The 144,179-nt window shown below is 45.0% G+C and overlaps 2 protein-coding genes across 2 annotated transcripts; one reads left to right on the forward strand and one right to left on the reverse strand.

Annotated features, from left to right (window-relative positions):
- Positions 1 to 25,272: 25,272 nt before the first annotated feature.
- On the forward strand, positions 25,273 to 86,145 carry LOC149275543 (zinc finger protein 557-like). The gene is made up of 5 exons (XM_089504610.1): positions 25,273 to 25,295; positions 55,962 to 56,130; positions 58,342 to 58,462; positions 62,882 to 63,016; positions 86,054 to 86,145. Exons 2-5 carry the CDS (start codon positions 56,056 to 56,058, stop codon positions 86,143 to 86,145), a joined length of 423 nt encoding a protein of 140 aa, XP_089360736.1. The 5' UTR covers positions 25,273 to 25,295; positions 55,962 to 56,055.
- A 25,444-nt stretch (positions 86,146 to 111,589) lies between these two features.
- Positions 111,590 to 119,616, reverse strand: LOC149275544 (uncharacterized). Its single transcript, XM_089504611.1, has 3 exons — positions 119,303 to 119,616; positions 114,402 to 114,881; positions 111,590 to 111,663 (listed from the first exon to the last, which is right to left on the reverse strand). The coding sequence occupies exons 1-3, from the start codon at positions 119,487 to 119,489 to the stop codon at positions 111,590 to 111,592; spliced, it is 741 nt and encodes a 246-aa protein (XP_089360737.1). The 5' UTR covers positions 119,490 to 119,616.
- Positions 119,617 to 144,179: the final 24,563 nt, after the last annotated feature.

Consider the following 144,179-nt stretch of genomic DNA (forward strand, 5'->3'; position numbering starts at 1 on the left):
GATCAAAAGTTCTATCTAACACTTAACAGAGTAACTAAGTCTGTCAAAGGGTCTTTGATACTTGACCACTTTGTCTTTGCTTATAGTTCCTATGGTGGCCTTTCAGGGTAGTGTCTAATTACCAAAAGAGCTACATGTCTATCTGCTGATCGTTGAGATGATTTCGATTTGCTGCTCCCAGGTTGGCTACCTTTGCCTTCATCTCCTCCTCCCTCTACAGTGGTTTCCTCTTCACTGGATGAGGTATGGATGCTGTCAACGGAGGCTACCTTTTTGCGGATGATTCTCCTGTGAGATGAAGTGCTCGAGCATGAAGAATGGGTGTACCATGTGCTCTTTACTCCCTGCTCTTCTTTCTGAGAAGTGTGCATGGGATTCTTCCAAATGTCATAGTCTTTGCACAGCTTGCCACATTTGTTGCAACGAGCCTCATCATTCTCAGATTCACCAAGACTGGACATATAAGAGTCAGCGACACAGGGATAGAAAGAGTCATCCAGCTCTGAGCTAACCTCTGGGTTCTCTGTTGATTCCAATCCATTGTCATGGCTGATGCTTAGTTCCTCACAAGGTATTTTATTCATCAGGCTGGACTTCTTGATCTGCGTAGACCACTGGAGAGTCTCATCATTGAGCAGACACAAGCGGACTTTCATCTCAACAGACAAGCTGCTATCCTTATTCACATGCGCTTTCTTCTCTATGTCATCATTGACTAAGGAATGGGCCAACTCTCCAGCTTTAGAGTGCGCACAGTTGTGTGGAAATGGAACGCCATTCTCCAAGGACATTGTTAGGCCATTTGTGGAGGATTTTTCTGATGACCAGGAAAACCTTGTAGACCAATTGCTCAAGGATGATCGTGAGTGCATCGCACTCTTTTTGGTTTCCAGTCTGAAGTTTATTTCTTGGTTTTTGCCATTGTTGTGATCAGGAACATCTAACTCCATCAGGAACTTTGGACTGGTCAGCCAAGTGGAAGACTGTACCTTTTGGGCTGAAGCTCCTCTTGTAGCAATATCAGCTGGATTTAGTTCAGAAGGAACATATTTCCATTGACTTTGTTGAGTACAAGAAAGAATTTTATTTACTCTGTTGGTTATGTACATTTTAAACCTCTTTGTAGTGTTTGTAAGGTATCCTAATACAACCATACTGTCAGTGTATAGTAATACTTTGTGGAATTTTGTTTCTACTTCCACACAAATGGTTTGAAGAAGTTGGGTAGCTAGCAAAGCAGCACACAGCTCTAATCTGGGTATTGTTTGTTTGGGTGCTACCTTTGTTTTGGCCATAATAAATCCTGTATGCGTCTCGGTGTTATTTTTAGCTCTCAGATACGCTACTGCGGCAATTGCTATTTCAGAGGCATCACAAAAAATGTGTAGCTCATAAACGGTATTTGGTCCAGGTTCTACAGGAACATACTGTCTGGGCACAGTAAGGTGTTCAATGTTTTTGATCTGAGACGCCCAGGCCTTCCATGCTAAATCCAGGGCTGGGGGAAGATTTTCATCCCAGTCTTTAACTTGATTTATTATCTCTCTAAAGATGTTTCTGGCCACTATAAGCACTGGTGCTACAATACCCAAGGGGTCATAAACACTATTGATCGAAGAGAGTACTTTTCTCTTTGTAGTCTGAAGTTCAAGTTTGGGAACTCTGATTGAGAGTCTATCAGTGAAGACATTCCACAGAATACCAAGGCTACTCTGTGTACGCTTGTCTTCAAAGATTGTTGTGACATCCTTTTCGACAAGCTCTTCTTTAGGAAAAGTCTCTAAAACTTCTCTGCTATTAGAGACTACTTTATGAAGCTTTATCTTAGCCAAGCTTAGCACAGACTGTACCTCTTTAACAATTCGGCTGGCTTCTTGTGCTGAGTCGAAGGAAATCAGTAAGTCATCTACATAAAAGTTCGTGTTGATTGCACGATAAGCCTCTATACTACACTGATCTTTATATGTCTCTGCAGTCTTTTTTAGACAGTAATTGGCTACCGCTGGGCTGGGAGTATTCCCAAAAACATGTACTCTCATACGGAACTCAGTGATATCTTCCAAGGTTTCCGTGTTCTGGAACCACAGGAACTTTAGGAAGCGGCGATGTTCTGGCTTAACCAAGAAAGCATAGAACATTTTGTGTATGTCTGCTGTCACAGCTATTTTCCTTTCTCTAAACTTTAGAAGTGCTCCTAGTAAACTGTTAAGCAAGTCTGGTCCTTTAAGAAGAACATCATTAAGTGAGATGTTTTGTACCTTTGCACTTGAGTCGAAAACTATTCTCACCTTTTCTGGCTTTTGTGGGTGAGTTACCTTATGGTATGGCAAGAACCAATGCTCTTGGGGTTTACTGCACAAAGGAACTCTTTCAGCATAGTTGCTTGTAAACAGATCTTCAATGAACTGTACAATTTGTTCCTTCAAAGTGGGATCTTTGAGCATTCTATTTCTCAAAGCAAAAAGCCTTTTTTCCGCAAGATGACGGTTGTTAGGCAAAATTGGTCGGTCTTCTCTAAAGGGAAGAGGTGCCATCCAGCTCCCTTTACTATCTTGGACTGTCTCTAAATTCATTATGTCCAGGAACTTTCTTTCCTCACGGGAAAAGGCTATGTCTTCATCTCTTGCTGAAGTTTCAAAAATGGAGCCGTAGTCTGGGATAATACCAAGGCAACACACCTTAATGTGGCTTAAGCAACTTTGTAGTTGTGTGGGTCGTGAATTTGGAAATTGGCTATTTCCTGTAAGATTTAACGCTGCTGGCGGGCTCTTGCTATGGACGCACACAGGTCCAATAACTGTCCATCCAAGTGGCAGTTTTTGTGCTATTGGTGCACCTGGAGGTCCACTTACTTGTTTCAAGACCTGGAACAGCTCTGGGCAATCTGAGCCTATCAGTAGGGAAATTTCAGCATCTTTGTCCAATGCAGGAATTTCTTTTGCTATAGCTTTTAGGTGTGCATGGCTTTCAGCTACAGCCTTGGTTGCTATTTGGTTCTTGTTCCTAGGGATAGAAGAGCACTCTATTAAAGGAGGCAGTTTAATGTACCTTTTGCCATTGCAAGGCGAAATCATGAACTCCGTTGCCACTCTACCCTGCATTTGTTGCTGTCCAGTGCAGGTAGATATGGTATATTCAAGAATCTTGGCTTTGACCGCAAAGGTACTGAAGAACTCTGGTGTGGCCAAGGATGCGTCACTCTGTGAGTCTAGGGCAATATAAAGTCTTTTTCTAAAGTGAGGTTTGTCTTCTGGGAAAACTTCAGCTAGACAAATCGGATGGCATATCCTAATCTGCGTTGAGTCCTGGCATAGCTTTGTACATGCCACAACTGACTCTGCTTCTGAAGTAGGTTTAGCTGCCTTTTCTGAAGCCTCACTTTTAGGACCCTCTGATTTCTTCTTAAGTTTAGGTGACACTGAAGGTGATTTGAAATGGTGCATTGCTGAGCAATGACGCGGGCTACCGCATTCAGCACATTTTACTTCTATTTTGCAGTTTCTAGCAAAGTGAACCTTTGAACCACAGCATCGAAAGCAGACTTTTGCTTTAGCTGCTATCTCCAGCCTTTCGTTATAAGGCCTTTTTGAGAACTCTTTACAATCTGCAAGGCTATGTGGTTTATTATGAATGGGACATGGAATTTCTTTAGTCTCTTGTGTTTTATTCGACTTAAACTGAGTGACCTCAGTGGATTTAACTACAACTGTGGCCTTCCCCATTTCCTTGATAGGAATTTTGTCTTCCTTTACAGTCTTCTCTGAGCGCATGTTTTGGTAAAGGGTTGGGAACCCAGTCTGCGGGTCATTCCTTTCCTTTGCAGCTCTTGTCACAAAGTTCACAAGGTAACTGAAGGGTGGGTAGCATTGCATGTTGAGTTCCTTATAAGAAAACACCTCTCTTCCCCACCTCTCCTGGAGCTGAAAGGGTAGTTTTTGGAGCACCTGTCGCTGTGTGATGTATTGATCTAAACAGGCTAGACCAGGTAACTCTGGATTACATTTCGCAGACTGAAGTTCAACTAAAAGATCACTTAAGTCCCAAAGTTGACGGTAGTCCTTTGACTTGAGGATTGGGAACTTATAAAGCCGATTTAGTAACGATGCTTCTATTTCTGTTGATGCACCATATCGCTCTTCTAATCTATTCCACGCTGTCTGCAACGCCTTAACTGGATCTGACACGTAGGCCACGTAGATTCTCTGGACCTGAAGGGATGAGTTGGGGCCCAACCATGCCATGAGTAAGGTGAGCTCCTCATCTGCTTGCAGTTTCAAATCTCTAATGGCTCTCTGAAAAATTACCTTCCATAAGATAAAGTCTTCAGGAAGGTCTGAGAATTTCTGGACTCCCTTGTCTCTAAGGTCCTTCCTGGGAGTTTTAAGCATGAATGGTGAACAAGACTCCATGAAGGTGGGAATCATCTCTGCAGGCTGGAAGAAGTGTGGACTCCCTTTAGTTGGCAAATCAGCTTGACTGGCAGGCAAGTCCGTAGATTCTCTAGGCCTGTAAGTCTTGGGGGCTTCAGCAGCCGGGGCTTGCTGAAAGGCCACACTAGCATGGCTGGGAATTTGGCTCCCCGCCATGGGCTTCTGGTCTCCAAAGGGTTCATTGAGTGCCATATTTATAGGTAGACAGTCACGATGGATGATCTTTTCTTTGTAGACAGAATTTTCTGTAGGCTGAGGCCATGGAGCGGCAAGCAATTGTGTCTTGCTAGCATCTAAGTTAGGAGGTGACTTGACCACAGGGTCTTGTGGGGAGCTCTCATCCACAAGGAACAAGGTAGATATCCTGTCTCTAGGCTCCTGTGTAGGAAGCAACCTCACATTTTCTTCACTGAGATCATCCTGGAAGCTCTTGGCTAAAATCCTGGCCTTTATGGACAGTTTTGAAGCCTCCTTAGCCTTGAGAAGAAGTTTCTTTTCATTTTGAATAGCAAGTTTTTGCCTTTCCTGTTCTGCTTTGAGGGCAGCTTCTTGCTCTTCTAAATCAACCTCTTGATGAAAAAGGGTCAGTTCTTTACTGGCCATTGCTGCCTCTGCTTCGGCATGCAATATTTCAGCCTTTAATTTCATCCTTTCTATTTTGAATTGTTGGGCTACCATAGACGAACTCCAGCTAGCATGGGAGGAAGAACTGCCACTACCACTTTTACTGGAGCGGGAACTATGCCTGTGGGAAGAAGACCTGCTGGTGTGACAGGTTTTTGAGCTCTTTGTACTTTGAGGCTTCCCTGGGTATATTCCTCTGCTGGACTTAGCACTGCCGGCAGGGGACCTTTCACTCTCATTATTAAGCTCTAAGCTCTGCAGCCGGAACTTGACTGTGTCCAAAACTGCACTATATTCTTTTTCTTTGTCTGCGACTTCTTCCAGGAACTGTTTTAGTCTGGATTCTGCATCGGGATTGTTCATGGTTTGAAGTGTTTGGATCCTTTTATTCACCACTTCTTTCCACTTTAGGAAACTGGATTGCTGGGCAAGCTCTCTTCTTTGCATGTCTTCTGAGTCGCAGACTGCTGACAGCAAGGACATGGCATGTTGCAAACTCTTCCAAGCTTTCAGTTCTTTCACACTTAAGTGACTTTCCTCTTTTAACAGCAGTTCTAAGGCCTTTTCAGTCGGGTGTCTGTCCCTAAGAGAACGAGTGTCATGTGTGTGTCCATGTGCTAGTTCTTCAGAAAGCCTATCCATTCTGGCTGGTCCTAGTTGCCAACGCAACAACTCAGCAAGGATGAAGAGGACAAACGGTGTAGTGCTGATTTTACTTACAGCCTGCTACTGCTCCGCTTTCCTACTGTCACCACTCTTATGCTACTTCAACACAGCCAGACCTGGAGTCGGTTAAAGAGTCTTCTAGCTCCTTTCTTCAGGCTTGCAACGTGAACAAACATAAAACACACATTAATCTCTTCATAAAACTCTATCCATATACTTGAATGGAAAAAGTTCTCTCTAAAATGGCTGCTGATAATGTGCTCAGAACTCTGCAAGAAGAAGTAGAACTAAAATGGCCTCCAACCATGTGCTCAAAACTCTGCAGGAAGAAATAGCTCCAAAATGGCCGCCCACCATGTGCTCAGGACTCTGCAAGAAGAAATGGCTCCAAAATGGCCGCCCACCATGTGCTCTGGACTCTGCAAGAAGAAATGGCTCCAAAATGGCCGCCCACCATGTGCTCTGGACTCTGCAAGAAGAAATGGCTCCAAAATGGCCGCCCACCATGTGCTCTGGACTCTGCAAGAAGAAATGGCTCCAAAATGGCCGCCAACCTTTTCCCCTTTTATAACCACAGAGTCTTCTTCTCCTTCTATGCAAATCTTGGGATCTTGCTTCAATGCAGGGCCTTGCACTTGGACTCTCTTTGACAGGCCGGAAGCGGCAATGGCCGCCAGGATTTCTTACACTATGAAGACACACCCAACTAAAGGTGGTGGCAGGTTTGGGTGTGCAACGCCAGTACCCTGGTGAGAACAAACCGTGATACCCAAAAAGATCTGAAACTAGATGTAAAGTTCAAAAAAGGGGGGAAATTTAATTTAAAGGACAAAAATAAAAGGTCTTCTCCTCCCCAGCTCTAAACAAAAGATACTTTACAGTTCAGCTTTCTTCCAGACGACATCTCTCTGGGTCCGATGTAGTTTGTTCTCCTTACTCAATGAAGCTGGTGCAGGGTCTTTCAGCTCCTAAATTCTTCTATTTTCTATGCTAATGGTAACTGATTTGGCTAAGTGGTGTAAGAAATGCCCTTTCCGGCTGTCTGGGCCTGCTTGCCACCAAAAGACAGCTCTCTGCTAGCTCTCAGAGAAACTGCTCCAACTAAAAACCTCTAGCTACAGCACAGCCTGCTGGGAAAGGGCAAACCAAACCTAGAAATGAAGCAGGGGAAACCTACAGCTCCTCCCATAAACTAATACAAAGAACTTTTCTACACTAAAATAATCTATGGCCTGAACCAACACAAAGGAAAATGCAGGGGGAAATTCAAACAGTCCTGGCAGGACATCACATGACCCAATCCGCTGCGTGCGTTGTTAGGACACGCCTCTTGTAAAGTTGAGCTAATTAAATTCCTCTGATTCGATCCTTCCTAACACTTGCGTCCATTGTTCTGTGTCCTTTGCTTTAGAGCAGCAGAAAGCAAGCTTGCTGCATACTCAGTATCTCTTCAAATACTTGAACAGGGCTGTCATATCCACTCTTAACCTTCTCTTCTCCAAGCTAAACATACCCAGCTCCCTAAGTCATTCCTCAGAGAGCATGGTTTCCAGACGATTCACCATTTTGGTTTCCTTCCTCTGGACATGCTCCAGTTTCTCAACATCTGTTTGAATTGTGGTGCCCAGAACTGGACACAGGATCATTGCAAGTGAGCCCTGACCAAAGCAGAATAGAGTGGAACTATTACTTCCCTTGATCTTGACACTATACTCCTATTGATACAGCCTAGGATCACATTGGCCTTTTTAGCTGTTGCATCACACTGTTGACACATGTTCAACTTGTGCTCTACTACCATTCCTAGTTCCCTTTCACATGTAATTTAATTGTCATAACAACTTCCTGTGGAATCTTGGAATTTCTAGTTTTAGTGAGGCACTATTGTTCTCCACTTTGTAAGGATTCTCAATATCCAATCCTAAACTGCCAATTCTGGAATGTTGTGGGAAGGAGCCATGGAGATTAATGCTTTTTGCCCCTAAATGGTCCTCAGCCCATTCCTGAGCAAGTTTCCTGGCTTTTGTGGCCCCTCTTCCAGCCTTTTGAGGCTCTGGAGAGGCTTCATGGGGAAAAGGCCTCCCTTGGCCCTGCAATGGATCAGAGAGGGCCCAACAGTGGCAAAATGGCCTCCACTTCCACAAAGGGATGCTGTGGGATATTGAGGGGCAAAACATTATACCATATTTTTAGGCAACACAATTTGGGGTTTCCCCTGAGTTCCCCTGGGGTCCAATATGACCACCCCACTTCCCAACAGTAGTTCATCCCTGTCTTAGAGATGCCTCACTAATATCAGAAACCAGGTCCCAGACTCCTTGTTCTGCCTTTCCTAATGCATTAGTTGTATATTGATTGTCTTGCCTTTCTCAAGAAATGAGCCTCAAAGTGTCCCTTTTGTGCATCACACTCTGTGGGTGTGTCTCTGTGATAGAGAGATGGAGGCAATGTGAAAAACAGAAAGGCAGGGAAGAGATGCTGAAGGTCAAATGGTAAAGCAGTGCAGATGGGCAAGAGGCAAGGTTGGAGAGTGAAAGGAGAAAAGGAAGGGGATCAGGCCTCTGGGATCCAGGAGGGGAAGGCAGGAGCAAAGCCAGGATCGCCTAGTTTGAAAAACACACAAAGCATCACAAAAAGTAATTCGTATTGTAGCAATAAGGGTAAACATCAATCCATAAAATGAAATCCTAAACCTGGCAGGTAAAAATTGTCCCAAATAACTTTGAGAAATATAGACTTAAAATAGTAGCTTTGGCACGGTTGCTTAGAAAGTTGTATCTTAATCGAGTATCTCCCAAGCTGAGTTATATAACATTTCAAGCAGAATACAAGCTGCACATGGCGTGTTTATAGTGTTTATAGTGGCAACCCACTCATTAACTTCAAACTTCTAAAATGATTCATATAAAACAGAACAGTCAAATGGATATAGTGCAGAAAACACCGTATACAATCCTATTAATTCCAAAATGGAAGTTGTATAAAAATGTAATAGCCTGACTCTGGGTCATAATTATTTCAAGATATTACATGGGTGTTTCTACATCTGTTCCAAAAAAAAAATCTGCTACAAATAATCGCAGATGCACAATATCTGGCAACTTTAACAGTTACCTGCTCCTAATAATACATTTATTTGCAAGCTCTCCTCTCCGACTTCCATCAACTTCACCATCCCTTGTACACACAACTCTAATCCACACCAATCCACATGTGAGCTGTATACTGTATTGGTTGTGAGTCATCTCCTGGTGCCACACAGCATGAAGGGACCTCTGCAGTTAGCTTCCATCATGCCTTGGTCTCTGACTCAGGACTTTATGGCAGTCTCACAGGATATAATGCCACTTGCCAATCAAACTATTTCTCCACATGTTCAATAGAATATTTTTGCAACATTCCTTCTTCTTCGTGGTCTCTGCGAATCATACAAATGGGTTTCATTGCGCCTGCGCAGTGCTGTTCGGAAACTTCTGGAATCACTGGGCAAAGTTTACTTTGCAACATATAGAAACTTTTTGGCGGTAACTCCGCCCACCCGTTATAAGGCCCCCTGCCTTCCTGCTCTTTTCCCCAGTTCCTTTTTTCCGCCGCGCTAGCTGCTTCAGGGAACTTTCGCTTGCTTCGCTTGCTTGGAATCACTTTCGTTTTTGACCTCGGACTGTACTCTTGACCATTCTTTGTCTCCCGCCCCTGGTAACTTCGAACTTCGGACTGTTGATCTCGTTTTCTGGATTCTCCTTCGGCTGTGTCGTCTTCTCAAGATGCCTGCACCCTTCAAAAAGTGTGACATCTGCGGGGGAAAGGTGCCCGTCCAGGACCCGTACTCTTCCTGTCTGCTGTGCCTTGGCAAAGATCATGACGCCAAGGCCTGCCCGCTCTGCAGGTCCCTCTCTTCTCAGGCCCGGAAAAACCGTGAGTCCTGGTTCACCTCGGCGATCGCCCTGGGCAAGGTACAGGAGGGAGGTTCCCACTCTTCATCCGTCCCGCCTTCCGCGCCCCCGGCTTCATCTTCCAGGGCCAGCGTGTCCAGCGTGACATCCGTCAGGGCCACCGTTTCCAGCGTGGTGTGTGTCCCAGCCGGGACAATCCCTCCCGCCACCTTCGATGTGGCCCGTGGCTCCAAACCGCCCAGTGCCACCGACGAACCCTCCAAGCGCCCCCTTAAGGCTTCGGGGACCGAGGGCACCGGGCCGTCGTCCAAGTCTGCGAAAAAGAGATCGGACGGCTCGCAAGCGAAGAAGGGAACCGGAGCGGAGGCCCAACTCGCGTCGCCTTCTTCATCCAAGGCATCCCGTCACGCCTCCAAGCCGAGGGAATCGGCTTCGGTTTCGGGAGCGATCCATGCCCCGGCTTCGGACAAGGCAAGGTCCCCAAGACCTGCTTCATTGGGAGCGGCTGCTGTCCTCTTGGACCTCCTGGAAAATCCATTCTTCCCGTTGGAGGAGACCCCGAGACCGGGAAAGAAGAGGCACCATGATAAGGCGGGCCGTGACCCTGCCTCCAAGAAGCCTAAGCCTGCCAAGGAGCAAGCCAGGACCGACTTGCCCAAGGCTAAGGACAAGAGGCGTTCCCCCTCTAAGAAGGCCCGCGCTTCCACTCCGGCAGCTCTTGATCCAGAGCCTGCCCCTGAGGTCCAGCAGACTCCGGTACCGGTCACACCTCCGCCTCAGCCCACTATGGATTTCGTCCACGAGACAGGGGACATCGCTCCTGCCCTCCCTTCTGGAGACCTCTCGCTTCCCCATTCCGAGGATGAAGAGGATGGACAACCGTCCCGTCTACAGGAGGCCCCGGATCTGTTCCTGGACACTCAGTCGGGCCGATACTTCATGTCGGTCACGAAGGAGGTGGCACTCAGAGAGTTCACCAGATTGAACCCCCGTCCGGCTGACCCACAGGAGGGCACGTCTGCCAGATCGGTTCCGGCCGTCTCTGTGTTCGAGAGGCCTCCATCTCCGCCTCGCCGGCGCTCGCGCCCTTCGGCTGATCCCATCCCGAGCCGTCCGAGATCCCAAGTCACAGTGGTTGACGTCCTCTCCTCCGACTTGGACTCTGATGATGAGCCCGTGCCCCCGTCCGAGGTGCCGTCCGAGGAAGAAGATGTCCTCTCGGTGTCGGCTTCGCCCCAGAGGATGCACAATCCTGAGCCTGCTTCCCCGTCGGACGACGTACTTTCGTTTAGTGAACACGTCGTGAAGATGGCCAGGGCCCTCGACATCGAGCTTGCTTTCCCGGACGATGATGCTCAGGATCCGGTGGAACGTCGGGTTCATGGACGGGTGCCCACTCCACCTTGCCTTCCCCTGCTACCATCTCTCCAGACCATAGTTCAGAGGTCTTGGGACTCTCCGGCCAACCTGTCTGCCTCGTCCCGCAAAGTGGAGTCTCTCTACAGAGTCGCCCCGGCGAGCTGTCCCTGGTTGGCTGACCACCCCAGGCCCAATTCGGCTATTGTTAAGGGAGCTCAACACAGCTTTGTGCCGAAGCAGGCTACCTCCCCTGTCGACCGGGAGGCGAAAAAAGTGGATGGCCTGGCCAAGAAGGCCTACTCGGCAGCGGCCCTGGTGGTAAAGGCCATCAATTATACCGCCTGCATGGGGGCATACGTCCAAACCCTCATGGAACGTATCTCCCCTCTCATCCCGGACATCCCGGATGACGTCCAGAGGCAGCTGGTCGAGGTCAGAGACGAGACTCACTCCATCGGAAGCTGGCTCATCACCACTTCCAGAAATATGGCGGACTGTGCAGGGAGGGCCATGTCTGCTTCCATGGCACTCAGGCGACACGCTTGGTTGAGGGCTTCGGACCTCAACCCTACCGTCAAGGCGGCCATCGAGGACATGCCACTCGACGGGACCGGGCTCTTCCATGCGGAGACTGACGACCGCCTGAACAGGAAGTTCAGGATGAAGGCGGCAGCTAAGAAGCATGGCATGTCCTCTGCACCTGCTTCTCCATTTCGGAAGCGTCAGCGCCCATGGCAGCCGCAAGGTCAGTCTCAGGGGACCTTCCCTCGGGATCGACAGTCCCAGCAACAGGGCTCCCAGAGACGTCGCTACCCCTCGCAGTCTTCCTCCTCCTCTGGCCGTCGTAACTTCCCGCCTCGGTACCGCAAGTTCGCCGGCAGGACACCGACCAGGGGAAGAAGAGAGCCTGAAGGGACGCAGCGCACTTCGCCTCTCTTTCATCCCCCTTCTTTCTGGACATTTTGAGGCCCTTCGCTAACACCTGGGCCTCAATAACATTGGACTCGTGGGTTCTCAACATTGTCCGTAGGGGATATGCCCTCGAGTTCGAAGAGCTCCCTCCAACTGGAGCCTTCATGTCCACTCCCCCCTCGGACACCCTTCTCGACGAACTGCGCACCTTACTGGGAAAAGGGGCCATCTCCCCTTTACCGCCTGACCAATGTCCCAGAGCCTTCTTCTCCAGGTACTTTACGGTACCGAAAGCGGATGGGGGCATCAGGCCCATCCTGGACTTGAGACAATTGAACTTGTTCCTTGAATACCGTCGCTTTCAGATGGTAACCTTGGCTTCCATTCTGCCTCTGCTCCGCCAGGGTCTGTGGTTCGCGACCGTTGACTTGAAGGACGCCTATTTCCACGTCGGGATCCGGGAATCCCACCGGAGATTCCTTGCCTTCGCTGTCGGCTCCACCTCGTACCGCTACAACGTCCTCCCCTTCGGCTTGGCCACGGCTCCACGGGTCTTCACAAAGTGCATGGCACCGGTGGTGGCGTACCTTCATCAGACTGGCTGTTTGCCGCCGAGTCTCCACACGAATTGCAGGAGGCAGTCTCATTCGCCCTGCACCTCTTGGACTCTCTTGGACTGGTCGTCAACAGGGAAAAATCTCACTTCACCCCAACCAGGCAGGTCAAGTTCATCGGGGCAATTCTTGACTCCGAAAGATGCTTCGCCTTTCTCCCTCCAGACCGTTTCCAGGCCTTGACTGCGTCGCTCAGACCTTGCATCTCCCACAGAAGGGTCAGAGCCAGAGATGTCCAGGTCGCTTTGGGCCACATGGCATCGACAACGTTTGTCACAGCTTGGGCAAGGCTTCGTCTCCGACCGCTCCAGTCCTGGTTCCTCTCCGCCTTCTCTCCGATGGAGGACCCTCCGTCCAAGTGGCTCACGGTACCGAGACCGGTAGCCGCTTCCCTGAGATGGTGGTTGGACCTCCGCAACGTCGGCGCCAGAATGCCTTTTCATCAGCCCCAGTCACAGCTGACTCTGACAACCGACGCATCCCTGGAGGGTTGGGGCGCCCACCTGCTCGACTTGGTTGTCAAGGACAGGTGGTCCGCCCAGGACAAGCTCCTCCACATCAACGCCCTGGAGATGCTGGCGGTGGAGAAGGCATTAAGGGCGTTCGAGTTCGCCGTCACAGGCAAGGTGGTCCTCCTGAGGACGGACAACACCACCGTGATGTATTACATCAACAAGCAAGGAGGCACCAGATCCAAGACCCTGCTCGACCTGACGCTCCGCATCTGGGACTGGTGCATCCAAAGACAAATCCTCCTTCAGGCGATCCACCTTCCGGGAGAGGACAACGAGCTGGCAGACCGCCTCAGCAGATCCCCGTCGGTGTGCCATGAGTGGAGGCTCCATCCCGAGACGGTCAGCGACCTCTTCGACCGGTGGGGAACCCCCCGGATCGACCTCTTCGCGACCAGGTGGAACACCCACTGTCCCCAGTTCTGCTCCAGGAAGTCGATGGACGGATCCCTCGGAGACGCATTCGCCTTCCTCTGGACGGGGGAGCTTCTCTACGCGTTCCCTCCGTTCCCTCTCATCATCAGGGTAGTGTCCAAGATGACAACGGACCGCTCGCATGCGATCCTGATCACCCCGTGGTGGCCAAGACAGCCCTGGCTTGCATCCCTTCTTCACCTTTCCAAGAGATGCTTTCTCCGCCTCGATCCTCGTCCGGACCTGCTGTCGATCCAGGACGGGAGGATTCTCCACCCGGACATCGAGAGCCTGCCGCTGGTAGCCTGGAGGATACAGCCCTGACTGCCCTGCCAGAGGCGGTGAGGACGGTGATCCTGGCTGCAAGGAAACCTTCCACCCAGCGGTCCTATGCCTCCAAGTGGAGGAAATTTGGCCTGTTCCTGGACCAAAAAGGCTTGTCTCCTGCTCAAGTGTCCACTCCAGTGGTGCTGGAGTTTTTGATGGCACTTTTGGATGAGGGGCTATCTCTTGCATCCATCAAGTGCTATTTGTCTGCCATTTGTGCCAAATATCAGTTCGGGGGGAGGGTTTCCTTCTTCAAGGACCCCTTGGTGAAGGGGTTCCTCAGGGGTTGTGCCAACCTGTATCCTCCTGTGTCGGTACCGACTCCGGCTTGGAGTTTGGAGGCGGTACTGTCCGCGCTCCAAGCCAAGCCCTTTGAACCGATGGCCACAGCGGACTTGAGACTATTGACTTGGAAAACCGCTTTTCTTGTGGCCATCACCTCTGCCCGCTGTGCAGGCGAACTCTGTGCCTTACGGAGGGACCAACCATTCTTAAGGTTCCACAAGGACAAGGTGGTCCTCCGGACAGACATTACTTTTCTGCCGAAGGTAGTGTCTGCTTTCCACATGTGCCAGGACATTGTACTGCCTACCCTCGCATCCAACCCGACGTCGGATGCGGAGCGACGCCTGCACTCTCTTGATGTCAGGAGGGCATTGGCGTTTTATTTGGACAGAACTGCTGCCTCCAGTCGGTCCGAGAGACTTTTCCAATGCTACTTGGAGCCGAAGAAGGGGTTGCCTGTGTCTGCGCAGAGGTTTTCTAAATGGGTGGCTGGTACCATCCACCTCTGCTATGAACTTTTGGGCAAACCTCTCCCGGGCAGGGTTCGGTCCCATTCCACAAGGTCAATGTCGACATCCTCTGCATTCCTGTCGGGGATCCCCTTGGAGGATGTCTGTAAGGCTGCTGTCTGGTCCCAGCCATTGACTTTTATAAAGCACTATAGGCTGGACACCAGGGCCATCTGAGATGCAGCTTTCGGGAGGGCTGTGTTGGTTTCAGGGTTGCATTGATTGCACTACTGATGGTTGTGTGTCAGCATTCATGTATATAATGCCTTTGAGTTACATTCTGTTCAATGTTGATTTGCACAAATTCAATGGGATGGTCTTCCACGACCTTATCTCCCTTTCTCAGGTTTAGCAATGTTGTTGCTATGTTTGGTTCGTGCAGTAACAAAGAGACTGACTTCTTTTATGGTTCAAGGTGTTTATTGTTTAATAAATATACCCTTGGTTTACCATAGCTTTGGTTTCAGGACACTCCCTCCGCCGCATACCTAAGCTTGTCAGTCTAAACCCATTTGTATGATTCGCAGAGACCACGAAGAAGAAGGACAGGTTGCTTACCTGTAACAGTATTTCTTCGAGTGGTCATCTGCGAATACATACAAATCCCACCCGTCCGTCCCCTCAGTGTCCTGCTCTCATTGGCTCTCTCCATCGCCTGCTTGGCGGACAAATTGCGGAACTGGGGAAAAGAGCGGGAAGGCAGGGGCCTTATAATGGGTGGGCGGAGTTACCGCCAAAAAGTTTCTATATGTTGCAAAGTAAACTTTGCCCAGTGATTCCAGAAGTTTCCGAACAGCACTGCGCAGGCGCAGTGAAACCCATTTGTATGTATTCGCAGATGACCACTCGAAGAAATACTGTTACAGGTAAGCAACCTGTCCTTTTTCTGACTATCTGCTTCCAGTGATTCCCTTAAGTCCCCCTCCAATCTCTTCTTTGTTAACTCCTATAAATAAGGATACAATTGTTCCATGGATTTAGGGGCATAAGTAGTACGGTCATGCTTGGGTTACTAACAGAAACTCTCTTAATTTAATCTCTAATAAGGAGGGGTTAATGAGGGCTAAATCATGGGTAACACCCTCCTCTCTTAACACTGATTTTCAGTCTTATCTGTCACTGTGCTTCTTTACAGAAAAATATTTGAGTCATGAGAGAATCCACACAGGAAAGAAGTCACATAAATGCCAGCATTGTGGGAGACATTTTGCTTACAAGTCAATCCTTGTCATGCATCGAAGGGTCCATACAGGAGAGAAGCCATACAAATGCCAGCATTGTGGTAAATGTTTTTCTCAGAAGTCAGACCTAGTGAAACATCAAAGAGTCCACACAGGAGAGAAGCCATACAAATGCCAGCATTGTGGGAAATGTTTTACTTCGAAGTCAAACCTAGTGACACATCAGAGAGTCCACACAAGAGAGAAGCCATACAAATGCCAGCATTGTGGGAAATGTTTTTCTATGAAGTCACACCTAGTGGTACATCAAAAAGTCCACACTGGAGAGAAGCCATACAAATGTCAGCATTGTGGGAAATGTTTTTCTATGAAGTCAGTCCTAGTGACACATCAGAGAGTCCACACAGGAGAGAAGCCATACAAATGCCAGCATTGTGGGAAATGTTTTTCTATGAAGTCACACCTAGTGGTACATCAAAGAGTCCACACTGGAGAGAAGCCATACAAATGCCAGCATTGTGAGAAATGTTTTACTTCAAAGTCACACCAAGTGAGACATCAAAGAATCCACACTTGACAGAAGCCATAAAAATGCCAGCAGTGAACTAACGTTATTTTTGTCAATAAGGAATACAAAAAATATATTTGCAATCCTGCTGTGCTAAGAAAAGGCCCTTGTGATTTTGTTTTTCTGTCCATATGTCTGTTTATGTTTTAAAATTGTATTTTGTTAGATTTAGGTTTTAATTGCTAGTAGGATAGATAATTGTTTCGGGTTGTAACTTTGGCTGGGGATTGTGGTTCGTGGTATAAGTTAGCTAAATGGGGGGCTGGGATTTGTTGCAGTTGGTTAGAATAATTTTGGGAATGATAGCGTTTGGAATTTGTGGGATGTTGGCTGAAGAAAGTGGAGGCTGATATTAACAGGAAGGTGGCTAGTTTCTGGGAATGGCAAAGGGGGGCTTGTTACCTGTGGGGCATAGACTGTGGGAATTGAAGGTGGGGGCTAGGTTGTAAAAGGGTGGAGTTTTAGGTTTGGGGGTTTTAATGTATTGTTTGGATTGGAGTGGGCAGTTCTGACGTAAACGCCGAATTTCTGACTATGTGTTCTCAATAAAATTCTTTGTTGTTTCAACAGACTGGACTCATTGGTGTACAGAAGTTCTGCATTTGCACAAAATTTACCCTTTCTTCTCTCCTCAGCCATCATCTCCATTCCCAGCTATAGGAACAGCAGAGGCAAATACACATACATTTATATATATGTATATATGTGTGTGTTTGTGTGTGTGTGTGTGTGTATTATATCTACATACATACAGTATACATAGACTTTATTTCCAATGCAGAGGCTTCCTTTCTTGCCTTTCCTGGGCTCCATTGTGGCCTCTTCGAAGTGTCCTCAAAATAAGGAAGGAAGGGGAGGTTGCTGAACCCCCGGCACACTCCTTCCCTTCCCTCAAAGGCCACCAGTGGAATAAACAGCAGGAGCAGTAAAGCCCTGGTGATCCCTGCGCATGACCAGAAGGGGTCTTTGGATGTATGTGCGCATGCACAGTCTCAGCCCTAAAGCCATTGCTGCCCTCACACTCTGTTCTGAGGGAAGGAAGGATGGAAATGGGGGGAAACCGTTGTTCGTTCAGAGGAATGGCTGGAATATCTTCTGGGGGGGGGGCTTGGGGATTATAAGAAGAAGGAATCCCCTCTTCTCCCCCCAACCAAAACGCAGGGGGCCTGCCAGGTCTCCTCTCCCTCTTTCCTTCCCTGCCCCCTCCTCGGGGGATTCCTTGGGGCCCTGGTACTTGGGGGTTATCATGAGAAGAGAGGGCAGGGGGGACCATTGGAGACAGGCATGACCATGGAGGGGGGTCCAAAGATAAAAAGGGCTTTGAGGAGCCCCTCCGTCCTGGAAAGTGGGGCAGAGGAGAGTCCCTCCCTTCTGATGCCTCCTTTGGAGAAGATTTTTGTGCCAAATAAAGAGCACCACACAGCATAGGCTTCAATAGCATTGGAAACAACATTATTGGGGGGGGGGGGGGAGTTTTCTCTGGGGTCTTGGGGGGAGGAGGGGGGAATCTGGGACCTGACTCAGGCACTCCCCCCCCCCAGAACCCATTATTAGAGCCTTCCACAGCTCACTGTGATGCTTTAAATGACCATTTTGCAAATAAAATCTCTCAGATAAGAGTCAACTTGGATGCTGACATTATTGCTGATGCTATAGGTGAGGTGTCCAGTGACTCTGTGAATGGGATCATCCTGGATCAATTTAAATCTGTGAGTACTGAAGACATGGACAAGCTCCTTGGAAGTGTGAAGAAGACAACTTGCCCTCTCAACCCTTGCCCTTCATGGCTAGTCATCCAAGGAGGAGATGCACTTAGGACTCACCTGAGATATATCATAGATGCATCTCTGAGGGAGGGCTATTTTCCATCTTCCATAAATGAAGCGGTGGTACAGCCGCTTCTGAAAAAGCCCTCCCTAAATCCCTTGGACATGAACAAATACAGACCGGTCCCCCATCTTCCATTTCTAAACAAGGTGATTGAGAAAGCTGTTGCTCTTCAACTCCACGTGGTCTTGGATGAAACAGATTATCTAGACGCATTTCAAATTGGCTTCAGGATGGGATACGGAGTCGATACTGTTATGGTCGCCTTAGTAGATTATCTCCGCTTGAGTATGGACAGGGGAAGTGCAACCCTGCTGGTGCTTTTGGATCTCTCAGGGTCCTTCGATACCATCAACCATGGCATCTTTCTTGAACGTCTGAAGGAATTGGGGACGAGGAGGCAATGCATTGCAGTGGTTCTGGTCCTATCTCTTGGGCAGATTCTAGATGGAGATTCTTGGGGATAGTTGGTCCTCTAAGAGGGAGCTTAAATCTGATGTTCCTTAGGACACCATCCTCTCCCCAATGCTGTTTAACATAAACATGAAGCTGCTGGGAGAGATCATCTGGAGACATGGCATTGGGTGTTATCAGTATGCTGAGGAATCCCAGATATATCTCTCCATGTCCCGGACTTCAGCGTCAACTAAGAAAGGCATCTCCCCTCTGAATGAATGTCTTGAAGAATTAATGGGCTGGGTGAGAAAAAAACAGAATGAAGCTGAATCCAGATAAGACAGAGCTGCGTAATGCTGGAGATCCTAATCCAGGTATGGAGGTTTGAGACGTGTGATCCACCTGTATAAGGGGTCACACTTTCCCTAAAGGACTATGTTAGTAGTTTGGGGGATGCTCCTGGATCCATCACTCCAGATGTCAGCTCAGATACACGTGACGGCGAGGAGTGCCTATTATCTCCTTCAGTTGATATGCTAACTGCACCCAGTTCTGGAAGCTGAAGACCTAAACACTATAGTTCTGATCTTAATTTTATTTCATTATATTTATCAATTATTTCTATTTACTGATTTTCTGAATATATCTGCTCACCTTTTTCCTCAAATAATTTTTCAAAATATGTAGTGAAAGTATTTTTAATTTTCCCTTGTTCCGTTATGATTGTGTTATTTTGTTTAATTTTAGTTATCATTTTCTTTTCTCTCTCATTCTTTAATCTATTAGCCATCCGTCGGCTTATTTTATTAGCATTCTCAAATTGATTTTGCTTTGATCTTCTTAAATTTATAGCTATTTCCTCTGTCATTTTTTTCTCTAATTGTTCTTTCAATAGTTTTATTTCATTCATTATTTTTTATCCCCTTTTGTTTGTTGTAGTTTTTGTTCTCTCATTTTAAAATTCATTCCTAATTTTTTCCTCTTTCTGCTTTTCTCATTTTTCATTTCCATTGTTCTTTGTATAAATAGTCCCCTTACAAATGCCTTACTAGTATCCCATACAACCTTCATTTTTACCTCCTTTCCACTGTTTTCTTTAAAAAACATCTTTAACTCTCTCTTTACCTTATTTACAAATCCTTCGTCTTCTAGGATATCCTCTTTCATTCTCCATCCTATATTTTTGTCCCAATTTATATTTAATTCCAGCTCTATCATATTATGATCCGACATCGTCCTTGGCCAAATTTCCATTTTTTTTCACTTTAGTAACCAGTTGCTTCGTCACGAAAAACATATCCAACCTTGAGAAGGATTTATGTGCATCTGAATAGAAGGTATACCCTCCTTTGTTCCCATTACAATGTGACCAAACATCTAACAAATTAAATTCCTCTTTTAAAACAAAAAACCTCTTGGTAATTTTCCTTGTGTTTTCTTAATTACTTTTTTCTGGGATTTCCTGTCCCAAATTGGATTTAGAACTCCATTGAAATCTCCTGTCAAGATTAATTTGTCATTATCAACTTCTCTCTTAACCTCCGCCAAATTTCTATAATAGGTTTCCTTCTTCTCTAATGGCCCATAAACATTAATCAGTACATATTTAACATTATCTATCAAAATCTCCACACACAAGAATCAACCGTCTTTATCTTTCTTCTTTATATAACCATCTTTTATTTTTGTTTCCTGTAAACACAATAAATCAAAATTATTCTTCCCTAGATACTGCATTACATGCTTTCTCCTTCTCTCTTGGCTTATTCCTTTTACATTCCACGAAACTATTTTAAGCCCCATTTTCCTTTTAGAGAGGTTCTTATGTCTTTTATGTAGACCTTCCTATCTCTCCTGAGTAACCCTCTTCTGAGCTTTTGTTTCCCAAATTGTCAGTATTTACCTCCTTAATCCCTAGATTATCTCTCCTTCCTTGCCCTTTTCTCTGGGTCTTTTCTTCTCTTTGTCTATTTACACTTTCTCCTTCCTTCTTGTCCCTTTCTTTATTTCTTTCTTCTTGCTCTCTGTTATCTCTGCTTAATCTCTCATAAAAGGCTTTTGCTTGTTCTATTGTACTTATCCTATATCTCCTCTGATGGTAATGAAAGATCACTCCTTCTATCTTATCCCATCTGTACAGTATCTCATTCTTACTGCAAAAGAATATTGTTAGGAATTTATATTCCTGTCTCTTTCTAATTATTTGCAATGGTAAATCATTATAAATTTCCACTATTCTATCTTCCACAATCAATTTTTTCTCATAATTTCGTTGCAATATTTGCTCTCTCATCCTTGAGCTTGTAAAACATACCGTAATGTCTCTGTCCAATTTCCTTTCCTTTGCTGTCTTTGAGCTAAGTCTAAATGTCTTATCAATCTGTGCCTCCATCAAATCCTCCTCAATATCCACATATTTTGCCAGCATAGGTATAATTTTGTGATATATTTGTTTGTCTTGTTCTTTAATTTCCCTAATTTTAATTGCCCTTTCCCTACATCTGACCTGCTGCAGAAAATTACTCTGTTGTTCCCTTAATTGAGCCTTTTCCAATTCTTCTGTTTTTTCCCCCAGACTTTCCGTTCTTTCTAATACTTCCTCCACCTCCACTTTCACTCCTGATATCTCTTTAGCTAAGTTGTCTATTTCCCCCCCTAATCCATCTAGAGGAAAGGAGATTAAATGATGGTCAGAAAGTGGAAAGTCAGGTGCCAGGTAGTCAGAAATGGCGCAGTTTGCAGCAAGAACCAGGTCAAGACAGTGACCAAGAGAATGAGTTGAAGAGTTGGAGTGTGGTTGGAGGCCAAAAGAAGCCAGGAGAGAGTTAAAGCGAGATGTTGTCGGGTTATTGGAATCATCAACGTGGATATTAAAGTCACCTAGGATCAAAGTGGGGACTGAATCTGAAAGAAAGAATGTCAGCCATGATTCGAAGTCTGAGAGGAACTGGGTGGCAGAACCAGGAGGGCGATAGATAACTGCAACACGGAGCTGTAGAGGAGAAAAGAGTCTAATAGGATGAAACTCAAAAGAAGAGGAATGATAGCTGGTGGGGAAGATAGAACTTGAAACTGGCAGGAGTTAGATAGCAAGATACCAACCCCTCCTCCTCGACCCTCAGGGCGGCTGGAGTGGGTGAAGGAGGGACCACCAAAAGAAAGGGCAGCGGAGGTTGTAGTATCATGGGCTGGGAGCCAGGTTTCTGTGAGAGCGAGGAGGTTAAAGGATTTAGAGAGAAAAAGGTCATGAATTGCTGTTGCTTTAGGGGCAGCAGAGCGGCAGTTCCAGAGGGAACAGAGGAAGGGAAGCAGGGAGACAGGGAGAGGCCGAATGGGGATCAGGTTAGGAGAAATGTGGGGAGCCATGGGAAAGATAGGATTCACTGCCCAGTGATTAACGGGGAAATGTGTGACACAACAGCAAGGATGACCCTAGCAAAAACAGCAAGGATGACCCTAGCAAAAGAATGGAGGCAAAGGAAAGTTCTTGAAGTAGAGGAAGGCTGTTAGGACTATTTGATGCATTGGAAGCAGATAAACTCACAAGGATCTTACAGAAACAAAACTAAACTAAAATGTATAGATTGATAGAAGACTGGGATAAGGACTATATCAAAAAAGAACGGAAGACTGAAGGGCATACAACGGATAAAAAGAAAACAGACACAGCAAAGAACATACACTGGAAGTCTTTTAGGCGGGGTACATACCGCCGATTTGCGGCGGTCTGCCGCCGCCGCCAGTAGGTCCGCGGGGGAGCCGGAGCCTTCAGACGGCCCGACTCCCGCGCGGACCGAAAAAAGAAGCTCCAAAATGGAGCTTCTTTTCAAGTCGCGTTTGCGACGTAGCGAGGCGCCAGGGGCGCGCTCGCTACGTCAGAAGCGGCGCGACACGTCTGGACGCTGTGCGTCCAGTACGTAAAGATGGCGGCGCCCATGTGGAAGGGGCGCCGCCATCTTGTACGTATTCTATACGTACTAGGGTTAGGGGGGTGCGGAAGCACCGCCCCTTCCTAACCCTAGTACGTATAGAAGACGTACTAAATGGCGGTGTGTATCCCGCCATTGTTTGTTTGTTGTGGAATCTGAGGTTGGATGTATTGTGAGTTTGGATGTAATTTAGTATGTTTTACAAGTTTTGTCGCTTGTGAATATTTGTATTTGTCAAGTCTTTTAATTGTATCTGTGTTATTGTTGTTGGTCCCATAGGTTTTTTTTTTCCCTTTTACCAATAAAGTTAAAAAAAGTACAGAATCCTGAAATCTAGAAAGCATATCCAGGAGAAGGTTTTTTTGGCCACACTACAAACAACCTCCAAAACCCACAAAACAGTGATACCTTTCTCCTGTTTGATGTTTAATACTTTTTTCCCAATGAAGAAGCCAGTTGAGCTAAAAGCTTGTTTTATCTATTTTGTGCATTTTGGCTGGCCACTAAAGGTATCCCTGTTTTGTGGATTGTGGGTGTGATTGTGGTTTGCTGTATGGTCTGGCCAGCATGGCAACCTCTGGATATGATCCCTAGAGTAGGAATCCCTCTTCGTCTCATGGCTGTTTGGGGCTTTTCTCCCTCCCTCCCTCCCTCTCTGCCCCATAGAAGTCAAGGGTACTTACCTTTGCTAAGGTCTCTTCCAAGGGGCTAGGATTCAAAGACATAGGTTCAATTTGCATTACAGAAATCATGCATTTCAACACTGCTTTAACTGCCATGGCTCAATTCTATGGAGATCTGGGATCTGTAGTTTTGTGAGCTATGTAGCCTCTCTCAGGGAGCTCTAGTGTGAAAAGAGACTACAAATCCCAGAATCCCATAGCACTGAGAAATGGCAGTTAAAGCGATGTCAAACTGCATGAATTCTGCAGTGCAGATTAAACCAGAAGCCATGTTATTCAGGAATATCAGTATCCTAAGGGATCTTGTAGCACCTTTGAGACTAACTGAGTGAAAAAAGTTGTAGCATATGCTTTTGTGGACTTGCGTCTGGAGTTTTGTGGAAGAGAGTCATGGCAACCCTAGTAGCCAGAACCTTCTTTTGTCCTCCATTTTGGAAGAGGAGAGAGGGAGGTCGAATGGAGAGCTCCCTGGAAAGAAGCTGTGTCTCTCCAGGATGAGAGGCCAGAGACCTAGGAGCAGGGCCTCTGCGGTTGGGGAAGAGTCGCTGTCTGAAGCATTGGACCTTCTGGGACCTTCCTTTTGTGCCCATGGAATACAACTGCGTCTTCCCACCAAGAACCCAAAGTAGTCCTCTCCGACATCCCTTTCTGGGAGCATTGGTGAACTGCCCTGGGCCCTACTACGTTGCAAGAAATAAAAATACACATTTGAAATAATGTAAAACAGCTCATGCTTAAATAATACATGCCTTAAAAGTGACACCAGATTCTCCCCATCCCACCTGGGCTTTCCTTTCAGGTTAAAATGTGGTGGGCAAAGCATGACCCACGGCTCGATGCATCAGGCACTTCTCTGTAACCCACAGCGGTCAAAAATGTCTGGGGTGTTTTCGAGATCTTGGGATGTGAGGGGCATTTCCGCCATGTTTTGTGGGACCCCTGGGTCAATATAATGCCATAAGATGAGGTGTCCTCCGCTCACTTCCCAGAAGCATGGCAAAAACATCCCGCATGTTGATGTTGATGTTTCTAATTGTTGCTTGCTTATTTTAACCAATTCTATTTTATATTATGCCTATTGTTTTATACATATTTTGTAGATTGGCAGGTTTTATTTTTATTGACTTGATCATTTGTATGTACAGCACTGTGTACATTTACAGCGCAATAGAAATAAACTATGATGATAATAATAATAATAATAGTAAGTTGCACTCTCTCAGCCTCAGAGGATGGCCATGGGAAACCCACTCTGAAGGAACCTGCCAAGAAAACCCCTTCAGAGACTCCCATAAGGTCACCATAAGACCTGGAAACAACTGGAAGGCAGACACCAAGAACAACATTGGGAAATAGGTGCAAGCCTTGCCTTGGGAAAGTGTAATGACTGGGCTCCAGTCAATGGAGGTCTTCTTCAGGCAGTAAAGGGAGGTTTATGCAAATGCAGAATGACATCACTGCTACGGAAGGCTCTCTTGACCAATCAGAGAGCAAGATAAAGGTTCTTCTGGAAGCTTCCGAGAAGGAGATATAAGGCCTGAGAGACCAAGAGACAGTTGGGGGAATTGTGTCGGTTGGAGATCGAGAGAGAGAGAGTTAAAGAGCGGATCTTGGAAGTTAGTCTCAGAATTGGACACTTAGGTCTATTTATTATTTTAATAGCTTGTGTGAATTGTATATTATATACTTACAAATATTGTAACTTGCAAGATTCTTAATATCTTGTATGACTTACATTTTATTTATATTTTGTTATTTATAGTAAATATCTCCTTGGAGTATCTTCTACTCGACGCTCCTTTTACACGTCTTTCGGCTCAGTTGATGCTTGGGAAGATCAGTAAAGAAGGAGAAATAAGGTTCCTTAACTGGTCCCAGTGTAGGTTAAGGGAAGTCCTTTTATAATTCACTGGATGATGGCAGCAAGATTTAAGGAAGTTAAGGGTCTGCTGGGCTAAGAGCCATAATGTCTAAATGTCTAATTAACAGTTTGTAAGCCACTCTGATAGCCTTTTGGCTGAAGAGAGGGGTATAAAACTATTATTATTATTATTATTATTATTATTATTATTATTATTATTACAGGGCCGCGGTTTGGCTGCTTGGACCACCGGAGATCATCACAGAGAGTCAGTTGGAAAAGCCATCTCACTCCAGAAAATAAAGGTACTTGAGGAGTTTGCACTCTACGTCTTTCTGTAATAATAGCTACAAAACTGATAATAGCATTTGGGATATTTAGTCTTTTAAAAACAAATATGGCAGATTGAAATGCTGCTTTAAAACCTCTTTCCATCTGCCAGCTTTGTGCTGGTTTTGGGGGGAAATGAGAAAGTGTTGGGAGGGAGGGACTGCCAACGGAATTAGGAGATGCACTGCAGGCTATGGACAGTTTGCGGCCAAGAAAGGTCCAAAACACATGGCAGCAATAGTCCAGTGTGAGAGACTTTTAACTGCCCTGGTCCAGTGCTAGAGAATCCTGGGACAGTGAAGGCTCAATGTCTCACAAAACTACATTTCCCAGAATTCCCTAGCACTGAGCCAAGGCAGTTAAAGCAGTCTCAGATTGGATTATTGCTGCAGTGTGTTTTGGACTTATGTGAACCTTGCCAAGTCACACTCTCTCAGCCTCAGAGTATAGCAATGGCAACCCCTCTCTGAAGAAACCTGCCAAGGCCACAGAAACCCACTGAGTGACCTTAGGCAAGAACTCACACTCTCTCAGCCTCAGAGGGAGGCACTTGCAAAACCACTTCAGGACAAATCTTGCCAAGAAAAGCCTGCAAAGGGCTTCTCTTAGGGTCGCCATAAGTCAGAAACAACTTGGAGGCACACAATGACAAAAAGAGCAGTAACACCACTAACACAAGGCAGCTAAGAAAGAAAGAAAGAAAGAAAGAAAGAAGGCATGGGAGTTGAAGTCTTTGTTTCAGAGGGACTGGAGGGGCCTTACTGCAGGGCAGGACCCCTCCTCTCTCTGGCCATGTGGATGCTGGGAGATCCAGTTCAGGAAATACTCTGTAAATCCCATTGGCAAGAGAAAAGGCTACTACTGCCTTTCAGATCCAGTTTGCCCCAAATCCTTTATGAGGCCAGAAACCCCTTTGTTAAGAAGTGAACACCGAATATCTCAGGAAGGCCCTATATTTCCCAAGGCCCCCTCCCTCCAGGACCTCCTTCCACTCTTCCCTCAGTCTCTCTCTCGCCCCTGAAGGCCTCAAATGTCAACTGCCAAGCGCTCAGGCAGAGGCAGCCAATTTGTGTTCTGGCAGCCATTTTGTGTTCCGGCAGCCATTTTGTGTTCCGGCATCCATTTTATTGTCTGCTTGTGACTGTGGGGAATAATGTTCCAGAACCTTCTCTGAGGCCTCAGTTGAACAGAGGCTCCTCTTTCTCTCCTGAGGCTCTAGAGTCAGAAGGAGGCCAGGCTCCTTGGGCCAAAAGGAAGGAAGTGTGTCTCTTTGTGTGTCTTTTGTGTCTCTTTTCTGAGAGGGTTTTCTTACGCAGCTCTGCTCCTTCTGGGGAACATGGGTTTTGAAAGGGATCAGAAATGGGAAGCATAGTTTTAATACAAGCCTTATTCTTATTCTTAACAAACATTGGGCTTTGGCTTCTAAGAGGAGGCTTCTCCCCCTAAAAAAGGCCAAAAGTGGCTCCTTTGGGAGGTTTTAAAAGTCTCCCCAGTTTCTTATTAAGAGATTTTCAGGGAAGAAGGAAGCCATCTCAAATGACCAAATAAAAATAGAAACAAACAAGAACAACAAAAATAAGGATTACAGACTAAAACAAACTACTTATTTTTTCAAAGGAAAACCATTTTTTTGGAGGGTAAAAACAAGACTTGGGTGCTTCTACCCTTTTACAACTGACTCAGGCTCTGTCTGCACTGCAGAAATAATCCAGTTTTAAAGTGTGTTAACTCTTCTGGTTCCATCCTATGGAATCCTGGGATTTGTAGTTCGTTGTGGCATAAGAGCTCTCTGACTGAGAAGGCTAAGTGTCGAAAGGTAAAATCCCAGGATTCCATAGCACTGAGCAGTTAAAGCTTTCTCAAAGTGTCTTATTTCTGCAGTGTGGATGCAGCGTTCTTGGGAAAGGAGATGATGCTGTGGAAAAGCACTAAGGACATCTGGAGGTTTCAGCAGATTATTTATTTATTTATGTATTTATTTCTGATGCACTCATTTCACATCTAGCTACAGGGACATAACCAGGGCTCTCTCCAACTCCCCATCCCCTAATCCCCCACCACTCTAATAGGGCATGGAGTATCTGTTGTGTAGAGGAGCTGCAGTGAATCTATGCTAAGTCCAGGGGGCTTTGTTTGGTGCAGAGAGAGGAAGGGGATGCCCACCTCTGCATCGGCCCAAAGGAGGCACATGTCACCTGCGTATGTCACTATCAGGATGCTGATCTCAGTGACTTTGAGTGCTGCAGTGTTTCTTGCCAAATCAATCCTAACCCTGGTCCCTTTTTTCAGGAACTTCATCTCGGCCTCCTTCTACACGGCTTTTGGGGCCTCTCTTTCTGGAAGTGACCTAGTGCAGGGCCACCAGGACCTCTGTTCACCTGATGACCAACACAGGGGCCAAGCGGAGGGAGTTGGGCTCCAACAGAAAGAGGCTGCGGAGGTACAAGAATTCTTTGGTGAGCTGAAGTTCTTGACTATTAATTTTCATCTGTGTCACTGCTGGGCCAGTTCATGAAAGCAAGCGGAGAACATATTCTCCCAATATGGCAGAGACAGTCCTGGTTAACCCTCTGTCACCCCACTTTTTCAGGGGCTTTTAAAAATGTCCCGGTTGCTCTCTCATCCTCCCATTTTCCCCCTTCTCAGCTCACTTCAGTTCCTGAGTGCCATTCAGTTTGCACGCCATCAACTCAAAAGTGGGGAGAAGACAGGAAAGAAGGAGGCAGGATATTGCCCTTCCCAGGAGGCTGAAGCAAAAGCAAACTGCTGTGCCCTTCCCTATTTGTGTGATCTTCCTCATAAACAACTTTGGCCATCTTCACCGCCTTCTGAATTGCTTGTCCACATGTGTCTTGCTTTTCCCATCTGTGCAATGTTGGAGGATATGGGGGAACATCTCTGGATCTAAATATGGGGTAGCCCCAGTGGCCCTCAATCCCAGTGTGCTCCCCAAAACTGTTATTAAAAATGACGTTTGCCTCTGAAATGTGGCAAGAAATGTCTAAATGCACTATAATTCTTTGGTGGCTAAATGTTCTGTATGTGTTGGGATAGTGAGTATCCTAATACATCTTCAATATCCCAGCAATGGCCTAAATTATATTGTTTATGATATTAGAATCATAGAATCATAGAGTTGGAAGATACCACAAGGGCCATCCAGTCCAACCCCCTGCCATGCAGGAACTCTCAATCAAAGCATACACATCAGATGGCCATCCAGCCTCATCTTAAAGACCTCCAAGGAAGGAGACGCCACTGCATTCTGAGGAAGGAGTGTGTTCCACTGTCAAACAGCACTTACTGTCAGGATGTTCCTCCTAATGTTCAGGTGGAATCTCTATTCCTGGAGCTTGCATCCATTGTTCCGGATCCTGTTTTCTGGAGCAGCAGAAAACAAGCTTGCTCCCTCCTCAATATGACATCCCTTCATATATTTAAACAGGGCTATCATATCACCTCTTAACCTTGTCTTCTCCAGGCTAAACATGTCCAGCTCCCTAAGTATATTATATTGAAAGGATTCGAGACAAACTGGATTTGAAAGGCAGCAGATTTTTGCTTGCTAACATAATTTAAAGTTTATTTCCTGGACTGAATTCTGAAGTGATGAAATAATATTTGGAATGCACCATGTGATTTCCTCCCCTTTTCCTTAGTCACTCTCTGGATGAAGGCTGCTTTCTGTTGCAGGTGACCTTTGCGGATGTGGCAGTATATTTCACTGAGGAGGAATGGAATCTGTTGACGAAGAAGCAGAGACTTATGTACAATTGTGTAATGATGGAGAATTATGAGAATGTGGCTTCTGTGGGTAAGGAAACTGAATCCATTGTCCTTTCTATGAAGATTGAGGTCCATTTTGTGCTAAATGATCATGGTGCTATGATTCCACTAAAATTATAGAATCATTTCCAAACACCATCCAGCCTTTGTTTAAAGACTTCCAAGGAAGAGGACTCCACGAAACTAAGGGGGTTGCACTGTCAAAGAGCTCTTACTGTCGCTCCTCAAAGGGCTTGATGGTTTCAAGATCCTTCACCACGTTGGCTGCCTTCCTCTGGGCATGTTCCAACTTGACAACATCCTTTTTAAATTGTGGGGCCCTGAACTGGACACAGGATTATTCTGACTAAAGCAGAATAGAGTAGCACTATTACATCCCTTGATTTAGAAACTTTACTTGTATTGATGCAACCTAGAATGACATTGGCTTTTTTAGCTGTATACTGTATTGGTTGTGAGTCATCTCCTGGTGCCACACAGCATGAAGCATCCTCTGCAGTTAGCTGGCATCATGCCATGTGCTCTGACTCAACACTCTCTGGCCGTCTCACAGAATATGATGCCACTTTTCAATCAAAGTATTTTTACACATATTTATTGGAATATTTTTCAACTGCCTGATTATCTGCTTCCACTGATTTCCTCATGAAAGTTCCCCTACAATCTCTTCTTTGCTAGCTCCTATGAGTAAGGATACAATCATTATATGGATTTGGGGGCATCCAGAACAGTGTCATGCTTGGGTCACTCACACCAACTTTATTAATTTAACCTGAAATAGGGAGGTGTGAACGTAGGGCTAAATCTTGGGGTAACACCTTCCTCTCTAAACACTGAGATTCAGTCTTGTCTGTCATTGTCCTTGTTTACAGAAGAACTTGTCAGTCATGAGAGAGTCCACACAGGAAAGAAGTCACATAAATGTCAGCATTGTGGAAAAAGATTTGCCTACAAGTCAGTCCTTGTCAAGCATCAGAGAGTCCACACAGGAGAGAAGCCACACAAGTGCCAGCATTGTGGGAAATGTTTTTCTTGGAAGTCAATCCTAGTGAAACATCAGAGAGTCCACACAGGAGAGAAGCCATACAAATGCCAGCAATGTGGGAAATGTTTTTCTTGGAAGTCAATCCTAGTGAAACATCAGAGACTCCACACAGGAGCAAAGCCATACAAATGCCAGCATTGTGGGAAATGTTTTCCTCTAAAGTCAAGCCTAGTGACACATCAGAGAGTCCACACTGGAGAGAAGCCATACAAATGCCAGCATTGTGGGAAATGTTTTTCTTTCAAGTCAAACCTAGTGACACATCAGAGAGTCCACACAGGAGCAAAGCCATACAAATGCCAGCATTGTGAGAAATGTTTTTCTCTGAAATCACACCTAATGAGACACCAGAGAATCCACACAGGAGCAAAGCCATACAAATGCCAGCATTGTGGGAAATGTTTTCCTCTAAAGTCAAGCCTAGTGACACATCAGAGAATCCACACAGGAGAGAAGCCATACAAATGCCAGCATTGTGGGAAATGTTTTCCTCTAAAGTCAAGCCTAGTGAAACATCAGAGAATCCACACAGGAGAGAAGCCATACAAATGCCAGCATTGTGGGAAATGTTTTTCTTTGAAGTCATACCTAGTGACACATCAGAGAGTCCACACAGGAGCAAAGCCATTCAAATGCCAGCATTGTGAGAAATGTTTTTCTTTGAAGTCACACCTAGTGAGACACCAGAGAATCCACACAGGAGCAAAGCCCTACAAATGCCAGCATTGTGAACAGTGTTTTGCTCAGAAGTCAAACCTAGTGAGACATCAGAGAGGCCACACAGGAGAGAAGCCACACAAATCCCAGAAGTGAACTAACATTATTTTTTCAAGAATTAATATAGAAAATATATTTTCAATCCAGCAGCGAAAAGGCCCTTATGCTTTTGTTTGTAAGGGTTGTCTATCCATATGTCTGTGGTTTGTCTGTGGATAAGTCAGTTTATGTTTTAAAGTTATATTTTGTTAAGTTTAGGTTTTCATTGCTGTTAGTATAGATCATAGTATATAAATTTGACTGGAGATTGTGGTATAGGTTAGCAAAATAGAGGGGTGGGATTTGTTGCAGCTGGCTCGAATAGTTATGGGAATGATATTGAAAGAAAGGGGGTTAGTTTCTGGGGGTGGCAAAGGGGGTCTTGTTACCTGTGGGGCATAGACTGTAGGAATTGGAGATGGGGGCTAGATTGGGAAGAGGGTGGTGTTTTAGGTTTTGGGGTTTTATTTTATTTTATTTTTTTTTATTTTATTTTCACAAACATACAAATTACATACATATAAACATAATACATACGTACAACAATACCAAAGAGGACAAACATCACACTGAATATTTAAACCTAAGATATAATCACTCTTTAATACTTCCATCACATCTTATGGAGCTTGGCTTCTTTAGCCTGTACAGATCCCATCGAACTAGGATATCCTATCTTTTCTTCGTACCTAACATCCTTATTACATCTAGTTCATTATACCAAGGATTATCCTTTTCATCTAAAAAGAAAAATACAGGGAATAATCTCTTATTATATTACCTTAACATTTATCTTATTCCAGTATAATCAGTATTTTTCAGTATGTACATCTACTCAATCATTATAGGAAAAACAATATCAAAGCTATAGTTATCAAATGTCAACTAAGATATAGATCCACACACTCCCAGTTTTTATTCACCTTCTTTATATCATTCCCCTTGGTGATTTCTGTTAATATATCCATTTCCTTAGCCTCTCTCAGTTTAACCATCCATTCATCTGTTTGAGGTATCTCTTTCTGTTTCCAAACTTGGGCATACATAATTCGCGCCAATGTTACCATATACAAGATAATAGAGTACATCTTCTTCACCATTGGGTTATCTATTATACACACCATATTTAACAAAAAGATACGGGGATCCAATGGGATATTTATTCTTAGAATTTTTAACATTAAACTATGTATATTCAACCAGAACTTCTTTGCCATGTCACATTTCCACCAAAGGTGGAAAAAAGAGCCCTCTTCTTTCCCACATTTCCAACATAAACTGCTAGCAGTCTTATACAGTTTATTGATTTTTTGGGGTGTCATATACCATCTATAAAATAACTTGATGTAGTTCTCTTTGTAGTTTTGACAAATTGTAAACTTTTTTGTATCTCTCCAAGACCTTTCCCAGTGATCCAATATAATAGACTCCTGGAGATCTTGTGCCCATTTAATCATGTTGTGTTTAATGGTTTCATTTTCCAAGTTCCTTCCCTTCAAAATTCTATAATATTGTGATAAATGTTTTTTCCCTTTGTCCAATAACACTTTATCTAAATCATTATTCTCTTTACTGAAACCTTTGGATTTCAAATCGTCTCTAAATCTATTAGCGATTTGAAAATATAGATACCAATCAACATCCCGACCACCAACAGCCATATCTTCTTTTTGTTTTAGGGAAATAACATCATCTGACCTCCATAAAATCAGATCCTTATATGTCAACCACGAATTCTTATAGTCCTTAGTTCTTCTAAAAAAGGCTTCTTGTGGAGATACCCATTGTGGTAGGTTAATGTAAAAGAGGGCTTTGATCTTATTCCACACAAATAGAAGGGCGTTTCTCAAATAATGATGTTTGAAACCCTGGTGTTCCTTGATTTTATCATACCATAAGTATGCGTGAGTTCCAAATCTTAAGTCTCCACATTCTAAGGTCATCAGTCTATCGTTATCTACTCTTACCCAGTTTTCGATCCAACACAAACAAGCAGCATAATAATACAGTTCAAAATTGGGTAACGCACATCCTCCTTTACAAACATCATCAGTTAACAACTTCCACCTTATTCTAGCCCTTTTCCCTTCCCAAAGAAACTTAGATAACTCTTTCTGCCAAATAAGAAAATGTTTTTGTTCTGCTATTACCGGCAAGTTCTGAAACAAATATAAAAACCTAGGAAGGATATTCATCTTTAATACCGCAATTCTCCCACAAAAGGAGAGATTTAGCTTTGACCAATTAGACAGATCTTTCTTAGTTTCTTTCCATAGGGAGGTATAGTTATTCTGAAACAAATCTATGTTCCTTGACGTTAGAAAGATTCCTAGATATTTTGCTTTCTTAACCACTTTATATCCAGAAATAGAACTTAATTCCAATTGCTCTCTTATATCCATATTTTTAGTTAACAGTTCAGACTTATCTTGATTTACTCTTAATCCTGAGAATTCTGAGAATATTTGCATAGTGGTGTTCAAAGCTGAGATGTTATATAATGGGTCTTCTACAAAACAAATAAGATCATCTGCAAATGCCCTTGCTTTAAAGACATGGTTTCTGATGGAAATTCCTTTAATATCAACATTAGACCTGATATTATTCATTAACACCTCAAATGCAGCAACAAATAGGAGAGGCGACAGAGGGCATCCTTGTCTTGTCCCACGTTTTATCTCAAAAAATTCTGTTCTTTCGTCATTGATTAACAATCGCGCCCTTTGTTCTTTGTATATCGCATTTATCCATGTTAACAAATTATTACCCAAATTCATTTGTTTCAAGAGTTCTTTGAGGAAACTCCATTTAATCTTGTCGAAGGCTTTCTCTTGATCAACCAGTAACATAGCTATTTTTTTATCAGGGTTAGTCTCACAATGTTCGATTATATTCAGTACAACTCTCAAATTATCTTTTCCTTGGCGTTTGGGTAAAAACCCGCATTGGTCCTCGTGTATATGGTTAGCTAAAACTTCCCTCATTCTGTCAGCCAGTATACTCGAGTAGATCTTGTAGTCAGTGTTGGTCAAAGAGATAGGTCTGTAGTTATTCATATCTTCTCTGTTATTCATTTTTTTAGGAATTAAAACAATCAGGGCTTCCTTCCACGTCTCGGGTATTCCATTGGTTAATATATCATTGATAGTGTCTTTCAAAGGCCCCACCAATACCTCCTCCATTTTCTTATAGTATATGGCTGAAAAGCCATCTGGCCCCGGTGCTTTATTGACTTTCAATTTCCTGATCGCTTTTATTACTTCTTCTTTAGTTACTTCGTGATTTATTTTCATATTTTCCTCATCGGATAGGAACAACGAGGTTTGGTTAGACAGGAAATTTTGTAGTCTTTCTTCCACATCAGGGCTTTCTTTGGTGTCATTGTATAAGTTCTGGTAAAAAAATTTAAATAGTTCTTTGATAGCTTTTTGTTCAGTATATTTAATGCCATTAGAAAAAATACTTGTAATCATCTTTCTTTCCCTCTGTTTCCTTAGTTGGGTAGCCAGTAGTTTCCCAGCCTTGTTTCCCTGCTCAAACGTTTTTTGTCTTATCAATATCATTTTTTTCTTTATTTCTTCCACATCTAAAATCTTTAGTTCTTGTTTTAGAATTTGCACTTTGATTCTTAAATCCTTATCGCCTTTCTCTTTCCATTCTCTTTCACTCCGTTCCAATTCTTCTTGCAGCTTGATCCTTTTATATGATAGTTCTTTTCGCTTAATTGAGTTTAGTTTGATCAGGTTGCCTCTGATCACGGCTTTGCTGGCATCCCAAATACTTTTCTTTTTCACACCTTCTATCTCATTTTCCTTAAAGTAATATATTAACGCTTCTTTTACCTTGTCACACACTTCCTCGTCATTCAGCAATTCTTGTGGCAGTCTCCATTGAAAGTCTTTTTTGGGTTCATTAAGCTCCATATATATCAAGTTGTGATCTGAAAAGGTCGTTACACACGTATCCATTGATCTTATAAGCGGTAGTAGTTCCTTAGATGCCATAAACATATCAATTCTTGAAAAGGAATCATGCACTTCAGAAAAAAAAGTGTAGCTACTAGAATTGTCATATTTATATCGCCATACATCTTGAATGTCATGGTCATTGTATAACTGAAAGAAGGACTTCGGCAGTTTACCCTGGTTCTTTTTTATCTTCCTTAGTCCTTCACATTTTCTATCTAATTCTGGGGCGATAACAGCATTAAAGTCACCCATCAACAACAAGTTATTATAGTGATATTCCGATAATACTTTATGTAGGTCCTTAAAGAATTCCTCTCTGTTTTCATTAGGTGCATATATTCCTAATGCCAAAAGGGTAAGATTTGAGATCTTCACCTCTACCGCTACATAGGAACCGTTATTGTCCCTAAATATTTCTCTCGATGGCCATTTCTTATCTATGTAGATCGCCACTCCCCTTTTCTTCTTATCAATGGAGGAGCTATAACAAATTCCCAATTTTGGATTTCGTAATAATCTCTCTTCTTTGGATTTGATTTTAGTTTCCTGGATACAAATTACATCTCCTTTTAGCTTCTCCAAATAGTGGAAGACTATATTCCTTTTATATTTAGAGTTAATTCCTTTGACATTCAGTGAAATAACTTTAACCATTTTGTATCTGGTTCTCCACAGGAAAGTATTATTCTATGTATATATATATATATATATATATGTAACTTTTAATACATATATATATATACTTATACAGTGATCCACCCCTTCCTCCCCTTGTTAAAACTTTATTAAATCAACACTATCCTTAAAGAAACAGAGTACAAAAAGGGTAAGAATAAAATCGATTTTCTCAAATCGTTCCCGGGTTGGGTTCATTTAAGTTTAATTCTTCTTCTGTATGTTTTCCTTCCTCATCTTTCTGCTCATTCATACTGTCATTCTTAACTCGATTATGCTTTGCAATGGCCTCTTTAGGAAATCCATTTTGTTTTCCCTTATTTTCTTTTCTTAGTTTTACTTCCATCTCCTTAGCTTTCTCTAATGTGTCTATTTTGATTCTCTTCTGTCTGTAAATAAAAGATACACCTTCCACTCTGTCCCATCTGTATTCTACATTTAGATATTTTAACAAGTTAATCAGTCCTCTGTATTTCTGTCTTGCCAGCATGATAGAGGGTGGGATGTCTTTATAGATTTTTGCTTCTTTACCATCAATCAGGAGTACAGAGTCATAACTCTTTTGAATGATCAAGTCTCTAACTCTCGTTCTCGTACAACAAAAAATTATATCCCTTGGGTAGTTCTTCTCTCTAGCTTGAACAGAGTTAATCCTAAAGATTTTATCACATTCAGATTCCATCTTTTCAAAGGAGTAGCCCAGAAAGTCTGCCAAAGGTGGTAATAATATGTCATAAAGGTCTTCATTTGGACTTTCTGAAATACCTCTCACTTTAACACATTTATCTCTATATTTTAGATCTTGATATAGTTCCTTTCGTTGTTGATGATCTTGTTTTTGGCGTATTTCAATCATTGATCCTTCCAAAATTAAAGTCCTTTCCTTGATTTTTTCCACGTCGTTTTGTGTTTTGTTCATCTCCAAATTCATTTTGTCCATTCTCTTAACGACATTGTCCAGTTCTTTCTTAAAGTCTTTTCTGATTTCTGTCCTTGTCTCTTTAATTTCATCCCTTAGTTCTCTGTTTGATTCTTTAATATCCTCCTTCAATTCTGTCCGGAGCTCCTTCATTTCAGCCCTTATCTTCCTTAGCTCCTCTAATACCAAAAGGTTAGGATCAATAGTCCTAATCCCTTCCTCTGATGAACCTCTTCTCTGGCTGGGTGCCTGAGATTGTATCAGGTTTTTCTTTGCATTTGCCATTGCCAAAGTTTCCTCTTTCTATGTAAAAAATAATAAAGGTAATAATATTTCTATAGTACCCACAAGAAAGAAGAAATGATTATATGTTTCAAACCACGTTTCCCATTTTCAGTCCAGCTAAAGAAACAAGATTATATATAGTCTCCTATGTAGTACCCACAAGAAGGAAAAAATGATTATAAGTTTCAAACCACGTTTCCCATTTTCAGTCCAGCTAAAGAAACAAGATTATATATAGTCTCCTATGTAAAACCTTTGTTACTGAAATATATTACCTTGATTGGCAATGTATCAACCCTATGTTCAATTTTCCTTCCTTTGTTAATTTCAATAATACAGTAAAGATATTGAAGGTACCACAGTTCATAAACTTAACATGTAAATCATAATTATTTATCAGTCATTGTTCAATAGCACACAATATAATTCACTTGTTCATGTACTTCCCTTCTTACGTGCAAGTTCTCTTGTTTCCATCAATCTCCCCTGGGAAGCTCCTTTAAGAGAAAAAGAAAGAGAAGATAGAATGCCAAGGTCCTCAGGTTGCAGTAATAAATTGTTTCCAATGCCAAGGTCCTCAGGTTGCAGTAATAAATTGTTTCCAATGCCAAGGTCCCCAGGTTGCAGTAATAAATTGTTTCCAGTACGTAGTCAGCTAAGCGAACAGAGATAAGAGTTCAAAACAAATAAAGCAAATGCCCATTTCTTATTCTCCAGCCGATATAGAAGTTCCAAGTTTTGTCAGCAATTAAGTTGTTATTATCAAACAAAGAGTTCTCAAAATTGTCCACTATCTGTTTAATGTTAATGACCATTAAACAAGAGGAAAAAAAAAAAACTTACACTTACAATTACCTGGATAGTTCACTCTTGCAAATGTTTTTAGAATGTCCTGGTATCCAAAGCTTTATATGCAACCAAATAGAGATTCCAAGATTTATCAACAAATAGGCTATTAATATCAAACAAAGAGTTCTTAAAATGCCCACTATCCACTTAGTATTAATGTCCGGTAGCACAGAGTAATAAAAACCCTCTCACTCTGCTTGCCTGGGTAGGTTCCTGCTTGCAAGGCTTTTAAAGTATCCAAATGACCAATCTTCTATCTTCAGTCGAAAAAGGATGACCAAGAGTTTGTCTTCAATCAAAAAGGAATTCCAGGCTTTATCAACAGTCAGGCTACTACTGACAAGCAATATCAATAACAAAAGCACAGGAAAAAAGAACAGTAGAGGCAAGGATCTACTGGAGAAAGCTAACAGTTAAATAGCCATTTACTAGGAGTGCACTAATAAACCTCCTTTATTGCTTTCCTAATTGGCTCCAGGAGTAGCTCCCTTAGTTCCAGTATCCTTCTTATCTGGAATAAACACAGCTGGCAGTCATAATTTTACTTACTAGCAGTTCTCTTTCTCCTGTATTTTGTAAGCTAATTGGATGCTTACTGGGCTTTGTCTTGAGGAATTTCACAAATTGAATACAGTCTCTTAATACCAGAGGTTTCACTTTCTCCCCCAGAAGCACAAGAAGCACAAAAACACAAAGATCAACAGCCTTTCCTTCAGCTTTTTTTCCTCTTTGTCTCTTCTCCTTTCCTCTCTTGCTTTCTCTCCGTGCTGTTCCTTTCAAAGGGTCCAACCGGTCATCCTCTCGGCAACTCGGTTTCCCTCACTCAAACACACAGCAGACCTCTCTTGTCTTGTCGTCCCCCGCACTCTCCACCTCCACTCCGTTTCTCTCCAACACACCTGGTGCTCCTGACTCCGTTCTTCTTACTCCCCAGACAAACTCCCGTTAAAGCCACGAAATGAGCGCCACACACACAAAAAAGAGAACTCTTCTCTCTTCATGGGATAAGGTTCAAAAAGCCCCACAATTATGTGTAAGTTCTCTTCCCAAGCTCTCTCTCCATAAGGCTCAAGTAAAACGGGGAGGGGGTTGCAAACGTCGCCAAAACTAGACGACTGCAGCAGCGGGAGTCACCAGCTCTTCGGCTCTGATAAGAGAGGGTAGAGAAACACTCCCCCTCTGTCTTCCAGAGCCCCCAACAAGCTGTAGGAATACCTTCCCTTAACGGGGAAAGGCAAGGACGGGCAGTTGGCGTCCCCGTTCCCACAAGCACCGTTGCAGCGGAGGTTGCAGTCGGGAGCCTTCCCAACTTGCTTCCTCCTCGCAGCTCCCTCTCACCGGAAGTCAGGTTTTGGGGTTTTAATGTATAGTTGGGCTTGGAGTGGGCAGTTCTGGCTTAACCACTGAATTCCTTTTATGTGTTCTCAATAAAGTTCTTTGCTATTTCAACACACTGGACTCTTTGATGCACAGAAGTTCTGCATTTGCACAAAATTGACACTTTCTTCTCTCCCCAGTCCTCACCTCCATTCACAGCCATAAGAACAGCAGAGGTAAACACATACACACATACACACACACATATATATACTGAGAGAGAAAGAGCTATATGTACAAAGCAGAGTCTTCCCAGCCTTTCGCTCCTAAGTCCAGTTCTGCAGCTTGGGCTCCATTCCGGAAGGAAGGAAGGAAGGAAGGAAGGAAGGAAGGAAGGAAGGAAGGGTGTACTCCTTCCCTTCTTCCAGAGGCCGACATTATTATAGAGGCTATAGGTGAGGTGTCCAGTAACTCAGTGAATAAGATCATACTGGATTAATTTGAATCTCTGAGTACTGAGGACGTGGACAAGCTCCTTGGAAGTGTGAAGAAGACAACTTGCCCTCTCAACCCTTGCCCTTCATGGCTAGTCCTCCAAGGAGGAGATGCACTTAGGACTCACCTGAGCTTTATCATAGATGCATTTCTTAGGGAGGGCTATTTTCCATCTTGCTTAAAAGAAGCGGTGGTTCAGCGTCTTCTGAAAAAGCCCTCCCTAGATCCCTTGGACATGAACAATTGCAGATCCATCTTCCATTTCTAAGCAAGGTGATTGAGAAGGAACTTGCTCTTCAACTCCAAGCATTCTTGGAAGAATCAGATTATCTAGACCCATTTCAAACTGGCTTCAAGATGGGATACGGAGTCGAGAATGCTATAGTCGCCTTAGTAGATGATCTTTGCTTGAACACCGACAGATGAAGTGTGACCCTGTTGAAGCTTTTGGATCTCTCAGTGGCTTTCAATACCATCGACCATGGTATCGTTCTGGAAAGCCTGAGGGAATTGGGGATCAAGGGCAATGCATTGCAGTGGGTCCGGTCCTATCTCTCAAGCAGATTCCAGACAGAGATGCTTGGAGACAGTTGTTCCTTTAAAAGGGAGTTTAAATTTGGCATTCCTCAGGGCATCATCCTGTCACTAATGCTGTTTAACATCTACATCAAACTGCTGGGAGAGATCATCTGGAGACATGGAGTGGAGTGATAACAGTACGCGGATGACACCCAACTATGGCGGGGTACAAACCGCCGCTTTGCGGCGGTCTGCCGCCGCCGCCGGTAGATCCGTGGGGGAGCCGGAGCCTTCAGACGGCGTGGCTCCCGCGCGGACCGAAAAAGAAGCTCCAAAATGGAGCTTCTTTTTCAGTTGCGTTTGTGACGTAGCGAGGCGCCAGGGGCGCACTCGCTACGTCATAAAGGCTGCGACACGTACGGACGCTCAGCGTCCGATACGTAAAGATGGCGGCGCCCATGTGGAAGGGGCGCCGCCATCTTGTACGTATAGGATACGTACTAGGGTTAGGGGGGGCGGAAGCACCGCCCCTTCCTAACCCTAGTACGTATCCTATACGTACTATATGGCAGTATGTATCCCGCCTATATCTCTTCATGCCCCAAACCTCTGCATCAACTAAGGAAGGCATCTCCCCTCTGAATGAATATCTTGGGGCAGTAATGTGCTGGATGAGGAGAAACAGATTAAAACTGAATCCAGATAAGATCAAGGTACTTGATGGAGATCCTAATCCAGGTTTGTCAACCGGTCCTGGATGATGTCACACTTCCCCTAAAGGACTGTGTTTGGAGTTTGGGGGTGCTCCTGAATCCGTTGCTCCAGATGTGAGTTCAGATAGATGCGATGGCCAGGAGTGCCTGTTATCAGCTTTGGTTGATATGCCAACCGCACCCCTTCCTGGAACCTGTATACCTGAAAGCTATCATGCATGCTCTTGTAACCTCACGTCTTGACTTCTGTAATGCGCTCTACCTAAGCTACCCTTGTACCAAGTCATGAAACTTCAACTAATCCAAAATATGGCTGCCAGAGTGGTCACTGGAAGATCTAGAGGTGACCATATCACACCTATATTACAATCTCTTAATTGGCTGCCTATTAATTTCAGGGCACAGTACAAGGTCTTGGTTATAACCTTACTAATGGGATCGCCTTCTCCCATACAATCCGCCCCACACACTGAGGTCCTCTGGTAAAAACCTTGCTACCATTGCTTTCTTCTGAGACTGAGAAAGTGTAACTTGCCCAAGGGCAGCCAGTGAGTTTCTATGGCCGAGTGGGGATTTAAACCTTGGTTTCTCTGAGTACTAGTCCAATACTCCAACCACTGTATAATACTTAGTTGTAGGGGTCTCTTTTAAGTCCATATTTATTCAGAAGAGCCTTCCTTTGAGGCTGAGATAGTGTGATATATGCAAGCTCACCCATGGATTTCCAAGGCTGAGTGAGGATTCGAATCCTGGTCTCCCGGTCCTAGTCCAGCCCTCAGTCCATGGCACCATGCTGTTTCTCTTTCAGACCTTTCTTGCTGGCTAGACATGGCTCCAGCTTAATCCCAGAAGATGGACTAGTCTGCCTTTCTGCTTAGATAACATAAAATTAGACTGTTTCTGGACCAGCTGTGGAGGCTCCCTGGGATGCCAGAGGGAATTTCTAGAGGTCTGCTTGCAATCTGGGACTGCTTTGTTTCCCAGCTAATATCCACGGATGTTTGTCCATGGATTCAAGCATCCAGACCTTGAAAATATTTTCAAAATTTATCAGTTCCAAAAAGTAACTCTTTTTATTTTATTTTATTTAAGGGACACTATTTTAGTATGCCCTTGTATTTAAGGTACAGTTGGCCCTTCTTATACACGGATTATTTTATACACAGATTCAAGCATATACGGTTTGAAAATGTTTTTAAAAAGTATAAATTTCAAATATCAGACCTTGATTTTCCATGTTTTTATAAGAGACACTTATAAACAGCACTTGAGCAGCACTTGAGCATACACAGATTTTGTAATACACGGGATCCTGGAACCAAACCCCAGCGTATAACAAGGGTCCACTGTAACTTGAGCATGTGTGGGTTTTGGCATCCACCGTGGGACCTGGAACCAAACCCCAGCATATACCGAGGACTGACGGTACTTTTATTTGAATAAGATTATTGAAGCCAGAGATTCCCATTCCATGCAAAGGCAAGCATTTCCTCCAGCACTGGCCAGAACAGCTCAGTCAGGGCACCGACTATAACTTGGTGTGAGAGATCAGGAAAGGAGACGGCCCAGTGCCTGACTGGCCCAGGCCAGAAAGATGGCCAAGGGCATTGCCAGGAGGGTGCAGGGGGGTGTCACCTAGTGCGCTGCTGGGAAGGGGTGCTGAAGTTATGGGTCTGGCTAGAGAAAGCGAGCCTCACCCTCTTCTGCTTGTCCAGCAGCTCCGCTGGACCCCAAAAGGCTGTGGAAGAGAGGGATGATTGATGAATGATTTGCACAAATATACGAGGAATACCTCTGAGTATGGCAGCTCTTCCCTGGCTCAGGCGAGGTCAAGCGTGAGGGTGGCAGGAACATTATCCTGGCAGAGATGCCAGTCCTGAGCTGATTGCCCAACAAATTTGGGGGCAAGCCACCCCCCACAAACTCCTTAAAAGCAACCCAACCTTTCCAACAGGGATAGAATCAGGTAGATTTTCAGATGTTGATGGACTGCAACTCCCACTCTCCCTCACCATTGGCCATGTTTTCTAGACGCTGCTGGGAGCTGCAATCCAGTTCTATCCAGAGGAACAGCTGATTCCGGCTCCTGTTCTCCGCCGCACCTCCCTCTCTCTTCCTCTTCCCCAAATGGGTGCCTTCCAAATGCCCTACAACTGCATCTCACCAGAAGCACCTCAAACCTCACAGCCAATTGGTCCTACAAGACTCTGCAGGGAAGGTCTCTGGGAACTTTCCCCCTTTGGGGTTTGAAATGAAGGTGGCGCTCCAGGTGAGGGCTTGCCATGCCCTGCTGCCAGGAGCCAGGCCTGTCCTCTGAGTTTGAGGTGGAGGCTGAGATCCCAGGGACAAGCCAGGGCTGCAGCCACTGTCCAGATCCTCCGGAGGTAAGCCTGCAGCCAGTCCCAGGGTCAGGTTCCCAGCAGCAAGGTTTCCCTCCTCCTGAGCCAGATTGACTGGGGCCTACTCCCACAGAGAGACCCCAGGAAAAAGAGAGACAAGGGCATTCTCTATGGCTAAGTAGGAAGCCAACAGCTAGAACATGCCAGACCCAGATAGGTTAGAAGTATCCCAGCACCTCCCTCGGCCCAGCATGGTTGAGAACCATCCGTGGTGCTTGGGAGACACCTTGCCCTTGCCTTGAATGTTGGCTGAATGCCTGTTACCTGGAATTCTGCTCGGACCTGGAGGACTCTCAGATTTCCCCTTTGAACATGATGGACTGGAATGACTGAAGCCTCGTGATGAACGTGGACTGGATTATGCCACCACTGCTTTTGCTACACAGGACTTGGTGAGACAACCATCCCTTCTCCCTTTCACTCAGTGCTTGAAACACTGAGATTCTGGACTGAGGGTTGGCTAGCCTTGCAAGGGCAAAAGAGGACAGAGCTGGAGGTGGCTCTGGGAACAGTGGATCCTTCTCCTCCTCTGCTTTCATCATCATTCTTCCACCCACCCACCTTCTGTCTTTTCCCCAGCCCTGGGACTGCAGGAGTGGCTAAGAAGAATTAAAACCAATGCTGACCAAAGACTATGCAAAAACATAAGTAAAGACCTCAAAAGGTTATTCCTAAAACCCAATTAAACAAACTCTCCACAGAATTAAAACCACTAAAAACAAATCAACAAAAAGGGGAAAGATACCCCAACAATAACCTTCCCTTATAGTTCATTGCATTTGTCATCTTTTTCTCCCTTAATCAATTTTCCAAAGAAGGACAAAGTTAGGAACAGAAGAAGTCCTCCTGAGGGACACTCTGAGGGGCCATCATTGGCTGGAATCCCAGTCCCTCCCACCATCCCTGACCCTGATTGTCTGGAATCCAGTCCCTCCCACCATCTCTGACCCTGATTGGTTCGAAACCCAGTCCCTCCCACCATCCCTGACCCTGATTGGCTGGAATCCCAGTCCCTCCCACCATCCCTGACCCTGATTGGCTGGAATCCCAGTCCCTCCCACCATCTCTGACCCTGATTGGCTGGAATCCCAGTCCCTCCCACCATCCCTGACCCTGATTGGCTGGAATCCCAGTCCCTCCCACCATCCCTGACCCTGATTGGCTGGAATCCAGTCCCTCCCACCATCTCTGACCCTGATTGGCTGGAATCCCAGTCCCTCCCACCATCCCTGACCCTGATTGGCTGGAATCCCAGTCCCTCCCACCATCCCTGACCCTGATTGGCTGGAATCCCAGTCCCTCCCACCATCCCTGACCCTGATTGGCTGGAATCCAGTCCCTCCCACAATCTCTGACCCTGATTGGCTGGAATCCCAGTCCCTCCCACCATCCCTGACCCTGATTGGCTGGACTCCCAGTCCCTCCCACCATCCCTGACCCTGATTGTCTGGAATCCCAGTCCCTCCCACCATCCCTGACCCTGATTGTCTGGAATCCAGTCCCTCCCACCATCTCTGACCCTGATTGGTTGGAAACCCAGTCCCTCCCACCATCTCTGACCCTGATTGGTTGGAAACCCAGTCCCTCCCACCATCCCTGACCCTGATTGGCTGGAATCCCAGTCCCTCCCACCATCCCTGACCCTGATTGTCTGGAATCCAGTCCCTCCCACCATCTCTGAACCTGATTGGTTGGAAACCCAGTCCCTCCCACCATCTCTGACCCTGATTGGTTGGAAACCCAGTCCCTCCCACCATCCCTGACCCTGATTGGCTGGAATCCCAGTCCCTCCCACCATCCCTGACCCTGATTGTCTGGAATCCAGTCCCTCCCACCATCTCTGAACCTGATTGGTTGGAAACCCAGTCCCTCCCACCATCTCTGACCCTGATTGGTTGGAAACCCAGTCCCTCCCACCATCCCTGACCCTGATTGGCTAGAATCCCAGTCCCTCCCACCATCCCTGACCCTGATTGGTTGGAAGCCCAGTCCCTCCCACCATCTCTGACCCTGATTGGTTGGAATCCCCGTCCCTCCCACCATCCCTGACCCTGATTGGTTGGAATCCCAGTCCCTCCCACCATCCCTGACCCTGATTGGTTGGAATCCCAGTCCCTCCCACCATCCCTGACCCTGATTGTCTGGAATCCCAGTCCCTCCCACCATCCCTGACCCTGATTGGCTGGAATTCCAGTCCCTCCCACCATCCCTGACCCTGATTGGCTGGAATCCCAGTCCCTCCCACCATCCCTGACCCTGATTGGTTGGAATCCCAGTCCCTCCCACCATCCCTGACCCTGATTGGCTGGAATCCCAGTCCCTCCCACCATCCCTGACCCTGATTGGCTGGAATCCCAGTCCCTCCCACCATCCCTGACCCTGATTGGCTGGAATCCCAGTCCCTCCCACCATCCCTGACCCTGATTGTCTGGAATCCCAGTCCCTCCCACCATCCCTGACCCTGATTGGCTGGAATCCCAGTCCCTCCCACCATCCCTGACCCTGATTGGCTGGAATCCCAGTCCATCCCACCATCCCTGACCCTGATTGTCTGGAATCCCAGTCCCTCCCACCATCCTGAAGGCCTTAAACTGCCATCTGCCATGCTTTGAGACAGAGGTGGCCATTTTGTGCTGCTTGTGATTGTGGAGAATAATGTTCCAGAACCTTCTCTCAGGCCTCAGTTGAACAGAGGCTTCTCTTTCTCTCCTGAGGCTCCAGAGTCAGAAGGAGGCCAGGCTCCTTGGGCCAAAAGGAAGGAAGTGTGTCTCTTTGTGGGTCTTTTGTGTCTCTTTTCTGAGAGGGTTTTCTTATTACACAGCTCTGCTCCTTCTGGGGATCATGGGTTTTGTAAAGGGATCAGAAATGGGGATCATAGTTTTAATACAAGTCTTAGTATTATTATTCTTCACAAACATTGGGCTTTGGCTCCTGTTTTTAATAATTGTTTTAATAACTTTCTAATAATTTAATGGCATTTTATTTTGGATGGGAGTGTTAGGGTCAGGGTTTGGGAGATCACGAAACATGTTTTTATTGTATTGTATGGATATTTTTATTGTAAGCTGTTAAAAGGTGGCCATTCTTGTGTAGTAACTGTCTTATGATTAACTCCCACAACAGCCTTGTAAGGTAGGCTTCATAGGCTCCTAAGGCTGGAAGGGAGCCCCAAGGGCCATCCATTCAGCCCCATTCTGCCCTCCAAGTCCTCCGAAGAGATGGCCATCCAGCCAGAGACTCCTCCAATGCTCTTGGAGGCAGCGTAGCCCATAGATTTTCTCAGAGGTCATGAGGGCCCACAGTCCCATAGGAACCGGTCCTTACCCCCCACTTTGGGGAAGGAGACCCCCTCAGCCCCTGGACTATTTACTACCAGGAGTCAGTATGGCTGGGACTCAGATGACTAGACTTCAGTGGAATATGGGAATTATGATTTGCAAGTAACATTAGTGAAAATAAAGCATTACTAAGGATCCTGTTTGGTGTGAAATGGGAGGAGGAGGGGCTGAATGGGGGTGACACCAGGAGTGACCAAACCGGGGGACACCAACCTTAGGGACCCCACTGATCTGGCCCCATCCCCTGCCAAGGTGGGAAAGGCTTTACAGTTGGTGTTTCTTCAGAAAACCAAAGCAGAGGAAAAGCTTGCTTTAACACTTTGACTCTCACAAAAGGTATGAACAGACACACTCATCTCCCCTTGAACTGGGCCCTCTCTGTAAGACTGTGGTGGGGCAGGAGTGGGGCTGTGCCACAGGAGAGGATACCAATTCAGGGGGATTCAGAAGACAAAATGCCAGCAGCCGCTTTGTACTCCTGCACCCATTGGGAAGGGAGTATAGCTCAGTGGTTGGAGCAGCTGCTTTGCATGGAGAAACTCTGAGGTTTTGTCTTCACGGCCTCTTCCTCCTTCTCCTGACCCTAAACTAGCCCTGGAGAGTCACGACTGGCCGTCCCTCTGGACCCATGGCTCTATCGGGGGAGAGACCCTCAAGGAGGGTGAACAGATGTCCTCCCCACAAAGGAGGACAAGGTACTGCAAAGTGGAAGACGTTCAAGGAAAATGGAGGGCATGACCAAGTAAAACCTAAAAACACAGAGAGAAATGTACATTCATGCTTCTTAGTCATGCTCAAAATGGATGACCTTTTGGAACTCCTCCTGGACAGAAGGCTGAAATGTAGGACATGTCCTGGGAAAGGAGGACATCTGCTCCGCCTGCCCTCAAGGACCTCCCTGCATATGATCTGCCTTCTCTGCTTCCCCCTGAAAACACCTTTCGAAAACACAAAGTCCTTCAGCAAGATTTCCTCTTTCGGTTTGGCTCAGGAGGAGTAGGCAAAGCAAGGCCCTGCAGAGATTATTGTTGGACTGCAATTCCCAGCATCCTCCAACAGAGCATCCCTCAGACCCCTATGGAGCCCCACTCTCCTGCTCCAGGGGAGCCTTGGCATTCCCCAGGACTCAGGACAAGGCAGTCTGCCTGGGACCAAAGAAAGAGCAACTTGATCCATAGGATCCCAACAGTTATAAGCTTGCAAGGTGACGTTATAGATGACTAGATATTTGCATGTACATTCTTAATATTCCCATGACTTCATTTAGTGTATATTTTAACAGTCAACAACAGAGCCTTCAATTTATTTCCCTTCAATCAGCTCTTGTACATCAATTGTACCAAAAGAGATGCATCTCATCCTGGGAACTGCAGTCTCCATCAGTCCTGCAGCTGGAACCGTATCTCTCTCAGTTCCCCAGTTGCTCAAGGTTGTTCCTCAACGGTCAGGACTCTGTAGTAGGGCTGTAGTAGGGACCCAATCTACTCCTGTCAGTCCCATAGATATTGCTCTGCTCATTTTATTTTGATTCTGTGCTGCCTAGAAGTTGAAGGGAGTGGTTTGAATGGGAGAAAACATCAATATTTTTCACTATTGATTGTAATGAGGGAGGGGGTCAGGTGTCTACTTTCAATAGAAGCATCAGGATAATTTTTAGGTGTTGTTGAGGTTTGGAAATCATGTTTGGGGTCCCTTCTGACTTTTGAACCCTTTCCTTCTCCATTTAGGGTTCCCTGAAGGCCTCCAACTGACAAACAATGAGGCAGAGGCAGCCATTTTGTGTTCTGGCGGCCATTTTCTGCTGCTTGTGACTGTGGGGAATAATGTTCCAGAACCTTCTCTGAGGCCTGTTCAGTTGAACCGAGAGGCTCCTCTTTCTCTCCCTGAGGAAAAGGAGACCAGGTTCCTTGGGCCAAAAGGAAGGAAGTGTGTCCCTTTGTGTGTCTTTTCTGAGAAGGTTTTCTTACACAGCTCTGCTTCTACTGGGGAACATGGGTTTTAAAAGGGATTAGAAATGGGAAGGATAGTTTTACTATAAGCCTTGTTATAATTCCTAAACATCGGGCTTTGGCTTCTAAGAGGAGGCTTGCCTCCAAAACTAGCCCAAAAGTAGCTCCTTTGGGAGGTTTTAAAAGTCTCCCCAGTTTCCTTATTAAGATATTTTCATGGAAGAAGGAAGGAGGCAGACCAGATCATCTCATATTATTACCAAATAAACATAGAAACAAACCAGAACAACAAAAATAAGGATTAGACAGAAAAGCAAACTGCTTATTTTTTAAAGGAAACCCATATTAGGAAGATAAAAACAATACTTGGGTTCTTCTGCCCTTTTACAACCAACTCAGGCTGTATCTGCACTACAGAAATAATCCAGTTAGAAACCGCTTTAACTCTCCTGGCTCCATCCTGTGGAATCCTGGGATTTGTAGTTCATTGTGGCACCAGAGCTCTCTGGCAGAGAAGGCTAAGTGTCCAAAGGCAAAATCCCAGGAGTCCATAGCACTGAGCGGTTAAAGACAAACCTATTACTTGCATTTACCATCCACTGCTTCCAAACTACCAGACTAACTTTTATTTCTGTCTCATTCATTTTTTAATTATCTGTTAATAAGTAAAAAGCAAATATATATTCTTATACTTATCCTTACGAATCATTTATTTTCTCTTTCAGTCCTCATTTAAATTGTAAAACAGTTGACACAAAATCGCTCCAATTAGATTAAACTAAACATCATTGGGTTTTTATTCTCCCAACATACTTCTGTTTTACGGCTGTTATATTTCTTTGAATAAATTAAAACACTTCAACTTAAATTAGTCCTGTCTCTAAAGTATCATTTTCCCTCCATGCTTCTGGAGATATTCAATTATATTATTTGAGTCTTCTTTATATAAATTTGACAGTTCATTTCTAATTCCTCTTGAGAGTTTGTCCATTTCCATCATGTCCAGAAGCTTAAATATCCAATCTTCTTTTGAAGGTATTTCTTTAGTTTTCCATCTCTGAGCAAACACTATTCTTGCAGATGACAAGATATAAAATAATATTTTACCATGTTTTTTTCTATGGATTGTTCTATTATATTAGGCAAAAATATTCAGGTGAGAATTTAAAAGATATAGTTACTTTCTTAATTTCAAAATAAATCAACTTCCAAAACTGTATCTCTTTCCCAAAGTCCACCACATTTGATAGATTGAACCCTGCTCCTTTTCACATTTCTAACATGAATTACTTCAATTCTTACACTTCTTGCTTATTCTCTCTGGTGTTAAATACCATCAAAATGTTTTATAATAATTCTCTTTGATGTTTTGGCTGCAAGTATAGTTCAATCTTTGTTTCCAAGTGTACTCCCACTGGTCTAATTCAATTGCAAAACCAAAGTTTTGAGACCATATGATCACATTTTCTTTAATTACTTCCTCTTATGCACAGATTTTAAGAATACAATTATAAAGTCTTGCTAACAAGGCATCTTTATTCAACATTATTTCCTGTTCTAGATCAGAGTCTGATTTGCCAATACCGGATTGTTTTTATCCATTAGGAAGAGTTTTTTTTTGTCTGTAAAAGAACCATGAAATAATAATAATAAAATAAAATTTTTATTTATATGCCGCCCTTCCTACGATCAGGGCGGCTTACAACAATATAAAAAATATACAATAAAATACACAAAAATACACAATTACATAATAAAATTAAACAAGCAAAAAACCCCATAGCCCAACCTCTTGGCCACGGAAGAGGAGGGAGGCCCACAGGATATTCATTCGGGGAATGCCTGTTGGAATAGGAAGGTTTTAAGATCCTTCCTAAATTGGGCCAGGGTAGTAGACGAGCGGAGCTCTGTGGGCAGCGCGTTCCAAAGGGCTGGGGCAGCTATGGAGAATGTCCTCCGAGTGGTGGAGGCCAACCTAGCCCCAGGCACCTTCAGCAGCTGCTGCCCAGACGTTCTGAGGGTGCGAGGCGGAATGTACGGGGAGAGGCGGTCCTTTAGGTATCCTGGGCCCAAGCCATTTAGGGCTTTATAGGTAATTACCAACACCTTATATTGAGCTCGGAAGCGAATGGGCAGCCAGTGGAGATCTTTTAGAACCGGTGTTATATGGCTGGTCCTGGGAGCACCAGTGACCAGCCGGGCTGCCGTGTTCTGCACCATTTGCAGCTTCCGAGTTTGATATAAGGGTTGCCCCATATAGAGTACGTTGCAGAAATGCAATCTTGAAGTTACCAGAGCATGTACAACCGTTTCTAGGTCCCTCTGGGCCAGGTATGGGCGCAGCTGGCGAATCAGCCGAAGCTGATGACAGGTGCTCTTGACCGTCGCATTCACCTGAGCAGACAGGTGAAGCGACGAATCAAAGAGCACCCCCAGACTGCGCACGGAGTCCTTCACAGGGAGCGTGACCCCGTTCAGGACAGGTGGAATCACCGCCATTCCTGGGCCAGGAGAACCTATCACTAGTACCTCCGTTTTCTCTGGATTCAGCTTGAGTCGGTTTTCCCTCATCCAGCCCATTACTGACTCTAGACAGGCCACGAGAGGAGAGACGCCATCCCCAGTCACTGCATCAGTCGGAGACATAGAGAAAATGATTTGGGTGTCATCAGCGTACTGATAACCCCGCGCCCCATGTCTCCGGATGATCTCTCCCAGCGGTTTCATGTAAATGTTAAATAGCATGGGAGACAGAATGGCCCCTTGAGGGACCCCAGTTCTAAGGGGCCTCTCGTCGGAGCACACGTCTCCCAGCTGCACCATCTGGGAACTCCCGGAGAGGTAGGAGCGGAACCACTGGAGCGCAGTGCCCCCGATTCCCACCTCTGCCAGGCACCCCAGAAAGATCATTACCCTGATCATTAGGATCTTCTCGTGTCTTTTTTCTATAACCAGTTCTATCTACTTGCATTGATTCTTTATAAGCGATCCAATTTGCGTCCTTTTTTGAATCTCTGGTCCCTTCCGACTTTGGTGCCCTTTCATCCTCCATTATAGGTTCCCTGAAGGCCTCCAACTGCCAAGCGCTGAGGCAGAGGGGGCCATTTTGTGTTCTAGCGGCCATTTTGTGCTGCTTGTGACTGTGGGAATAATGTTCCAGAACCTTCTTTGAGGCCTCTTCAGTTGAACTGAGAGGCTCCTCTTTCTCTCCCTGAGGAGAAGGAGGCCAGGCTCCTTGGGCCAAAAGGAAGGACGTGTGTCCCTTTGTGTGTCTTTTGTGTGTCTTTTCTGAGAAGGTTTTCTTACACAGCTCGGCTTCTACTGGGGAATATGGGTTTTAAAAGGGATTAGAAATGGAATGGATACTTTTAATAGAAGCCTTGTTATTATTCGCAAACATCGGGCTTTGGCTTCTAAGAGGAGGCTTGTCCCCCCAAAAAAGCCAAAAGTAGCTCCTTTGGGAGGTTTTAAAAGTCTCCTCAGTTTTCTTATTAAGAGATTTTCAGGCAAGAAGGAAGCTGACCGACTAGACGATTTCATATGACCAAATAAACATAGAAACAAACAAGAACAACAAAAATAAGGATTAGACAGATAAGCAGATTGCTTATTTTTTTAAAGGAAAACCATTATTAGGAAGATAAATACATGACTTTGGTGCTTCTGCCCTTTTACAACCAACTCAGGCTGTATCTGCACTGCACAAATAATCCAGTTCTAAAGTGTGTTAACTCTTCTGTTTCAATCCTATGGAATCCTGGGATTTGTAGTTTGTTGTGGCATCAGAGCTCTCTGACAGAGAAGGCTAAGTGTTCCTGTCAGGGATGATGGGAGTTGTAGCTCTTCACCTCTGGCTCGAACTCACCACCTAGTTACGCACCGGCGCTGACCAGTTTTGGCCAGTGGTTAAAGCTTTGCTCTAAAGCAGCAGAGTTACAGAGAATAGGCTGAAGACCCTGACAAACTCTCCAAGCCTTCTCACTCTTGCTTCCACAGAAGTCTTCCCACTTCTTCAGGATCCTGCTGGCTCTTGTATCTTCACTCAAGACACCAGACAACTCAGTAGTCTTATATAAAAGATCTACTTTATCCTACTATATACAGCTCCAAAACTATCCAATAAAACTCCTCACTACTATCCACTACTACCCACAAAATACATTGGGATTCATAGTCATTATTATAGTCCTTGGATAATACCACCCACTCTTGCCAGTATCCACCCAGTGGGCGTGTACATCCACTCTCATTGGTTCTCTTGTTTCTACCCAGAATTAATAATTTCATCATCTCAGCCTTGACCACTTAACAATTCTCAGGTGTGTTCAATTATCCACTTTGCATTTCTGTCCTTGGCATTTAGGACTTGTTAATTACATTATGTTTTACACCTGTGTGGCTTCTAATTGCTTCTGCTGAGTCACCCTGACTCTCACATACATGTTTTATTTCTTTCACTGTATATCCCATGTTGCATTTTCCTTAACAGTTTTACCAAAATGCACGGAATCCCCCCCCCCCCCCCAAATATTACACGGAATATTCAGTCAAAATCCCTGTAACGTTCCCGTAATGTTAATAATAATAATCATAATCATAATAGGATGTATTTATATATTTATTAATATGGCGGATCTTTTGCAAATAAATGTAACCCTAATTGAATAAAAATAATTGTAACTTATTTCAACTCTCAAAATTACCATTGGACCAAACAAAGAATCTTTCAGTCCTTCTAATACCTTTAAGCTATTTATTTTGACATGAAGGGGGTCCAGGAAGCTTTGTGCCAAATAGAAACGTGTTCGGCTGCAACCACACTGCATAAATAATCCAGTTTGACACCCCTTTAGCTGCCCTGGCTCAGTGCTAGGGAGCCCTGGGAATTGTAGTTTTGTGGGACATTGAGCCTTCTCTATCAGAAAGAGGTCTGGTGCCACAACAAACTACAATTCCCAGGATTCCCTAGCACAGAGCCAAGGCAGTTAAAGCGGTCTCAAACTGGATTATTTCTGCAGTGTGTTTTGGACCTTTGTTATTATAAATGCTCAAGATCCAATCCATACTGCATAAATAATCCAGTTTGAGACTGCTTTAACTGCCCTGGCTCAGTGCTAGGGAACCCTGGGAATTGTAGTTTTCTGAGAAAGAGCTCTGGTGCCACAATAAACTACAATTCCCATGCATATGAGGAAGTACGCTTAAGTCTAGGAAAGCTCATGCTGGCAACTTTTCTTTCGTGCGTCTACAAGGTGCTACAAGATCTATCTCTGTATCATCATCATCACCATTATTATTATCATTATTAAATCCAAATGCAGCTGAAGAAGTGGACTTAAAATGGCAACACTGATGTACTGTAGACTCTTTCTCTGGGGCTGTGATCTGTAAGCGTGGAGGCAATTCCCTTGTCAAACCAGGGGATCCTGGGAATTGTAGTTTGTTGTGACATGTATGTGTATATATATGTGTGTGTGTGTGTGTCTATAAGAGCCTTGTCTCCCGCACGTCTGCCCTGGCTGAGCTTTTCCTGAGGGCGGGGGGGGGGGGGCGGACGACCACTCTCCTCTCTCTGATTGCCTGAAAACTCTCAGTGTGACTCCCAACAGGACTGGTTGCTCTGTAGCCTCGCTCTCAGAGTCAGGGCCACTGGTGCCAATTTCGGGGGTTTGTCCCGGAAATTGGGTTGTTTTTTTTCAGGGCTGGAGCTGAAATGTGCAAAAGTCCCTGAATCTCCACAGAATAGAGCCAGGCACAGAAATCACACGGAAAGCACTCAGAAATCCCAATTTCCGTGTGAAAGTCACAAAATTGGCAACAGTGTACCTCTGTTCAACTGAGGCTTCAGAGAAGGTTCTGGAACATTCTCCACACTCACAAACAGCACACAAAATGGCCATTGGAACACAAAATGGCCTCCAGAACAAAAAATGGCCACCGGAAAACAAAATGGCTGCCAGAAAACAAAATGGCCACTGGAACACAAAATGGCTTCCAAAACACAAAATGTGCCACCGGAAAACAAAATGGCTGCCAGAACACAAAATGGCTGACAGAACACAAAAAGGCTGTCTCTGCCTGAGTGCTTGGCAGTTGACATTTGAGGCCTTCAGGGGAGAGAGAGACTGAGGGAAGGAGGTCCTGGAGGGAAGGGGCCTTGGGAGATATAGGGCCTTCCTGAGATATTTGGGGTTGCTTCCTAACAAAGGGGTTTCTGGACCCATAAAGAATTTGGGGCAAACTGGATCTGAAAGGCAGTAGTAACCTTTTATCTTTCCAATGGGATTTACAGTGTATTTGCTTGATTGGATCTCCCAGCATCCACATGCCCAGAAGGAGGAGGGGTCCTGCCCTGCATTTCATGGGTCTTAGGCTCTGGGAATGTGTGCCTTTGGCCAGTGTCCGTGTGGCTGGGGCTCCAGGGTCCCTCAGTCTCTCCTGCCTTGTTCCATATTAACTGCAGGAGGAGCCTGTGAGGGGGGGCGGGGCCTCCCAGCTCCTCTGCTCCCATTGGCCAGATTAAAGAAGGGGAGGAGCTTCTGTCTCTCTATTTAGCTCTGCGCGCAGAAGAGAGAGACAAGGAGGAAGGGTTGGCTTCACTGCTGTGCTGAGGCCTCCAACTGCCAAGCGCTGAGGTGGAGGTGGCCATTTTGTGCTGCTTGGGACTGTGGGGAATAATGTTCTGGAACCTTCTCTGAGGCTTCAGTTGAACAGAGGCTTCTCTCTCTCTCTCTCTCTCTCTCCTGAGGCTCCAGAGTCAGAAGGAGGCCAGGCTCCTTGGGCCAAAAGGGAGGAAGTGTGTCTCTTTGTGTGTCTTTTGTGTCTCTTTTCTGAGGGGGTTTTCTTATTACAAAGCTCTGCTCCTTCTGGGGAACATGGGTTTTAAAAGGGATCAGAAATGGGGAGGATAGTTTTAATACAAGCCTTATTCTTCTTCTTCACAAACATCGGTCTTTGGCTCCTAAGAGGAGGCTAGTCCCCCAAAAAAGGCCAAAAGTGGCTCCTTTGGGAGGTTTTAAAAGTCTCCCCAGTTTCCTTATTAATAGATTTTCAGGCAAGAAGGAAGGAGGCAGACCAGAATAACTCATATTACCAAGAATGAAACAAACAAACATACAAACAACAACAAGAAGAATATGGATTAGACTGAAATACAAACTACTTTTTTTAAAAAAGGAAAACTATTATTAGGAGGGTAAAAACAAGACATGGGTGCTTCTGCCCTTTTAAAACCGACTCAGGTTGTATCTGCACTGCAGAAATAATCTAGTTCTAAAGTGTGTTAACTCTCCTGGCTCCATCCTATCGAATCCTGGGATTTGTAGTTTGTTGTGGCATGAGAGCTCTCTGGCAGAGAAGGCTAAGTGTCCAAAGGTAAAATCCCAATATTCCATAGCGGTTAAAGCAGTGTCAATGTGCCTTATTTCTATAGTGTGGATGCAACCTTCTTGGGAAAGGGGCTGATGCTGGGGAAAAGCACTGGTGAACACTGGGATGCCCACCTCTGCATCGGCCCAAAAGAGGCTTATGTCACCTGTGTATATCACCAGCAGGATGCTGTTCTCTGTGTCTTTGAGTGCTGCAAGGCTTCTTGCCAAGCGGATCCTAACCCTGGTCCCTTTTCTCAGGAACTTCATCTCGGCTTCCTTGTACACGGCTGTGGGGCCTCTCTTTCTGGAAGTGACCCAAGTGCAGGACTACTAGGAACCCCCTGCGCACCTGATGGCCGACACAGAGGCCAAGCGGAGGGAGTTGCGCTCCAACAGAAAGGGGCCACAGAGGTACAACAACTCTTTGGTGAGTCCCCATCCTGGTTATTAGTCTCATGTGTTTCACTGCTGGGCCAGTTCATGAAAGCAAGTGGAGAACATATTCTCCCAATTTGGCAGAGACAGTCCTGGTAAATCCTCTGTCACCCCACTTTTTCAGGGGCTTTCAAAAATGTCCCGGTTTTGTTCTCCTCCTCCCACTTTCCCCTTTGTCCTCAGCTCACTTCAGTTCCTACAAAATGAGTACCAAGGATTTTGAACCCCATCAACTCAAAAGTGGGGAGAGAAGAGGAAAGAAGGGGGCAGGGAGTCCTTGCTAGGAGTCTGAGGCAAAAGCAAACTGCTGTGCCCTTCCCCGCTTTTGTGATCTTCCTCATAAACATCTTTGGCCATCTTGACCACCTTCTGGTGTTGTTTGTCCACGTGTGTCTTTCTTTTTCCATCTGTGAAATGTTGGGGGATATGGGGGAACATCTCTGGATCTAAGCTGTGGCCCTCAAGCCCACAGCGTTCTCCAGAACTGTTTTTTAAATATGACATTTGCCACTGAAATGGATAAATGCACTATAATTCTTTGGTGGCTAAATGTAGTATATGTTTTGTTATAGTCAATATCTTAATCTATCCTCAATATCCCAGCCATAGCCTAAATTATTTTGTTTACATCTTATCTTTGGTTTATATATTATATATTGTGTATATCGAGCTAGAATAGACCCATTCAATCAACTACTAAACGATTCTTCAACAGATAGGTAAATTCAGCTGATTCAGTGGGTCTATTCTGGTGAGGACCAGAGACAGTTTTGCTTATGTGAAATCACAATACTTGTGAAACTCCGTTTATTCCACACATGGTTGTAAATCCTATGGGATCAATAGGTCTTCTTGCGCTAAAACTAACAGTATGATTCAGGCCCTTATCATGGTAATGAAAATCATTTGATGGTTCAGACTAAATAATAGTGAGTCAAATATGATTGGGGGGGTTATACTTATAAGATGTAGTGATTGTTTGCAGAGGGATTTTGCAGCACCCTTGAGACCAACTGTGTGAAAGATATTGCAGCATTGAACCTGGTCTGTGCCCCTTCCTCTGGCAACAGCCCTCTGACCCTCTCCTCTCACCCCCTCAGAGCTCAGCCCCAGTGGTCAGTGGGACGGAAACGGGTCTTCCCAGCCACAACACATTGCTATGGGCTACATTCCTCTGGCCATGCAAGCAACTGCACAAGACCATTCCTGAGAGGAACAAGAAGGGATAGGAAATGTCCAAGACCCAGGTAGCCCCCTGTCCTTTTGGACTCTCACTCTGTGGGGCTCTTGCTACTGAGATGGCCTCAGGGAAGGCAGAGCACCTGACTTCTAACCTCTGGTGATGGTGGGGCTGGGGTGTCTTTTCCAGGCATTCCTCACCCTCCTCAAGGGCTGCCCCACCTTCGACCAGAGCCAGTAATGCAGCCACCATGGTTCTCCAGCTCTGGCAGAGTTTGTCCTTCAGCCCTCCCTGTTAGCTCACCATTTCCTCCAAAGGAGGCCATACTTGAAGGCCACAGACCCGGTCAGTCCCTTGGAGGGGAGAGAGAGCTGGGGGGCTCTGGAAGAAAATGGAGTGGGGTGAACCCAGGAGGAAATGGATGGGAAACAGGATGATGTGAAAAGACCTTCCTATTGACACCCAGAGAATGTCAGAAACTCAGAGCTTTGCTTCCCAGATTTTATCCTACACAAACACACACACAATTGACATATCCAGCGGGAGCCATGTTGGCCATATAGCAGTATCATCCCAAATCCACAAAACTAGGATATCAGATATGTTATATGGATGTGAATATACCACATTTTAGGCTTCACGGGAGAATGATAAAGAGAAGGCCAATGGATGGGACCTGTACTATTGGAGGTTGCTACCTCCAACAAAGGTTTTAAAATATCTTTTAAATTGGGACAGCATTGGCATGTTTTACCTTATCAACACCTACAAGTTTTCCTGTGTAAAAGCATGGAGCCTGCCTGAGAAATTCAGTTTTCTCTTCCAAACAGAGGGGCTTGTAGCCTCACAAAGGATTCGAGACAAACTGGATTTCAAAGGCAGTAGCTTTTTGCTTGCTAACATTATTTAAAGTTTGTTTCCTGGGATAAATTCTGAAGTAACGAAATAATATTTGGGATGCACCATGTGCTTTCCTTCCCTTTTATTAGTCACTCTCTGGATCAGGGCTATTTTCTATTGCAGGTGACTTTTGCGGATGTGGCGATATATTTCACCGAGGATGAATGGAAACTCTTGACAAAGAAGCAGAGACTTCTGTACAGCGATGTTATGATGGCGAATTATGAGAATGTGGCCTCTGTGGGTAAGGAACTTGACTCCACTGCCCTTCCTGTGAAGACTGAAGGTCCTTTCATACTACATTGTTATGGTGTTATGTTTCTACTTTAGAATTATGGAATCATAGAGTTGGAATAGGCAACAAGGGCCATCCAGTTAAACCCCTGGCCATGCAGGAATACACATTCAAAGCACCCACAACAGATAGTCATCCAGCCTTTGTTTAAAGATCTCCAAAGAAGGAACGCTTTAGAAATAAATCTTAATAATAATAACAATGGCTCAGTACAGATTAGAAGAAAGGGGTGGCCACAGGCTGTCCCTTTCTCCTCCGGATCATTGCCGCAGCAACCTCATGGCCGCAAGAACGATCTGCAGCCAAAAGGAGCTCAGAAATGGAGCTCCTTCCTGTGATGCCACCAAGGCGCCATTTGCACCCTGGGGTGTCACGGTGATATGTCTTATGCGCAGTGCTGTTTGGGCATGTCACACAAGACACATCATGGATGCGTGCACCGTATGGATGGCACTGCATCAAGATTGTGCTGCCCATAAGTATTAGGCTTTGGGAGTGTGCGGTTACTGTGCGCTCCCGAACCCTAAAATCACCGCCGGCATGCCACAATGCACCCATTGTACCAGGCCAATAATAACAATAATGATACTCCACCACGCTCTGAGGGAGTATATTGCACTCTTGAACAGCCCTTACTGTCAGGAAGTTCCTCCTAATATTTAGGTGGCATCTCTTTCCCAGTGGCTTGCATCCACTTTTCCTCTCCTTTTCTCTGGAATAGGAGAAAGGAAGCTTGATCCATCAAGGTGACATCTCTTCAAATAATTGAACAGGGCTATTATATCCGCTCTTAACCTTCTCTTCTCCTGGATAAACATAACCAGCTCCTAAGCCACTTCCCATAGGGCTTTATGCTTTTCAGTTCTTTCACCTTTTTGGTTGCCCTCCTTTGGATACTCTCCAGATTCTCAACATCCTTTTTGAATTGTGGTGCCAAGAACTAGACACAATGTTATTTCAAGTGAGGCCTGACCAAAGCAGAATAGAGTGGCACTATTACTTCTCTTGATCTAGACACTATACTTTTATTGGTAAAGCCTAGGATCATATTGACCTTTTTAGCTGCCTCATGTTCAACTTGTGGTCTACTATGAGTCCTAAACTGCTTTCACACGTAGTTTAATTGTCATAACAACATCCTTTGGAATCTTGGAATTTGTAGTTTGGTGAGGCACTATTGCTCTCCACTTTCTAAGGATTCTAAATATCCCATTCTAAACTGCCAATTCTAGGATTCTGTGGGAAGGAATTATGGAGATAAATGCTTTTCACCCCCAAATGCTCCTCAGCACATCCCTGAGTAGGGCTGTTTAAAAACCGCCCCTTTGGGGTGGCCTGTACCCGCCTCTTTCATCAACAGATCGGGGCCTCAGCTGCCACAGCGGCAGCCCTGAGGCCCCAATCCGCTGCTTTTCCAGGCCGCAGCCTGGAAAGGGTGTCCTTGGGGCTTCAAACCCCAAGGACACCCCAACAGTGGCGGTGAAAGGAGAAAGGGGGCCCTCAGCCCCTTTCTCTTTTCTATCGCTGGCGCAGCTTTCTAAAGGCTGTGCCAGTGACACAAATGAAGGAAGGAGCTCCGAAACGGAGTTCCTTCCTGCGCCGCGGAAAAGGCTCCACAAGCGCCCTTTGGTGACGCCAGGACGTCACGTCCATGCCACTCTGTTTGGAGGCAGCGCGATCGTGACGTCCTAAGGGGCACCACCATCTGCATGTAGAATGGGTGCCAACATTTTGTACCTACTGTGTACATACTAGAGTTGGGGGCATCTGAAAGAGATGCTCCCCGTCAACCCTAGTACACACACAGTACCTACTAGGGTGCCCTTCTGGAAAGGGCCTAAGTCTCCTGCCTTTTTTGGCCCTTCTTCCAGGCTTTTCAGGCTCAGGAGAGTCTTCTTGGGGAAAAGGCCTCCCTTGACCCTACAATAGCTCAGAGAGGGCCCAATAGTGGCAAAATGGCCTCTTTTCCCCCAAAAGGATGCTGTGGGATATTGAGGAGCAAAATAGTATTTCATTTCACCCCCAGACAATACAATGTTAGGTTGCTCCTGAGATCCCCTGTGGGCCAGTGTGACCCCCCCCCCCCCATCCTCAACATTAGCCCATCCCTGTCTTATAGATGCCTTAAGGCTGGCACTTGACCCTCACCAAAATTGGAGTCCAGGTCCCAGCCCCCTTGCTCTTCCTTTCCCAATGACTTATTTGTATATTGATTATCCTGCCTTTCTGAACAAATGGGACTCAGAGTGTCCCTTTTGTGCATCACATGCTGTGGGTGTGTGTGATAGAGAGATGGAGGGAATGGGAAAAACAGAAAGGCAGGAAAGAGATGCTGAAGGAGAAATGGTAAAGCAGTGCGGATGGGCAAGAGGGAACGTTGGAGAGCAGAGGGAGAAAGGGAAGGGGACCAGGCCACTGGGAGCCAGGAGAGGAAGGCAGGAGCAAAGCCAGGATCGCCTAGCTCTGTGTGGACAGGAAGAGACCTCTGAGAAGGGTCAAGAGAGGGGCCTTGAGGATTGGGAGGCAGCCACCAACCTGACAGATTTTAAGAACTGAACTGGTGAGAACCGGCTCAGGCCCTGGTTTTGAGACATATTAAGGGCTTCCATTTAGCAATTATGAACAATGTCTATGAAGAGAGGAAAGGGCAACACAAAAATTCCTTTTTGTCTAATGTTTCTTTTTCCTACCTGAGCTTGCTTAGGCCCTTTTTTACCTGAAATGCTGGAGTCCAGGCAGGACACCTGCAAGTGCTATGCTTTTAGGGGAATTAGATACTTAGCTCAAAGGGGAGATATAGTTTGATTGGGGCAACAGTGACCTCAGGATCCAGCAAAGCTATAGCAGGTCTGCAATCACACAGAACTCCAGAGGCATTTGAAAGGCAAAATGCACACACATGCACACAGAGAATTAGGTAACAAAGGTGGGAGTGGTGAATAAATGTAAGACTTTGCTAATGGTAATATGTTGCCTGGATGGATCTCAATCCCAGTTGCTGAGAATCCGGAATGGGGAGAGAAGTCAATAAATAGCTCCAATGGCAAGTGGGGTTGGAGAGTGTATTGAGGTGCTTAGCCATGTAAACCGACAGAGGATCCTATCGCATGGAATAAAAAAGCCAGCTTAACTTTTCTGAATTGAATTCTGATTCGGGCTGTATCTGGGTCCTATCATATGTAAATCTCCGCTGAATCCACCATCCAAATCCATCCTGGATTCAGCCCAAATCCCCGCAGCATTTCAGAAGCCATGTTATTAATGTTGGAAGCTTCCGCTTAAAAAAGAGGGGGATGGCTGAGCATGCCTCGGACCCAGGCTACATCTGGGATGGATTTGGCCAATAGATTCAGCAGTGATTTACATAAGATTGGACCCGGACATAGCCCGAATTAAAATTCTGTTTGGGAAAGGTACCCTGGCTTTCTTACCCCATGCAATAGGGAGCAGAGTGTCTGCCTGCAACTGGACTGAGGCTGAAGAACAGCCACTAGGAGCAGATATTTATGCTGTAATTGTTGCTTAGTGGCAGAAACTGAGGGTACAAAACGTTTAAATTGCTTTAGAATGTTTCCTGGGTGAGGAAAGAACGGTCTGAAACCAAATTTAATGCAATGAGGGCTTGGTTTAACCTCTCCCCATTTACTGTGACTTCCTTCACTCTGTCCATCACTTCTTCTCTTAAATTAATGAGAAGAATTAAATTAAATTTAATTGAAATTATATTCTGGCCTCAAAAAGAAAAGCCCTCCCTCCGCCCCAACTGTCATCATCAGACCTAGGAGGGAGTGAAAAAGACAGGCCCGGTTTCCATCAGGCCTAACTGTGAATTTTACTGTAACTCACGTCGCTCTGTTTTATTTTACTGTATTGTATTTATTTTTGTATTCTATTTTATTCTCTTTATTTTTATTGTTGTAACCCACCCGGATTCCTTGTGATTGGGCAGGCTATAAAGAAATCATCATCATCATCATTATTATTGGTGCAAGTACCTCAGACAAAAGGGATTAGCACACTGATTCTCAGAGCCTTTTTCTGACTATTTCCTTTCAGTCCCATTCCTTAGCCATAATCCCTTCAACCTCTACAGACATAAATGGATCATGCAGCTAAATCCACTCATTTTCTCAAGGCAGGTTCTCCTACAATCTCTTCTTTGCTACCTCCTATGAGTAGGGATCCATACGTGCAAAAATGCTAAATTCAGGGCATCTGCAGCAGAGTCATGCTCAGGTCACCCACTCCAACTTTACTAATTTTATATCAAATAGGGAAGGGTTAACAGGCGGCTAAATCTGGGGGTAACACATTCCTCTCTTAATTTGGAGAGTCAGTCTTGTCTGTCATTCTTCTTTTTTTTTTCAGAAGAACATGTCAGTCTTGAGAGAGTCCAAACATGTGAGAGGCCACATCAATGCCAGCACTGTGGGAAATGTTTTCCTTCAAAGTCAAACCTAGTGAGACATCAGAGAGTCCACACAGGAGAGAAGCCATACAAATGTCAGCATTGTGGGAAAGGTTTTTCTTTGAAGTCATACCTAGTGACACATCAGAGAGTCCACACAGGAGAGAAGCCATACAAATGCCAGCATTGTGGGAAAGGTTTTTCTTGGAAGCCACACCTACTGAGACATCGGAGTGTCCACACAGGAGAGAAGCCATACAAATGCCAGCATTGTGGGAAAGGTTTCTCTCAGAAGTCCAACCTAGTGAAACATCAGAGAGTCCACACAGGAGAGAAGCCATACAAATGCCAGCATTGTGGGAAAGGTTTCTCTCAGAAGTCAGACCTAGTGATACATCAGAGAGTCCACACAGGAGAGAAGCCATACAAATGTCAGCATTGTGGGAAATGTTTCTCTTCGAAGTCATACATAATGATACATCAGAGAGTCCACACAGGAGAGAAGCCAAACAAATGCCAGCATTGTGGCAAGTGTTTTTCTTTGAAATCAGCCCTAGTGAGACATCAGAAAGTCCACACAGGAGAGAAGCCATACAAATGCCAGCATTGTGGGAAAGGTTTCTCTCAGAAGTCATACATAATGATACATCAGAGAGTCCACACAGGAGAGAAGCCATACAAATGTCAGCATTGTGGGAAATGTTTCTCTTCGAAGTCATACATAATGATACATCAGAGAGTCCATGCAGGAGAGAAACCACATAAATGCCAGCAGTGAACTAACACTGTTTTTGTTAAGAAGTATTACAAGAAAAATATTTTCAATGCATTGGTGATAAAAGCCCTTCTGATTTGGTTTGTAAGGGTTTTCTGTTCATAAAATTATTGATTTTTGTATGTTGTTGTTGTTGTTGTTGTTGTTTTATAGAATTCTAGAATAAGAATGGACCACAGGACCCATGTAGTCCAACCCCCGACACACAGGATGACAAAGCATGGATTTATAGGATTCTGGCTCTGTAAGGCACCACAAGCGCCATCTAGTCCAAGCCCCTGCCATACAGGAAGACATAGCAAGGTGGGTAGGTGTGTTATGTGTTATTGTGACAGAATTAGAAGATGAAGTATGAGATGAAGGATCTGGCACAGAGAAGCAAGAAAAGCTCAAACTGCTGAGTCGAAAAGGAATGTGCAAAAGATAAAGACACCGTAATGCAAAGACATGAAAACGAATGTACTAAAAGAAGAATGGACTGTGTATAACACAACTTGATGTAAAGAGCACCAGAAGAAGAACGGAATGGGAACAAGAAGTCACTCATCAGGAAAAATGATGCACATATTGAAAAGCATAAAGGAATATTCAAAACCATGGTGCTAGTGTGCCAAAATCAGCTGGAACTGGCACCCATTGCTCCTTCAGGAAACTGACCAACCTCTGGGAAGATTTGTGTGCATAAGCATTGTATGAATGTGTGCATGATTTGAGGCCTCTTGATATGTAATATATTAGAATGAATGTCCCTAATGTTAGAATAAATGTTACATACAAAGTGTTTGAACCCAGATCTGGTCTCTTATGTGTCTGATTAAAAGTTTTATAGTCCAAATCTGTATTTACTCACCACTCTGGATGTAAAGAAGAACACCTAGATTGGTGACAGGTGTGTGATCTCTCATTTCACCTTATGGAGCTTCTGCACTGATTCCTGAAAGCGGAAAGGGAACTAACCAAGCAGTGGGGACACACTTCCTTTGTTAACCCAATACAATTCCACTATAAGAGACAGACTTTGGAGTTCTGGGCCACTGCTAACCGCAAGGTTTGGTTTAAAATATGGGGGCTGGGTCATCTCCTGCAGCCTCTGGTTCCGTTGGAGGCAGGGCCTCTTCTCCAGCATCACCTGGAACAACGGACCAGAACAATGGACAACAACAGATGGATGTGGCATGTGTGTTTGCGCATATACATATATGGATATATGTGTATATATATGTGTGTGTGGAGGCATCTCTATCTAAGTGTACTCAGACTTTTACTTTTAAGAGCCTACACACACACACACACACACGACACACACACATAAAGGGAATGTTTAAAGTCTATAAATCTTGCATACAATACCCATAGATACATCTCTACATACCCATAGATACCTGTCTGAACGTGTGCGCACACGTGTGTGTGTGTGTGTGTGTGTGTGTATAAATCAGGCCCTGATTGGCTGGAATACCTGTTGCTCCCACCATCCCTGGCCCTGATTCGCTGGCATCCCTGTCCCTCTCACCATCCTTGGCAATTTTGAGTTCTGGCAGCCATTTTGTGCTTCTTGTGACTGTGGGGAATAATGTTCCAGAACCTTCTCTGAGGCCTCAGTTGAACAGAGGCTTCTCTTTCTCTTCTGAGGCTCCAGAGAGAGAAGGAGGCCAGGCTCCTTGGGCCAAAAGGAAGGAAGTGTGTCTTTTGTGTCTCTTTTCTGAGAGGGTTTTCTTATTACACAGCTCTGCTCTTTCTGGGGAACATGGGTTTTAAAAGGGATCAGAAATGGGGAGGATATTTTTAATATAAGTGTTATTATTATTCTTCACAAACATGGGGCTTTGGCTTCTAAGAGGAGGCTAGTCCCCCAAAAAAGGCCAAAAGTGGCTCCTTTGGGAGGTTTTAAAAGTCTCCCCAGTTTCCTTATTAATAGATTTTTATGCAAGAAGGAAGGAGACAGACCAGAATAAATCATTTTACTAAGAATGAAACAAACAAACAAACATAGAAACAAACAAGAACAACAAAAATAATGATTAGAGACTAAAACAAAAGACTTATTTTTTTAAAGGAAAACCATTATTAGGAGGGTAAAAACAAGACATTTGAGAGAAAAAAGGAGAGAAGCCATACAAATGCCAGCATTGTGGGAAATGCTTTTCTACGAAGTCATATCTATTGACATATAATGCAGTCCACACATGAGAGAAGCCACACAAATCCCAGTACTGAACTAATATTATTTTTGTCAATAAGGAATACAAAAATTATATTTTCAATCCAGTGGTGCTAAGAAAAGGCCCTTGTGATTTTGCTTATACAGTTTGTCTGTCCATATGACTGTTTATGTTTTAAGGTTGTATTTTGTTAAGTTTAGGTTTTCACTGCTGATAGTATATGTAGATAATTACTTTGTGTTGTAAATTTGGCTGTGGATTGTGGGTCATGGTATAAGTTAGGTAGATGGGAGACTGGGATTTGTTGCAGCTGGTTAGAATAGTTTTGGGAATGGTAGGTTTTGGAAATTGTGGGGTGTTGGCTGACGAAAGTTGGGGGCAGGTATTAACAGAAAGGGTTAGTTTGTGGTAATGGCAAAGGGGCCTTGTTACCTGTGGAGCATAGACTGTGGGAATTGGAGGTGGGGCTATATTTGGAGGAGGGTGATATTTAAGGTTTGGGGGTTTTAATATATTGTTTGGATTGGAGTGAGCAGTTCTGGCTTAAACACTGAATTTCTATGTGTTCTCAATAAAGTTCTTTGCTGTTTCAACACACTGGACTCTTTCATGCACAGAAGTTCTGAATTTGCCCAAAACTGACCCTTTCTTCTCTCCTCAGTCCTCAGCCATAAGAACAGCAGAGGCAAACACACACACACACAGACAAATATACAGGATACACAGAGAGAGCTTTATTTCTAAACTAGAGCCTTCCTTTCCTGCCTTTCCCTCCTGAGTCCAGCTCTTCATCTTGGGCTCCATTGGGGTTTCCTTAAAGGAAGAAATGAGGGAAGGAAGGTGAGGCTGCTGAACCCCCGGCACATACCTTCCTTTCCTGCAAAGGCTTCCAGCAGAATAAACAGCAGTATCAGCAGCAGCAGCATCTAGGCCCAGGCAATCCCTGCGCATGCTGAGGAGAGGTCTTTGGGGGCATCTATGTATGCACACTCTCAGCCCCCGAAGCCATTGCTGGCATCATAGTATGTTCTGGGGGAAGGAGGGAAGTGGGGAGAGCCCTGGTTCATTCAGAGGAATGGCTGGAGAGTCTTCTGGGGGGCCTTTGGGGGCTTATAGAAAGAAAGGAAGCCCCTCTTCTCCCCCCAAAGTAAGGCAGAGGTCCTGCCAGGCCTCCTGTCCCTCTTTCCTTCCCTGCCTCCTCCTCGGGGGATTCCTTGGGTCCCAGGAACTTGGGGGGTTATTATGAGAAGAGAGGGCAGGGGGGACCCTTGGAGAGAGGCATGGCCATGGAGGGGAGGGGGATCCAAAGGTAATGTAATGTAATAAAGTTTATTCGGTCATTGACCAGCAAAATCCAAAGGTAAAAAGGGCTTGGAGGAGCCCCTTCCCTCCTGGATAGTGGGTCAGAGAAGAGACCCTCCCTTCTGATGCCTCATTTGGAGAAGAGTATTGTGCCAAATAGAAAGTATCACACAGGATAGGGTTCAATAGGATTGGAAACAACATTTTTCGGGGGGGGGGGTCCTCTGGAGTCCTAGGGGGAGGGAAGGGCCAAAATCTAGGCCAAAGCCAAGCGGAGGGAGACGGAAGGACCTCAAAACTCTGGTAATCCCCTGGAAACCTGGGAACTAGGCTTAGAGGCCCACAGGATCTGGATTGGGCAACCTCCCTCACATACTTACCTTTTCCTTCACAACAACCCTGCAGAGGAGGACCAACAGAGAGAACCACAGCCACAGAAATATTGTCCCCCCATCCTGGTTCTGGGAGCATACTGAAATGGTCTTGGACCCCCTTGAAGGGATGTAATAATAATAATAATAATAATAATAATTTATATTCTGCCTTTTCTCAAATGGATCAAAGCATATTACAGTAATAAAATAACATACAATTTAAGAAATACTATTACAAACCCCAACTCCCAAAACTCCTCATAGTTATAAAAACATTAAAAAGCTATTAAACTGCAATAAAATTTAAAACATTCCAAACACAATACAATAAAAAAGGTTTTTCAGGCAAGAAATGGGTCATTTTCTGAAGGTGAGAGGGGAGGGCAGGAACGATAGATAACAATTTCCATCACACTAACGATGGCAAAGGTAAGGGTCATGGGGAGGGAGAGGCAAGTGAATAGATCTAATCTAGTCTGGAAAGAGATCCATCTTAATAGCCTTCTTAAAGACTTCCAAGGTGTTAATAGGACGGATCTCATCCGGCAGGTTGTTCCAGATTGAACCAACACCTTGTATCTTGCCCGGAAATTGATGGGCAGCCAATGGAGAGATTTAAGAACCGGTCTAACGTGGGCAGTTCTAGAAGTGGCCGTAACCAACCTGTCTGCCATATTCTGTACCAACTGAAGTTTCCAAACTTGGCACAAGGGTAGCCCCATGTAGAGTGCGTTACAGAAGTCTAGCCGAGAGGTGACCAGCGCATGTGCAACTGTTTCAAGGTCTCCCTGCTCCCCGCCCCATGTCTCCGGATGATCTCACCTAACAGCTTCATGTAAATGTTGAATAGCATTGGGGACAGAATCGCGCCTTCAGGGATGCTTAACTTGAGCTCCTACTTGGACAAACAGCTGTCCTGAAGTGACAGATGTAGGTCTAGAGCCACTGGAAAGCAGTGCCCCCAATTCCCAACTCTCCCAGGCGTTCCAGAAGGATACCGTGGTCAATGGTATTGAAGACCGCTGAGAGGTCCAAGAGCAGCAGCAGGTCCCACTTCCGCTTTTCAAAGAGCTTTTGATGCCCAGATGGAGATCATCGACTAAGGCGACCATGGCTGTCTCAATTCCACAACCTGCCTTAAATCCAGTTTGAAATGGATCTAGAAAATCTGTTTCTTCCAAGTAGGGATTGGAGAAACCCATGTTTTTCTTCTCGTTCATTGAGAACTTGAAGAGAATTTCTTTAAAAAATATTCGTTCCACAAAACCCCCTTTCAAAAGGTGATTTCTTCTCTCCCTTCCAGCAGCTAGCGAAATATTTTTCACAGATTTCTCGAATGACAATAAAAGACAACTCGAATAATTACGCTAATTACTTTGCATTTCAAACTCAATTGCCATGTCAAAAGGAAGTTTGGCGGATGTTTAAAGAACATTCCTATGCTTAAAAAAACCTGAAGGCACACACACAAAAGGGGGGAAAAAGCCCAGTCTCAATAAATAAACTGTGATTGAAGCCCCAACAAGAAATGGTAGAGTTGAGGGGACCTAGGATTTGGAGTTGAGAGCAAGTGACTTGCCCAAGATCAGCCAATGAATTTCTATGGTGAACTGGGAGAATGAAGATCTACTGAACTTTTCCCCTTCCCCACTGCCATTCCCTTCTCCTTTTGTCTCCTTCATGAATGAATGCTGATGGTTCTGGCCTTTGGTTTTGTTTCATTTCAAGAAAGACTCTTTAAATAATAAAGTTACATTTTATTTATTTATTTATTTATTCTATGATTGGTTTGCTTTTGGGCAAGGATGGTTCAGAATGTCCCTGAGGCTGAGACAATATGACTTACCCAGGGAAACCTCTGCATTTACCTGGCTGAGCTGGGATTAGCACAATAATAATAATAATAATAATAATTTATGCCCAGCTCTTCAGCCAAAGGGCTATCAGAGCAGCTTACAAATTGTTAGACATTTCCCTGCCCTCAGGCTTCCAGTCTAAAGAGACAAGAGACAAAAGGAGAAGGGAATGGCAGTGGGGAAGGGGAAAAGTTCAGTAGATCTTCATTCTCCCAGTTCACCCTAGAAATTCACTGGCTGACCTTGGGCAAGTCACATGCTCTCAGCTTCAACTCCAACTCTGCACCTCTCCCATGGTGATGCTAAGGTCATGCAATAATAATAATAATAATAATAATAGGCAAGAAGAGTGCAGAATATCCATGAATGAGAGAGTGTGACTTACCCAATGTCACCCTGTGGATTTACATGGCTGAGCTGGGATCAGGACTCTAGCCTCCCAGTTCACCATAGAAATTCACTGGCTGACCTTGGGCAAGTCACATGCTCTCAGCTTCAACTCCAACACCTAGGTATTCCTTCATGGTAGAAGGGGGGGGGTTGGATGACCTCTTGGAATCCCTTCGAATGCAAGGTTTTATCCATCATGGCAGAATTCCTGCCATTGCACCCCACCCTGCCCCTTCTTCTCTTTTGTGATGGTCACACTCTCTCAGCCTCAGAGGCAGGGCATGACTAACTCTGCACTTCTCCCATGGTGATGCTAAGGTCATGCAATAATAATAATAATAATAATAATTGGCAAGGAGAGTGCACATTCTCTCAGCCTCAGAGGCAAGGCATGACAAACCTCTCTCCAGCTCTCTCAAGGTGATGCTAAGGCAAACCTACTTTTATTTTGCATTTTATATATTTTATATTTTGCATTTGGCAAAGGGAGTTCAAAATATCCACGAATAAGAGTGTGTGATGCATCCAAAAAGAGCATGGCATAAAGGGTAGAATGTCTTATCTACCACCAACACACAAAATGCCTCCCCTTTTGTTCTCTTTTGTTTTTCAAAGTAAAGCTGTGAGTGAGCAAAGATGGGGGGGAATCACCCTAACAAAGGAAATAGCCGCTGGTAAAACCCAGGATGAATGGTAGCTTTTCTTACGCAAAATACCCAAATCCTGTAGGTCGAATTTGTCAGCTGAAAGTTTCTTCTCTTCTCTTCATTTGGAAATGATTAAAAATCAAAATTCTTACTCATGATCGAGAAGTGATCAGAATTTCTTCTCTATAAAATGCTTTTGAAATTTTCGAATTAGACATATTTCTACTAATTTTCGAATTTTGGAGAATATTCTTTACATCCCTACTTCCAAGACTGCTTTAAGTTGAATGGCAACTGCCCTCTTGATTACCTTGCCTAAGAATGGTAAGAGCCAAACTGGCCTGTAATTGTTTCTGTCCAGGGGGTCAAGGGGAGGCTTTTTTAGAAGTGGTTTAACCACCGCCTCTTTGAAGCAAGATGGAAGACAGCCTTCCCTGAAAGATGCATTAGTTATATGTTTAGCAGCATCTTGATGGTATCTCCCCCCTGGACGGCCAGCCAAGATGGGCAAGGATCGAGAGAGCAAGTCGTCTTTTTCATACTCCGAAGGAGCTTGTCCACATCCTCTGTACTAACTGACTCAAATTGATAGAGAAGAACAGTATAGGCGGAGGCTCTGGATACCTCTCCTGTCGCCTCTGTCATAAGGCCATCATCCAAATCGGCTCTTATCTGAGAGATTATTAAAAGCATCACAGCAGGATTTTGTAGGTTCCAATAAAGAGTTCTAATAAAGGGGGGCATTGAGTCAAGTCCCTTTCCACCCTGAATAGCTCTGCTGGACATGACTTTGCAAGAGATGCAGAGCAGAAGGACTTCTTAGCTGCATTTTATCAGGTATTAGTCAATATTTCTGCCAGCGGCATTCTAGCCGTTGTCCTGCCCTCTTCATTATTTTGAGATCATAAGTATTCTTAAGTATAAAAAAAATAAAACAAAATTTAAAAAATAAATAAACGCCTAATGCTTTCAACAGTATCCTCTTATATCTATGCAGATAACTTTAATGCTTATCAGTTATCTCTGTAATCTTAAGTCCCTCGTCTATTTACTCACTTGACCAGTAACTGCGTAGTATTTTCTCTAGTTCCTTTCACAAGTTTGTTGTTCCAAATAAGCCTGCACCGGATACCAATCCTCCCTGAATTTATCTAGTGAACCAGATCTGATCAGACAAGTAAGTTTATCATTCTCCATTCAATTGTAAGGTTTCTCTTCCCAATCTGAAATACCTGGTATGTCTACTCTTTCCATCTTCTCGCGTATACCAGTCTGGCAGCAGAGATCCAATAAAACAAAATCCTTCCAAATTCATTTCTTTACTAAGTATTCCAAGTAGGACTATCTTAGGATGTTTCAGTGTTTTTATTTGAAGGATCTCTGACATAGCTGCCTGTATTTCCCCCAGAATTGTGTGGCCTTCCAGCCGTTCCACCAGATGTGTCTCATGGAGCCTCTTCCTTCCCCACATTTCCAGCATCTGTCGCTTGTGTCCTTATACATATGGGCTGTTCTGATGGGGGTCAGGTACCACCTGAACTCATCTTAAAATATTGTTCCTTCAGATCCATAGGGAACCTATGTTTGAGCCTTTTTGGCCAATTTCCCTCCCATTCCTCTAGTAAAATGTTTTCCCCGCAGTCCTTCGCCCATTTTGCCATACAGTCTTTAACAGTCTCTGATTTTGTGTCTAATTTAAGTAGTTCTTTATATAACTTGGAAATAATCTTATCTCCATTTCCCAGTAATATCTTTTCTGATTCTGTTTCTGATTCTAACCCAGATAGGCCTTCTGTCTTCTTCTCTAAACTTAACTTTTCAGAAGGTTGTCTATAAATATGCCGCTGATACCTGAGACCTTGTGATACCCATCGTTAGGGGATTTCATAATAAGGTCACCTCATTCCTCTTCTCTTAGTAATACCTTATACGTTACCCATCTTCCTTTCACAGCCTCTTCTCTTTGATAAAACGCCTCATTGGTAAAGACCCATAATGGGATCTTCCTATTAATATGGTTTTTACATTTCTGCCAGACCCTAAACAATGTTCTTCTGACAAAATGGTTTAGAAATTCTTTGTTGGCTTTCACCTCGTTGTAAAACATATATGCATGCCAACCAAAGCAATCATCCATTCCTTCTAATTGTAAAGGTTTTCTGTTTTTAGAGTAATCCATTCCCTAAGCCATTGTAGATTTGTAACGATGGCAAACCCAAACCTCCTCTTTGCGTGTTATCATCTATTAGAGATTTAAATCTGATTCTAGGTCTTTTCCTGCCCAAATGGATTTCTGCAGGTCCTTCTGCCGTTCTAAAAATGGTTTGTCATTAAGAAGGATAGGTATAGTCTGAAATGAACATAGTAATTTAGGCAGTACATTTATTTTAACTGCCGCGATCCTACCCAAGAGGGACAGGTTGAGTTTAGCCCATCTATTGAGACCTTATTTGATATCAACCCGTATTTTCTTATAGTTGTTTTTAAAGAGGTCTCGGTTTTTAGAGGTGAACTCAACACCTAGATATTTGACCCTATTTTCTACTTTAAAGCCAGTCACCTCTTGTAGATTTTCCTGATCGTTCTTTTGTTAAATTAATTGGTAAAATGTTTGTCTTATCCCTGTTAATCCGGAAACCTGAATGCTGTCCATATTCCTTTAATTTATAAAGCAGGGGATTAACACTTTCTATTGGGTCAGATAAGTATATCACCACGTCGTCCGCGTATAGTTTAAGTTTGTGCTCTTCCTGTTTTATTTCCAGGCCTTTGGTCTTCTTATCTTCTTTAATGCTAGGACTCAGAGTCTCTAAAGGGGCTATAAATAAGAAAGGTGAGAGGGGTATCTCTCATTACAGGTAACGCCTTCGCTTTCCCCCATTAATAATAAGTCTCGCTACTTGTTTTCTATAGACTGCATCTATCCAGATGATAAAGTTATCTCCTAGAACCATTTTTCTTAAGGTTTCCAGCATGAAGTTCCAATTAACTTCATCGAACGCCTTTTCGGCCTCAAGAAAAATCATAGCTGCTTTTTAATCTATTTTCTTCTCATAGAAGTCTATAATATCTAGTAAATTCCTCATGTTGTTTCTAAGGTGCCTTTTTGGGAGGAAGCCCATTTGGTCTCCGTTTATGATATTTTGTAGGATTTTTAAAGATCTTTCTGCTAAGACCATTGCGAAGATTTTATAATCACATAGCAGACCCTTCGACAGCCTTACAAGCTGCATGGGACAGATTGGACCAGAGATATGGAAGTGCAGCTCAGATTGAGACCTCTCTTTTATGTAGATTAAAGGACTTCCCTCAGCTCACAATGAGAGACAGCAAGAAGTTGTGGGACCTTTTAGATCTTTTACAAGAGCTACATATTTTCTCTGATGCATCCACTAAAGCCATAGCTGCAGTGGCCTATTTGAGAATAACTGAAGACAGAGAAGTCCACCTGGGTTTCCTATTAGGAAAATCAAAATTAGCACCAACCAAAGGACATACTATACCTCGGCTAGAGCTTTGCGCAGCTGTCTTATCAGTCCAAATCTACGAACTAATTCAAAGGAAACTTGATTTAGAAATTCATCAAACTATTTTCCATACAGACAGCAAAGTAGTTTTAGGCTACATCCACAATGAGCATCGCCGGTTCCACATATATGTCAGCAACAGGGTAGAGCGTATAAGAAAATATTCTAACCCTGAACAGTGGAGATATATACCCACAGACCTCAATCCTGCTGACCAGGGATCCAGAGCCATTCCAGCAGGCAAACTTAAAGATTCAACCTGGCTACACGGTCCTTCATTTTTGCTAGACCCAGACTATATAAGTTCCACAACAGAAACTTATGAGTTGCAAGATCCAGAAACAGATAAAGAAGTTAGACCCTCTATAACAGTCTTGGCATCAAACATCCCCAAGGCGAAGACACTGGGTTCGCATCGATTCTCTAGATTTTCATCATGGACCCATCTGATCACAGGTCTAGCAAGACTTATTCATTTCCTATGTTTTTGTGATAAGGAAGCTAAATCTGTTGAAGACAGAGAGAAGGCAGGGTTAATAGTTTTCCAGACTGTACAAGCCGAAAACTACCAGGAAGAAATAACTTACGCAAAACAAGGAAGACCAATGCCTAAAACCAGTTCTATACGATCTTTAAGTCCTACCTTTAAAGACAACAGTTTACTCAGAGTAGAGGGCCGACTGTCTAAAGCTGAAATAGAAAATCCTGAGAAGTATCCCATCATACTTCCTGCTAAGCATCATGTGTCAATTCTACTTGTTCAGCATTATCACAAAAGAAAACAACATCAAGGCAGACATTTCACAGAAGGAGCGGTGCAAGAAGCCGGTTTCTGGATAGTCGGTTTAAAAAGGTTAGTCAACAAAGTTATACGGCATTGTGTGACTTGCAAAAAACAGAGAGGAAAGTGCAGTCATCAGAAAATGGCTGACTTGCCTCAGGATAGGTTAAATATGGGGCCGCCATTCACTAACATAGGCATAGATGTTTTTGGTCCATGGACAATTTCTACTCATAAAACCAGAGGTAGGCAGTAATATTTACATGCCTATCCATTAGGGCAGTTCATATTGAATTAATTGAATCTATGGACACATCATCTTTCATTAATGCTCTACGAAGGTTTTTTGCTTTAAGAGGTCCAGCTAAAATCATCCGTTCAGACCGTGGAACTAATTTTCAAGGTGCTTGTAAAGAATTGAAATGGCCAGCAAAGACTGTTACTGATCCAGATTTACAAGAATTTCTGAAAAAAGAAAAGTGTGTATGGTTATTCAATCCTCCACATGCTTCTCATATGGGTGGAGCATGGGAGCGTATGATAGGCATTTCTAGAAGAATTTTAAACTCATTGCTGTCAAAGGTGAGCTTCCTAACACGTGAAGTATTGGTCACACTTATGGCAGAAGTATCTTCCATCATCAACAGCCGCCCACTTGTGCCAGTGTCTACAGACGCAGAAAATCCATTTGTACTGTCACCAGCCACACTGCTTACATTCAAAACTGCAGAATGGACAGATCCCGCAAGAGTATCAGATCTCCAAGGGGTTTATAAGAATCATTGGAAGCAGAGTCAAGTACTAGCCAATGCTTTCTGGAAAAGATGGCGTCAAGAATACCTACCACTCTTACAAAAGCGGACAAAATGGTTGGACACCCAGCCCAATTTAAAAACTGGAGACGTTGTACTGCTAAAAGAAAAAGAAGTTCCAAGGAATAGCTGGCCACTCGGAGTCATCGAGAAAGCAATCCCAAGCGACGATGGAAAAGTTCGCAAAGTTAAAGTTAAAACAGCCAATGAAACAGGCAGAAAGACATTTGATAGACCAATATCAGACCTGGTCTTTCTTTGCAATGACCATGTTATTTAGAGACTTGGACTTTCATATGTGTTTATTGAAATGTAAAGCATACCTGTGTTAGTATTCAAAATTAATATAAAGTTATATGGAAAACTCATTAAGAGTTTTGGTGGGGAGTGTCATGCCTCCAGAGCATCTTTGATGTTTTTGAGACATATATTTAGTTAAGATTATATTAGGTTTTCTATGTATTAGTTTAAGAGAGGAAATACAGGTCTACAGCTTTAAGAAAGACAAGGGTTGTGGGAAATCCCAGGGTCTTATGCTGTCTCCCTCTAGTTAGTTTCAGTGTGTAGTGAGATTTCAGCCAAGTCAGACCTGGAGAGAGTATTTTCCTTTGACAAAAAGATAAGTCCACAAAGGAAGAAAGATAGTCCTCAAAGAAAGATAGAATACATCAAGAAGAGAGCAAGGTATTTAGAAAGGACTATAGTAAGAAAAAGAAGAAATCAGTTTTGTGTTATTTGTGTTATATCCAGTAAAGCTTTTAAAAACTTAAGAAATTTGTGGACAAGTCTTTTGCTCTGGCTGTGATCCCAAGAGCCAGAGGCCTTACTACACCCAAAGTCCATAGCATCGCTCTTGGGACAAAACACTTGTGATTATTTGTATTTGTCAAGTCTTTTAATTGTATCTATGTTATTGTTGTTGGTCCTATATGGTATTTTCTTTAGCAATAAAGTTAAAAAAACATACAGTATCCTGAAATCTAGAAAGCATATCCATATAAGGTCTTTTTTTGCCACACTGCAAACAATAACCTCAGAAATCCACAAAACGGTGATACCTTTCTCCTGTTTGATGTTTAACACTTTTTTCCAATGAAGAACCCAGTTGAGCTTCAAAAGCTTGTTTTATCTATTTTGTGCATTTTGGTTGGCCACTAAAGGTATCCCTGTTTTGTGGGTTGTGGCTGTTATTGTGGTTTGCTGTATGGTCCGGCCAGCATGGCAACCTCTAGATATGATCCCTAGAGTAGGAATCCCTCTTCGTCTCATGGCTGTTTGGGGCTTTTCTCCCTCCCTCCCTCTCTGCCCCATAGAAGTCAAGGGGGACTCACCTTTGCTAAGGTCTCTTCCAAGGGGCTAGGATTCAGAGACAGAAGTTTAATTTGCATTACAGAAATCATGCATTTCAACGCTGCTTTAACAGCCAGGTGAAAAGAGACTACAAATCCCAGAATCCCATAGCATTAAGAAATGGCAGTTAAAGCGATGTCAAACTGCATGAATTCTGCAGATTGAACCATAAGCCATGTTATTCAGGAATATCAGTATCCTAAGGGATCTTGTAGCACCTTTGAGACTGAGTGAAAAAAGTTGTAGCATATGCTTTTGTAGACTTGCGTCTGGAGTTTTGTGGAAGAGAGTCATGACAACCCTAGTAGCCAGAACCTTCTTTTGTCCTCCATTTTGGGAGAGGAGAGAGGGAGGCCGAATGGAGAGCTCCCTGGGAAAGAAGCTGTGTCTCTCCAGGCTGAGAGGCCAGAGACCTAGGAGCAAGGCCTCTGCGGTTGGGGAGGAGTCGCTGTCTGAAGCATTGGACCTTCTGGGACCTTCCTTTTGTGCCCATGGAATACAATGGCTTCTTCCCACCAAGAACCCAAAATAGTCCTCTCCAAAATCTCTTTCTGGGAGCATTGGTGAACTGCCCTGGGCCCTACTATGTTGCAAGAAATAAAAATACACATTTGAAAGAATCCAAAGCAGCTCATGTTTAAATAATACATGCCTTAAAAGATTCTCCCCATCCCACCTGGGCTTCCCTTTCAGGTTACAATGTGGTGGGCAAATCATGACCCACGGCTCCATGCATCAGGCACTTCTCTGTAACCCACAGCGGTCAAAAATGTCTGGGGTCTTTTCATGATCTTGGGATGTGAGGGGCATATCCGCCATGTTTTGTTGGACCCCTGGGTAAATATAATGCCATAAGATGAAGTGTCCTCCGCTCGCTTCCCAGAAGCATGGCGAAAACATCTCTCATGTTGATGTTGATGTTTCTAATTGTTGCTTTCTTATTTTAACCAATTCTATTTTATATTATTGCCTATAGTTTTATACATATTTTGTAGATTGGCGGGTTTTATTTTTATTGACTTGACCATTTGTATGTACAGCACTGTGTACATTTACAGCGCTATAGAAATAAACAACAACAACAACAACAACAATAATAATAAGTCACACTCTCTCAGCCTCAGAGGATGGCCATGGGAAACCCACTCTGAAGGAACCTGCCAAGAAAACCCCTTCAGAGACTCCCATAAGGTCACCATAAGACCTGGAAACAACTGGAAGGCAGACCCCAAGAACAACATTGGGAAATAGGTTCAAGCCTTGCCTTGGGAAAGTGTAATGACTGGGCTCCATTCAATGGAGGTCTCCTTCAGGCAGAAAAGGGAGGTTTATGCAAATGCAGAATGACATCACTGCTACGGAAGGCTCTCTTGACCAATCAGAGAGCAAGATGAAGGTTCTTCTGGAAGCTTCCGTGAGAAGGAGATATAAGGCCTGAGAGACCAAGAGACAGTTGGGGGAATTGTGTCGGTTGGAGATAGAGAGAGAGAGAGTTAAAGAGCGGATCTTGGAAGTTAGTTTCAGAATTGGATGCTTAGGTTTATTTATTTTAATAGCTTGTAGGAATTGAATATTATATACTTACAAATATTATACTTGCAAGATTCTTAATATCTTGTATGACTTATATTTCAGTTATATTTTGTTATTAATAGTAAATACCTCCTTGCAGTATCTACCACCCGACGCTCCTTTTACACGTGTTTTGGCTCGGTTGATACTTGGGAAGATCAGTAAAGAAGTAGAAATAAGGTTCCTTAACTGGTCCCAGTGTAGGTTAAGGGAAACCCTTTTATATTTCACTGGATGATGGCAGCATGATTTCAGGAAGTTAAGGGTCTGCTGGGCTAAGAGCCATAATGTCTAAATGTCTAATTAACAATTTGTAAGCAAGCCACTCTGATAGCCTTTTGGCTGAAGAGAGGGGTATAAAACATTATTATTATTATCATTATTATTATTATTATTATTATTATTATTATTATTACAGGGCCGCGGTTTGGCTGCTTGGACCACCGGAGATCATCACAGTGAGTCAGTTGGAAAAGCCATCTCCAGAAAATAAAGGTCCTTGAGGAGTTTGCACTCTACGTCTTTCTGTAATAATAGCTACAAAACTGATAATAGCATTTGGGACATTTAGTCTTTTAAAAGCAAATATGGCAGATTTAAATTCTGCTTTAAAACCTCTTTCCATCTGCCAGCTTTGTGCTGGTTTTGGGGGGAAATGAGAAAGTGTTGGGAGGGAGGGACTGCCAACAGAATTAGGAGATGCATTGCAGGCTATGGACAGTTTGCGGCCAGGTAAGGTCCAAAAGACACGGCAGCAATAGTCCAGTTTGAGAGTGCTTTAACTGCCCTGTCCCAGTGCCATGGAATCCTGGGAATTGGAGTTTATTGTGGCACCAGAGCTCTCTGACAGAGAAGGCTCAATGTCTCACAAAACTACATTTCCCAGAATTCCTGAACACTGAGCCAGGGCAGTTAAAATGGTATCAGATTGGATTATTCCTGCAGTGTGTTTTGGACTTAGGTGAACCTTGTCAAGTCACACTCTCTCAGCCTCAGAGGATGGCAATGGCAATCCCTCTCTGAAGAAACCTACCAAGGAAACCCCATGATAAGGTTGCCTTAGGGTCGCCGTAAGTTGGAAACAACTTGAAGACACACATGAAGAACAGAAAATGTCTGCAGTTATTTCACAAGTTGTACATGGGAATGGGAGGCAGTGTGGTGCAGTGGTTTGAGTGTTGGGTTACAACTCTGGAGGCTAGGGACCAGTGCCCCACTCCTCCATGAAACCAGCTGGGTCCCTTGGACAAGACGTCACACTCTCTCAGCCTCAGGGAAGGCAATGGCAAACCTCCTCTGAACAACTCTTGCCAAGGAAACCCCAGAAGAGGCTCCCCAGAAGTCAACAATGACTTGGAGCCACTCCACAAGAAACAACAAAGACTCAAGAAAGAGACAGCGTGGTTTAGTGGATGTAGCACTGGACTATGACCCTGGAGCCCAGGGTTCAAATGCTCTCTTGGCCATGGAAATGCACTGAGTGACCTTAGGCAAGTCACAATCTCTCAGCCTCAGAGGGAGGCACTTGCAAAACCACTTCTGGACAAATCTTGCCAAGAAAAGCCTGCAAAGGTCTTTTCTTACGATTGTCATAAGTCAGAAACAATTTGAAAGCACACAATGACAAACGAGAAGTAACACCACTAACACAAGGCAGCTAGGGAGAAAGAAAGAAAGAAAGAAAGAAAGAAAGAAAGAAAGAAGGCGTGGGAGTTGAAGTCTTTGTTTCAGAGGGACTGGAGGGGCCTTACTGCAGGGCAGGACCCCTCCTCTTTCTGGCCCTGTGGATGCTGGGAGATCAAGTCCAGGAAATACACTGTAAATCCCATTGGCAAGAGAAAAGGCTACTACTGCCTTTCAGATCCAGTTTGCCCCAAATCCTTTTTGAGGCCAGAAACCCCTTTGTTAGGAAGCGAACCCCGAATATCTCAGGAAGGCCCTATATCTCCCAAGGCCCCCTCCCTCCAGGACCCCCTTCCACTCTTCCCCTCAGTCTCTCTCTCTCTCCCCTGAAGGCCTCAAACTGCCAACTGCCAAGCGTTGAGGCAGAGGCAGCGCTTTTGTGTTCTGGCAGCCATTTTGTGTTCTGGCAGTGCTTTTGTGTTCCGGTGGCCGTTTTGTGCTGCTTGTGACTGTGGGGAATAATGTTCTGGAACCTTCTCTGAGGCCTCAGTTGAACAGAGGCTTTTCTTTCTCTCCTGAGGCTCCAGAGTCAGAAGGAGGCCAGGCTCCTTGGGCCAAAAGGAAGGAAGTGTGTCCCTTTGTGCCTCTGACTCTCCATTTTGGGGGGGAGGAAGGAAAGAAGGAAGGGGCCTGTGGTGTCTGAGGAAGGGGAGGCTGGGACCCAGGGCCAGTGGGGAGGCTGGGCTTTGGGGGCTAGGAGAGGGAGGTGGGAAGAGACCCTCCTTTGGGCCCTAGCTGGGGAGGGTCTCACCGGTCCTTGCCTCCCCCTTTGGGAAAGGAGAGCCCCTCAGCCCCCTGGACTCACTTCTGTCACTCATTCCTAGAATGCCTGGGACTCAGAGGAGTTTCCTATGCATTGTCACCTTCTTCCCTCCATGGCCATTGGCACTGACCTTTCCCCATTGCCTTCCCTCCCTCAGCCCTTGGACCTCCTCCTCCTTCACACTCAGAGCAACCCTTCTCTACGGCTGAGGGGACGGACTCTGACCCAGGGAAGCTCCAGCCATAAAGGACTGCAGAAGAGCCCTTTCTAGAGCTGCAGGAATCAGGGTCTTTGTATTGAAGGTAGGCTTTTATTCCTGGAGCTGGAAGAGGACCTTTGTTTAAATGTTTCAGTCCAGGATTGTATGGAAGGGTTGCAGCTGAGAGACTGAGCCCATGCTTTGCAGGAATAAAGTCCCAAATGCAGTCTCTAGCAGAACTGTCTTCCCAGAAGGTGGAAGTTAGATTTCCAGACCCCAGACACACAGTGCGCCATTGAGTCCTTTGTCTGGGGACTGTGTGTGTATGTGGTGTTTGCTAGAGTTTTATGAGGTATTAGTTTCACTGGTTTATAAAATGAGTTTACATACATCTTCACTTCCCCCAAATGAGCATAATCCACGGTTCAATGTTCAGTCATAAACCTATACATTTATAGATTTTTGTTGTATAAGTGCAACATATTCAGCAGTGTGAATCTTTTTAAAAATATACAAGGAAAAGTGAAGAAATTGTCATTTTGACAATAGATCCATTCAGAAACAATGCACCCAAATGTACATGCCTCAATTTCTATGTGGCTTTAGCAAGCAGAGGGAGGAAGTGCATACTTCATGCTCCTGCTATGACTGACATAACAAAAACAGCAGTTAAGTTTAGAGAAATAGTATCATCTACAAAAATGAAATAATTATTTTGACCAGTGTCTAAATGGGGAGGGGGCCATGATGAGGGGAGGCCATAGATCAGATCTCTAAGGTAATGTAGCTCTTATGCAGCCCAGGAGCTACAGCTTCTCCACCTGGGACATAAAGCAGGTCCTCCCGCTCCTCCTTTGTGGGAAAGAGAAGTCATTATGATACCTTGACTTTGAGTGCTGCAGGGTTTCTAGCCAAACCAAGCCTAACCCTTGTCTCTTTTCTCAGGAACTTCATCTTGGACACTTTGGACACGGCTTTGGAGTGTCTTTTGTTGGAAGTGACCGAAGTGCAGGGCCACCAGGATCTCCCTTCCCACATGATGGCCAACACAAAGGCCAAGCAGAGGGAGCTGGGCTCCAACAGAAAGAGGCTTCAGAGGTACAACAACTCTTTGGTAAGTTGCCATCCTGACTGTTAGTTTCATCTGTGTCTGGGCCGGCTCATGAAAGCAAGCAGAGAACATACTGTCCCAGTTTGGCAGAGAGAGTCCTGGTTAATCCTCTATTACCTCATTTTTTGAGGGGGCTTTGAAAATGTCCTATTTCACTCTCCTCCTCCCACTTTCCCCCTTCTCCTCAGGTCAGTTCAGTTGCTGCAAAATGTGTTCCAAGTTCAAAAGAGTGTGCAGCCCATCAACTCAAAATAGGGGAAAGGGGAGGAGGGAAGGGGGCAGGATCTTTCCCTTGCCAGGAGTCAGAGCAAAAACAAACTTCTGTACCATTCCTCACTTGTGTGATCATTATAATTAACAACTTTGGCCATCTGGACCACCTTCTGATGTTGCTCGTCCACATGAGTCTTTCTTTCCCAATCTGTGAAATGCTGGGGTATATGGAAGAATATCTCTGGACCTAAATTGAGGGTGAGCTCAGTGACCCTGAAGCCCAGAGTACTCCCCAGAACTGTTCTTTAAAAAGGAAATTTGCCTCTGAAATTAGGTGAGATATGGCTAAATGATTCATTGGTGACTAAATGTACTATACATGTTGACATAGTCAGTATCTTAATCAATCAATAATATTCCAGAAATGGCCTAATTTTTATTGTTTATCATATTATATATTATATTGAAAGAATTTAAGACAAACTGGATCTCAAAGGCTGTAGCTTTTTCTTGCTTGCAGAATTTAAAGTTTATTTCCTGGACTGATTTCTGCAGTGTTGAAATAATATTTGCAATGCACCATGTGCTTTCCTCCCCTTTTGTTTAGTCATTTTCTGGATGAGGGCTATTTTCTGTTGCAGGTGACTTTTGCGGATGTGGCAATATATTTCACCGAGGAGGAATGGAAACTGTTGACGAAGAAGCAGAGACTGATGTACAGTTCTGTGATGATGGAGAATTATGAAAATGTGGCCTCTGTGGGTAAGGAACCTGAATCCATTGCCCTTCCTGTGAAGACTGAGCGCCCTTTCATAATTCACTGTCAGAGCGCTATGATTCCACTTTAGAATTATAGAATCAAATAGTTGAAATAGACCACAAGGACCATCCGGTTCAATCTTCTGCCATGCAGGAACAGACATTCAAAGCATCCCCAAGAGATGGCTATCCAGCCTCGGTTTAAAAACCTCCAAAGAAAGAGACTCCACCAAAATCTGAGGGTGTATATTCCACTGTTGAAGAGCTTTTACTCTCAGGAAGTTCCTCCTAAAGGTTAAGTGGAATCTCTTGTCCCTCTGGCTTGCATCCATTGTTCCATGTCCTTTTCTCTGGAGTAGCAGAAAGCAAGCCTGCTCCATCCAGAATATGACATCTCTTCAAATATTTGAACAGGGCTGTCATATCCACTCTTAACCTTCACTTCTCAAAGCTAAACATACCCAGCTCCCTAAGTCATTCCTCAGAGAGCATGGTTTCTAGACCATTCACCATTTTGGTTTCCCTCCTCTGGACATGCTCCAGCTTCTCAACATCTGTTTGAATTGTGGTGCCCAGAACTGGACACAGGATTATTGCAAGTGAGCCCTGACCAAAACAGAATAGAGTGGCACTATTACTTCCCTTGATCTTGACACTATACTGCTATTGATACAGCCTAGGATCACATTGGCCTTTTTAGCTGCTGCATAACACTGTTGACATATGTTCAACTTGTGCTGTACTACCATTCCTAGTTCCCTTTCACACATAATTTAATTGTCATAACAACTTCCTGTGGAATATTGGAATTTCTAGTTTTAGTGAGGCACTATTGTTCTCCACTTTGTAAGGATTGTACGGCCCCATACAGACTGCCAAAATAAAGCTGCTTCAGGTCACTTTGGAGGTATGCTGTTTAAATGATGCAAGCGTCCTAAGAGTCCAGAAGCTGTGCCAAAGCCATGCTCCAGTTCTTAGGATTAGAACGTGGCTTTGGCGTGGTTTCCAGCCCCTTAGGACACGTGTGTCATTTAAACAGCATACCTCCAAAGTGACCTGAAGCAGCTTTATTTTGGCCTGTATGTATGTGGCCTAAATCTCCAATCCTAAACTGCCAATTCTGGAATTTTGTGGGAAGGAGCCATGGAGATTAATGCTTTTTGCCCCTAAATGGTCCTCAGACCATTCCTGAGCAAGTTTCCTGGCTTTTGTGGCCCCTCTTCCAGCTTTTTGAGGCTCTGGAGAGGCTTTGTGGGAGAAAGGCCTCCCTTGGCCCTGCAATGGATCAGAGAGGGCCCAACAGAGGCAAAATGGCCTCCACTCTCCCAAAGGGATGCTGTGGGATATTGAGGGGCAAAACATTATGCCATATTTTTAGGTGACACAATTTGGGGTTGCCCCTGAGATCCCCTGGGGCCCAATGTGACTACCCCACTTCCCAACAGTAGTCCATCCCTGTCTTAGAGATGTCTTAAGGTTGTTTTAAGTCTTCTCCCTGGCACTTGACCCTCACTAATATCAGAAACCAGGTCCCAGACCCTTGTTCTGCCTCTCCTAACACATTATTTGTATATTGATTGTCTTGCCTTTCTCAAGAAATGAGCCTCAAAGTGTCCCTTTTATGCATCACACTCTGTGGGTGTGTGTCTGTGATAGAGAGATGGAGGCAAAGTGAAAAACAGAAAGGCAGGGAAGAGATAATGAAGGTGAAATGGTAAAGGAGTGCAGATGGGAAAGAGGGAGGTTTGGAGAGCGGAGGGAGAAAGGGAAGGGGATCAAATCTATATATAGCACCTTTCTTGCAATATGGTAAAAACACTAGGACCTATAACCTGTAGAATAGGAGATCCATGATTTGGAGGTGAAGAAGGGACACCCCTTTTTCAGAGTGAGATTAGCCCACATGGACAGTAAGAAAATGCTTAAACAAAGAGGTTACAGGTTTATTTAAATAGGGTACTGAAGATATCACAAACTTTAGAGGGAAATCATTGGTGACCACTGATGACATGGGCAATGTCCAGCAGACGACTGACACACGAACAGCTACATCCCACCAAATACTTTAAAAGCAAGCACCAGGGGATGGGGGTGGAAAATCACTCTCTGTCTACCATTTATGACTATTCTGAGAATACAGTCATTCATTCGCTGTCACCCACTGACCACAATTCTCTGCATGGAATAGAATTGGCTGGAAATACAAAACACAGTACAAGAATGATTCAACAAAACAGTGATGAAAAACAGCAAAGAGAAAACCAGAAGCAGGGAATAAACCTATGGCCAATTTCTGGCAGAGTTGTGCCAGAGATTCCTAGAGAGAACATATCAATCAAAACCTCAAATAATCAAATCCGCAAAAGTCAAAAGAAGGACAAAAGTCAAAGCTGCAAACATGGAGGGACAACTCTACTCCATAAAGCTAAAAAGCACCTTCATATCTTTTTGTGCTAGAAAAGGGGAAAGTGTAGAAGGACTATGTATCTTAAAGGAATTAAATTGGCATAGAATTTGGGGGAGAAGGTGAATTTCACTGAATTACATCCAAATAGGTGTGTCTGTGAGCGTGTGTGTGCACCAAGTCGCCTGTCAACTTATGGTGACCCCATGAATTTCATGCGTCTTCATAGGCAAGGAAAGACTCAGCCATGGTTTTGCTAATCCCTTCCTCTAAAATATAGCCTACAGCACCTGTCCTTGGTTGGCAGTCTCCCACTCCATTACTATCCAGGGCTGACTCTGCTTAGCTTCTAAGATCAAATGGGCATTGGTGCCTTTAGAGTTTTTAGGCCAAATACACCTACACTGCAAGCGAATTCCCATAACTCTTGTGCAGCTGCTGTGTCTTCCCAGATACAGACACATCTTGGAAATCCTTGAGTGAAAGGGCAATGGATGGCATTAAGGAGAGCATCACTTTCATCACTCCCAACATGGACCCCTAAGCCTCTTCCTCATGTACTGATGATAGAAAAATAGAATGGGAAATGGCCATAATATAGCCATAGTTTAGTATGTTTCCATTTCATTCACTTCAAAAGGAATCATTAAATGATGCATTTGGGGCCTATAATTCTATGTGTACTAATCTTGGAGAAGGAAAATAAACCATAGGATTGGACCACAGATGTGTCCCTGAAGGAATCAATAGGATCCTTAACTGGATCCTACAAAATAAATTTCTCTTACAATGTCACCATTTTGATTTCCTAGCAGCCACTCAGGCATCTTACAAGTTCAACATGTTTAATTTAAAAACAGCATCAGAGAGGAAGAATAGGGGCAAACTCGACTTCGAAAGACCATTTAGGATTAGGACAATTAAGGGAGCTCTTATATATCACCTATAATAGTATTATAATAGCTATTGCCTCCATATTTTTTCCATTCTGATCTCAATCCACAATCATTTAATTGTGTGTGTGTGTGTGTGTGTGTGTGTGTGTATGTGTGTATGTATATGTCTATATGAATGTGTGTGTGTGTGCGTATGTGCATATGATCTTACAATACTGTACCCCAAGCATTTGAGAAAAGCTGTATCTGCACTGCAGAAATAATCCAGTTTGGCACCACTTCGACTACCATGGCTCAATGCTATGGAATCCTGGGAACTGTAGGCCGGTTACACACCGGCACTTTAGTGTGTAACGAGCACGCGCTAGGGTTACAAAAGGGCGGTGCTTCTGCACCGCCCTAACCCTAGTGCGTGCTCGTCACGCACTAAACGGCGGGCGGCCCTTCCATATGGCCGCCGCTGTGAGGACATCACGGCCGCACCGCCTCTAGATGGGGCGGCGTGGACGTGACGTCCTCAATCCGCGGCAGGGCGCCTAGGGCGCCCTTTCCGGTCTGTGGTGCCGCTTTGCTTCGCTGGGCGCAGCCTTCAGATGGCTGCGCCCAGCGAAGCAAGAGAGAAAGGGGCCAAGCAGCCCCTTTCTCCCCCTCCCCGCCACCGCGGGGTGTCCTTGAGGCTTGAAGCCCCAAGGACACCCCTTTTCAGGCTGCGGGGAAGCGGCTTTTTGCTGCTTCCCCGCAGCCTGAAAAGCGGCGGATCGGGGCCTCAGCGGTTGCCGGTGTAGCCGCTGAAGCCCCGATACTCCGGGGAAAGGGGTGGGTCCAGACCGCCCCAAATGGGCGGTCTATAACCCGCCGTAGTTTCTTGTGGCACCAGAGCTCTCTGACAGAGAAGGCTAACACAAAACTCACCAAACTAGAATTCCCATAACCCCATAGCATTGAGCCAGGGCAGTTAAAGTGGTATCAGGTTAGATCATTTCTGAAGTGCAGATGCAGCCGAAAGGAATCACAACCCACAGAAGCTGAAATAAAACCCTTAAGTCTTTACTTGCTTTGTTGTTATTAGCTGCCTTCGACTCACAGCAACGGTGTGGATGAGACACCTCCAAAGCCCTCTATCCTCCATTGCTCTGCTCAGGTTCCCTTGATTCAGCCCCGTAACCTCCCGAATTATGTCTAGCCATTTGGCATGCGGCCTTCCTCTCTTTCTACTCCCTTCTACCTTTCCTAGCATTATTCTCCTTCTTAATTATTCATGCCTCCTCATGATGTGGCCAAAATACAACAGACTCAGTTTAGTCATTTTGGCTTCCGGGGAGATTTCAGGCTTGGTCTGTTCTCAGACCCATTTGTTTGTCTTTTTGACTGTCTGCGGTATCCTCAGCCCTCTTCTCCAGCACCAGATTTCAAATGAATTGATGTTCTTCTTATCCACTTCCATTACTGCCCAGCTCTCACAGCCGTACATGGCAACAGGGGACACAATGGACTGGACATTAGTGCTCAGTTGTATATCTTTAGACCTTAGGACCTTGTCCAGTCCCTTCACGGCTACCCTTCCCATTCATAGTCTTGTTTCGATTTCTTGACTGCAGTTTCCCATTCTGATCAATGTTTGCTCCAAGATACAAGAAAACTTTTAACTTCCTCATTATCTAGGTTGGATTTTTGTTTTTGTTTTCTTTATGTTCAGTAACAAGCCTGCCTTTGCAATTTCTTCCTTGACCTTCCTTAGTAATTGTTCCAAGTCCATGGTGTTTTCCGATAGTAGTATCGTATAGTCCATGTATCTTAAGACTACTGATGTTCCTTCCTCTTATCTTCCCTCCTCCTTTTCAAACCAGCTCTTCATTTATTTTCTGCATGTAAAGTGAACAGTTGGGGTGATAAGATGCAGCCTTTTGCCAACTGAGAACTATTCTGTTTCTCCATGTTCTGTTCTGACAGAAGCCTCTTGTCCTGAGTACAGATTCCTCATCAGGGCTATCAGATATGTTGGCACTCCCATGGCTTTAAGGGCTTTCCATAGCCTTTCATGATCTATGCAGTCAAAGGCTTTGCTATAGTGAACAGTGTTTCACAAACTCTGGTCTTCCAAGTGGTTTGGACTTTACTGGTCAGTAAACGGCGGAGCTGTAATCCTGGGAACAAGTTTAGGAAACACTGCTATAGTCTATTGAGCACACATTGATTTCCCCCCCTGGAATGCCTCTGTACAGTCACACAACTACAACTCCCAGAATTCCATATCACCAAGAGCCATGGCAGTTAAAGGTGGACTATTTCTGCAGTGTAGATGCAACCAAAATGAATTCATAGAGTTGGAAGAGACCACAAGGACCATCCAGTCCAACCCCATTCTGCCATGCAGGAACTCTCAATCAAAGCATCCCTGACAGATGGCCATCCAACCTCTGCTTAAAGACCTCTAAGGAAGGAGACTCCACCAAAATCTCAGAGGGAGTTTGTTCCACTGTTAAACAGCCCTTTCTGTCAGGAAGTCCCTCCTAATGTTGAAGTGGAATCTCTTTTCCTGCACTTTGCATCCATTGTTCTGCATCCTAGTCTCTGGAGCAGCAGAAAATAAGCTTGCTCCCTTCTCAATATGACATTCCTTCTAATATTTAAACAGGGCTATCATACCACCTCTTAACCTTCTCTTCTCCAGGCTAAACATCTCTAGTTCCCTAAGTCCTTCCTCATAGGGCTTCATGGTTTCCAAATCCTGTATAGAAATTTCTGCTTCAGACTCAAGCATGGCCTTTCCTCCTCTTCTGTGAAGAACACTGCGACATCTGATCTGCAATAGAAAATATCCCTCATCCAGAGAGCGATTCAGGAGGGAAGCACAGGGTGAATCCCAAATATGATTTGATCCCTTCAGGATATCAATAGAGTGGGACATATTGGAATATCCTCCCTTCTCTTTTCCTTAGCTCCCTGGATCTTCAAGAAAGGGGTGAGAGGGAAAGACAAGGCTGCAATCTTTGTTCCTGTCATCTAGATTTCTTGTGTGATGGGAGACTTTTTAAGCACATTTTCCCATGAAGGTCCTGACAATCTGCTTTACTAAACTTCTATAAGTCTATGGCAGCCTCTCCCAATCACACAATTTTTATTATTTATGTACTTGATTTCCAGTCTGTATGGTGATCAAGTTCTTTTACTACAAAAGGCAGAGAACACTAGAGGGCCCTCTTCCCATAATTGACAATAAAAATAGGAAAACCACATATTGAATCATTAGGAATGACTTCTTTCATGATGGCTCCAAAACCAACTGCCTTCACCAGGAGCCTCACTGCATCAAAATGGGGGACCAACTCTGCCTCAAAGCCATGGTTTCAATGCTCTTTTAGCAACAGAAGAAGTCCTCCTGAGGACACTCTGGGGGCTGTCATTGGCTGGAACCCCAGTCCCTCCCACATCCCACACAGAATGACATCACTGCTACGGAAGGCTCTCTTGACCAATCAGAGAGCAAGATGAAGGTTCTTCTGGAAGCTTCCATGAGAAGGAGATATAAGGCCTGAGAGACCAAGAGACAGTTGGGGGAATTGTGTCAGTTGGAGATCGAGAGAGAGAGAGTTAAAGAGCGGATCTTGGAAGTTAGTCTCAGAATTGGACGCTTAGGTCTATTTATTGTTTTAATAGCTTATATGAATTGAATATTATATACTCACAAATATTGTACCTGCAAGATTCTTAATATCTTGTATGACTTATACTTCAGTTATATTTTGTTATTTATAATAAATATCTACTACTGAACACTCCTTTTACACGTGTTTTGGCTCGGTTGAAGCTTGGGAAGATCAGTAAAGAAGGAGAAATAAGGTTCCTTAACTGGTCCCAGTGTAGGTTAAGGGAAGTCCTTTTATAATTCACTGGATGATGGCAGCGGGATTTAAGGAAGTTAAGGGTCTGCTGGGCTAAGAGCCATAATGACTAATTAACAATTTGTAAGACACTCTGATAGCCTTTTGGCTGAAGAGAGGGGTATAGCATTATTATTATTATTATTATTATTATTATTATTATTATTATTATTCCAGGGCCGCAGTTTGGCTGCTTGGACCACCGGAGATCATCACAGTGAGTCAGTTGGAAAAGCCCATCTCACTCCAGAAAATAAAGGTACTTGAGGAGTTTGCACTCTACGTCTTTCTGTAATAATAGCTACAAAACTGATAATAGCATTTGGGACATTTAGTCTTTTAAAAACAAATATGGCAGATTTAAATGCTGCTTTAAAACCTCTTTCCATCTGCCAGTTTTGTGCTGGTTTTGGGGGGAAATGAGAAAGTGTTGGGAGGGAGGGACTGCCAACAGAATTAGGAGATGCATTGCAGGCTATGGACAGTTTGCGGCCAAGAAAGGTCCAAAACACACGGCAGCAATAATCCAGTTTGAGAGCGCGTTCACTGCCTTGGCCCAGTGCTAGGGAATCCTGGGAAATGGAGTTTATTGTGGCACCAGAGCTCTCTGACAGAGAAGGCTCAATGTCTCACGAAACTACATTTCCCAGAATTCCCTAGCACTGAGTCAGGGCAGTTAAAGCCGTCTCAGATTGGATTATTGCTGCAGTGTGTTTTGGACTTAGGTGACCCTTGGCAAGTCACACTCTCTCAGCCTCAGAGGATGGCAATGGCAACCCCTCTCTGAAGAAACCTGCCAAGGAAACCCCATGATCAGATTGCCTTAGGTTCCCCATAAGTTGGGATCGACTTGAAGACACACATGAGCAACAGAAAAAAGTCGGCAGTTATTTCACAGGTTATAGATGGCAATGGGAGGCAGTGTGGTGCAGTGGTTTGAGTGTTGGGTTACAACTCTGGAGGCCAGGGTCCAGTACCCCACTCCACCATGAAATCAACTGGGTCCCTTGGGCAAGAAGTCACACTCTCTTAGCCTCAGGGAAGGCATTGGCAAGCCTCCTCTGAACAACTTTTGCCAAGAAAACCCCAGGAGAGGCTCCCCAGAAATCGACAATGACTTGGAGCCACTCCACAATAACTGACAAAGCCTCAAGAAAGAGACAGCATGGTTTAGTGGCTTGAGCATTGGACTATGACCCTGGAGACCTGGGTTCGAATGCCCTCTTGGCCATGGAAACCCACTGAGTGACCTTAGGCAAGAAGTCACACTCTCTCAGCCTCAGAGGGAGGCACTTGCAAAACTGCTTCTGGACAAATCTTGCCAAGAAAGCCTGCGAAGGGCTTCCCTTAGGGTCACCATAAGTCAGAAACAACTTGGAGGCACACACGACAACAAGAGGAACAACAATACTAACACAAGGTAGCTAGGGAGAAAGAAAGAAAGAAAGAAAGAAAGAAAGAAAGAAAGAAAGAAAGACGACATGGGAGTTGTAGTACTTGATTTAAAGGGATTGGAGGGGCCTTCCTGCAGGGCAGGACCCCTCCTCTCTCTGGCCATGTGGATGCTGGGAGATCCAGTCCAGAAAATACACTTTAAATCCCATTGGAAAGAGAAAAGGCTACTTTCAGATCTAGTTTGCCTCAATTATTTTATGAGGCCAGAAACCCCATTGTTAGGAAATGAACCCCGAATATCTCAGGAAGGCCCTATATCTCCCAAGGCCCCTTCCCTCCAGGACCTCCTTCCACTCTTCCCTTAGTCTCTCTCTCTCCCCTGAAGGCCTCAAACTGCCAACTGCCAAGCACTCAAGCAGAGGCAGCCATTTTGTGTTCTTGTGGCCATTTTGTGTTCTGGCAGCCATTTTGTGTTCTGGTGGCCATTTTGTGTTCTTGTGGCCATTTTGTGTTCTGGCGGCCATTTTGTGTTCTGGCGGCCATTTTGTGTTCTGGCGGCCATTTTGTGCTGCTTGTGACTGTGGGGAATAATGTTCCGGAATCTTCTCTGAGGCCTCAGTTGAACAGAGGCCTCTCTTTCTCTCCTGAGGCTCCAGAGTCAGAAGGAGGATAGGGTCCTTTGGCCAAAAGGGAGGAAGTGTGTCTCTTTGTGTGTCTTTTGTGTCTCTTTTCTGAGAGGGTTTTCATATTACACAGCTCTGCTCCTTCTGGGGAACATGGGTTTTAAAGGGATCAGAAATGGGGAGGAGAGTTTTAATACAAGCCTTATTCTTCTTCTTCACAAACATTGGGCTTTGGCTTCTAAGAGGAGGATTGCCCCCCAAAAAGGCCAAAAGTAGCTCCTTTGGCAGGTTTTAAAAGTCTCCCCAGTTTCCTTATTAATAGATTTTCAGGGAAGAAGGAAGGAGGCAGACCAGAACATCTCATATTATTACCAAATAAATATAGAAACAAACAAGAACAACAAAAATAAGGATTAGACAAATAAGCAGACTGCTTATTTCTTTTAAAGGAAAACCATTATTAGGAGGATAAAAACAAGACTTGGGTGCTTCTATCGTTTTACAACCGACTCAGGCTGTATCTGCACTGCAGAAAAAAATCCAGTTCAAAACCGCTTTAACTTTCCTGGTTCCATCCTATAGAATCCTGGGAATTGTAGTTTGTTGTGGCATGAGAGCTCTCTGGCAGAGAAGGCTAAGTGTCCCAAAAGTAAAACCCCAGGATTCCATAGCACTGTGAGTTTAAAGCGGTGTCAGAGTGCCTTATTTCTATAGTGCTAATGCAGCCTTCTTGGGGAAGGGGCTGATGCTGGGGAAAAGAGGAGGAATACAGAAGGAAAGGAGGACGGGCGGAGGGCCATCTGCAGCTGGACTGACCTCCCTGAGCGGTCAAGATCTGAGCTGGGTTGTGGATGATGGGCACTCTTGATATTAATATTTTAGTAAATATACACTTTATTGATTTTTATCATATCTACATTACATACTCCAAACACAACAAATCCATTTACATTTACATTTACAATGCCGCCAGGCGTTATTTGTATCTTCACTTCCTATTTTTTTATTATCTTCTTACGTGCTACTTATCTGATTTCTAATTGCATTCTTTCCAAAATCAATTTACAACCTCTATAATCACAAATCCTCTACTTTATCCTTTCTTAACAAAGGAAAGATTGTATATGTCCCAAGTATTGTTCATAAAATATAATATCTGTAACCTCATTTTAAATTGAATTTTTTTTCCAGATCCTGGTCCAAAAACATGTACATTCATTTCAAAAATCATAAAACCATCTGGATCAGGTTTTCGTCCAGACACCATCTTTTCTTCAGAAACATTAATTGTCCCCATTCTTTATCCAACTTATCCTTTCTCTTTTCTTCGAGTTTACATGAAAGTATGTCAAGCTGTCTTATGTTATTTAATTTTATTAACCATTCATCTATCTGTATCTTATCAGTCTCTTTCCGGTGTTTAGCGACAGTCATCCTAGCTATAGTTATCATATATAACAAAATTTTCCAAAGCCTCTTTTCATCCTCTACCTGTAAAAAATAGGTCATATTTAATAAGTATATTTCTGGCTTTTTTTAAAGCTTATGCCAAATATCTGCTGTATTATATTGTGTACGTCATTCCAAAAATCTCTTACTTTTTCACATTTCCACCTTCCATAAGTAGTTCTTCCCTAGTTTTAAACTTCATCTCCTGCTGTCCATCACTCTTTATTAAATCAACATATTTTAACCAATTGTAATGCAGATCCCATCTGTTAGCGAAGGCTTCCTGGGTTGAGACCCATACCGGTATCTTAAAATAAAATTTAGATTTAATCACCTTCCACGTTTCAATTAATGCCCTCCTAATTGGGTTGTTATAGAAGTCCTTATGTATTAAAGTTTTGTTGTACCTAAAGGTACCCGTGCCAACCAAAGCGATTAACTGCTCCTTCCAAGTTCAAAACGCTACTATCCTTTAATCTAATACATTCCTCCAGCCAAGACATGTTGCATGCCCATCTATAAGTTTTAATATCAGGCATTGCACACCCTCCATTTTCTTTCTTTTCCTTTAAATTGTTCCATCTTATTCTAGTCTTGCCCCCCTTTCCATATAAATATCTTAAGTTCTTTGTTCCACTGATCAATTATTTTATTATTTACGCTAATTGGTAGTTTAGAAAAAAGAAATAATATCTTTGGGAGGATAGACATTTTAATTGCATTGATCCTGCCAAGTATAGATAGATTTAAATTAGCCCACATATCCAGCTTCTTCTTTATACCATTCCACATTACCTTGTAATTGTTATCAAATAAGTTCATATTGTTATTTGACATGCAAATTCCTAGATATTTAACCTTATTTGTTACTTCGCATCCTGTTTTTTTCCTTAATATTTCTTGTTCATCTTTGTTCAAATTCTTTGTTATAACTACCGATTTTGACTTATTAATCTTAAATCTTGATACTTCCCCAAACTGATTTAATTCTGCCAAAAGGCTTTCAATATTTACTAAAGGGTTTTCAATTATTACCAGTAGATCATCTGCATATGCCTGCACTTTAAGTTCTTCCCCTTTTATTTTAATTCCTCTTATCCTTTGATTTTTTCTTATATTATTTAACAAAGCCTCTAATACCATTATAAGCAAAAGAGGGGAGAGTAGACACCCTTGTCTTGTTCCCCTTTTTATGTGAAACTCCTTTGTTAACAAAGGAGTTTGATATTAATATTAATATCCTTCACTATTGATTGTAATTAAGGAGGGGATAAGGTTCTGCCTTTCAATAGCATCAGGAAAATGTGTAGGTGTAGTTTAGGTTTGGAAGTCCTGTTTGGGGACTTTTTGGGTTCTCACAGCCATAGGGTGCCATCAGGAAAACCTTTCTCTAGGATCAGAAATCCTGTTTGGGGTCCCTTCCGACTTTGGGGCCCTTTCATCCTCCATTTTGGGTTCCCTGAAAGCCTCAAACTGCCAAATGCTGAGTCAGGGGCGGCCATTTTGTTTTCCGGCAGCCATTTTGAGCTGCTTGTGACTGTGGGGAATAATATTCCAGAACGTTCTTTGAGGCTTCAGTTGAACAGAGGTATCTCTTCATCTCCCTGAGGCTGCAGAGAAGAAGGAGGCCAGGCTCCTTGGGCCAAAAGGAAGACTTTGCGTGTCCCTTTGTGCCTCTGGCCCTCCATTTTGGGGTGAAGGAAGGAAGGGGCCTGTGGAGTCTGAGGAAGGGGAGGCAGGGACTCAGGGCCAGTGAGGAGGCTGGGCTTTGGGCCTGGGAGGGAGAGGTGGGGAAAGAGACCCTCCCTTTGGTCCTAGCTGGGGAGGATTCCACTGGTCTTTGCCTTCCCCTTTGGGAAAGGAGGCCCCCTCAGCCCCCTGGACTCACTCCTGCCACTCATTCCTAGAATGGCTGGGACTCAGAGGAGTTTCCTAGGCATTGTCACCTTCTGCCCTCCATGGCCATTGGCACTGACTTTTCCCCATTGCCTTCCCTCCCTCAGCCCTTGGACCTCCTCCTCCTTCGCACTCAGAGCAACCCTTCTCTACGGCTGAGGAGACGGCCTCTGACCCTGGGAAGCTCCGGCCATAAAGCACTTCAGAAGAGGCCTTTCTGGAGCTGCAGGAATCGGGGTCTTTGTACTGAAGGTAGGCCTTTATTCCTGGAGCTGAAAGAGGACTTTTCTCTGAATGTTTCAATCCATGATTTTATGGAAAGGCTGCAGCTGAGAGAGTGAGCCCATGCTTTGGAGGCATAAAGTCCCCAATTTTGTCTGTAGCAGCATTGTCTTGCAAGAAGTTGGAAGTGAGATTTCCAGACCATAGACACACAATATGCCAGTGAGTCCTTTTTATGGGGACTGTGTGTGTATGTGTTGTGAGATATTAGTTTCACTGGGTTTATAAAGTAAATGTAAATATGACTTCACTTCCCAAAAATTAGCATAATCCAGGGTCCAATGTTCAGTCATAAGCCTATACATTTATATATTTTGTTATATCAAATGCAACACATTCACCAGTGTGCATCTTTTTAAAAAATATACAAGGAAAAGTGAAGAAATTGTGATTTTGACAATAGATCCATTCAGAAAAAATGCACATAAATGTACATGCCTCAGTTTCTATGTGGCTTTAGCAAGCAGAGGGAGGAGGTGCATACCTTATGCTCCTGCTATGACCGATTCACACAAACACAGCATTTAAGCTCAGAGATTTGTCTCATTTGGAAAAATGAAATGATTTTCACCAGTGTTTAAATGGGGAAGGGGCATGATGAGGGGAGGCCATGGATCAGATCCATAAATTAATACAGGTCTTATCGAGGCCAGGGGTTGGAGTTTCTCCTCCTGGGATATTAATCATAGAATCATAGAATCATAGAATTGTAGTTTTGGAAGAGACCCCAAGGGCCATCCAGTCCAACCCCTTCTGCCATGCAGGAACTCTCAATCAAAGCATCCCTAACAGATGGCCATCCAACCTCTGCTTAAACAGCTCCAAAGAAAGAGATTCCACTACACTACGAAGAAGAGTATGTTCCACTGTCGAACAGCCCTTTCTGTCAGGAGGTTCCTCTTAATGTTGAGGTAGAATCTCTTTTCCTGCTGTTTCCATCCATTGTTTCGGGTCCTAGTCTCTGGAGGAGCAGAAAACAAGCTTGCTCCCTCCTGAACATGACATCCCTTCAAATATTTAAAGAGGGCTGTCATATCATCTCTTAACTTTCTCTTCTCCAGGCTAAACATCCCCACCTCCCTAAGTCATTCCTCATAGGGCATGGTTTCCAAATCCTGCACCATTTCAGCCGCTTTCCTTTGAACATGCTCCAGTTTCTCATAATCCTTTTTGCATTGTGGTGCCCAGAACTGGACAAAATATTTAGGGGCATAAGCAGCAGGGTCATGCTTGGGTTGCTCACAGAATCTTTCTTAATTTAATCTCTAATAAGGAGGGGTTAATGAGGGCTAAATCATGGAGTAACACCTTCCTCTCTTAACTCTGATTTTTAGTCTTATTTGTCATTGTCTTTTTACAGAAGATGGTTTGAGTCATGAGAAAGTCCACACAGGAGAGAAGCCATACAAATGCCAGCATTGTGGGAAATGTTTTTCTTCTAAGTCAGTCCTAGTGAAACATCAGAGAGGCCACACAGGAGAGAAGCTACATCAATGCCAGCATTGTGGGAAAAGTTTTCCTCAGAAGACAAGCCTAGTGAGACACAGGAGAGAAGCCACACAAATCCCAGTAGTGAACTAATATTATTTTTGTCAATAAGTAATACAAAAAATATATTTGCAATCTAGTGGTGCTAAGAAAAGGGCCTTGTGATTTTGCTTGTAAGGTTTGTCTGTCCATATGTCTCTTTTAAGTTTGTATTTTGTTAAGTTTAGGTTTTCATTGTTAATAGTATAATTACTTTGGGTTGTATATTTGACTGGGGAATGTGGGTCGTGGTATTGGTTAGGTAAACGAGGGGCTGGGATTTGTTATAGCTGTCTAGAATAGTTATGGGAATGATAGCTTTTGCAGTGTGTGGGATGTTGGCTGACAAAAGTATGAGGCCGGTATTAACAGAAAGGGCTAGTCTGTGGGAAGGGCAAAGGGGGCCTTGTTACCTGTGGGGCATAGACTGAGGGAATTGGAAGTGGGGTCTAGGTTTGGAAGGGGGTGATGTTTTAGGTTTTGGGTTTTTTTGTTTTTTCGAAAAGAGATGGTTTATAAGTTTATATTCAGATTTCCCATTGCAAATTCGATTTGGAATATAAACAGGTTCTTTTTCCTTGGCATGTCTCTTCTTGGATTCTTCAGCTTTTTCAATTGCCCATCTACCTCAGATGAGTTGTTTCCAGTATTTTTGTCACTGGGAGTCATGGTATACTGCATTGTAATATGAGGGCCTCGTTTCAAAATGTCTACAAGACGGCACCAAAAAGACAAGATGAACCTTGGGTGGTCCGAATGAAGCTGTAGATAGTAAACTCTGTCTGTCTTCATGCGAAAACACATAGAGTGCTGTCTGACCTCAAATATGTATATATTCACATGTTGCAAAGATATCATCTTTGTTAATTCAAGGCGAGGCTTCCTAATTGTCCCATTGTAGGCCCTTGAAGACACCCAATTACTTTTGGCCATCAATAAGATATTGGGAACTGGGAGGGAGGGCTCTGATGAAGTCACTCCTATAGTCACGACTGTAGAGATGTTTGTGATAGCCACTAATTGCCCTTTGGATGTAACCTGTATAAAGTTACTTTCAAAAACGGCTGACTTTGAGAAATCAGTTTACAAAGTGGTCCATCTTCTCCAGTTAGCTCTTTGCAAACCCGGATGTTCTTCACTGGAGCTTCTGTGGAAATGGTGTGGGACCCTCTAAGTCCATGGCTATGGATTGCAGTAGAGCTCTCATGCTGAAATATGAGAACTTAAACTGTCTTTTAACTTTCTTCTTATCACCCTTCCAAATCTTAAATTCTCTTGTGGTGCTGCTTGTACTACTCTTCCTCTCTAAGTTTTATTAGCCAACATCATTCCAAAGACAAAGACACTTTACATATCAAACAATATCACTGGGTAGTTCATTTTCTTATCTTTCATAAATTTTTTCAATGGTTCCCATGTTTTATAAAAATCTTCCATTGTACCCCCCCCCCTTTAGCCTTTGTTTTAGATTATCCATTTCCATATAATCATATAATTTCAACAACCGTTGTTCTTGGGCTGGAATTTCAACACTTTCCCCCTTACTTGCATCTAGAATTCTAGCAGCAATAACCATATAAAATATTAACTTCCCAAATTTCCTTTCTATCTCTTCTTGTTACACCTTTATTTAACAAAAATAGTTTGGGATCTTTATTTAGATTGATTTGGAAATCTCTATTATCATAAGATAAATGTCTGTCCAGAATTTCTTTGCTTTTTTTACATTTTCGCCAACAGTGGTAATATATCCCGACTTCTTCCTCACATTTCCAACACTGGTTTTTAGGTTTTGGGATTTTAATGTATTATTTGGATTGGAGTGTGCAGTTCTGCCTTAAACATTGAATTTCTATGTGTTCTCAATAAAGTTCTTTGCTATTTCAACACACTGGACTCTTTCATGTACAGAAGTTCTGAATTTGCACAAAACGGACCCTATCTTCCTCTCTTCAATCTTCCCAGCCATAAGAACAGCAGAGGCAAACACACACACACAAACACAAACATACACACAAACATACAGGATACTCAGGAACAGCTATATTTCCAAAGCAGAGCCTCCCTCTCCTTCCTTTCCCTCCTGAGTCAAGCTCTGCACCTTGGCTGCATTTCGGTCTCCTCAAAGGAAGAAAGGAGGGAAGGAAGGGGAGGCTGCTGAGCCCCCAGCACATACTTTCCTTTCCCGCAAAGGCCACCAGCAGAATAAGCAGCATCCCTTAGGCCCTGGCAACCCCTGTGCATGCTGAGGAGTGGCCTTTGGAAGCATCTATGCATGCACAGTCTCAGCCCCTGAAGCCACTGCTCCCCTCACAGTCTGTTCTGAGTAGGGAGGTAGGGAAGGAGGGAGGGAGGGAGGGAAGTGGGGAGAGCCCTCGTTCATTCAGAGGAATGGCTGGAGGGTCTTCTGGAGGGCCCTTGGGGGGTTATAAGAAGAAATGAAGCCCCTCTTCCCCCCCCCCAAAGAAAGGTGTGGTCCTGCCAAGCTTCCTCTCCCTCTTTCCTTCCCTGTCCCCTTCTTAGGGGATTTCTTAGGCCCCATGTACTTGGGGGGTTATTATGAGAAAAGGGAGCAGGAGGGACCCTTGGAGAGATGCATGGCCATGGAGGGGAGGGGGGGTCCAAAGGTAAAAAGGGCTTTGAGGAGCCCCCTCCCTCCGGGAAAGGGGCAGAGGAGAGACCCTCCTTTCTGAGGCCTCATTTGGGGAAGAGTTTTGTGCCAAATAGAAAACATCACACAGGATAGGGCTCAATAGCATTGGAAGCAACATTTTTCACGGGGGGGGGGGGGGGGGGAGAAGTTTTCTCTGGAGTCCTGGGGAGGGGGCTCTGGGTGGGAGAGAAGAGCCAAAATCTTGGCCAAAGCCAAGCGGAGGAAGATAGAAGGACCTCAAAACTCTGTCAATCCCCTGGCAACCTGGGAACTAGGATTAGAGGCCCACAGGATCTGGATTGGGCAGCGCCCTCACATACTTACCTTTTCCTTCACAACAACCCTGCAGAGGAGGACCGACAGAGAGTCTCACAGCCCAAGAAAGATCCCACCCCCAGTTCTGGATTATGCTGAAAGGGCCTTGGCCCCCCTTGAACGGATGTAATAATAATAATAATAATAATAATTTATATTGCACCTTTTCTCAAAGGAATCAAAGCAGATTACATCAATAAAATAACATACAATTTAAGAAATACAATTAAAATTCCAAAAAAACCCAAACCGTCCTCCCAATTATAAAAACATTAATCAACCCTTAAAAAGCTATTAAAGAGCAAGAAAATTTAAAACTTTCATAACACAATACAGTAAAAAAGTTTTTTGGGACAAGAAGTGGGTTGTTTTCTGAAGATGAGAGGAGAGGGCAGGACCGATCAATAACAATTTCTATAACAGTAACGATGGCAAGGGTCAGGGGGAGGGGGAGGCAAGTCAATAGATTGAGTCTAGTCTGGAAAGAGATCCATCTTAATACTCTTCTTAAAGGCTTCCAAGGTGTTAATAGGACAGATCTCATCCGGAGGTCGTTCCAGAGCGAACCAACACCTTGTATCTTGCCTGGAAACTAATGGGCAGCCAGTGGAGGGATTTAAGAACTGGTGTAATGTGGGCAGTTCTAGAAGTGCCTGTAACCCACCTGGCTGCCATATTCTGTACCAATTGAAGTTTCTGAACTTGGAACAAGGGTAGCCCCATGTAGAGTGCGTTACAGAAGTCAAGCCGAGAGGTGACCAGCGCATGTGCTACTGTTTCAAGGTCTCCCTGCTCCCTGCCCCATGTCTCCGAATGATCTCACCTAACAGCTTCATGTAAATGTTGAGTAGCATTGGGGACAGATTTGCACCTTGAGGGACGCCCAACTTGAGTTCCCTCTTGGCCAAACAACTGTCCCAAAGTGGCAGCATCTGGAATCTGCCCGAGGTGTAGGACCTGAACCACTGCAAAGTAGTGCCCCCAAAACCTAACTCTCCCAGGCGTTCCAGAAGGATATTGTGGTCAATGGTATTGAAGGCCGCTGAGAGGTCCAAGAGCACCAGCAGAGTCCCATTTACCCTTTTCAAAGAGCTATCAATGCTCAAACAGAAATCATCGACTAAGGCGACCATGGCCGACTTAACTCTGTAACCTGCCTTAAAGCCGGTTTGAAATGGATCTAGAAAATCCATTTCTTCCAAGACTGCTTGGAGTTGAATGGCGACTGCCCTCTCAATTACCTTGCCTTAGAATGGTAAGAGGCAAACTGGCCTGTAATTGTTTCTGTCCAGGGGGGGGGGGGGGGGTCAAAGGAAGGCTTTTTAGAAGTGGTTTAACCACCACCTCTTTGAGGCAAGATGGAAGACAGCCTTCCCTGAAAGACCCTCCCTTCTGATGCCTCATTTGGGGAAGAGTTTTGTGCCAAACAGAAAGTATTGCTCAGGATAGGGTTCAATAGCATTGAAAACAACATTTTTTTTGGGGGGGGGGGGGGGGGGAGAGAAGTTTTCTCTGGAGTCCTGGGGGGAGGGGGCTCGGGGGGGGGGTAGAAGAGCCAAATCTAGGCCAAACCCAAGAGGAGGGAGATGGAGGGACCTCAAAGCTCTGGCAAGCCCCCTGGCAACCTGGGAACTAGTCTTAGAGGCACACAGGATCTGGATTAGGCACCCCCTCAAATACTTACCTTTTCCTTCACAACAACCCTGCAGAGGAGGACCAACAGAGAGACCCACAGCCCCAGAAATATCCCCCCCCCCGGTTCTGGGAGCATACTGAAAGGACCTTGGGCCCCCTTGAAGAGATATTATTATTATTATTATTATTTCTTTTTGTCTTCCCTATTTAGAGCCCTCCCTCCACGGCCAACTGTCATCGTCCAGCCTGGAGGGAGTGAGAGGGCGGGTCCGATCACCATCGGGACTGCCCTGAAGGGACAGAGCCCTCCCTCCACGGCCAACTGTCATCGTCCAGCCTGGAGGGAGTGAGAGGGCGGGTCCGATCACCATCGGGACTGCCCTGAAGGGACAGAGCCCTCCCTCCACAGCCAACTGTCATCGTCCAGCCTGGAGGGAGTGAGAGGGCGGGTCCAATCACCATCGGGACTGCCCTGAAGGGACAGAGCCCTCCCTCCACGGCCAACTGTCATCGTCCAGCCTGGAGGGAGTGAGGGGGTGGGTAGGGGCTAATTTTGTACTGCAATTTTTATTGTACACCGCTATGATCATTGCGGAATAGCGGTCTATAAATAAAACATATTATTATTATTATTATTATTATTATTATTATTATTCTCCCTTTTCTCAAAGGAATCAAAGCAGACTACAGTAATAAAATAACATACAATTTAAGAAATACTATTAAAAACTCCAAACTCCAAACCCTCCTCCCAATTATAAAAACATTAATCCCTAAAAAGCTATTAAACAACAAGAAAATTTAAAACATTCCAAACACAATACAGTAAAAACGTTTTTTCGGGCAAGAAATGGGTGGTTTTCTGAAGGGGAGGTGGGAGGGCAGGAACGTACATCATCAGTAACAATGTCCATAACAGTAACAATGGCAAGAGTAAGGGTCAGGGGGAGGGGGAGGCAAGTCAATAGATGTCATCTAGTCTGGAAAGAGATGTGTATTTCTAGCCTTCCTAAAGGCTTCCAAGGTGGAAATATGATGGATCTCATCCGGAGGTCGTTCCAGAGCCTGGAAGCGGCTGATGAGAAGGACTTCTGGGTCACCTCTGAAAGTCTGATCTTCTTGAGTTGTAGCAGGTTCTTCCCAGAGGACCTGGGTCTGCGGTGGATTGTATGGGAGGAGGCGCTCCCGCAAGTAGTAATAATAATAATAATAATAATAATAATAATAATAATAAATTTTATTTGTGTTTCCCCACCTCTCCCACAGGATCGAAGCAGGGTTACAGACTAAAAAACATTACAAACAAACAATATCATTATAAAATCCAATAATACAAAAAGCTCTCAAAACAATCATGCAGCATACATATCCAGGGTAGGCAGAGAATCGATGGTATCAAAAATTACAAACTTCATTCTTCAGGGGGGAAGGCTTGACAAAAGAGGAAGGTTTTTAGAATCTTTTTAAATGATTCGAGGGGGGTCATAAGATGGAGCTCATCGGGAAGACTATTCCAGATCCTCGGGGCAACAAATGAAAAGGCCATCTGGGATGTAACAACATACTTGGAAGCTGGTATTTCCAACAGGTTCTTCCCGAATGTTCTGAGTGTGCGGGGCGGATTATATGGGGAGATGTGGTCCCTCAAGTAACTCGGGCCCAAGCCATGTAGGGCTTTATAGGTAATAACCAACACCAAACCTAGACGCACCAGTGACGAATCTGGCTGCCATATTTTGTACCAATTGAAACTTCCGGGCTTGGTACAAGGGTTGCCCCACGTAGAGCGCATTACAGAAATCTAAGTGAGAGGTTACCAGAGCATGCACCACCGTTTCAAGGTCCCTTTAGCCCAGGTAGGGTTGCAGTTGGCGTATCAACCGAAGTGATATCAAGCACTTCTGAACATCGCATCTACTTGAGATGTCAACTGTAGGGACGAGTCCAGAAGTACTCCTAAACTGCGAACTTCATCCTTCAGGGGAATCATAGAATCATAAGACTTGGAAGAGACTGCATGGGCCATCCAGTCCAACCCCCTACCATCCAGGAAATCCAAATCAAAGCACCCCTGACAGATGGCCATCCAGCCTCTGCTTGAAGACCTCCAAGGAAGGAGACTCCACTACACTCCGAGGAAGGAGTTTGTTCCACTGTCGAACAGCCCTTACTGTCTGTTAATTCCTCCTAATGTTGAGCTGGAATCTCTTTTCCTGTAGCTTGCCTCAATTGTTCTGTGTCCTGTTCTCTGGAGCAGCAGAAAACAAGCTTGCTCACTCCTCAACATGACATCCATTCAAATGTTTAAACAGAGCTATCATATCACCTCTTAACCTTCTCTTCTCCGGGCTAAACATCCCCAGCTCACTCTTTCCTCATAGGACATGGTTTCCAGACCTTTCACCATTTTAGTCGCCCTCCTCTGGAAACGCTCCAGTTTCTCAACATCCTTTTAAAAAGCGTGACCCCATTCAGGACAGGTGGATAAATTTCCTTCCCCAGTCCTGGGGAACCTATCACCAGTACTTCCGTTTTCTCTGGATTCAGACTGAGTTTGTTTTCCCTCATCCAGCCCATTAATGACTCCAAGTAGGCATTCAGAGGAGAGACGCCATGCTTAGACACTGCATCAGTCGGAGGCACAGAGAAGCATATTTGGGTGTCACCAGCGTATTGATAACACCGCACTACATGTCTCCGGATGATCTCTCCCAGTGGTTTCATGTAAATGTTAAATAGCATGGGTGACAAAATAGTTCCCTTAGGGACACCGGATGTCAGTTCCCTCTTAGAGGAGCAAGTGTCCCCAACTGCACCATCTGAAATCTACCTGAGAGGTAGGAAGGGAACCACTGGAGTGCAGTGCCCCTGATACCTAACTCCCTCAGGCGTTCCAGAAGGATATCATGGTCAATGGTATCGAAAGCCACTGAGATGTCCAAGAGCACGAACGAGGACGCACTTCTCCTGTCAATGCCCAGACAGAGATCATCGACTAAGGCGACCATGGCAGTCTCAACTCCGTATCCCGCTCTGAAGCCAGTTTGAAATGGGTCCAGATAATCGGTTTCATCCAAGACTGCTTGGAGCTGGAAGGCAACCGCTCAGAATTTAAATTCACATTTAAGTATGTGATTCTCTAAGAAATCGCAGGGCAAGTTGTTGTTAAACAACTTTACCTCAGAATTTAAATTTATCTAGAAAATCATAGCATTTGTTTTAAAATACGAACAACAATGTTAAAAAATGACCACCAAAACGCAGATTGATCCTGTCAAATCATGTTTTTAAAGTCTGACAGGAAAATGAATCCCAGAAGAGTTCCTAGAGGCTGCTGCTAAGTGCGGCGGACAAAAGGAACTGAGGGTTTAGGTGGGAAACCGACTGATGAGGGCAGTTGGGGAGTGGAAGGGGCTACTGCCAAAACACCTTTAATATCTCCAAGAAGGTTCGAGGCTAACTGTGCAGGCACAGAATAACAACCCATTTGTGTGATTCACAGAGACCAGGAAGAAGAAACATATATATTGTGGCTGTGGGTGTGTTTCTGAGTGTGTGTATACACTTCTATGTTTTATATCTCTGTGGGTTTTTAGAGAGCCTCCTCCTCCTCCTTTTTTCACAACTTCTGTGAGGCGTCTTTGACCCTGGCCCCACCCCTTCTGTTCCTCAGCCCCGCCCCCTCAGAGGCTCCTCCCCCTTTTGGTGAGTGAACGTGAGGGGGGGGCTCCGCAGGCAGAAGTGGGGAGAGGCATTTCCGGTGATGTTCCAGGGAGGGAAGGAGAGGAAGAGGGAAAGGCTGGCCTTTAATAATAATAATAACAATAATAATAATAATGTATATTCCGCTTAATTTCTAGGAATCCAGGTGGATTACAACAGTAAAGCAAAGTACAGTTAAAAGAGAATACATTAAAAATTCCAAAATCCCCATCCCTCCCCCCAGTCATAAAAACATAATTAAATGATAAAAGGGGATTAAACCATGAAAAGAAGTTAAAAACATTAATATACAGCAACAATTAAAATGAAATAAGAGTTTCAAGTGGGGTCTGGGTAGAATAAAGATAAAGATAGGGGAAAATGGAAGAAAAAAGAGGGGGGGAGGCAGGTAAAGAGAAGTGGACCTAGCCTGGAAAGGCCTTCCGGAAGAGACCCATCTTAATGGCCTTCTTAAAAGTTTCCCAGGTGGTGATCTGGTGGATCTTCTCCAGCGGATCGTTCCAGAGTCTGGGAGCGGCTGCAGAAAAGGACCGCTGGGTTACTGTGGAGAGTCTGGTCCTCTTCAGTTAGAGCAGATCTTTCCCAACAGAGTTGAGAGTGCGGGAGGACGATAGGGAAGGAGATGCTCCCGCAAGAAGACAGGGCCCAGGCCATGTAGGGCTTTAAAGGTTACAACCAACACCTTGTATCTTGCCTGGAAACTAATGGGCAGCCCATGTGGGGATTTAAGAACCAGTGTAATGTGGGCAGTTCTAGAAGTGCCTGTAACCAACCTGGCTGCTGTATTCTGTACCAACTGAAGTCTCCGAACTTGGCATAAGGGTAGCCCCATGTAGAGTGCATTACAGAAGTCGAGCCAAGAGGTGACCAGTGCATGTACTACTCTTTCAAGGTCTCCCAGCTCCTGGAAGGGGCGCAGTTGGCGCATCAGCTGAAGCTGATAACAAGTGCTCCTGAACTTTGCATCCACCTGAGCCGTCAGATGAAGTGATGAATCCAGGAGCACTCCCAAACTGCGGACAGAGTCTTTCAGGGGAAATGTGACCCCATCCATTACATAACTGTCTGACATAACTCCATTCCCAGATTAGGGGTCCCTATTACAAGTACCTCCGTCTTACTTGGATTTAATTTGAGTTTATTTTAACTCATCTAGTCCATTACCGCATTAAGACAGACATTCAGAGGAGAGACGCCATCCTTAGTCACTGCATCATTCTGAGACATAGAGAAATATATTTGGATGTCATCAGCATACGTAAGACCCTGCCCCATGTCTCCGTATGATCTCACCCCGCAGCTTCATGTAAATGTTGAATAGCATTGGGGACAGAATCATGCCTTGAGGGACGCCCACTTGAGCTCCCTCTTGGCTGAACAACTGTCCCAAGCGACACCATCTGGAACCTGCCAGAGATGTAGGGCCAGACCAACTACAAAGCGGTACCCCCATTCCCAATTCTCCCAAGCATTCCAGAAGGATACATGGTCAATGGTATCGAAGGCTACTTAGAGGTCCAAGAGCACCAGCAGGGTCACACTTCCCCTGTCGATGCCCAGAAGGAGATCGTCGACTAAGGTGACCATGGCAGTCTCAGCTCCATAACCCCTCCTAAATCCGGTTTGAAATGGATCTAGAAAATCAGTTTCTTCCAAGACTGCTTGGAGTCAAATGGCAACTGCCCACTCGATTACCTTGCCCAAGAATAGTAAAAACGAAACTGGTCTGTAATTGTTTCTGTCCAGGGGGTCAAGGGAAGGCTTTTAATAGAAGTGGTTTAACCACTGCCTGTTTGAGGCAAGATGGAAGACAGCTTTCCCTGAAAGATGCATTAGTTATGTTTTTAGCAGCTTCTTAATGGTATCTCCCCCTGGACGGCCAGCCAAGATAGGAAAGGATTGAGAGAGCAAGTCCTCTTTTTCATACTCCCAAGGAGCTTGTCCACATCCTCTGTACTAACTGACTCAAACTGATCCAGAATAACAGTATGGGTGGAGGCTCCGGATACCTCTCCTGTCACCTCTGTCGTAAGGCCGGCATCCAAATCGGCTCTTATCTGAGAGATTTTGTCTGCAAAGTAGTTATTAAAAGCATCAGAGCAGGCTTTTTAGGTTCTAATAAAGAGTTCTAATAAAGGGGGGCATTTGAGTCAAGTCCCTTACCACCCTGAATAGCTCTGCAGGACGAGACTTTGCAGACACAATAGATGCAGAGCAGAAGGACTTCTTAGCTGCATCTATTGCCACTCCATAGGATTTAAGAAAAACCCTTATCAGGTATGAGTTGATATTTCTGCCAGTGGCACTCTAGCTGTTGTCCAGCCCCTTCATTATTTTGAGATCTTGAGTATACCACGAATTACGATTTGAAGCGGGTTGGAAAGGGCGCTTGGGAACGATGGTGTCTATAGCTCTGGTAAGACTGTTGATCCAAGTATTGAACAGAGCTTCAACAGAATTACCGGCATTACCAGCTATCAAACCCTCTAAGGCCTCTTTGAACCTAGTGGGTTTCATCAATCTTTGAGGGCGGACCATTTTAATAGGTCCTCCAGCCCCGACGGGGGGAATAGTGGCCTTCAGCCCAACCTTGACCAGAAAATGATCCATGGTCCATGACAATGCGGAGATATTGACTACCTCTGCCCACGGATGTGCCTGTTCCATACAGAAGACTACATTGAGAGTATGACATGCACAGTGCGTGGGCTCAGAGACTATCTGGGAAAGGCCCATGTTTGTCATGCTGACCATGGACTCCCGATCTGCACCAGATACGTTAGTTAAATTGGCTTCGAGGGGGATTTTGAGGTCGCCCAGGACTAAAAGCCTAGGAGACTCCAGCAGCAGCTCCGCGACCAGTTGTGTCGGCTCCGCTAGGGAGTCTGTTAAGCAACAGGGTGGACATTCAACCAACAGAATCCCCAGACTTTCCCTAGTCTTTAAAGTATCCTGGCCAAAGCAAGATTGTCTTTATGGACCAAAGGCACTCCCCCTTAGCTGCTCATTGACGGAGAACCCAGCTGGTAAGGCCCTATCCCAGGTGGCAGAGCTATCATCACCCAGCCAGGTCTCCGTGAAACAAGCCAGGTCAGCTTCTTCGTCCAGTAGGAGATCGTGGACTATCTGCATTTTATTTTTGACTGACCTGGCATTATACAAGAGCAGGGGAAGGTTCTGTGCTTGGTTTGGTGTGCTCTCCAGCTCTTTTGGGATAGCAGGGTGAATGGAAAGTGAGATAGATATTTGTCATCAGGCTCCTAATTGCAGCCCCTATTGCAACACAAAAGGCAGTACTTTGAAAAAGGAACAGCTTTCAAGAAAGAAGATACATGCAATAGAAGTGACTTTTTTTGTCAGTAATGAAAGAAAGTATAAACGTATCACTTTTATAACAATATCAATTAACTCCACCCATTAACCAATAAAGCTAATTAGTTGGATAGCCCTTTCCCACACAGTGTCCTCCCATCCAGGTTTCTGGAAGCGTTTCTAAAAACAATTGGACTGCATGGCCCTTGTGGTCTCTTCCAACTCTACGATTCTATGATTCAATTAAGCTCTCATGTGCTTTATCTCAACCATTGCACCTGTGGCCTTGGGCCACAAAACTCAGCCACACAACAGTTTTAATTAACATTATGGCTTAACAATATATAATATGAAACCCCATCAATCCCAATCTAATATGATACCATATGAAAATGTAATAAGCATAAACCCATAACAACATAATACAATATAAAGATACCAACAACTCTCTATGTTCCCCCTCCTTTTACAGAGAGCAGTCTTTAAACTCAAGCCTCTGTTAGAAGGATGATTCCCACACTTTCCAATCCTAGGAAACAGTCACATTCTTTAGCCATGATCTACCTACCTCTTTCTAGTATCCTCTATTAAAGCACATATTAAAACATATTATTTTAACCCACCATAAATCCCATCTATCTTAACTCTAATCTAAACCCAAACCAATAACCCTTATGGCATGAATCTCTAAATGAATAAATGCATGAATAAAGGGATTCATGACATATTGTGACCACAGACTGATGCTCCTTGCCTGCACCAATGATATGGGACCATTGTGAATTTAGGCTAATGCTGCTTACCTGAAGGTTTGAGACGTGACCATTGCAACCTGAGGCTGATGCTTCTTACCTGAAACATTGGCCCCATACAGACAGGTCAAATTAAAGCTGCTTCAGGTCACTTTGGAGATATGATGTTTAAATGACACACACATCTGAAGAGGTCAGAAGCTTCACCAAACCTGCGCTCCACTCCTTAGAACTGGACCGTGGCTTTGGCATGGCTTCTGGACTCTTTGGACGCATGCATCATTTAAACAGCATACCTCCAAAGTGACCTGAAGCAGCTTTATTTTGGCTGGTCTGTACAGGCCCATTGAGACTGCCCATTTTGACTTCCGGCTAATGTTTCTTGCCTGAAGAATTGAGGCGGTACTATTGTGACTTCAGGGTGGTGTTCTTTACCTGAAGGATTCAGACTGGCCCGATTTGAACTTGTCAGAACCAGTGATTAGGTTAGTTATAATTGTTGGAAATAAATGGATAAGAACAGTAATAACTGTTCAGTCAACAGGTGTTATAAGTGGGAGGGGGGGTTGGGTTGCAGAGTAGAAAAGTTTGGTTAGCTTTAGCTTAGTCTGTGGGGCCCATCAAGAAAGTTTGGAATGTTAAAGATAAGGACCTGGGAACTGCCTTGTCTTCAAGGTTAGCAGGGCTTGGGAGAGGAGTCGGTAGTCATGGCAAAATGTGTGCATTGGGACGGTTGGTGCTGGGCTGGAAAGGAAGAGTATGGTTTTAAAGTGTAAGAATTTTCCCGTGGGCTTTAGGTTTTGCAAAAATGTTTCAGTGGAATGCTTCTGCCTTATTTCTGCATTATTAAACTTTCTTTCTTTTGAATGAGTTTTCTTGTGGGTCATTGGGCTGAGAATCCCAGATCTCACATCCCCTGAAGGTGGGGCTTGAGGCTGGAGCCCCGGGACTTCTCTGTCCTGCTCTCAGAGGCGCGCTTCCTGCTCTGCCACTTGTCTGTCTCGCTGGCACAGGTGCTTCTGGTTTCCCCACAGCTGATGTTGCATGGAGGGGAGGGGAGCCATCATCTGCGTCCACATTTCCTGGGGTGCCCCCTCCCTATGGGAGAAGGGGATACAAGGGAGAGAGGTGGGGAGGTCTCTTCTTCTTCTGCATTAGGCTGAGCCATGATTTGTTTCTTTATTTGGAGCATTTATACCCTGTTCTTCAGCCACAGAGGCTCTCAGAATGGCTCACAAATAGGCTCACAATCTAAAAGGCCATGACCCCAAAGGAGAAGGGAATGGCAGTGGGAAAGGGGACCAGGTCCAGCAGTTCTTCTCTCCCTCGGAGCCCTGGGACATGGCAGATGGACTGGAGGGAGGGCTCTGCTTCTTAATCTAGGCCAGGCCCAATGGACCTCTTCTACGCTCAAGTCAAACACTTGCCTTCCATGTCTGCCTTCCATGTTACCGCTAAACTAGACTCACACCATTTCTAAGATGGAAGTCAAGTGCCAGAGAACATGAACTTTAGTAAAACTCACTCCCCAAGGTTGGAGGAACTGGGCATTTCCCCCAAACACCCCAAATGTCTGGCTGGTGGCGTTCAGCATGGTCAGAAGTGCTGTGTGACCCTTGGGAAATGGTTGCTTTAGCCATGTAGGTGCGTCATTCAGGGAATCTCTCTTGGTTCCGCGACAAGGACTTTGCCACACCGAAGATGCATAAACTAACTGGCCTAACTGAATGAAGACACGTGGGAGGTCATAAAAATAAAGAAACACAGTTTAGCTGAAATGTCTGAGCAACACAGGCTGCTTTATTGGGAAGAGGAAAAGAGACTGAAAGGACAGCTTTCAAAGGCCCTGGACTAGTTCATATTCCAGAAAGAAAGAAAGAAAGAAAGAAAGAAAACAGAACAGCCCAGAGAGGGAAGGAGTCCCTTTGCTCAGCTCTGCCAGGCAGGGACCAGACCCAAGAGCCAGGCAATGGAGAGCAGAAGGGCTCTTCCAGATCTCTGGCTTGGGAAGAGCGGACAGGGCTAGCCTGTGCCCCCTTCCTCTTTACACAGCCAAAAGCAGGGCAGGGAAAAGCCCCCAGCCCTCCTCCCTCCTCTCTCTCTCTCTCTCTGGAGTCAGACGGAAAGAACCCAACCCTGCTGCCATGAGCCTCAAGGGCTTTGCTCCGGGACAAGCCTGCCCCCCTTTTGTAAAACCCACAAAGGCAGCAGAAAAGGAGGTTTCAGCCTTTAGTCAGGGGATAAGACCCACCATTGCCCCACTGTGGACCCTCTCTTCTCCCCCAGCCCCAACTAGGCCACCGGAGAAGAGAGGAAGAGAGAGAAAGACACCCGTTCTTGAGCTGTGAAGCTTGCAGTCTCCTGGAGCCACTGCTTCCAGGGAAAGGAAAGGGTCCTCCAAGCAGAAAACCCTGCCATCGGCAGTTCCAATAAACTCTCCCTTTTCCTTGCTAAGCAGCCAAAGGGAACAGTCCTCCAAAGCCACTTCAAGGCAGGAGGACAGAATCAGCCACAAACACACTGCTCCTCAGGGTCCCCTGAGATCAAGACAGCCTTTCCCTGTCCCTTTTCTTTATTGGTGCCAAGCCAAAACTAGAACTCCCAGGTCCCAAACAGCACTGCCTCCCGTGGGATGATCTGTCTGGGCCAGCCACCAAAAGCAGCCCCCCTGGTTTGGGCCTCTGCCCCAGCAGATCCCTGACTGCCCTGGTCTTCTAGGTCCGCCTTCCCACTCCTGCTAAGCTAAAGGGTACCTCCCAAGACCATCTAAACCTAGCTGGCCCCACCAGATGGGTTACAGTGACCCCCCTCCTAACAACACATCAGGACTTGGTTAGAGGCATTTGTAGTTTCCTCTCCTCGCCAGCTTCAGCAAGCCAAAACAGAGCTAAGGCATGTGTAATGGGAGTATTAAGGAGTGGCAAGGTACTTTTTAAGGAAAGCATTATTCTAACTAGAGAGCAAAGAAGTATCACTACATGTAAGACCCTCCTGGTTTTGCAGGTCCAGAGAAACATTGGTGCCTCATGCGACTGGGAAAGGTAAGATCCTGCTCCCTCTCCTCCTCTGCAATTTACACCAAGGAAAGCAAGCCAAGCACGAAGCATGAAGGGATCAGTGCAGAAGCTCCAGAAGGTGAAATGAGAGATCACACACCTGTCACCAATCTAGGTCTTCTTCTTTACATCTAGAGTGGTGAGTAAATACAGATTGGACTATAAAACTTTTAATCAGACACATAAGAGATCAGATCTAGGTTCAAACACTTTATATGCAACATTTATTCTAGCATTAGGGACATTCATTCTAATATATTACATATCAAGAGGCCTCAAATCATGCACACATTCATACAATGCTCATGCACACAAATCTTCCCAGAGGTCAATCAGTTTTCTGAAAGAGCGATGGGTGCCAGTTCCAGCTGATTTTGGCACACTAGCACCATGGTTTTGAAGATTCCTTTATGCTTTTTAATATGTGCATCATATGTGATGAGTGACGTCTTGTTCCCATTCCGTTCTTGTTCTGGTGCTCTTTACATCAAGTTGTGTTATACACAGTCCATTCTTCTTTTAGTACATTCGGTTTCATGTCCTTGCATTACGGTGTCTCTATTTTTTGCACATTCCTTTTCGACTCAGCAGTTTGAGCTTTTCTTGCTTCTCTGTGCCAGATCCTTCATCTCATACTTGTTCTTCTAATTCTGTCACATTCACACATAACACACCTACCCACCATGCTATGTCTTCCTGTATGGCAGGGGCTTGGACTAGATGGGGCTTGTGGTGCCTTACAAAGCCAGAATCCTATAAATCCATGCTTTGTCATCCTGTGTGTCGGGGGTTGGACTACATGGGTCCTGTGGTCCATTCTTATTCTAGAATTCTATAAAAAAATAAAAACAACAACAACATACAAAAATCAATAACTTTATGAACAGACAACCCTTACAAACAAAATCACAAAGACTTTCTCTTATCACTAATGTATTGAAAATATTTTTCTTGTAATACTTCTTAACAAAAACAGTGTTAGTTCACTGCTGGCATTTATGTTGTTTCTCTCCTCAATGAACTCTCTGATGTATCATTATGTATGACTTCGAAGAGAAACCTTTCCCACAATGCTGGCATTTGTATGGCTTCTCTCCTGTGTGGACTCTCTGATGTTTCACTTGGGCTGACTTGTCAGAAACACATTTCCCACAATGCTGGCATTTGTATGGCTTCTCTCCTGTGTGGACCCTCTGATGTTTCACTAGGTCTGACTTTGAAGAAAAACATTTCCCACATTGGTGGCATTTGTATGGCTTCTCTCCTGTGTGGACTCTCTGATGTCTCACTAAGTTTGACTTTGAAGGAAAACATTTCCCACAATGCTGGCATTTGTATGGCTTCTCTCCTGTGTGGACCCTCTGATGTTTCACTAGGTGTGACTTTGAAGAAAAACATTTCCCACATTGGTGGCATTTGTATGGCTTCTCTCCTGTGTGGACTCTCTGATGTGTCACTAGGTGTGACTTTGAAGGAAAACATTTCCCACAACGCTGGCATTTGTATGGCTTCTCTCCTGTGTGGACCCTCTGATGTTTCACTAGGTCTGACTTTGAAGAAAAACATTTCCCACATTGGTGGCATTTGTATGGCTTCTCTCTTGTGTGGATTCTCTGATGTGTCACTAGGTGTGACTTTGAAGAAAAACATTTCCCACAATGCTGGCATTTGTATGGCTTCTCTCCTGTAAGGACTCTCTGATGTTTCACTAGGTTGGCCTTCTGAGAAAAACATTTCCCACAATGCTGGCATTTGTATGGCTTCTCTCTTGTGTGGACTCTCTGATGTCTCACAAGGTCTGACTTTGAAGAAAAACATTTCCCACAGTGCTGGCATTTATGTGGCCTCTCACATGTATGGACTCTCTCAAGACTGACATGTTCTTCTGAAAAAAAAAAGAACAATGACCGACAAGACTGACTCCCCGAATTAAGAGAGGAATGTGTTACCCCGAGATTTAGCCACCTGTTAACCCTTCCCTATTTGATATAAAATTAATAAATTTGGAGTGGGTGACCTGAGCATGACTCTGCTGCAGATGCCCTGAATTTAGCATTTTTGCAGGTATGGATCCCTGCTCATAGGAGGTAGCAAAGAAGAGATTGTAGGAGAACCTGCCTTGAGAAAATGAGTGGATTTAGCTGCATGATCCATTTATGTCTGTAGAAGGTGAAAGGATTATGGATAAGGAATGGGACTGGAAGGAAATAGTCAGAAAAAGGCTCTGAGGATCAGTGTGCTAATCCCTTTTGTCTGAGGTACTTGCACCAATGATGATGATGATGATGATGATGATGATGATGATTTATTTATAGCCTGCCCAATCACAAGGAATCCAGATAGGTTACAACAATAAAAATAAAGAGAATAAAATAAAATACAAAAATAAATAAAGCACAGTAAAATAAAACAGAGCGACGTGAGTTATAGTAAAATTCACAGTTAGGCCTGATGGAAATTGGGCCTGTCTTTTTCACTCCCTCCCAGGTCTGATGATGACAGTTGGGGCGGAGGAAGGGCTCTTCTTTTTGAGGCCAGAATATAATTTCAATTAAATTAAATTTAATTCTTCACATTAATTTAAGAGAAGAATTGGTGGACAGAGTGAAGTAAGTCACAGTAAATGGGGAGAGGTTAAATCAAGCCCTCGTTGCACTAAATTTGGTTTCAGACCGTTCTTTCCTCACCCAGGAAACATTCTAAAGCAATTTAAACCTTTTCGTACCCTCAGTTTCTGCCACTAAGCAACAATTACAGCATAAATATCTGCTCCTAGTGGCTGTTCTTCAGCCTCAGTCCAGTTGCAGGCAGACACTCTACACCCCATTGCATGGGGTAAGAAAGCCAGGGTACCTTTCCCAAACAGAATTTTAATTTGGGCTATGTGCGGGTCCAATCATATGTAAATCACTGCTGAATCTATTGGCCAAATCCATCCCAGATGTAGCCTGGGTCCAAGGCATGCTCAGCCATCCCCCCTCTTTAAGCGGAAGCTTCCAACATTAAAAAATGGCTGCTGAAGTACTGCGAGGATTCGGGCTGAATCCAGGATGGATTTTGCTGGTAGATTCAGTGGAGATTTACATATGATAGGACCCGGATGCAGCCCGAATCAGAATTCAATTCAGAAAAGTTAAACTGGCTTTTTTTATCCCATGCGTTAGGGTTCTCTGTCGGTTTACATGGCTAAGCACCTCAATACACTCTCCAACCCCACTTGCCATGGGAGCTACTGACTTCTCTCCCCATTCCGGATTCTCAGCAACTGGGATTGAGATCCATCCAGGCAACATATTACCATTAGCAAAGCCTTACATTTACTCACCACTCCCACCTTTGTTACCTAATTCTCTATGTGCATGTGTGTGCATTTTGCCTTCCCCCAAAATAAAACATCAAAATGTATTTCAAATGCCTCTGGAGTTCTTTGTGATTTCAGACCTGCTATAGCTTTGCTGGATCCTGAGGTCTCTGTTGCCCCAATCAAACTATATCTCCCCTTTGAGCTAAGTATCTAATTCCCCTAAAAGCATAGCACTTGCAGGTGTCTTCCCCAAACTCCAGCATTTCAGGTAAAAGACCCTAAGCAAGCTCAGGTAGGAAAAAGAAACATTAGAGAAAAAGGAATTTTTGTGTTGCCCTTTCCTCTCTTCATAGACATTGTTCATAATTGCTAAATGGAAGCCCTTAATATGTCTGAAAACCAGGGCCTGAGCCAGTTCTCACCAGTTCAGTTCTTAAAATCTGTCAGGTTGGTGGCTGCCTCCCAATCCCCAAGGCCCCTCTCTTGACCCTTCTCAGAGGTCCCTTCCTGTCCCACCATCACACAGAGCTAGGCGATGCTGGCTTTGCTCCTGCCTTCCTCTCCTGGCTCCCAGAGGCCTGGTCCCCTTCCCTTTCTCCCTCGCTCTCCAACCTTCCCTCTTGCCCGTCTGCACTGCTTTACCATTTCTCCTTCAGCATCTCTTTCCTGCCTTTCTGTTTTTCCCATTCCCTCCATCTCTCTATCACAGACAGAAACACAGAGTGTGTGATGCACAAAAGGGACACTCTGAGTCCCATTTGTTCAGAAAGGCAGGATAATCAATATACAAGTAAGTCATTGGGAAAGGAAGAGCAAGGGGGCTGGGACCTGGACTCCAATTTTGGTGAGGGTCAAGTGCCAGCCTTAAGGCATCTATAAGACAGGGATGGCCTAATGTTGGGGGTGGGGGGGTCACACTGGCCCACAGGGGATCTCAGGAGCAACCTAACATTGTGTTGTCTGGGGGTGAAATGAAATACTATTTTGCTCCTCAATATCCCACAGCATCCTTTTGGGGAAACAGAGGCCATTTTGCCACTATTAGGTTCTCTCTGAGCCATTGTAGGGCCAAGGGAGGCCTTTTCCCCAAGAAGACTCTCCTGAGCCTGAAAAGCCTGGAAGAAGGGCCAAAAAAGCCAGGAGACTTAGGTCCTTTCCAGAAGGGCACCCTAGGCACCTCTTTCAGATGCCCGCAACCCTAGTACGTACACAGTACGTACAAAATGGTGGCACCCATTCTACATGTAGATGGTGGCGCCCATTAGGACGTCACGATCGCGCTGCCTCCAAATGGAGCGGCATGGAAGTGACATCCTGGCGTCGCGAATGGGCGCTTGTGGAGCCCTTTCTGCGGTGTAGGAAGGAACTCCGTTTCGGAGCTCCTTCCTTCATGTGTGTCGCTGGCGCAGCCTTTAGACAGCTGCGGCAGTGATACAAAACAGAAAGGGGCCGAGCGGCCCCTTTCTTCTTTCCCTGCCGCTGTTGGGGTGTCCTTGGGGCTTGAAGCCCCAAGGAAACCCTTTCTAGGCCGTGGCCTGGAAAAGCGGTGGATTGGGGCCTCAGGGCTACCGCTGTGGCAGCTGAGGTCCTGATCTGTTGATGAAAGGGCCGGGTACAGGCCACACCAAAGGGGCGGTCTGTAAACAGCCCTACTCAGGGATGTGCTGAGGAGCATTTGGGGGTGAAAAGCATTTATCTCCATAGTTCCTTCCCACAGAATCCTAGAATTGGCAGTTTAGAATGGGATATTTAAAATCCTTAGAAAGCGGAGAGCAATAGTGCCTCACCAAACTACAAATTCCAAGATTACACAGGATATTGTTATGACAATTAAACTACGTGTGAAAGCGGTTTAGGACTCATAGTAGACCACAAGTTGAACATGAGGCAGCTAAAAAGGTCAATATGATCCTAGGCTTTATCAATAAAAGTATAGTGTCTAGATCAAGAGAAGTAATAGTGCCACTCTATTCTGCCTTGGTCAGGCCTCAGTTGAAATAACCCTGTGTCTAGTTCTTGGCACCACAATTCAAAAAGGATGTTGAGAATCTGGAGAGTATCCAAAGAAGGGCAACCAAAAAGGTGAAGGAACTGAAAACCATCAAGCACTATGAGAAGTGGCTTAGGAGCTGGCTATGTTTATCCAGGGGAAGAGAAGGTTAAGAGTGGATATAACAGCCCTGTTCAAATTTTGAAGAGATGTCACATTGATGGATCAAGCTTGCTTTCTCCTATTCCAGAGAAAAGGAGAGGAACAGTGGATGCAGCCACAGGGAAAGAGATGCCACCTAAAGATTAGGAGGAACTTCATGACAGTAAGGGCTGTTCGAGAGTACAATATACTCCCTCAGAGCATGGTGGAGTATCATTATTGTTATTATTGGCCTGGTACAAATGGGCGCTTTGTGGCATGGTGGCGGTGATTTTAGGGTTTGGGAGCGCGCAGTAACCGCACACTCTCAAAGCCTAATACTTATGGGCAGCACAGTCTTGATGCAGCGCCATCCATACGGCGCACGCATCCATGACATGTCTTGTGTGACGCGTCCAAACAGCACGGCGCATAAGACATATCACCATGACGCCCCAGGGTGCAAATGGCGCCTTCGTGGCATCACAGAAAGGAGCTCCATTTCTGAGCTCCTTTTGGCTGCAGATCGTTCTTGCGGCCATGGGGTTGCTGCGGCAATGATCCGGAGGAGAAAGGGACAGCCTCTGGCCACCCCTTTCTTCTAAACTGTACTGAGCCATTGTTATTGTTATTAAGATTTATTTCTAAAGTGTTCCTTCTTTGGAGATCTTTAAACAAAGGCTGGATGACTATCTGTTGTGGGTGCTTTGAATGTGTATTCCTGCATGGCCAGGGTTTTAACTGGATGGCCTTGTTGTCTATTCCAACTCTATGATTCCATAATTCTAAAGTGGAAACATAGCACCATGACAATGTAGTATGAAAGGACCCTCAGTCATCACAGGAAGGGCAGTGGAGTCAAGTTCCTTACCCACAGAGTCCACATTCTCATAATTCTCCATCATCACATTGCTGTACAGAAGTCTCTGCTTCTTTGTCAAGAGTTTCCATTCATCCTCGGTGAAATATACTGCCACATCTGCAAAAGTCACCTGCAATAGAAAATAGCCCTCATCCAGAGAGTGACTAATAAAAGGGGAGGAAAGCACATGGTGCATCCCAAATATTATTTCATTACTTCAGAATTCAGCCCAGGAAACAAACTTTAAATAATGTTAGCAAGCAAAAAGCTACTGCCTTTGAAATCCAGTTTGTCTCGAATCCTTTGTGAGGCTACAAGCTCCTCTGTTTGGAAGAAGAAACTGAATTTCTCAGGCAGCCTCCATGCTTTTGCACAGGAAAACTTGTAGGCATCGATAAGGCGTTGACATGCCAATGCTGTCCCAATTTTAAAACTTTTGTTGGAGGTAGCAACCTCAAATAGTACAGGTCCCATCCATTGGCCTTCTCTTTATCATTCTCGTGTGAAGCCTAAAATGTGGTATATTCAAATCCATATAACATATCAGATATCATAGTTTTGTGGATTTGGGATGATACTGCTATATGACCAACATGGCTCCCCCTGGATATGTCAGTTGCATGTGTGTGTGTGTGTAGGATAAAATCTGGGAAGCAAAGCTCTGAATTTCTGACATTCTTTGGGTGTCCATAAGAAGTTCTTTTCACATCCATTTCCTCCTGGATTCACCCCACTCCATTTTTTTCCAGGCCCCCCAGCTCTCTCTCCCCTCCAAGGGACTGACTGGGTCTGTGGCCTTCAAGTATGGCCTCCTTTGGAGGAAATGGTGAGCTAACAGAGAGGGCTGGAAACAAACTCTGCCAGAGTTGGAGAACCATGGTGGCTGCATTACTGGCTCTGGTCAAAGGTGGGGCAGCCCTTGTGGAGGGCGAGGAATGCCTGGAAAGGTGGAGGGCGAGGAATGCCTGGAAAAGACAACCCAGCCCCACCATCACAAGACACATGCTTTCCTTTGGCCACTGCCATTAAGGAGGGGAGGAAGGAGGCCCAGCAGTCCTTCTAGGCAAGGCCCACTCTCTCTGAAGGTGGGAGACTGGGACTCCCCAAAAGGGATATCAATGCTTTTAATGGTGGCTCTCATGCTGTAGCAAAGATGATGATGATGATGATGATGATTATATCAGGCCTGAGGGGGAGGACAGAGCTGCTGCCAGACCTTAATCATCATCAATGCCACCTTCCTGTGCCTTCTTGCTCTGCACCACTGTAATGGCCATGGGTCAGTGCTATGGAACTCTGGGAATGTTCTTTTGGTTTGGCATTTTAGGTGTTGTTAAGGTTTGGAAATACTGTTTGAGGACCCTTCTGACTTTGGGGCCCTTTCACCCTCCATTTTGGGTTCCCAGAAGGCCTCAAACTGCCATCTGCCAAGCGCTGAGGGACAGGCAGCCATTTTGTCTTCTGGCGGCCATTTTGTGCTGCTTGTGACTGGGGACTAATGTTCCAGAACCTTCTCTGAGCCTCAGTTGAACAGAGGCTCCTCTTTCTTTCCTGAGGCTCCAGAGAGAGAAGGAGGCCAGGCTCCTTGGGCCAAAAGGAAGGAAGTGTGTCTCTTTGTGGGTCTTTTGTGTGTCTTTTCTGAGAGGGTTTTCTTATTACACAGCTGTGCTCCTTCTGGGGAACATGGGCTTTAAAAGGAATCAGAAATGGGGAGGATAGCTTTAACACAAGCCTTATTCTTCTTCTTCACAAACATTGGGCTTTGGCTTCTAAGAGGAGGCTTGTCCCCAAAAAAGGCCAAAAGGATCTCCTTTGGGAGGTTTTAAAAGTCTCTTCAGTTTCCTTATTAAGAGATTTTAACTCATGAAGGAAGTTGACAAACCAGACAATCTCATATTAACAAGAATGAAACAAACTAATATAGAAACAAACAACAAAAATAAGGACTAGACAAAAAAAGTGCTTATTTTTTAAAAGTAAAACCATTATTAAGAGGGTAAAAACCAGACTTGGGTACTTCTACCCTTTTACAACCAGCTCAGGCTGTATCTGCACTGCAGAAATATTCAAGTTCGAAACTGTGTTAACTCTCCTGGCTCCATTCTGTGGAATCCTGGGATTTGTAGTTTGTTGCAGCACCAGAGATCCAGAGCCACCCCAAGGCAAAGCTCTCCAGGGCTCTCCTGGCCCTCCTTTGCTTGCGAATACTGACTATCTCAGGGAGTCTCTATATTAGAGCATCAGGAAAACCTTTAGGTATTGTAGTAATAATAATAATACTTTTATTTATATCCCGCTTTTCTGTTACAAGACAATCAAAGGAGCTCACAACATATTAAAATCCAAATTTACAAAATTATGTCCCAAATTCCCCCCTTAAAACAGGATTAAACATGTACAATTAAAATATCTATTAAAAACACAATAAAAATATAACAAGGAGAGAGCGGTGGGCTAATCCATGATGTGGGGGGCAGTCATTCTGTGGCCAGGCACTTTATTCAGGAAAGGCCTGCCGGAAGAGATCTGTCTTGACAGCTTTTTTAAAGCTGTCTAAGCTGGCAATTTGACGGATCTCATCTGGCAGACCATTCCATAGTTTGGGAGCAATTGCAGAGAAGGCCCTCTGGGAGGTAGCAGTTAGTCTGGTTTTTAAAGGCTGCAATAGATTCCTCCCAGAGGACCTGAGGGTGCAGTGGGGCGGATTACATGGAAGCAGGCCATCCCTCAAAAGGTTGGGCCCATGCCATGTAGGGCTTTAAAGGTTATAACCAACACCTTGTACTGTGCCGGGAAACTAATAGGCAGCCAGTGAAGAGATTTAAAGATGGGTGTTATTCGGACACTCCTAGTTTTTCTGGCGACCAGCCTGGCTGCCATATTTTGCACTAGTTGAAGTTTCCGGACTAGACGCAAGGGTAGCCCCATGTAGAGCGCATTACAGAAATCAAGTCATGAAGTTACCAGTGAATGTACAACAGTTTCCAGGTCCTTTACTTCCAGGAAAGGGCGCAGCTGGCGTGTCAGCCGAAGCTGATAACAGGCGCTCCTGATTTTCGCATTCACCCGATTTCTCATGTGAAGCGATGGGTGTAGGAGCACCCCCAGACTGCGAACACAGTCCTTTGTGGAGAGCATGACCCCATCTAGGACTGGAGGTTGCAACCCTGTACCTAGTTTGGGGGCCCCTACTGTAAGTACCTCCATTTTGTCTGGATTCAGCCTCAGTTTGCTTTTCCTCATCCAGCCCATTACCGCTTCAAGACATTGATTGAGGGGAGAAATGCCATCTCTTGTCATAGCTGCTGATCGGGACATGGAGAAATATATTTGGTGTCATCAGCGTACTGATAACACCCTGCCCCATGTCTGCAAATGATTTCCCCCAGGGGCTTCATATAAATGTTGAATAGCATCAGGGACAGTATTGCGCCTTGAGGGATGCCATATTTAAGATCCGTTTTCAAGGAGCGACTGTCCCCGAGCATCATCCTCTGGAATCTACCCAAGTGGAAGGACCGGAACCACTGGAGTGCAGTGCCACCGATTCCTAACTCTTCCAGGTGTTCCAAGAGGATGTCGTGATCAATTGTATTGAAGGCCACTGAGAGGTCTAGAAGCACCAACAGGGTCACACTTCCTCTGTCAATGTCTAGACGAAGGCTGTCAGCCAGAGCAACCATGGCAGTCTCCACCCCATATCCCGTCCTGAAGCCGGTTTGAAATGGGTCTAGATAATCGGTTTCATCCAAGATGACTTGGAGTTGAAAGGCGACAGCCCTCTCGATCACCTTGCTCAAAAATGGCATATGGGATACAGGCCTGTAGTTTTTCATATCCAGGGGGTCCAGGGAAGGTTTTTTTCAAGAGCGGTCTGACAACTGCCTCCTTTAAGCAAGTTGGAACACAAACTTCCCTAAGGGATGCATTGATGACATTTCTAAGAAATGCCATCAAGGCATCACCCCCCTGGACAGCCAGCCATGACAGGCAGGGATCAAGGGGACATGTCATCTTCTTCACATTTCCAAGGATCTTGTCTACATCATCGGTATTCACAAGCTCAAACCGATCCAGTTTAACCTCAACAATGGGTTCACTGGACACCTCATCAGTCGATTCTGCTGCAATCCCAGCATCCAGGTCGGCTCTTATCTGAGAGATTTTATCTGCGAAGTAGTTGTTAAAAACATCACAGCAGGCCGTTGTCGGGTTAAGCAAAAGGTTCTGCACAGGTGGAACCTGTGTCAGTTCCCTTACCACCCTAAACAGCTCTGCTGGACGGGACTCCGCAGATGCAATACGTGTAGAGGAGAAAAATCTCTGTGCTGCCTGTATCACCTCTCTATAGGAATGAAGGAATTTCCTATGACGAGTTCTGTCAGATAGGAGTCGAGTGTCACGCCAGTCGCGCTCTAGTCGTTGTCCAACCCACTTCATTTCCCTCAGATCTTCAGTATACCATGATTTATGATTAGCAGCGGGTTGGAAAGGACGCTTGGGAGCAATTGTGTTGATGGCCCTGGTGATATCGGTGTTCCAGGGCATCGACAGAATCACTGGCATTACCAACCAAGGAACCCTCTAAGGCTTTCTGGAATCCAATTGGTTCCATTAACCTTCGAGGACAGACCATTCTAATGGGTTCTCCACCCCCGACAGGGCAGACTGTGGCTCATAGTTCAGCCTTGACCAGGAAATGGTCCGTCCATGACACTGTGGTGGTATAGTTACCTCCGCCCATGGATATTTCTGCTCCATACTGAAGACCGCATCAAGGGTATGACCTGCGCAATGTGTTGGCCTAGAAACCAATTGGGATAGGACCATGTCTGTCATGGAATCCATGAACTCCCGAGCCACACCTGTTAAACTGGTCTCGAGTGGGATGCTGAAGTCGCCCAGAATTATAAGGCGACTACAACAACAACTCCGAGACCAGCTGTGTCAACTCGGATAGGGAGTCTGTTAGACAACGGGGTGGACGGTATACTAACAGAATCCCTATACTAACCTTGGTTTTCAGGCTAAGGTTGTTAAGGTTGGGAAATCCTGTTTGGGGTCAGTTCTGACTTTAGGGACCTTACATCCTCCATTATGGGTTTCCTGAAGGCCTCAAACTGCCAACTGTGATGCGCTAAGGTTGAGGTGGCCATTTTGTGTTCTGGCAGCCATTTTGTGGTCCAGTGGCCATTTTGAGACTGGCCCATTGTGACCTCAGTCTGATGCTCCTTACCTGAAGCATTGATAGTGTCCCATTGTGATCTCAGGCTGATGCTCCTTGCCTGAAGGACTGAGACTGGCCCATTGTGACCTCAGTCTGATGCTCCTTACCTGAATAACAGAGACTGGCCTATTGTGATCTCAGGCTGATCCTCCTTTCCTGAAGGATTTAGATGGGACTATTGTCACTTCAGACTGGTGCTCCATACCTGAAGGAATGAGACCGGCCATTACATCAGACTGATGCTTGTTGCCTGAGAGATTGAGATTGGCTCATTGTGACCTCAGTCTGATGCTCCTTACCTGAAGCATTGATAATGTCCCATTGTGATCTCAGGCTTATCTCCTTTCCTGAAGGATTTAGATGGGACTATTGTCACTTCAGACTGGTGCTCCATACCTGAAGGAATGAGACCGGCCCATTACCTCAGTCTGATGCTCGTTGCCTGAGAGATTGAGATTGGCCCATTGTGATCTCATACTCAAGCTCCTTGCCTTAAAGATTTAGATAGGACTATTATGAGTTGAGGCTGGTGCTCTTTACCTGAAGGATTGAGACTGAAACATTGCAACCTCAGGCTGATGTTACTTACCTGAAGGATTGAGACTGGCCCATTGTGACTTCAGCCTGAAGCACCTTCTCTGAAGGAATGAGAATGGCCCATTGTGACCTAAGGCTGATGCTCCTACCCTCATGCACTGAGTCTGCCCATTTTGATTTCAGGCTGATGCACCTTGCCTGAAGTATTCAGATGGCGCTATTGTGACTTCAGGTTGCTGCTCCTTACCTTAAGCATTGAGACTGTCCCATTGTAATCTCAGAATCAGAGAATTAGAGAATCATAGAGTTGGAAGAGACCACTGGGGCCATCCAGTCCCCCCTGCCATGGAGGAACTCTCAATCAAAGCATAGTGAGAGATGGCCATCCAGCCCCTATTTAAAAACCTCCAAGGAAGGAGACTCCAATACACTCTGAGGAAGGAGTGTGTTCCAATGTCCCTCCTAATGTTGAGCTGGAATCTCTTTTCCTGGAGCTTGCATCCATTCCTCCGGTTCTTGTTCTCTGGAGCAGCAGAAAACAAGCTTGCTCCCTGCACAATATGGCATCCCTTCAAATATTTAAACAGGGCTGTCATATCACCTCTTAACCTTCACTTCTCCAGGCTAAACATCCACAGTTCCCTAAGTCGTTCCTCATAGGATATGGTTTCCAGACCCTTCACTATTTTAGTCGCCCTCCTTTTGACACACTCCAGTTTCTCAACATCCTTTTTTGAATTGTGGGGCCCAGAACTGGACACAATATTCCAGGTGGGGCCTGACCAGAGTAGAATAGAGTGGGACTATTACTTCCCTTCATCTAGACACTATACTTCTATTGATGGAGGCTAAAATTGCATTTGCCTTGTTAGCTGCTGCATCACACTGTTGACTCATGTTCAACTTGTGGTCTACTTAGACTCCTAGATCCATTTCAGACATAGTTTCATTCAGCCAGGTGTCCCCCATCCTATATCTGTTCATTTCATTTTTCCACCCTTAATGTAGTACGTTACATTTCTACATGTCGAATTTCATTTTGTTTGCTTTGGCCCGGCTTTCGAGTCTATTCAGGTCATTTTGAATTGTGATCCTGTTCTCTGGGGTATTAGCTACTCCTCCTAATTTGGTTTCATCTGCAAATTTGATAAGTATGCCCCCAATTCTGTCATCCAAGTCATTGATAAAGATGTTGAATAGCACTGGGCCCAGGACAGAGCCCCGCTGGACACCCCACTGGTCACTTCTATCCAGGATGAAAAGGAGCCACTGTTGAATATCCTTTGGGTTCGGCCAGTCAACCAATGACAAATCCATGTAACAGTTGCCTTGTCCAGCTTGTTTCATGTTTTTGTTTTGTATACTCTTTAATTTGGTTAACTATTGAGGGACATATCTATGAGATTCTATGATATGGGGTGCACTATAAACATTTTAATAAATGAACAGGTGTTGCAATCCTATCTATACATATTATCAGACATAACTCCAGAGAATGTTAGCCTTTTGGATGCCAGAAGGTTCCTCTCATTCTTCAGAGCAAGAAGCAACACTTCAGCTGCCTTCTAGAAGATAAAGAAAAAAGGCTTCCCAAAGAACTGAAGCCTTGAGCAAGTCACACTCTCTCAGCCTCAGAGGATGGACATGGGAAACCCACTCTGAAGAAACCTGCCAAGAAAACCCCTTCAGAGACTCCCATAAGATCACCATAAGACCTGGAAACAACTGGAAGGCAGACACCAAGAACAACATTGGGAAATAGGTGCAAGCCTTGCCTTGGGAAAGTGTAATGACTGGGCTCCAGTCAATGGAGGTCTTCTTCAGGCAGTAAAGGGAGGTTTATGCAAATGCAGAATGACATCACTGCTACGGAAGGCTCACTTGACCAATCAGAGAGCAAGATGAAGGTTCTTCTGGAAGCTTCCGTGAGAAGGAGATATAAGGCCTGAGAGACCAAGAGACAGTTGGGGGAATTGTGTCGGTTGGAGATCGAGAGAGAGAGTTAAAGAGCGGATCTTGGAAGTTAGTCTCAGAATTGGACACTTGAGTTTATTTATTTATTTAATACTTTGTATGAATTGAACATTATATATTTACAAATATTGTACCTGCAAGATTCTTAATACAGTGGTACCCCGGGATACGAATTGATCGCGTTACGAAATTTCCGGGATACGAAAAAGTTAGATTGGAAAAAAGTGTTCCGGGTTACGAACTATTTTTCGGGTTACGAAATTCATTTCGGCGCGAAATTCAAATGCGAAGCGCGGCTAGCGGCTTTCCAGCGCTAACGGAAAGCCTTTTCGGGTTGCGAAATGTATCGGGTTACGAACGGCGCCGCGGAACGAATTAATTTCGTAACCCGGGGTAGCACTGTATCTTGTATAACTTATATTTAAGTTATATTTCGTTATTTATAATACATACCTCCTTGGAGTATCTATTACTTGACGCTCCTTTTACACGTGTCTTGGCTCAGTTGATGCTTGGGAAGATCAGTAAAGAAGGAGAAATAAGGTTCCTTAACTGGTCCCAGTGTAGGTTAAGGGAAACCCTTTTATAATTCACTGGATGGAGGCAGAAAGAGTTAAGGAAGTTTAAGGGTCTGCTGGGCTAAGAGCCATAATGTCTAAATGTCTAATTAACAATTTGTAAGACACTCTGATAGCCTTTTGGCTGAAGAAAGGAGTATAAAACTATTATTATTATTATTATTATTATTATTATTATTATTATTATTATTATTATTATTACAGGGCCGCAGTTTGGCTGCTTGGACCACCGGAGATCATCAAAGTGTGTCAGTTGGAAAAGCCCATCTCACTCCTGAAAATAAAGGTACTTGAGGAGTTTGCACTCTACGTCTTTCTGTAATAATAGCTACAAAACAGATAATAGCATTTGGGAAATTTAGTCTTTTAAAAACAAATAATGCATATTTAAATGCTGCTTTAAAACCTCTTTCCATCTGCCAACTTTGCTCTGGTTTTGGGGGGGAATGAGAAAGTGTTGGGAGGGAGGGACTGCCAACAGAATTAGGAGATGCATTGCAGGCTATGGACAGTTTGCAGCCAAGTAAGGTCCAAAACACACGGTAGCAATAGTCCATATTGAGAGCGCTTTAACTGCCCTGGCCCAGTGCTAGGGAATCCTGGGAAATGGATTTTATTATGGCACGAGAGGTCTCTGAAAGAGAAGGCTCAATGTCTCACAAAACTACATTTCCCAGAATTCCCTAGCACTGAGCCAGAGCAGTTAAAGCAGTCTCAGATTGGATTATTGCTGCAATATTTTTGACTTAGATGACCCTTGGCAAGTCACACTCTCTCCGCCTCAGAGGATGGCAATGGCAACCCCTCACTGAAGAAACCTGCCAAGAAAACCCCATGGTAAGGTTGCCTTAGGGTTGCCATAAGTTGGAATAGAATTGAAGACACACATGAAAAACAGATAAAAGTCTGCAATTATTTCCCAGGTTGTACATGGGAATGGGAGGCAGTGTGGTGCAGTGGTTTGAGTGTTGGGTTACAACTCTGGAGGCCAGAGTCCAGTGCTCCACTCCTCCATGAAACCAGTTGAGTCCCTTGGACAAGAAGCCACACTCTCTCAGCCTCAGGGAAGGCAATGGCAAACCTCCTCTGAACAACTCTTGCCAAGGAAACCCCAGGAGAGGGTCCCCAGAAGTCAACAATGACTTGGAGCCACTCCACAAGAAACGACAAAGACTCAAGAAAGAGACAGCGTGGTTTAGTGGATGTAGAACTGGACTATGACCCTGGAGCCCAGGGTTCGAATGCCCTCTTGGCCATGGAAACGCACTGAGTGACCTTAGGGAAGTCACACTCTCTCAGCCTCAGAGGGAGGCACTTGCAAAACTACTTCTGGACAAATCTTGCCAAGAAAAGCCTGCAAAGGGCTTTCCTTACGGTTGCCATAAGTCAGAAACAATTTGAAAGCACACAATGACAAACGAGAAGTAACACCACTAACACAAGGCAGCTAGGGAGAAAGAAAGGAAGGAAGGAAGGAAGGAAGGAAGGAAGGAAGGAAGAAGGCATGGGAGTTGAAGTCTTTGTTTCAGAGGGACTGCAGGGGCCTTACTGCAGGGCAGGACCCCTCCTCTCTCTGGCCATGTGGATGCTGGAGATCAAGTCCAGGAAATACACTGTAAATCCCTTTGGCAAGAGAAAACGCTACTACTGCCTTTCAGATCCAGTTTGCCCCAAAACCTTTATGAGGCCAGAAACCCCTTTGTTAGGAAGCGAACCCCGAATATTTCAGGAAGGCTCTCTATCTCCCAAGGCCCCCTCCCTTCAGGACCTCCTTCCACTCTTCCCTCTCTCTCTCTCCCATGAAGGCCTCAAACTGCCAACTGCCAAGCACTGAGGCAGAGGCAGCCATTTTGTGTTCTGGAGGCCATTTTGTGTTCCAGCGACCATTTTGTGTTCTGGCAGTGCTTTTGTGTTCCAGCGACCATTTTGTGTTCTGGCAGTGCTTTTGTGTTCCGGTGGCCGTTTTGTGCTGCTTGTGACTGTGGGGAATAATGTTCTGGAACCTTCTCTGAGGCCTCAGTTGAACAGAGGCTTTTCTTTCTCTCCTGAGGCTCCAGAGTCAGAAGGAGGCCAGGCTCCTTGGGCCAAAAGGAAGGAAGTGTGTCTCTTTGTGTGTCTTTTGTGTCTCTTTTCTGAGAGGGTTTTCTTATTACACAGCTCTGCTCCTTCTGGGGAACAAGGGTTTTAAAAGGGATCAGAAATGGGGGGATAGTTTTAATACATGCCTTATTCTTCTTCTTCACAAACATCGATCTTTGGCTCCTAAGAGGAGGCTTGTCCCCAAAAAAGGCCAAAAGTGGCTCCTTTGGGAGGTTTTAAAAGTCTCCCCAGTTTTCTTACTGAGAGATTTTCAGGGAAGAAGGAAGGAGGCAGACCAGAATAACTCATACTACCAAGAATGATACAAGCGAACATACAAACAAACAAACAACAAGAAGAATAAGGATTAGACAGAAAAACAAACTGGTTAATTTTAAAAAGCAAAACCATTTTTACAGGATAAAAATTCATCTTGGGTGCTTCTACTCTTTTAAAACTGACTAATTCTGTATCTGCCATTGGAATGTTGATGCAACTGCCAACTGTCATTCTCAACTGTCACTGAGGAAGAGTGAGACAGTGTGTGCCTCAGAGTGGGTTGTTACTGGTGTGGATGGTGGAGGGTGTCGATGTATATAGTGTTGTACACAGTGGAAACTCTTATAGGAATAAAAGCCTCATCTGAGAGAAGATTACAGTGTCTCTTTGCTTACTGAGAAAGCGACAGGTGTTTCTTCAGCTCACAAGCTACTGACTACAGTCAAGGTGGAGAATCTGGCGCCATATGTTACCGTGTTGCCTCATGTGCTGTGCAACATAGCAACGTCAAAAGCGTTTTAACATGGAGTATCTGTTGTGTAGGGGAGCTGCAGTGAATCTATGCTAGGTCCATGGGGCTTTGTTTGGTGAAGAGGGAGGAAGGGGATGCCCACCTCTGCATTGGCTCAAAGGAGGCATATGTCACCTGCGTATCTCACCAGCAGCACACTGTTCTCTGTGTCTTTGAGTGATACAGTGTTTCTTGACAAATCAAGCCTAACCCTAATCTCTTTTCTCAGGAACTTCATCTCGGCTTCCTTGTATACAGCTTTGGGACATATTTTACTGGAAGAGACCCAACTGCAGGCTACCAGGACCCCCACCTCCCCGCCCACCTAATGGCCAACACAGAGGCCAAGCGGAGGGTGTTGTGCTCCAAGAGAAAGAGGCTGTCAAAGAACAACAACTCTTTGGTGAGTCAACATCCTATTAGTTTCATTTGTGTCACTGCTGAGCCAGCTCATGAAAGCAAGTGGAGAACATATTGTCCCAGTTTGGCAGAGAAAGTCCTGGTTAATCCTCTGTCACCCCACTTTTTCAGGGGCTTTCAAAAATGTCCCAGTTTCTCTGTCCTCCACCGACTTTCCCCCTTCTCCTCGGCTCTCTTGGGTTGCTGCAAAATGACTTCCAAGGAGTTTGCACCTCATCAACTCAAAAGGGAGGAGAGGAGAGAATCTGCCAGGGTCTTCCCTTGCCAGGAGGCTGAGTCAAAAGCAAACTGCTGTGCCCTTCCTAGCTTGTGTGATCTTGCTCATCAACAACCTTGGCCATCCTCACCACCTTCTAGTGTTGCTTGTCCACATGTGCCTTGCTTTTCTGGTCTGTAAAATGTTGGGGATAGGGGAGACCATCTCTGGATGTAAATTGGGGGTGGGCCCAGTGGCCCTCATGTACACAGTGCTCCCCAGAACTGTTTTTTACGAATGACATTTCCTCTGAAATTTGGCAAGAAATGGCTAAATGCACCATAATTGTTTTGTGGCTGAATGTACTATATATTTTGGGAAAGTCAGTATCCCAATTCATCCTCAATATCCCACCCATGGCCTAAATTATATTCTTTATTATATTGAAAGGATTTGAGACAAAGTGGATCTCAAAGGCAGTAGATTTTTTTCTTGTTGACAGAATTTAAAGTTTATTTCGTGGACTGAATTCTGAAGGGATGAAATAATATTTGGGATGCACCATGTCCTTTCCTCCCCTTTTGCTTAGTCACTCTCTGGATGAAGGCTATTTTCTATTTCAGGTGACCTTTGCAGATGTGGCAGTATATTTCTCCGAGGATGAATGGAATCTGTTGACAAAGAAACAGAAACATTTGTACAGTTATGTAATGATGGACAATTATGAGAACGTGGCTTCTGTAGGTAAGGAACCTGAATCCATTATTCTTTATATAAAGAGTAAGGCCCCTTTCATACTATATTATCATGTTGCTATGGTTCCACTAGAATTATAGAATCATAGAGTTGGAATAGACCACAAGGGCCATCCAGTTCAACTCCTTCTGCCATGCGGGAATACACATTCAAATCACCCCCAAGAGATGGCCATCCAGCCTCTCTTTGAAGGCCTCTAAAGAAGAGGACTCCACCAAACTCTAAGGGAGTATATTCCACTGTCAAAGAGCTCTTACTGTCACAAAGGTCCTCCTAATGTTTAGGTGGAAAGTCTTTCCCTGTGGCTTGCATCCATTGTGATGTCTCCTTTTCTCTGTAGCAGCAGAAAGCAAGCTTGCTCCATCCTTAATATGACCCTTTCCTATATTTAGATATCACATCCACGCTTAACTTTCTTTTCTCCAGGGTAAACATACCCAGCTCTCTAATCCGCTGCTCATAGGGCTTGATGGTTTCTAGATCCGTCACAACTTTGGTTGCCCTCTTCTGGGCATGTTCCAACTTCACAACATCTTTTTTGAATTGTGGGGCTCAGAACTGGACACAGGAATATTCCAAGGGAGGCCTGACCAAAGCAGAATAGAGTGGCACTATTACTTCCCTTGATCTAGAAACTATACTCATATTGACGCAGCCCAGAATGACATTGGCCTTTTTAGCTTCCGCATCACACTGCTGGCCCATGTTCAACTTCTTGTTTACTAGGACTCCTAGATCCATTTCAAGTGTAGTTTAATTGTGATATAGTATTTGAATCTGTAGTTCACTGAGGCACTATTTTTCTCCAGTATCTAAGGATTCTAAATACTCCATCCTAAACTGCCTATTCTAGGATTTTGTGGAAAGAAGCCATAGAGATTAATGATTTTCACACCCTAATGGTACTCAGCACATCCCTGGGCAGGTTTCCTACCTTTTTGGCCCCTCTTCCATCCTTTTAAGGCTCTGGAGAGTCTTCTTGGGGGAAACACCTCCCTTGGGCCTGCAATGGCTCAAAGAGGGCCCAACAGTGGCAAAATGGACTCCACTTCCCAAAAGGGATGCTGTGGGATGCAAAATATTATTTCATTCCGACCCCCCCAGGCAATACAATGTAGGGTTGCCCCTGAGATCTCCTCCAAACCCCATCAGTGGTCCATGCCTGTCTGATACATGTTTTAAGGCTGTTTTAAGGCTGCTCCTTGGCGCTTGACCCTCACCAAAATTGGAGTCCAGGTCCCAGCTCCTTTGCTCTGCCTTTGCCAATGAATTATTTGTATATTGATTATCCTGCCTTTCCCAACAAATGGGTCTCAAAGTGTCCCTTTTATGCATCACACTCTGTGGGTATGTGTCTGTGATAAAGAGACGGACGGAAAGTGAAAAAGTGAAAGGCAGGGAAGAGATGCTGAAAATGAGATGCTGATGGGCAAGAAAGAAGGTTAGAGAGCAGAGGGAGAAAGTGAAGTGGATCAAGCCTCTGGGAGCCAGGAGGGGAAGGCAGGAGCCAAGCCAGGATCGCCTAGCTCTGTGCGGAGAGGAAGGGACCCCTGGGAAGGGCCAGGAGAGGGGCCTTGGGGATTGGGAGGCAGTTCTGACAGATTTTCAGAACTGGTTTCAGTGAACTAATGAGAACCGGCTCAGGTCCTTGTTTTCAGACATATTCAGTGGTTTTATTTAGCAATTATGAGTAATATTTAGGAAGGAAGGAAAGGAGGACACAATTAGAGAAAAGGCACTTTTATTTTCCAACCTGAGCTTGCTTAGCTGCATTTTTGGTTCCAGAGACCCTTTGTTACCCAAAATGCTGGAGTCTGGGGAGGACATTCGCAAGTGCTATGCTTTGGGGGGGGGGGGGAGGAATTTGGTACTTAGCCCAAAGAAGAGACATAATTTTGTTCAGGCAACAGTGACCTCGGAGGTCAGCCCAACTATACCAGGCACGCAATCTCACATAACTCCAGAGGCATTTCAAATGGGTTTTTATGTTTTATTTAGGGAAAAGGCAAAATATACGCACCCATGCACACGCACACACACAAGCATTCATACATACACACAAGAGGTAAGTAACAAAGGTGGGATTGGTGAATAATGTAAAGCTATACTAATGGTAATACATTTCCTAGAATGTCCTTGATTCCAATTGCTGAGAGTCCTGCAAGGGAACGGAAAGTGGGTTTGCTGAGTATATTGAGGCGCTTAGCCATGTAAACCAATAGAGTTTCTCTCTGCAACGGGACTGACACCAAAGAACAGTAAATATCGGAGCAGACATTTATACTGAAATTGTTGCTTTCGGACAGAGACTGAGGGTTCAAAATGGTTTAAATCGCTTTAGTATGTTTCCTGGGTGGGGAAAAAATTGTCTGAATCCAAATTGAATGCAACGGATGCTTGATGCAAATACCTCAGACAAAAGGGATTAGCACACCGGCTCTCAGGTCTTTCTTGGCTCTGAATTCCAGTCCTGTTCATAAGCCAATGTACAGCGTGATCTGAAAGCAACACTTCCTGATTCAGCTCAACAATAACATAGCAGAGTATGGAAACAAATATCCAGATATAGGTTTTGGCAATGCACTGACTATTGTCCACACTTAAAAGTAACTCACAGACACAGTTGATTTCACCCAAGTCCTTGGAGGTTCTCTATCCTGAGTTGCAAAATAATACAAATATTTGCAAGCTCTCTGACTTCCATCAACTTCACAATCTCTTGTACACACAACTCCAATCCAGTCTACACCAATCTGCAGATGAGCTGTATAGTGTATTGGTTGTGAGTCATCTGGTGCAAAAGAGCATGAAGTGACCTCTGCAGTTAGATTGCATCATGCTTTGGGCTCTGACTCAGTACTCTATGGCAGTCTCACAGGACATGATGCCACTTGTCAATCAAAATATTTTTAATCATGTTTAATGGAATATTTTTTTCAACAGTCCTTTGACTATCTGCTTTGACTGATTCCCTTAAGGCAGTTCCACTACAATCTCTTCTTTCCTCCTGTCAGTAGGGATACGATTGTTCCATGGATTTGGGGACATCTGCAATAATGTCATGCTTGGGTCACTCTCAGCAACTTCATTAATTTAATATCAAATAGGGAGGGTTCAACAAGGGCTAAATCTTGGGGTAACACCCTCCTCTCTTAATTCTTTCATTTTTGTCATTGATTGTCCTTCTTTACAGAAGAACTTGTGAGTCATGAGAGAGTCCACACAAGAAAGAAGTCACATAAATGCCAGCATTGTGGAAAAAATGTTGCTTGCAAGTCAGTCTTAGTCATACATCGGAGAGTCCACACTGGAGAGAAACCATACAAATGCCAGCATTGTGGGAATTGGTTCTCTCAGAAGTCAAACCTAGTGACACATCAGAGAGTCCACACAGGAGAGAAGCCATACAAATGCCAGCATTGTAAGAAAGGTTTTTCTTTGAAGTCAGACCTAGTGACACATCAGAGAGTCCACACAGGAGAGAAGCCATACAAATGCCAGCATTGTAGGAAAGGTTTTTCTTTGAAGTCACGCCTAGTGATACATCAGAGAGTCCACACAGGAGAGAAGCCATACAAATGCCAGCATTGTGGGAAATGTTTTTCTGACAAGTCAGCCCAAGTGAAACATCAGAGAGTCCACACAGGAGAGAAGCCATACAAATGCCAGCATTGTAGGAAAGGTTTTTCTTTGAAGTCAGACCTAGTGAGACATCAGAGAGTCCACACAGGAGAGAAGCCATACAAATGCCAGCATTGTGGAAATGTTTTTGTCGGCAGTCAAGCCTAGTGATACATCAGAGAGTCCACACAGGAGAGAAGCCTCACAAATGCCAGCATTGTGGGAAATGTTTTTCTGACAAGTCAGCCCACCTGAGACATCAGAGAGTCCACACTGGAGAGAAGCCTTACAAATGCCAGCATTGTGGGAAATGTTTTTCTGGGAAGTCAAACCTAGTGAGACATCAGAGAGTCCACACAGGAGAGAGGCCTCACAAATGCCAGCATTGTGGGAAATGTTTTTCTGACAAGTCAGCCCACCTGAGACACCAGAGAGGCAACACAGGAGAGAAGCCACACAAATCCATGAAGTGAATGAACATTATTTTTGTAATGATGGAATACAAAGATATTTTTTCAATCCAGCGGTGTTTAAAAGCCCTTATGAATTTATTTGTAGAGTTTTTCTGTCCATATGTCTGTTTATGTTTTAAAGTTATGTTTTGTTAAGTTTAGGTTTTAATTGCTACTAGTATAGATAATTGTTTTGAGTTACAAATTTGGCTGGGGATTATGGGTCATGGTTTAGATTAGTTAGACGGGGGGCTGGGATTTATTGCAGCTAGCTAGAATAGCAATGATAGCATTCAGAATTTGTGGGATGTTGGCTGAAGAAAGTTGGGGACCGGTAGTAACAGAAAGGGAGCTAGTTTCTTCAAATATCTGGGGCAGGGAGAGATTGTGCGTGTGAGAAGGATGGCAAAGTGGGGCTGGTTAATAGTGGGGGATAGATGGTGAGAATTGTGGGTGGGGTTTGGAAGAGGGTGGAATTTAATGTTTGGGGTTTTAATATATTCTGGTAGTTCTGGCTTAAACACTGAATTTTTGATATGTGTTTTCAATAAAGTTCTTTGCTGTTTCAACACACTGGTCTCTTTGATGCACAGAAGCTGTGAATTTGCACAAAACTTTGCCTTCCACAGCTCACTATGATGCTTTAAATTACTATTTCACAGATAATATCTCTCAGATAAGAGCCAAATTGGATGTCAGCATTATTGCAGTGGTTGTAAGTAAGGTGTCCATAAGTAAGATCATACTGGATCAATTTGAATCTGAGTACTGAGGATGTGGACAAGCCCCTTGGAAGTGAGAAGAGGAGAACTTGCCCTCTCGACTGTTGCCCTTCATATATCACCTGAGATATATCATAGATGCATCTCTTAGTTAGGGCTATTTTCCATCTTGATTAAAAGAAGCTGTGGTACGGCCGTTTATGGAGAAGCCTTCCCTAGATCCCTTGGACATGAACAATTACAGACCAATCTCCCATTTCTAAACAATATGATTGAGAGGACAGTTGATCTTCATCTACAAGAGGTCTTGGATGAAGCAGATTATCTGGACCCATTTCAAACAGGCTTCAGGATGGGATACGGAGTCAAAACTGTTATGGTTGCCTTAGTAAAAGATATTTTCTTCAACGGGGGGATGTAACATACCAAACTTTAAGCTGTATTATTATGCAGCTTGTCTCAAACGGTTAGAAGAATGGTTCAAATTAGAAAACAAGAATTTATTGAATATAGAAAAAGCTAACCTGAATCTTGGTATACATGCATATATGTGGTATACAAAACCATAAGATAATAATACTTTTAACCATCATGTTATAAGAAGAGCATTGCTTAAAGTATGGTATAAAATGAGACATCAATTTTGGGTGTCATTGCAAGAAGCCTATTACAATAGAACAAAGGACAAAAATACTCCATGGCTAAGATATGGAGATTTAATCAACAAAACACCAGAAGGAAAATACAATATGAAATCTATGGAAGAACTTAATGAAAGAGGAAACATGAAGGATTGGTTTTTATACAACCAATTAAACAATCGTTTTAAGGCAGACAATAAAGCTCCTGGGTTGACGATGGATAACAACGAAATAGATAAAATTATTATGGACAAAAAAGGTAAACACATATCCAAATATTATAAACTATTAAAAGAAAGAGATCTAGAAGATGAAATTATTAAACACAGCATGGTATGATGGGCAGGTGATATAAATAAAACTATACCTATAGAGCAGGGGTCGGCAACCTCCGGCCCGCGGGCCGGATGCAGCCCGCGGAGGCCTGCCGCCTGGCCCCTGGCTGCTGTTGCCGCCGCCGCCGCCCGTCATGGCTTTTCGCCGCTATGGGCGCCGCCATTTTTTTGCCCAAAATGGTGGCGAAATCTCGCACGACCTCGGGGGAGGTCGTGTGAGACTTCGCCGCCATTTTGCCGCCCAAAATGGCGGCGCCCAGAGGGGCGAAAAGCCGCGATGGGCAGCCGCGGCGGCAGCAGCGGCAGGCCTTTAGGAGGCCCGCTGCCGTCCCTGGCGCCCTCCAGCAGGGCTCCAAGGGCGGCAGGGGGCCTCTGGGGGGCCCGCTGCCGTCCCTGGGGCCCTCCAGGAGGGCTCTCAGGGCGGCAGGGGGCCTCTGGGGGGCCCGCTGCCGTCCCTGGGGCCCTCCAGGAGGGCTCCGAGAGCAGCAGGGGGCCTCTGGGGGGCCCGCTGCCGTCCCTGAAGCCCTCCAGGAGGGCTCCGAGGGCGGCAGGGGGCCTCTGGGGGGCCTGCTGCCGTCCCTGGGGCCCTCCAGGAGGGCTCCGAGGGCGGCAGGGGGCCTCTGGGGGACCCTTTGCAGTCCCTGGGGCCCTCCAGGAGGGCTCTGAGGGCGGCAGGGGGCCTCTGGGGGGCCCGCTGCCGTCCCTGGGGCCCTCCAGGAGGGCTCCAAGAGCGGCAGGGGGCCTCTGGGGGGCCCGCTGCCGTCCCTGAAGCCCTCCAGGAGGGCTCCGAGGGCGGCAGGGGGCCTCTGGGGGGCCTGCTGCCGTCCCTGGGGCCCTCCAGGAGGGCTCCGAGGGCGGCAGGGGGCCTCTGGGGGACCCTTTGCAGTCCCTGGGGCCCTCCAGGAGGGCTCCGAGGGTGGCAGAGGGCCTCTGGGGGGCCCGCTGCCGTCCCTGGGGCTCTCCAGGAGGGCTCCGAGGGTGGCAGGGGGCCTCTGGGGGGCCCGCTGCCGTCCCTGGAGCCCTCCAGCAGGGCTCCGAGGGCGGCAGGGGGCCTCTGGGGGCCCGCTGCCATCCCTGGGCCCCTCCAGGAGGGCTCCGAGGGTGGCAGGGGGCCTCTGGGGGACCCTTTGCCATCCCTGGGGCCCTCCAGGAGGGCTCCGAGGGTGGCAGGGGGCCTCTGGGGGCCCGCTGCCCCCCCTGGGGCCCTCCAGGAGCGCTCCGAGGGCGGCAGTGGGCCTCCTGGGGGCCCTTTGCCATCCCTGGGGCCCTCCAGGAGGGCTCCGAGGGCGGCAGGGGGCCTCTGGGGGGCCTGCTGCAGTCCCTGGGGCCCTCCAGGAGGGCTCCGAGGGCGGCAGGGGGCCTCTGGGGGGCCTGCTGCCATCCCTGGGGCCCTCCAGGAGGGCTCCGTGGGCGACAGGAGGCCTCTGGGGGACCCTTTGCCGTCCCTGGGGCCCTCCAGGAGGGCTCCGAGGGTGGCAGGGGGCCTCTGGGGGGCCCTTTGCCCTCCCTGGGGCCCTCCAGGAGGGCTCTGAGGGCGGCAGGGGGCCTCTGGGGGACCCTTTGCAGTCCCTGGGGCCCTCCAGGAGGGCTCCGATGGCGGCGGGGGGCTTCTGGGGGGCCTGCTGCCATCCCTGGGGCCCTCCAGTAGGGCTCCGAGGAGGGCAGGGGGCCTCTGGGGGGCCCTTTGCCATCCCTGGGGCCCTCCAGGAGGGCTCCGACGGCGGCAGGGGGCCTCTCGGAGGCCCGGTGCTGTCGCTGGGGCCCTCCAGGGGGCCCTCCAGCGCTGGCGGCCCCCACCAGCTTTTTTGCTGATCTCTGACGGGGCCTGGGGCCCCGTCAGGGGCCAGAAAAGATGGGGAGGCCTGGCCCCCGGAGGGTGGAAGCTCCGCCCCCGGCATGCGGCCCTGCCCCGGAGGGTGGAAGCTCCACCCCCAGCACGTGGCCCCGCCCCGTGGGGTGGAAGCCCCACCCCCTGCATGTGGCCCCGCCCCGGAGTGTTGAAGCTCCACCCCCGGCTTCGGCCTCCCAGTCGCCTGAGGGACACCAACCCGGCCCCCGGCTCAAAAAGTTGCCTACCCCTGCTATAGAGGAATGGGGAAAATCATGGAAAGGAACAAATGAATTCACTCAGTGCCAAAACTATAAAGAAAATTACATCAAAATGTTATTCAAGTGGTAACCCAAAAACCCACCAGATATACAAAGCTGGCAATACTAAGTGCTGGAAATGCGGGGAACCCAAGGAAAGCTTCTTTCATATGAAGTGGACATGCATTAAAGCTAAAGGATTCTGGCAAAGGATTCATGAAACCATCCAAAACATTCTTGATATAGATACAGTGCATCCTCCCCATATGCGGCTTTCTCATATGCGGACTTGAGCGTACGCGCTCAAGCCGTGGGGCGTGCGTGGGGCGGAAGGGGCGGCGTGTCCCATTCAATTGAATGGGCGCGCGTGCCCATTGCGCCCTGCACCCCACCGCGCTGCCGTGCATGAGCCCCATTGTTTCCAATGAGGCTTGAGCATAGGCGGAATTCGCCTTACGCAGAGGGATCCAGAACGGATCTCCCGTGTAAGGCGAGGTTCCACTGTGTTCCCTTTGAACCAAATTTATTTTTAATAAACATGACACACAACATAAAGTCAATAAAATACAACAGAATTGTTTTATATATGGTCTCATGTGCAAGGATCTTATTTGCTCAAGTTTGGAAATCTACAGTTAATCCTTCTGTCAAACATTGGTTGATTAAGATACATGAAGCTAGAAATGTGGATATAGTATCTGCCTTATTAAGAGGGAAACCAAAAGAAGATTTAGAAATGGAATGGAGTTGTTTTAAACATTTGGAGAAAAGGGTGATAACATTCCGTTAAATTAATAGTTAATATTTGGTCGATATTTGGTCATTTAAATACTATCATGGGAATATCTCAGTGTAATAAACATTTTTGAAAATAAAAAAGACACACATCATTGTTGTGGGGAGTGCCACACACCGAGTTGTATAGCCACATTCTGTGCTCTCCTGGCCTTGCTGCTGGTGAGCCATTGACAGTTCGAGGGTGACGGCACGCTATAATGCTGCAATGGTAAAAGGAAGTGTTTAGACTTTGCTTGTTGTTTCTTGCTCCCTTCACCCTTAAATGTAGGGGCCATTCAGACTACATTTTACCCTGGTTCCCAAACCGATTTAAAAGTTGGAAGTTCACACTCACACCAATTTTAACACAACTCGATCAGGGGCTTGCACAAGAGATCCAGGGCAATTCCCTCTTAGCGAGGTTTTTATGAAAGCGGACTATTGACCCTTTCTTTTTGGAAACAACCGGCTCTTCCCTGCTGCCGATTGAGGTAAAGGGTAGTACGGACTTGTTTCTGGGGAGATTCAATATGGGGCACCTGGATCTGCCCAGTTCTATCCAGGGCAAATGAGGGAGTGGGAATGGGGCCTTGGTGAAGGTGGGGGGAGTGACCTTCTTGGTGCTGGCCCTCCAGGTGAGCCATGCATTGGGCAAGGAGTCCCTCCCCTCATCGCCTGCAGCTTCTGGTTCCGCTGGAGGCAGGGCTCTTCTCCAGCATCACCTGCAACAACGGACCAGAACAATGGACAACAACAGATGGATGTGTGTTTGTGTATATACATATATGTATATATGTGGAGGCATCTCTACATACCCATAGATATCTGTCTGAACATCTGCATGTGTACACAAATGTGTGTGTGTGTGTGTGTGTGTGTGTGTATACACATTTATATATACTCTTCTACTTGCATACAATTTAAACATAAGCAAATGCATGGAGAAATATGTGTGTAGATATGCATGCACATGGATGCACCTGCGCATGTATACACCCCCACGTTCTGGTCAACATCAGCATGTATATGTAATTACAATTGTGTATATGTTTACTTCCAGTCATAAGAGCATAACTGTCCTGCGATTACTGTAATTGGAATTTTTATACTTTGTGATGTTTTTATGATATGTATTTTACACATGATTTCCTCCTGAGGACACTCTGAGTGGCTGCCATTGGCTGGAACCCCCCCTCCCTCCACCATCCCTGGCCCTGATTGGCTGGAGTCTCAGTCCCTCCCACCATCCCTGGCCCTGATTGGTTGGAGTCCCAGTCCCTCCCACCATCCCTGGCCCTGATTGGCTGGAGTCCCAGTCCCTCCCACCATCCCTGGCCCTGATTGGCTGGAAAACCTATCCCTCCCACCATCCCTCGACTATTTTGTGTCCCAGCAGCCATTTTGTGTTGCTTGTGACTGTGGGGAATAATGTTCCAGAACCTTCAGTATCTCTTTCTTCTCCTGAGGCTCCAGAGTCAAAAAAGGAGGTCTGGACACTAACTGTCCGGAGGTCTTCTTTCCTCCAGTTTCTTCCACAAAGGAGGAATTGAGGGTCCTTTCTCTTCTCTCCCTTCCTTTGGAAGCATCTTGGTCCTTTCCACAACTACAGAAAATACAAAGTGTTTTTATGTGCACACATTTATGCAATCTTTCACTGACCACCGAAAATACAATTCAACAGCTCAAAGGGCAAATCAAACCTGAACCTTCCCTAAAATTCAAAATAAATCCATTGGAAAGCAGGATATTAATTAGTGATGATATTATTATTACTATTACTATTATTAGTCTTGCCTCCAAACCCTCAGAGAGAGAATCTTGTGAATGCTGGAAGACTAAGACAGTTCACTGGGCCTTTTGGGGCGTAGAGACAAGCATCGTTAGCCGGCATGAGGGCGAAGATGGCATCTGCACGCACTAGTGCCCCTGACTCTTCCCACATGCCGGTGTGATGCTGCACATTGCACCACATCGCAGGTGACGTCACGGTGTTCCTCTAGCACTACATCCAGATGACGCAGTGCCAAAGGAGTGCAGAAAAGCCACACTGTTGGCGGATGTGGCACTTTTTCCACGGCGCAGAAAGGAGCTCCTTTTTGCACCATGGAAAGGCCAGATCAGGGCCACAGCGTAGCCTTATCATAGTGCAAAAAGGAGCTGCAAAAAGCAGCGTGTTTGTTGTGGACCTGATCTGGCGCTAAAAGGGGCGGCCTGTACATCCGCTTAATTTCCAGAAAATGGAGCTAGGATTGGAGTCCTAGGGTTGGCCCCAGCCTTCATCACTCCAAAGATGTCAATAGGAGGAGGGCTGGGTAGGACTCATGGGTCTGATTGATTTTAATGGGTCTATTTTTAAATTTTTTCTTCCAATAATCTACATAAAATCATAATGTATAGATAGACAGCAATAACAACAACCATAGCAATTGCAATATTTAAATGTCTATATTTAATGTTTCCCATTGCCTTCCCCTAAGGCTGAGAGAGTGTGACTTGCCCAGTCACCCAGAGAGTTTCTATGTTGGAGATGGGATTTAAAACCTGATCTCCAGAGTTGTAGTTCCACTATGCTCAAACCACTAGGCCACACTGGCTCCTATATCATGGACATCATTTCACTGGACCATTGTATGCCATGGACTTGGGCAGCTTCCTCATCCATGGAGGTCATTTTGCAAGCCCCCTTCTCCTCCTCCATTTCCAGGCCCAGGTCCTTCTGCATACCCTCCATCTCTCCCAGTTTGGCAGGGACTCTCCACTTGTTCATCCTCTGCCCTCCCATCTTTTCAGCTGCTCTTCAAAGGCCACAGTTTCCTCCTCCTGCTGCCATTTCTCCCCTTCTCTTGAGCTCACTGCCATTGCTGCAAACTGAGTCCAAAGGGCAAAAGGAGTCTGCCCTCCATGAAGACAGCCAAGGAGAAAGGAGAAGAGGGGCCCTTCCCAGAAGCTCAGGCAAAAGCAAACAGCTGCAGCCTCTCCTAGTTTGCCTCTCCTTCCTCAGAAAGAACCTTGCAATCTTGATCATATTCTGAGGTTGTTTGGTCCCAGCCTCCCTTTGATTCTCTTGGATCCCTCTCCAAAATCTCAGGGCCCCACAGAGACTCCCAAGAGAGGAGAGGAGGCCTGGCAGCCGGAGAAGAGGGGAAGAGGAGGGGGGCTTCCTTGCTTCCAGCCCCCAAAGGCTGCCTCCCTACAGAAGACCCTCCAGACCCCCACCCTTGGCTCCAAAATGGGGGCTCTTCCCTTTAGCCATCCTTCTCACAGAGGAACCAAATTTGGGGGTCCCCCATCGCCATCTCGAGGCCCCCACCTTGCCTTTCTTGCCAAGGAAACCCAGAAGGAGCTCTTCTTCTTCCTAAGCAGCCAATGGTCAAAGCCACCAGCCTTCTAGAACCCTATTCAGGCTCCATGCCAACCGCCAGCCTTTCCCAGAATTCCATGCTCTCCCTCCTCCCAGCGGAGGAGACCGGGAGACGGAGCAATAGGTGCAAACTCCAGGGAAAGAGAGTTTATTGTCTTAAACTTGTAATTCCAGTTGTGTCCCTTTATGAGGGAGAATGAGATTATTATTATTATTATTATTATCAACAACAATTATGATAATTAGTGTCTTGTTCCCAAAACCACAGAGCCTTGTGAAATCTCAAAGACTGTGTTTATCACACGGAGGTTTTTGCAGCTCTATGCAGCTCA

Source organism: Sceloporus occidentalis, unplaced genomic scaffold (assembly GCF_023333645.1).
Source record: "Sceloporus occidentalis isolate IW3139 unplaced genomic scaffold, rSceOcc1.0.p SCAF_281, whole genome shotgun sequence".
NCBI lineage: Eukaryota > Metazoa > Chordata > Lepidosauria > Squamata > Phrynosomatidae > Sceloporus > Sceloporus occidentalis.

Excerpts from the sequence above, each read along its gene's own strand:
- LOC149275543 (XM_089504610.1), top strand. The coding sequence starts at position 56,056 with ATGGCCGACACAGAGGCCAAGCGGAGGGAGTTGCGCTCCAACAGAAAG. Across the intron at positions 56,131-58,341 it reads AGAGGTACAACAACTCTTTG|GTGACTTTTGCGGATGTGGC; the intron begins GTGAGTCCCCAT and ends TTTCTATTGCAG. Across the intron at positions 58,463-62,881 it reads TGAGAATGTGGCCTCTGTGG|AAGAACATGTCAGTCTTGAG; the intron begins GTAAGGAACTTG and ends TTTTTTTTTCAG.
- LOC149275544 (XM_089504611.1), bottom strand. The coding sequence starts at position 119,489 with ATGCACCATGTGCTTTCCTCCCCTTTTATTAGTCACTCTCTGGATGAG. Across the intron at positions 114,882-119,302 it reads TGAGAATGTGGACTCTGTGG|AAGAACATGTCAGTCTTGAG; the intron begins GTAAGGAACTTG and ends TTTTTTTTTCAG. Across the intron at positions 111,664-114,401 it reads GCCATACAAATGCCACCAAT|TTAGGCCAGTTAGTTTATGC; the intron begins GTGGGAAATGTT and ends GTCTTCATTCAG.